At 36.8% G+C, this 144,179-nt stretch overlaps 1 protein-coding gene across 2 annotated transcripts; it reads right to left on the bottom strand.

The window, feature by feature from the left end:
* Positions 1-22,495: 22,495 nt before the first annotated feature.
* On the bottom strand, positions 22,496-98,639 carry LOC131064820 (probable protein phosphatase 2C 71). Of its 2 annotated transcripts, XM_057999091.2 has the most exons (10): positions 98,510-98,639; positions 98,126-98,338; positions 96,781-97,583; positions 84,753-84,877; positions 65,554-65,635; positions 61,531-61,618; positions 60,482-60,645; positions 25,849-25,992; positions 25,503-25,631; positions 22,496-23,044 (listed from the first exon to the last, which is right to left on the bottom strand). In XM_057999091.2, exons 2-10 carry the CDS (start codon positions 98,313-98,315, stop codon positions 22,874-22,876), a joined length of 1,896 nt encoding a protein of 631 aa, XP_057855074.1. In that variant the 5' UTR covers positions 98,316-98,338; positions 98,510-98,639; the 3' UTR covers positions 22,496-22,873. The 2 variants fall into 2 exon arrangements, with proteins under 2 accessions (XP_057855074.1, XP_057855072.1); XM_057999089.1 differs by lacking the exon at positions 98,510-98,639 and having other exon boundaries at positions 98,126-98,503.
* Between the last annotated feature and the right edge of the window lie 45,540 nt (positions 98,640-144,179).

Genomic DNA, 144,179 nt, shown 5'->3' on the forward strand with positions numbered 1-144,179 from the left:
AGATAGTCTGGGTCGAGTATAGTTTCTACAGCATCTATAACTAAGGTATGAGGAAAGCCGATGATGCGTTTGAGACGATCCTTGGTAATAGCTCCATCAAAGGCCATATGCCTCTTTGAACTACTCAGTTTGATCAGGGTATCCATCTCTGGTTCTACTTCAGTCCAGGAGGTCTCATTATCACAGAGCAATACCAATCTAGCTTGGTTAGAGAGCTTCTGAATTTTAACATGATGGCTTGGTTTAATAGTCGTGTTAGGTAATTATGTTAATGACTGAGCTTTCACATCCTTTCTTAATTCATGCATACCATACATCCACCTCGGGCATTTCTAATTGGCTTAATATAAATGTCAAATCTTCAAATGATGATCCGCCTGTGGGAATATCATTTTGAGTTGCCAAACTTCATTTTGGTGAATGATCATTCAGGTTGCTGATTCAGACAGCCAGCTAATGCCCTTCTCATCAAGACACTAACTAGCCATAATGGCCTAGATCTCTTTGAGATCCGATTTATAATGATGATCGGGCGCTTTTAATTAAGAGTTTGATTTTTTACAGTTGTTTATATTTAGAAATGAGTGTCCCCATCCTAAGAGCTAATGATTAACATATTCTAAAGGTGAAATGTTTTATCATTTAAGCAGAGTGTATATAAATGATGACTTATCTATAATTATAAATATATAAATATATTTGTGTGTTTATAAATCTAAATTGTATATTTATATGTATGAACAACTATGTAAATATATATATATATATATATATATATATATATATATATATATATATCCATTTTATATGTGTAATTATATAAATTATAATATAAATATATATGAATTTTTTATATAAATATTCATATATATCCATTATATAGTATTTTAGATATATCTATCTATATATCTACATAAATCCCTAAAATTTTATATATATATATATATAAACTCATTATTATATTATGATATTGTAATTAATAAATGCTTCTAGTTTTTACTAACAGAAATTTCTATATTCATATATGAATATAATTAATAAATTGTATTATAGTCAAAATTTATCTTTAATTATTAAAATACACAATATTTGAAAACTAACCGTAAAATAAAATAACAATAAAATCTGCTAGAACTGAAACAAAACAGACAAATATAATATACATAAAGCCTTTCAAAAGCAACTTAAACATCAAAGGTCTGTCAGCTTTTACCTTCAAAATCAGCCCATCCATGAAAAGCTTACCAGCCTTTACCATTAATTATTAACATACACAATGTTTTTTTCTCACAAAATTCCATTATTCAATACCTACTCTTTTGTTTGGGGATTAGAGAATGCCCATTGCCCATAATTGAGTGGAACAAAATAGTAACTAATTATTATATTATTGATATTTTACTTATATTTATTTTATGATGATTTTTTTTTTAAATTTTCTTTATTTTGAATAGATCTTAAAAAGAAATATTGTTAAAATTTCTATATATTTGATAAAATGTAATTCCAGAATAAAGTCCTTTTTGATTCAACTGATTATCTAAGGTTCGTGGATTTGAATCCATGGCTAACTCCAAATGAGTGTTGTCAAATTATAGAGTTTTTGGAAGTTGTTGAGAAAAAATGTGAAACTACAATAAAATCCTTTACAAGTGTATATAAATATGAATTTTTATTTTTTTTAATCCAAAAATTATCATATGATAATTATGGAGGATACTATTGCATCCATTCAGTTCAATTGTTGAATTAATTTAGCCAATAAATACATAGTATTAAAAATTTGAACAAATAATTTTATAGTTTGTAATGAAATTTTTTATTTTATAATTTAAAAAAAAACATTTTTCTCTTATTCTATTGATTCATATAATGTAAAAAATAAATTAACTTGACAACATTAATTAAATAAAATAAATAAAAAATAATCAAATCAAATTAAAAAGTGAGAAGCGCGCTCCTTTTTCTACGGTCATCGTCAATAGTAGTGAGAAATCTATTATATTAATGCTAATGAAACTTTATAAAATAAACAATTTAAAATTAATGTACATAGTACATCAGATGGAGCCCCACTCAAATTAGAAGTTCGGAATCTTCCCATGATGTGACTTTAGGATAGGTCTTTATATTATTTCTCATTATAAAGTAAATTACGATATTGTGGCAGTAAAACTAGTTAGTATTTAAATTTAGTTAGTGCTTAAAAGTTTATTTATTTTTCTATTTATATTAATTGAATGTTTAATGTAGTGTATTAATATTATTATAATTAATTAATAATAAAAGAATATTTATAAATTAATATAGTGATAATATAAAATGAATAATAATAAAAATAATATAATAAAAGTATTAATAAATTATTATTATATTATATTATAATAAAATTATGTTGGGTTTCTGGTAATAAATACACTTGCAAAGATGGCTCTGCGATTCCTTTCGCGAAAACTTTCAGATGTCGATTGATAGAAATGGTTTTTTGAGCGAACTAAGTATGCAGTATCGGCCTGCAACCTGAGGAACTAGGCTCCCCCGCCTCAGGCAAAATTTAAATGGCAGATGGTGAAACCAAGGAGGTATCGGAGGGCAGTAACGAAAGATCTTCCTTTTTTTAGAAATGGTGATCAGGGCAAACAGAATACCTGTCGCCAGGAAGAATAGGTTCATCCATTTGTGGAATCTTGAGGAAGGTTTTGTAAAACCAGCTCCTCGGGTCAAGCCAAATACAAATAATGATAAAGGTAAAGGAAAAAAGGATAACTGGAGGTCAGGTGGTATTTATGCCAGACCTAGGGTTTCCATGGAAGAAGACAAGAATCCCAAAATCGTGCCTCCTCCCAAACCCTCGACGGTTAAGCCGAATAAGAATATGAACCCTAATTCAGAAATGATGAATGTATTGGAAATCAATGATAGTTTGGTTGAAAGGATTCAACAATCTTGCAAAACATTTGGGGTTTTTGCTAGATGGTGCGGACTTGGAGTCCTGATAGAGGCAACTGCAGATTGGTTCAAGTCATCCTTCAATTGGATAATAAGTATTGCTATCTTGTCTGAGGGTTTTCTTTATATTGACTGCGGAAATGCTAGGCATAATAATGAATTCTTAACGAGTAACTCTCTAATTTATAAAGGCTTTGATTTTAAATTTTAGAATGGCAACCTGCTTTCAATCCAAACAAATTAAAATCATTTAAAGTAGATAGACCGGTTATGATTCCTAACTTACCAGTTCAATTAATGGACATGGAAATTATTAAGAAAATAGGTAATCACTTAGGAAAATTTGTAGAGATTAGTGACAAAAATAGGAAGTATTCGAATTGTGTGCTGATAATTAACATGGATATTAGTGTGACTTCACTCAACCCCATTGAAATCAGAACTAGGGAGTCGTCTTTCTTAACCTACCCTAAATTTTATAAAGGGTTTCTAGATCTAGAATCAGCATCTAAACTGGTCTTAGAAGTTTTTCCCTCTCAAATAAACCCTAGAGCAATCCCTAAGTTGGATATTTGTTTCAATTTGGAACAAGGAGGGTTTGTGATCAAGGAGAACCCTCTGTCGACTAGGCAGTTTGATGGGGTGGAAGAGGGAGAAATTATAGGTGACCAGAGTATGGATGAGGAGAAGAACCCCTCTCTATTTCTAACCCATGAGGATATGTCGAAGGATAAGCAGGGGAGGGTTTATGACTCTAAGGTAGTAAAGAACTGTTGTGCCCTTGAAGTGACCGTAAGGGAATATTTTAAAAATTTATCTCAAGCTAGTAAGGGTGAACCCAATCTTGATATTGTTGATCGGGAGGGTGGGGAGAAGGGAGTATTGATTCTTATCCCTGATTTGGATACTGGTATGGATGTCATGAGCAATTTGGATGATAATGGCTCCTCCCAACTGATGGATGCCCCCAATAGTTTGGATAAGGTTGAACAAGACAAAGATTTGGTTCGCAAAGAAGAAGAGGTTAATTGCATTGTAAACTATTTATGTGACTCAGTCACCGAGGATATTATGGAGAAATTACTAGATGAAATAGTAGACAAGGATGAGCTTGAACTTCAGAAAAGATTGCTAAGGAAATGGATTATGAATTTTACTCATCCCCCTGAGGTCACTGATATGGAAGCCCTCATTATAGAGTTAGATAATACACAAAATGAAGCCTTAGGAATTGAACAATGGGTTGGGGGAAAAGCCACTCTGGATTGTGTAAATCTTAGCAAAAAGAGAGGCAGGAAATCCCTATCGAAGCTAAGAGCTATAGATGGTACAGCGGAAGGTCAAGTTAAACTCACAGACATATTTCATGCAGGGAAGGGGAAGGTCCTTCCCACAGTACCATGAAAGTATTATCATGAAATGTTAGGGGTTTAAATGACCCTAACAAACAACAGATAATCAAACGTTGTCTATCCAACTATAGTCCTGATTTAGTTATGTTATAGGAAACCAAATTAGAGAATGTTGACTTAGCCTCCTTTGGTAAACGACTAGGCTTTATACATATTATAGGGGTTTCAACCAATGGAGCCTCTAGAGGTCTAGACATTATTTGGGATCCATGCAATATAAGATTCTCATTATTAGAGTCTCAAGGCAATTGGATAAGTGGTAGGGTTACCAGCTTGAAAAACAAACTATATTTTATCATTATTAATGTATATGGACCAACTCTAAATGAGGATAAAAAAAGAGTTGGAAAGAAATCGAGGAATTCACAAACTCCCTGGATCAGTTTTGAATTTTAGGAGACGACTTTAATACAATTATGAACTAATATGAGAAATGAGGAGGCATAGGTAAAATCTCTAGAGCCGCTCTAGACTTTGTAGATTGGGTCCATCGATGTGGCCTGATAGAGATTAACATGGTTAAGGACGCCTTTACTTGGAACAATAGAAGGTTAGGTTTTAGTAATATAGCAGAAAAACTAGACAGGTTCTTTGTTACGAGTAGTCTCACTAACTTCCCGTATACCTTAGAAGCCTCAATTCTACCTTTCTTGGGCTCAGATCATTTCCTGATCCAACTTAGCATTCTTGGTGACTCAGGACCAAAAAATGCCCTTTTAAATTCGAGCAAATGTGGTTGAAAGATGATAACATCCTTAAGCTTCTTGCGGAATGGTGGAAAGAGGCAGAGGTCTCTGGGTCTGGGATCTATAAGGTAGTCAATAAGCTTAAGATAATTAAGAAGAAGCTCATTCTATGGAATAAGGAGCATTTTGGTAATATTTTTGACAAGAAGGCCCAGGTGGAAGCAAAGTTAGTAGAGGTAAATGAAGTGGTGATGAGACAAGGAATAGATGAAGATTTGTTTCTAAGAGAAAAGAAACTCCTTCTTGAACAAGAAAATGTTTTTGCAAAAGAGGAGGTCTTTTGGAAACAAAAATCTACGGAGACGTGGTTGGATGAGGGTGATAAGAACACTAAATTCTTTCACAATAGTGTGAGACTTAGGAGAGTCATTAACCAAATTTCTAAGATTAAGTTAAGTAATGGCTCTGAGGTGGACGATCCTAAAATCATCGCGAGGGAGGCTGTAGGCTTTTTCTCCAATATTCTCAACTCTGACTGGAGCCCTCTTTGCTCAGACCAAGACAAGTTTATAAAATGTATTCCAAGATTACTCAGTAAGGATCAAACCTATAATCTGACTGCAAAATTCTCTTAGCAGAAGTAGAAGAAGCTCTAATGTAGATGAGTCTAGACAAATCCCTCGGTCTGGATGGCTTCCCAACTAGTTTTTTTCAGAAATGTTGGTCCTTCATAGGAGAGGAGGTGATGGTAGCTCTCGAAGACATGAGGAACTTAGGTAATATTCTCAAAGAAATTAATAACACTTTTCTGGCCCTTATCCCGAAGAAGGAAAAGCCTGAGTTTTTTTATGAGTTTAGACCCATTGCCTTGTGTAACACCATCTATAAGCTTTTTACTAACACTTTAGCTAATAGGCTTCAGAAACTTCTTCCTCTTTTGATTTGCGAGGAACAAATAGGTTTTGTTTCTAGGAGTTCCATTTATGATGGGGTTATTATAGCTCAGGAGGCCATTCACTTTGTTCAGATGAATGGAACCCTTAGCATGCTCTTAAAACTAGACATTAGGAAAGCCTACGATAAGGTGGATTGGATATTCTTGTGTAGATTCTTAGAATCCTTTAGATTCCCCTCTTCATGGATTAACTTGATATTTGAATGTATCTCAACACCTAAATTCTCAGTGTTAGTCAACGATACTCCTAAAGGCTTTTTTAGCCCTTCTAGGGGTCTAAGACAGGGAGATCCCTTATCCCCTTTTCTCTTCATAATTATGGTGGAATCATTGGGAAGAGCGATCTCTAAAGCAAGGGAAAGTAGTCAAATTTTAGGAATTAGAATTACTAGCAACCTAGACCCTACCATGCATCAGCAATTTGTGGATGATACTATGTTATATGGGCTCAGTGATTTAGGAGAAGCGAAGGCTTTTAAGTAGATCCTAGACTCCTACTCTAAGGCTTCTGGATAGGAAATTAATCTATCTAAATTTGAAGTCTTCTTTTTTAATACTAAGGTATGCTTACAAAATGACATTTGTAGAATTTTGAATTTTAATATGGAAAGGCTCCCCTACAAGTATCTAGTTCTACCCCTAGATAAGGGTAATGGTTCGTCAAATTTGTGGGATTCGGTGTTAGATAGGATTAGGAGTAAGGTAGAAACCTGGAAAGGCAAGTGGCTATCCTCTGCGAGGAGAGCTACTATGGTCAAATCGGTTTTGGCTACAATGCCCATCTATTAGTTATCATGTATTAACCTCCCCCAGTCCAAAAAGGAAATATTGAATAGACATCTTAGGTCTTTCTTTTGGAAAGGGGTTGAGGAGAAGAAAACGATCTCCCTTATGGCCTGGGATAAGATTTGTGGGCCAAAGTCAAAAGGGGGTATCGGGATTAAGAATATTAAGGACCAGAGCAAAGTGTTAGGGGCAAAATTAGTCTGGAGAATGTTTAGATCTCCTCACCTCAAGTGGGCTCAAATCTTATACCACAAATATCTTCGAGGCAAAGACCATACTAGCCTCTTCAGAGACTCTTCTCCCCCGAGAGGCTCTCACATTTGGAATTTTATGCTGGAATGAAGGAAATTATTTTAGACAAATTATCTTGGAATTTGGGCAATGGCAAAGAAGCCCTTTTTTGGACCGATTCTTGGGGAGGTTTCAAAGCCCTTCATGAGAGTGCTAATTTGGAGTCATCCAGAGTAGTGTTCGAATCCATATGGGGAAGGTATGTTAAGGATTACATATCGCCAATTGACAGGGACCTAGCCAAGGGCTGGTAATGGAAATCTTTAGATCATGTAGATATCCCATAAAGGGAGAGGTAGTTGCTCCAAGACATCCTTAAAAAGAGGATGGTCACTTTCAACATGGGGTCAGATACTCTTGTCTAGGATGGATAAAAATCAGGAGAATACACCTCAAAAGATGGTTATAATCTCCTCCTTAGTCAGAGGCTTTCCACAACCACTCCTGCCCCCTCAGTTCTATGTTGGGATAAGATGTGTTTGCCAAAGGTGGGACTGTTTTTATGGTTTTCTCTCCATAACAAGATTCTAACGGCAGACAGATTGGGAAAATGGGCTTTGAGGGTCCCAGTAGATGTCCTTTACGTGAAAAGGCATAAGAGGACAAGGATCATATCCTCCTCAATTGCAATTGTGCCTCCAATTTTTGGCTCTAGTTATGTAACAAATTAGGATGCAGCTCAGCCTTTCCTAACTCCATTCTTGGAATGTTTCAAGCATGACCCATTCTACATCAGTGCTCCCTCTTTGGAGGACTATGGAAACTGACCCCCTCTTTGGTTATTTGGGAACTTTGGAAGGAACGTAACAGAAGACTCTTTAAGGATAAAAAAGTGGATTGGCTCCAACTTGTGAATAAAATTGAAGCCTCAGTAGTAGAAACCCTTAATAGCAGAACTTCTAAACTTCCTAGCAATCTCTCAGAGATGACATTCTGGGATGAGAAGATGAGAGGTAGATGGTTAGGTCTGAAGATCCCTCCCTTTGTAGGAGTTTGAAATTATAACAAACAAGAGTTAAGAGAAGCCTGCAAATGGAAGGTCCCTAAAAAGGGGTGGGTAAAGCTTAACTTCGATGGAGCTTCTCATGGGAATCCAGGTCCTACAAGGATTGGGTGTTGTTTGCATGATGATGCTGGCAAGGAATTAGCCAAGTTAGCCAAACCGATAGGGTTTATATCCAATAATAAAGCAGATATATTAGCCTTAGTTGAAGGCCTCCTCTTATGTCAAAATAGGGGTATTTGCAAGCTCGCCATTGAAGGAGATTCGGCTATTATTATCAATGGCCTCATAAAAGGTTTTCTACCTAACTGGAAGCTGAATGCGATCTTGTCAAGATCTCTTAGCCTACTCAAGGATTTCAAGAAAACAACCTTCAATCATATCTATAGAGAAGGAAACTCCAATGTGGATGAATTAGCTAATGCAGGAGCTGATGGACAGTTCATAAGTTAAGATAGAGCCCTCCCTCTTGTCCTCAGTATCAGTTGCAAGGTTTGGACTCATAGGCTTCTAGTCTCGATTAGATAGCCTTTGGGTTCTCCTTGGGGATTCGTCCCTTGCCCTAGCTTCCCCTTTAAGAGGATGATAGTTTCATCAGTAATGGAAGGTTAAGACTAGGTCATAGGTGGTTGAATGATTTAATCTTGCATCTCTTAAATCCTAAATATTCTCAGTAAAGATGGCTTTTAGAGCACACTTCTCTTCTTTATCTCTTTGATTATAAATATTAAAGGTCTTTGGAATAAATTCTTAATGCTTATATTCATTTTTATAGAATGATATATATATATATACTCATATAGTTTCTCATACATTCTCGGAGCCTTATAAGATTTTATGTCTATATATATATATATATATATATATATATATATATATATGGATGTATATGTATTAATACACATACACACATATATATATACTATATACTATATGCATAAAGGATTATGATGTTGTGAGTCTTGCATATATATTAATAGATGTATATGTTATCGTATCTTTAGATATATTTCATGTTTCAAGGGGCAGCCAGATGCCTTTTGATACATTTATTAGAACATCATCTTGTCAGTGAATTCCCTCGAGTAGTGCCATCTTTGGTGGCATACTTGGGATTGATGATGTGACTTCCCTTGCTGTGAGAGCCAGCTAATGCCAAGGAACTCGCTCATCTAGCGGCGGCGGTATTTATTACCTTGATCCTAGAGATTGCTTAAGATGCATCGTGACCCTTCATCCCCGCTCCTCTGACACTCTTTAGCATTCTTATCGGTCCTTCACCGAGAAAGATGAGTTGTATTTCTTGACGCCTTTTAATACTTGATTATTAAAAGCAAATGCTTGTTTTGAGTAGTTGGTTATCTGAGAGTCTTGAAGCTCCTATGGATACTCCGCTCAGGCTTATAGGGCTCAAGCGACAAATGGCTTTTTTAGGAGAAATTAAGGAAGAAAGATCGAAAGGCATTTTGGTCTTCTCGAATGTCCTGGTCATCAGGGCGGTCATGAAAATTCTTGGCGAAGAATATATCTCAAATGCAGACTGCACTAGGGCTAATTCGGATATTGCTGCTATGTTCTTAGCAGTGGCTATGTATTATGAGAAGGACAGGGATGTGGTGATTAAATTTTGTAAAAGTGTCTTCAAGAAAGAATTGTTGGGTGAACTTGAGCCGGTGGTTGTCAATATTGACGAGGAGTTAACTGTACCAAAGCCTCGCGATTATGATATTCTCATTTGGATGAATAATCGGGTGCCTAGATTTCCAATCCTGATAATTGAGGATATGGCCGCCTTTGAGGCCTATAATCCAACTATGTGAAGGAATTTTTTCTTTCTTATGTGGCTTTTGCATGTTAGAAAACCGGCATGTAACAGGTGGCTAGCCACCTATCTTGAAGTTGAAAACATTGAAGTGATCCCGGATGACATGGACATCCCTCTCGCCCCAGTCTCAAGCCCAGTTAATTCTCTGGCTAGCTCAGGAGAGAAGGTAATAGAGGAGCGAGCAAGGAGATGTCGGGCAAGATAGCTGGGTGTTTGTCTCGGATTTATCCTATCATCACTTTTTGACTCTTAAGGGTTTACAGTAAAACTTTCACCTTATTTCAGACTTATCTTTTAAAGACTTATGGATGCTTAGATTAATATATGTTCTAGCTTTAGATATGCTCTACTATGTTTAGTTCGTTGGTTTCCCTTTCTCAATCTACCCTAAAAGGTTACTTCAGAATCTCTCAATCTACCCTAAAAGGTTACTTCAGAATCTCTCAATCTACCCTAAAAGGTTACTTCAGAATCTTTGTGTGATTTATGGATCCTACTTATGGGTTTAACTGATTATGTCTGAAATCTTAGCTTCCTAAAGTATTTTTAGTTCTTGCCTATGTGTGATGAATCACTCCTCTCATCTTTTCAGTAAAACTTTCACCTTATTTCAGACTTATCTTTTAAAGACTTATGGATGCTTAGATTAATATATGTTCTAGCTTTAGATATGGTCTACTATGTTTAGTTCGTTGGTTTCCCTTTCTCAATCTACCCTAAAAGGTTACTTCAGAATCTCTCAATCTACCCTAAAAGGTTACTTCAGAATCTCTCAATCTACCCTAAAAGGTTACTCTAGAATCTTTGTGTGATTTATGGATCCTGCTTATGGGTTTAACTGATTATGTCTGAAATCTTAGCTTCCTAAAGTATTTTTAGTTCTTGCCTATGTGTGATGAATCACTCCTCTCATCTTTTATATTCTTAAATTTATGCTTATATTTATGTGTGTGTGTGTGTGTGTGTGTGTGTGTGTGTGTGTGTTTACTGTATGTCCTTTTATTCAACAGCATAAATGTTATTTTCTTATGAAGATTTAGGTTTTGACTGAATTGGAGAGGTTGACCGCTTCAGGTTTCATTTTCTGAAAGAGATCTGTGAAGTATGGATAGGATACTCTTTGTTAATTCTCTTATGGAATTTTGGATATCTCCCCTCTTTCTTTTCTTCCTGCTTTCGGCTTTGCTTGTCTCTGATTTTCAGGGGATCGTCATTTTTGTTTTTAAAACTCTCTTTAGTGTCTCTAATAAGCGGACTTTCTGGTAAGAAAAGTTTGATTAAGACTTTCTGAAAGGATTTTGTCTTTGATTATCAAATACATCGGATTTTTTGTAAGGAGTGAAGTGACTTTTAGATCCTTTTGGCGAAAGATTCCCTATCTCCTAGAGAAGTGCTATGTTATTTCAATATTATAATATAGATGCAGGCAGTGTTTTGGATTTGAAGTTTTAACTTCAGTACTTTTCAATACTAAATCTTTGTGGTTGTAGCAGTTGTAATGGAATAGGCTTGGCAACCTGGATTTGGGTTTATTTATTGGCTAACAATTCATGAAGTGGTTTGTTGTAGGGAAGGTTTGAAGGTTTCTTGCAGGTATATGTGATTTCACCTTGTTCGATTGTCTTGACATGATTAAGGGTTCAATAACCTATGAGGGAAGTTGACAATAATAGTTAAATAAAGAGTTAAGATTCAAGTTGTTAACAATTTTATTTTGGATATGTAATTCTTTTTGACATACTAACACCGGTCTAGGCTGTAAGGTGTGAAAAGGTTCTTTTGCAGAATTGTGGAATGGGGATGTGTCAAAGCTTGCAAGATAAGAGTAAAAGAATTCAGGATAAAGGATAGCATTTTGGACCCACTCTTTAACCTAGCCAACTGGGACTACCAAATCTCGCCTCCCCAGAATCCTAAGATGGGATTTTATAGGGTCGGTGTTGGTAATTCAGTTATTTTTGGTCATCACTAACAAGGATATCATTAACAGGGAAGGATCGAATTACAACGCATAGGAAATCTAGGATGGTTATTAAGAAATATTTCAAATAGATTAACCTGGAAGTGAATTATCCAGGGATTCATGTATCTTGTACTCTATTATTTGCCAATTGTAGCATTAGATTTGATTTCTGATCCGTCAATGGATCTGGGCTAGACCAGAGGTTTTCTTCCCTTCATTCTTTCCTACCGGTGCCCACACTAAATGGAGTTGTAATTATCATTTTTTAAATTAATAAAATTTCTCTGGCTTCGACCTTTTACTGATAAAAAAATTATGTTGGGTTTTCAAAAAAATATTTTTTCAATAAAAAAATTATAATATTATCTTTTATTGTTTGATTGTGCATAAAAAAATCAAATATATTATTTTTTATTTTATCTTTTGGATATGAAAGTGTTATGAAGTGGAAAGTATGAAGAAAATAATGGAAATTAATCTAACTAATATAATAATCACTTCCATCACTGGCACGCCTATGTTTCAGATTGCCCAGAAGCTTGATTTGGTCAAAAGAAACGTCTGGGGTTGGAATAAATATACCTTCAGGGATATCTTTAGGCAAAAAAAGGAGCTCAATAGTAAACTAACTGATATCCAAGAGCATATTGATCAAGGTGACTCCCTTGAAGCTATCCATATGGAGGAGGTTGCTCTCCATAGAAAATGAAAGGAACACTCCCACAAAGAAGAACTCTACTGGAAACGGAAATTCAAGGTTCAATGGCTCAAAGAGGGTGACAAGAATATGGCTTTCTTTCACAGATCTTCTATTATCCACAAGTGTAGAAACCACATCTCCTCCCTCTTGGATGATAACAATCAAGAGGTCAATGATGAGGATAGTTTGAGCAAACTCACTACCAACTATCTTGCCACTTTGTTTAGGGAAGATGGTGACTCTCAGGCCCCTACTGGGGAGGATCTTCTCAACTGCCTCCCACAACCCCTCTCAGTGGAAGATAACAACCTCATTTTGGCCCCTGTTTTTGAGGAGGAAGTCAAGTCCACTATTTTTTCTATGGGTTCCTTCAAAGGCCCGGGTCCTGATGGTTTCCCCCGGCTTTTTTCCAAGATTTCTGGGATGTGGTGAGCCCTAATGTTGTTCTGGCCACTAGGGATTTTTTCAGATCTGGAAGGCTTCTCAACAAGCTCAATTACACCTTCATTGTCCTTGTCCCTAAAATTTAGGAGGCGTCCAATCTCAAGGACTTTCGTCCTATCAATCTTTGCAACACTATTTATAAAATCTTCAGCAAAGTTTTTGTTAATAGGCTCAAACCTTTCTTGGATCCTTTGATTAGCCCTTCCTAGAAGGGTTTTATCCCGGGTAAACAGATTCTTGATGCAGTCATCTCTACTCATGAGATTATTCACTCCATGGACAAGTGTCATCAGTCGGGAATGGTGCTCAAGCTTGACATCTCCAAGGCTTATGATAGAGTCAACTGGAACTTCCTTTCCAAAGTTCTCAAAGCTATGGGTTTTGGAGATAAATTCATCAAACTTATTCGGGAATCCTCTCTCCCCTTACCTTTTCATCATCTTTGCTAAAGTGTTGGCTTCTAACTTGAACTCCATGGTTCGCATGGGAGCTCTCCTAGTCATCAAACCTATCTCTACAGTGCCTCCTAATGTTCTATAGCAATTCGTCGACAACACTATTCTTTTTGGTATCTCCTTTGTGTGGGAAGCTAAGGCTTTGAAATCCTTTCTCAACTCCTATGCTCTGGCCTCTAGCCAACACATTAACCATGAGAAGAGAAGCATTTACTTCTTTCACACTCATGTCCAACTCCAAGATAAAGTCTGCAGAATCCTTGGTTCTCAAAGGGCCTCCCTCCCTGGCACCTACCTGGGCCTCCCCTTGACTGTCAAAGATGTCTCTAATTCCTTCTGGATCTCTATCCTTGAAAGAATGCAGAAGAAGTTGGCTGGTTGGAAAGGTAGATTCCTCAGTAGTGCTGGGAAATTGCAGCTACTCTCCTCCTCCCTCCAAGGGATCCCTATGTACTTCCTCTCCCTTTTTAAGATCTATGCGGCTATGGTTGCTAAACTGAATAATATCCAAAAAACTTTCCTTTGGATGGGGATGGAAGAAAAGAAGAGACTCACCTTGGTGGGCTGGTATAGAGTTTGTCTTCCGAAGGCCATGGGCAAGTTGGGAACCCGCAAGATCTCAAGGTTCAATAAGGCACTTATGACCAAAATTGCTCGGAAGCTTTTGAATAAGGATATAGATTGGAGCAGGATCATCAGGGCCAAATACCTGGGTAATGGGGACTTTGTCCTTTGTTCTGAAAGAGGAGGGCCTTCCCAAGGGTTAAAAAATTTGGAACAACATCTTGAGCTACAAGGACCCTTTATCTCATGGTTTGAGGTGGGTTATTGGAAATGGAAGGAATATTCTCTTCTGGGAGGACTGTTGGTTGGGAGAGAAACCCCTTTCTTCTTCCCCCTCCCTTAGAAGGCTCCAAGATGCTACCAAAAGCTTATTTGGAGAAAGGGTCGGTGATTATTTCAGCAACTACATTTGGAGGGCCTTGGAGGACTGTTGCATTGATCATCCCTTCCTCCTCCCTGCTGCTGGAGAGCTCCAGAAGATTTTGGCCGGTACATTCCTCCCTCTTTTTTCTAGGGAAGATAGATTCATTTGGAAGTGGGACCCTTCTGGAGACTTCTCTGTCAGAATTACCTACACCAGCTTGCTAAGAGAACCTATTTACACCTCTATCTAAAAAGAGGTCTGGAATCCCCAACTCATCCCCAAGGTTAACTTCTTTTGGTGGACTGCTCTCCTCAACAAAATTTTGACCTAGGACAATTTGGTCAAGCAAGGATTCCAATTCCCTAATAGATGCATCCTCTGCAAAAATGATGAGGAAAGTCCTGCTCATCTCTTCCTCCACTATGCCTTTACTCAGGGGCTCTGGGGGATGGTCTACAACAAGCTCAATATCTATTGGATTATGAATGACAATTTGTTAAATTTGTCCCAGGAGTTTTGGGGCCCCTCTTCCAACCCCCTTATCCAACAACTATGGAAGCAAATCTTGTTGGGAATATGAAGGAATTGATTATGTGTTGCATTGATGTTTGTCATTGATGTCAACACTAGCTGTTATGATTGGTTACCGGTAGATAGTTTTTGGTTACCGATATAAGAACTAGTGTTACCAGCAGAAGGGACTATCAGTTGGATTCTATCGACATGTTTGGATCAATGGAATATGTTTGGTTTGATGTTTCTAGACTATGTTTTGGTCAGTTGGTATTGACTTGATGATCGGATGCTATCATACACTCTAGTAAGCCTATACCGGTAAGGATTTAAGGTTTTACCGGCAGAGCTTTTACTGAGAATTTTTGACAGGATGCATAAGTGGTGTTGGTGTAGCTTCTAAATGGAATTCAAAATGCAGAAGGTGATCCTTGATCGTGCCTCAACTGATTGGAGACATCGCTTTGGCGTGGTAGACCCAAATTAGGTCCGGTACCTATCTAGGTTATGGACCGGTATCATGTTACGTGTTCTCTACACATTACCAGGATGATTTATGGATTGGTTAATGTTGTTTTGGTCTAAAGCCGACATGGCATATCATTGTAATATGGATGTATGTAATGATCTTATTGTAATATCTTTTAGGTGGCCGACCTAATTGGTTTAGGCCTTAGGGTTTGTATAAATTGATGTAAGATCTCATTGTAGATCATGGTCATGGTCATGAAATGAAAAATCATATGCGAAGGAGATTTGGTCGATCATAGGTGATCAAATTTGGTTTATGTAAGAGGTCAAAGGCCTCTAGTATTGAGCATAATCGGGACTATAATCAGGCATGGTAGATGTTATCACTGGCAGTTCATTCTTCTAGATTGTTGTCCAATTATATTGAGATGGTTATAACCTCTCTATAGTCAGTGAGACTCCTTTGTAATGAGCGATATGCTCTAGGCAGTGTGCCTTCCTGCATGTGCAGGCCCCTTATTGTATCACTTACTTTCTGCAGAAGTATTATCTGACTGTGGGTAGGCTTCCCGCCATGGTTTTTCCCTTTACTGGGTTTTCCACATACAAATCATGGTGTTATGTGGTATGGTTGCATTGTGTTAATTCTTTGTTTCATTCTTAAGTTTTATTGCTTACGATATCTATTTTTGCTATTCCGGTATTCAATATTTATGTGCTCCGGTTAAAGGTTATAAAGTGGTTTGATTAATATAATCTGTTCACAATTGATTCAGCCCCCCCTCTCAGTTGTCCACCGGTTATTATAACAGATCCCCCCTCATGTGAGCTAGAGTATCTGGAAGGAAAGGAATGACAAGATATTCAGAGACAAAGAGGCCTCTGTGGAAACTGTGTTTGCTCAATTCCTTAAGTTGATTCTTGAGAATATCTCTGTTTTTAAAACCCGGATGGCGTCCAAGCCCCCCTTTACCTGGGACTGGGAAATTGCTAGATGTTGGAACATCCCCCCCTCGTTCTCTCTTGTTGACTGCTCTAAGAGACTCCTAAGGAAAAGCACAGTATGCTCCCCTTCGGCTATACATTTCAAACTCAATTTTGATGGGGCTGCCAGGGGGGTTTGGCTGCTGGTGGAGGGGTTAGCAGATCCCATTTGGGGGTCCTTGTTGTTGCTTATGTGGGTAACCCAAATGGGCATTCCTCCAATCAGGTTGAATTTATGGCCTTAGCCTGGGGAATTCGTCTCACCCTCACCATGGGAATCGGGATTATGGACATTGAGGGTGACTCCAAGTTCATCATTGATGTTGTCAAAGGGAAGAATAAGATTAATTGGACCATTGAGGGAACCATCAGGGACACTTTGAGGCTCATCTCCAAGCTTGACTCGTTTAAAATCATGCATGTCTTCAGGGAAGGCAACAAAGTGGCGGATGCCCTAGCAGCCATTGGCCTGAATCTCTCAGGCTTGAGATGTTGGAAGAGCCATAATTCCCTCCCGGACCATGTTAACTTCCTTCTTCAGGAAGAGAAATCCAAAATTCTTACTAATGATTGAGTTGCTGCCAAGTGTTTTCCTTACTCTCCTCTCTTCCCTTGGGGTAGTCTGGAGGTGTTGGTTTCATAATTCAAAATATGAGAATATCCCTTCGACCTTTTCTGATGTGGTGGTGACTTGTTCAGCCAGGCTGGCACTGATGGACGTGCTTCTTTGCTGCCAATTCCTTTGGTCTTACAACATCATGATGAGGTACGATTGGATTGGTAACGTGTTGGTTGCCACTGGTATTTGTTGGCTCTTCATGTCTCGTAACCAGGAAATCATTTCTAAAAGTGATTTCAATTTTTCCCATGCACCCAACTTCATGTCTCATTTATTGACGTCAAGCTTGCACACTTCCCATTATCTTTTCTTGGCTTGCTTCTCGAAGGGTCTCTGCAAATTTCTCTGCGAAAATTTTTTCATGACTAAAGAAGCTCTATTGGCAAAGGATATGGGGGGTGACAGAGTTAGATACAAACCGGATAATCCAGATGATTTAAAAAATGACCCCCTAGTCTGGAATTTTTGCGTTGAAGGGGCGGTTGCCAATTTTTTGGAATGTCTGCAAGGCCATGATGAGCAGCTCTCAGCTGCTTTTACCTCCTCTTGGTCTGGAAGTCGTGTCTCGGTGGGCGGCATTTCCTTTGATGTCTTTGAGGAGACTATTGCCCAGGCTACGAAGCTGGCCCTTGATAGTTGACGCTGGAAGTGTACCAGCCATGTTGCCAATAGTGAAGGTTTGAAATGATTCTTCTGCAACCACGAAGAACCTGTCAAACTCCAGGGTGGGTTTTCTTGGGAGGAGCTCAAACACCCATGGAACATGATATGCCTTATGATCATGAATTACTTCACTCTCGAGGGTAGGCACAAGGTATTCTACTACTATCATTTCCCCTACTGAATCATTTCCGCAATAATTATTTGCTATGTCTACCCTTTTATTTACTGCATTCTATTGAAAGCTCTGTTAAAGACACCATGGATCCCAAGCATGGCGATAAGTCACCCTACCTCCTTCACTAGGGCCTCATTTATAGGCTGTATAAATTCCATGAGGCCGTTTGCCCCCCCCCCCCCCGGAACCTCTCGCTCTCTCAACCCCCCATGCCTTCTCCTCAGCTTCTTGTCGCCCTATCTACAGCCTTCCCCAGACTTTTCCAGTATCCTCATGAAGGCTTTGTTATGGCCACCATGTCTCTGCCTACTTTTGCCTCTGTTGTTTCCTTATCTGCGGTCTCCCCCAGTTTGACTTTGTCTACCTCTCCCAACGCTTCCCGTTCCCTATCCAAGGGCAAAGGTAAAACCCCTATTAAACGCAAACATATTGTCTTTGGTGATAATTCATCCTCTGAGGATGCTGAGAATGACAATCCTTCCCCTGATTCTGAGGTTAAAAGGAGATCCTCCAGATTGGCTTCCAAAAGCTGTAAAAAGAAGACCCCCATGATCGAAAATATTGACTCGGAGGAGGACCCCATTGGGGACAAGGAGGGAGAAGACCCTAATACCAATATGGGGGGCCCTGATGGGGATGTTGTGGATCTAGATATGACTAGGGACCCCATGGTTCTGACCACTGTTGATGCCGCTGACACGGGCAATTCTGAGATGCAAACCCAAGACCCTATTGATGTCAAGGATATAGCCCCTTTGAACATGGGCACTGAGGGTGTCATGGGTGAGGAAATTTCTGATAACAAAGCCCTGGACTCTAGTAATTTGGACCCAGATTTAAAGATGGCGAAACAGGTGATGCAATCTCTCCCCACGATGGGCCTAGGTAATGATATTGATAGTCCCCCTGCTGAAGATGTGCCAAGGAGATGGAAAAGACTACGGATGGCATGGCTGTTGTGAACCCCCAGGGTGTCCCTACTCTACAACAAATGGAAAAGTTGCACACGGACGTGTTGGACATCACACAGAGGATTGAGAACCTGGGCCCTGTGCTTGAATTGCAGGCTATCATAGACGATGTCAATCGGCTCAAAAGTAAGATGGAGGCCTGGGATGCCCAAATTGTGGGCCTTAACAAATTTCATTTGCAGGTTTTACACAGCTCGGCGCTCACCCTCTCTCTGCTGAGGGAGCGTACTACGGACATGGAGGAGGACAAGCAGGAGGCTAGGGACTTGTACAAGTTCCTGTCCAATGAATGGAACAATGCCATTGATGCCATTGGGGTGCAAAAGGCACCCCTGTAGTTTGTTTTTGTGTTTTTTGCTGTTGTTTTTTTATTTCTAAGACTTGGTCTCTTTTTGTTGTTAGTTGTTGTCAATGTTGTTATAGTGTTGTTTTTGCACTGTGGTCTCGTTAATAGTTATGCTATGTAAAGGGTCAGTGCCCTTGTTCTCACTGCTTTATTAATAAAAAACAATCACTTCCAATATTAAAAATATATATACAAAAGATTTCAAGAGTTTCCATTTAAGATCAAATGATCATCATAATCATATGCAATGGAATAGTTACCTTAAAGAACTCCTAAATTGATCATATCCATTTCATGGATATCACTCATTTTATTATTCAATATTGCTTTTCTAATTTTATATATAGATATATAGATATATATTGCTTGTTTATATATATATATATATATATATATATATATATATATATATATCTTTTCTTCATGAACTAAATAAAACTTTATAATGGAAACTTAGGTTGTTTGCTTTGGATGGCTTTATGTTTTTTTCACATGCTAGATTTTAATGATGTATTATATAAAATAAAATCGATAAATATCAACTAAAAATTTAGAAAAAAAAATTCAATAAAATATTACAAAAATTGATATACTAAAAAAGCACAAGAAGATTTTCTTATTTACTCATGGATTGCATGTGACCACCTTTTCCATTGAAAAAAAACAATGTATTTTGTATCTACAAATAATGTTTTTAATACATTTTCAATCCTCTCTATATATCTGTCTCCTTACTCTATCTCTCCATTATAAACTCTCCCTCTTTATCTCCATCTATTTTTCTCCCTCTTCCTTCCCTCAACCTATCTATCTATTTATCTCCTCCCTATTCCTCTCCCCCTCTATCTTCATCTCTTGTATTGTCTACTCTAAAACTAATTACACTATTGGCATGCATTGCGTCCCTTGTTTGATTGTATAAATTTGAAAAAAGAATAAAATCAACATGCCATATGAACATAGGATTCATGAAAAAAACCCCTTGAGAAAAAAACTTCATGCAAGAAAGAGAACTTGTATTATTGTTCGGCAAAGAGATTCATCCAACACACCAACACTCTCTTCACTCAAATAACACTTGCTTACTTGTGAAATAAACTTATGAAACTATTATTTCATGTTTCTAATTTATAAAGAAATGGAAAAGAAATACCACAAATTGTTTCCCAAAATAATGTACCATCAAATTGTGGTAACATATTAAAAAAAAATGAGTGTTGGCATATGTTTCATTAAGGAGCATTCTAACTTTTCCCTGAAATCACATATTCTTAAAAAAAATTAATGATTCAGAAATTGAAGGATTCCCTCTAAAGGGGTTTAATTGATCGTACCCCCTTGCATGCAATCTCTAGTCTTAAATCAAACCCTCAATGGAGATTCTTCCACATTTATAAAAAAAATTGTTTTGTTTCACCATTTGAAGGATCAAATGAAGTTATTTATAAATTACATTGTTTTGAAGTATGTAGCCATTTGTGTAAGCTTTCAAAAGTATGATTTTGAATACTATTGGATTGATTACTATATTTATTTTCATTAAGGTCTCTATTCCACATACAAAAAATTAAAAAATACAGAGTAATATATTTATAAATATTTGTATACTAGATATTGTTGTCCTTGTTTGAATTAAAAAAAAAACAGAAAAATATTTTTTTAAATATTTGTGCACTAAACATTGATGTCCTTGTTTGAAGAAAAAGGGGGAAAAAAAGATTTTGAATATATATATATACATTCATTATAAAATAAACCCATCTAAAATTAATAGAAAATAAAATATGTAATAAGAAATTGTTAAAAAATATTTGTACACTAGTTACTAATGTTACCAATTTATATTTAATAATTTATAATTTTATTTTATTTTTCTAAAAAAATAATCCAATAGAAAATAAATGTCATTTTGACAAAATGTTAACTGTTAAGAATAGATGAAAATTTTAAGTAAAAAAATCACAAATTATTATTCAATTTTTTAAAAATGTATTTAAAATTTACACATAAATGAATGCATGTAATAGTAATATTAAAATATCTAAGGAATATTAATTATAAATTATTTTTCAATTACACTTCATATATCCAAGGAAACTTTCCAAAATTGCTGATATATAATCTTTTAATTTAATAGTAAAATTGAATAGCTCACAAGAAACATATAAATATTTGTAAACTAGATATAGGATCTCAATCTATATACTATAAACTAAATGATTTTTTTAATATGCACGGAGACGTTTATTAAACATTAATCGTCTTAGCACGTGCCTTGATTATATAAGATAGTGCATCATTGACCATCAAGTAGTTTTTTTAACAATGCACTTGGTAGTGTACACACAGGTAACCCAGCAATACGCTTTTATATTAACCGAGGCGGCTACTATTATTTTTACAGTTTTTTATGTGTTTTCCATGTATTAGGAATAAATTATATATGGCCATATTTTATATTAACAGAGTCGGCTACTATTATTTTTACAGTTTTTTATGTGTTTTCCATGTATTAGGAATAAATTATATATAGACCTATATGGCCAAAGGCCTATGGAGGGGCTTTCTGTACTTAAGTTGTCTTAAGATTATTTTAAAGTAGATTCATGAATTTTGTATTTGTACTACAGAATCATGAATTTTGTATTACAGTTCAGATTTAAAAGCTTAAGTTCTAAAATTTATGGAAGTTTGAATAAATTATATATAGAGACTTATATAATCAAGGATCTATGAAGGGACTTAATAAAAAATTTCAGTGGATACTTTTGAGTTTTTGGGATTATTTTAAAGAAGTGGTCCCATGAATTTTGTAATATAGTTCAGGCTTAAAAGTTCAAGCTCCAAAATTTATGAAAGCTGGTTGTTTCATGAATCTTGTTATTTAGCATATTCAATTCACCTGAGAAAATAAATATAAAAAATATAAAAAATAATTAATAAATAATGAAAAACTTCAAGTGATTGACAAGTGACAGAAAAAGCCTAAACTGGTGGAGAAATTTCTAACCCCCCACCTTTTCCACTGGCTCAAAATTTGCAGCCTAAAAAATAAGGGCTGCTACTTTTGAGAAAAAGATTTCAATTAATTATGTAACAATTTTTTTTTTAATTTTGTGGGACCTCGAGCTCTTTAAAAATAGATCCCAAAGCTCCCCTCATGGCGAAATTGTAGGTTATGGGAGACATGGCAGTAAAAAGTCTGATAAATATTTTACTGATAAGAAAACAAATAATATGTAAATGGCTGTCAAGTTTAACGCCTGGTGGGGCAATATATTTAATTGTAATTCTTTAGTATTTGATATTATAGTTCATTTTGCTTCCTATATAGGGCTCATTAATACACAACTATCTTAACAAGAGAAAATTTCTGCTTTGAAAATAATTTCGAAGAATGTCTCAACTGATACATGTAGAAAGTTGTAAATTTCTTTACAGAACTAGTGCTTCAGGTTCAATCAGACAACTACTTCATACTTCTCTTCTTTCTGATAGATAATGGAATATAATCCAAAAACTTAATATAAAAAATATCTACACAGTTACTACCAGAAGCACTTTGAATCTAATCAATCACCTGATTGCCATTTTTATTTTATTTTTTTCAAAATAAATGTTACGCTATGAACATCTGTCCAAAACAATATTAAATGGCCAGCCAAATGCCCAAGATTTGTCGTGAACTTCTCTTGGCGCAGACACTCTAACCAGCAAGATACATATATTCCTTTTTACTCGTTGGGATCGGCTTGCACTATTGATACAATGACTGTAACATCGTCCAATTTCCCACCAATGTAAGTATAATAACCAGCAGCTTGAGCTGCTTCTGCAAATGGACTGTTCCCAGATGTTGATTTGCCTCTCTCCTGTGCTTCTTTTGCCAGCAAATTTGCAATTTCCTGAAATGGGAAACTTGTAATTAAAAAGAATACGTATAGGATTTATAATAGGTAAATTGCAAACAGAGATCCTGGACGATAATGACATCTATGTCTACACACGAAGACACTTTAATGTTCCATTTATGGAGGTAGGCCTGATTTAACTAGCTTAAAAAAGAAAAGTTATCCTGTCGAATAAGAATTTAAAACCACAATTGTCAAAGATATATTCTTGTTTCTAATTGAGCAGCACAGTAGAAAAATAAAACAGAGAAGCTTTTGTGCTTGTGAGTGAAACTGAGAATAAAATGCAGCTGAATTCTGTATCTCCAAGTCACTACAAATCTCTTTCTATATCCATTTGTAAACAGAGAAAACTCAAAACAATATTTGTCAATATGTCAAATAAGCTCCCACTTTTAAAATATTTGTGTACTCAAAGTATAACCCTATAGTAGCATAACACTCAAAAAAACTCCCAGTTAACTTCCTAGGTAATCACACCCCACGACATTTGTTGTGTCATTCATCAAGCCTCTCGAAGACTTGTTCTGATATACTTTCACAATACCTACTCTTCTTATTTTTTAACTCTTTTACAGAGGCTGAAAGATACAGAGCATGGGTATACTGAACATTTTTTTAAAAGCATTAGGCTTGGGTATTTTAAAATTTCTTTAAGTTTGTTTTGATATATTTTCTGTACACGTTAATCGTAAATCATAATAAGGATTTTCTTTTAAATTGTACCCTAATAAGGATTTACTTTTAAAAAGATAGGGGCTGCCCACTAAAAAGGCAAGCTATATGACAAGACACAAAGTTTTCACATTTTAGGAGCAACTGTTTATTTTTACTTAAACCCTCTAGGTGAATAAAATGGTTTATATAATCCTGCTTTTTGATGATTAGCAGTTTTTGCAGGTATTATGTGAATGTTTAGTTTTATCTCAACGCACTTTATTTGGCATTAAAGAGCTAGCAGTTAAGCTTCAAAAGGAATGGAGAGCATAAGCAAGAGCAAGCATTTCAAATCTTCAGTGGGCAGAAAGGCCTTCAATGAAGGCGAAGCTGAGGATGAACCAAACAACAAAGATGGGGATGGCTGGGCTCACTACTGGGACACAGAGGAGGATGAGTTACTACTAGATTTGCTACTCAAGGCTCAACTAAAGGATTAGCGGCCTGCCTCCCCAATGGCCATCAAGAATATCTCTGAGGATATCATTGAAGCTTAGAGTTCTGATCTCAATTTGGGGTTGCGCAAGGGTTTTCCTCTCTGTAAAATAAAATAACCAACCTATAAGTATTGATAGCCTGTCCTTTTAAGTGTCTGATTTGAATGAAACAAAAAGCTAAACCAATTTTCTTACATCTCAAGGCACAAAAAAGAGCTTAGATTTGCTACAACATTCTTCTAGAAAAAGTACCTGCTAAAGGTCACTTAAAACATCCAGGAAAAAAAAAAAAATTACTTAATGGAAAGGAAACTAGTGCAAACCTGCTCTAATACCACATAAGGTTTCAAATAATTGCAGGAAATGTCTACCCATATATAAATTATTTGCAGCTATTCACAAATAACCTATTTGCTCAAAGAACTAACATAGACTCAATATGAACGACCAAAACTCAACTATGCCATTTATAAAAGTTTTATGCAATAAATGCATTATTACACCAACAGGTTGCAGTATAAACCAATGTTGGATGTTTTAAAAATTTGCTCCTTATTATTGCTAGGACTTGATCCTTTTTAACTAAAAAAACCCTCTGCCCTACAATAGTGTTTTGTATTCAAAACCTTCAATGGATGAACTTTAACTTGTGCAAGAGATAATAAGTTGACACGTCCTCCTCCAAAGAAAGAAGCATAACTAAACCTAAGTAAATAAATTACCTAAGGTGTAACAAATGCATAATTATGTGCAATAAATTCATTATTACACCAAAAAGTTGCAAGTATAAACCAATATTGGGTGTTCTGAAAATTCACTCCTTGTTATTGCTAAAATTTCATCCTTACTAATAAAAACAAAATACTTTGCCCTACAATAGTGTTTTGTATTCAAAATGGACTTCAATGGATGAACTTGTGTAAGGGGTAAACATTCAACATACAAACTCCACAAAACGTTATTTTGCTTCCACAAAACGTTATTTAGCTTGCATTGAAGAGTCGATCACTTCCAAAAAAGATGGTACTTCTGACGGTCTCACCAAAAGAATGTACATCACTTGATCTAAAAAAAAGTCCATTAACTTCAAAGTTATGATGAAAAGTAAGACTAACCTTTGAACCTAAAACCAAAACATGCAAGACAAGATTAATTAACAAAATTTAAATGTGGCCCTAAATTTTATGTTGGGCAATTGTTGAAACAACATGTTGGTAGGAATTTTCTTCGAGTTGTTCTACATATTACTTGGTGAGAGAAATTCTTTGTAGACTTCAACAATCACAAATAATTCATACCTTTGCACTTAAACCTGATTGCAATGAGGTTTGAACAATTGATGCTATCTCGTGATCATATATATTATCAAAAAGGCCATCTGTAGCAGTAACAATCACATCTCCTTCATTCAGGTGAACTTCATAGCTCTGCAACCAACATAGTTTAAAAGATGCTTTTAGTTATGATCTCAATAAGGTGGATCTTTCTTGTAGGCAAAGGAGCAAAATCAAATGAGAAAAATTGTAACTCTCAAAATTATTGAACAACAAAAATAACTACACAGAAACTATCAGAAGGAAGAGCTTTTATCCAACTTTGAATATATAGATTCAAAAAAAAGCAATATCAACATTTCAGCTATACCTCCAAAACTGATGATGGATCATCTCCTCTCTCAATTTGATAAGGAAAATTAAATCCATGTGTCATTGGAGATGACTTCGCAACAACAGAACCTTCTCGGATGACAAGAAATCCAGAGTCTCCAAGATTCACAACATGAAGCATCTGTTCACAATTTGAATGTTATGATGTATATGAATAAACTGAGTTCACCAACTCGTAGTCATCAGAGAAAACCTTCTAGCCTTTTTTCTTTTTCTTTGAAAGCATTCATTTATTACCACAATACAGAACAAAACTAAATAAGGTCAACATATAGTTTAGTCAGGACCATGTCGGCTTTAGCACCAACAACATGAGATAAAATTTTGCCAATTAGCTAATCAGAAGCAATAGGTTTCCACAGTCCATAATAATGAAAACTTCTGGTGTAAACTGTGTACCAGATTTTTACATCTGCAATCTTCTTAGCAATTTTAATTCTCAGCTTCTCAAGAAGCTGTTCCTTACAATATAATTTCCTTCCACAAAAAGTGGAGATTAGAAATAGTAGGTTTTCACAGTCCATGGTAACAAATAGATAAAAAATTTGGTGTAAAGTGTAAACCAGACCCTTTTTTTATTAAATTTACCATAGCTTACAAGTTTTATTGATAATCTATAGTTTCTTTCTGAATAAGGGTATTATATTTAAAAGTTCTATTATATGAAGTTAAGAGATTTGCTGAATATACAATGCTTCTATCCACCTATTTGTGCGGATATTTTATATTTATGAATGCATTTTGCATGTGCATCTTTTCCTGTGTGCAAGCAGATAGCAAAGTATTGGAAGCAGATAGCAAAGGCTTGGGATTCAGATTCCAGAATGTTTCTGGGATGCTAAACTAAAATTTGCTGGAAAGATAAAATGGCATCATCGGATCTTCCAGCCTGCCTAAAGATCTCTGGCCTTCATTGATACTATATGGATTCTATGCTAGATACTTTATTAGTTCAAATTTGTCTTGAGTATGATGCATAGAACACAGGCAGTCTATGAGACAGGAATCAAACCTATCCGAAAAAACAGCATTATATATTTTCCAAGAGTGAGACTTTATTTTCATTGCCAAGTAGAAACTTTAGCTATGCAGGCATTATAAAATAAACCTGTAGAACAAGTAGACAACGCAAGTTTGAAACCTTAAGACCTACGAATACATGCCAGACCCAATTTTGGCTAGGTTTTAGTGACTCAGCAAAATCTCAGAATTAATAAAATACTTAAATTCATTAAAAAACATAAACTTCATGCAAATAGTAATTACAAAATATATGAAATGAGTCTGTAAAAGTTTGAGAAAGTACTTTTTATTAGGTTTGAATTAAAAAGATCCAATATTGCATCAAAATGGGAATACAATAGCCAATAATATGCTACAAATATCATGATGATTGAAAATGATCATCAAGAATTACAAATCAATGCAACTTAAAATAATTTTATGATTTTCTCTGCCTATGATGAGATCCGACTCCTTGATCTAGAAGATAATGACTCCTCAAGATCACCATCATCCTCTACCATGATGTCATTCAATCCAGCACCTTCTACTTTTTCTGTACCTTCCTCTTCTTGTGTTTCAAAATCAGTAATTTCATATTCTATAAACAAGTTTTCCTCATCCTAGACAATCCAATCACTAGATGGATCACTGTCATTAAAGTCAATCACTTCATGACTATCAAATGAGTCATGTGCCTTTTGAGAGAAGGTTAAGGTTGTATAGCATGAAAACGAGGTCATCAAGAAGGCATTTTTGTGTCAATTTGTTGCACTGTTTCAACTTCCAAGTGAACAGCATCAAATAATCTCCAATCGCATTCACATCCAAAAGCACTACAAGGTTGGGATAAGATTCAAAGGGCTCATTTTGAAGATTTTGGGTTTTTGCCACCCAATCAATTACAATGAATATATTCACAAGTTTGTATGTAAGAAATAATTGCACACAAAAGAATTGAAGTGAAGTGAAGATTGAGATTTTTTGTTAACTAGTGCTTGGGTGGTTCTCTCACAAATAGCTAATGGTGAAGAGGATAGCCTTCCCCTACATATTTGTATCTTTCCAACTCTATAATAATATGCATCCTGCCCTCTCCCCGAGGCTTTATACTCTCAATGCATGTTGTGAATCCCTCCATAACCTTCCCATTAGTAACCCTGAAGTCCTCTCTATAGAAAAATTCAACATTTAGGTAGTAAATCAATACATGAATAGATTGATGAAGTTGATTGTTCCACATTCGATCAACAATGCTCCAAACATGTTTGAATTTTCTTTGATCTCCCTTGTAGTACTTTTGGAAGGCCTCCTTAACCTTGTCCATGGTATCAAACAAGTATCCCACTGTATTTTGATGTGTATCCACCAAACAAAAAACCCTAACTAAAGGCTTTGATGCATACAAACAAGTAGTTACAATAAAAAAATAAAACTTTGAAAAAAATGAACAATATCTAGAAATGAAATTTGGAAAAAGTGATATTACAGCATACAATCTAAAATTTAAATAGAAGTCTGAAGTTACCTTGACCTCATTAGCACTCTTCATGAAGACACTATCAAAAAATTTCTTTGCAAACACTCGCTCCATCTACATCCTCCAAATAAGAAGAATCCATCCATTACTGGTTCACAAACATCTACTTCAAAGGTGTTAGCAAATCATAAATGCTTTGCAAGGTGATGAAGTTAGTCACAAACCCTACAATACTCCTTATCACATGTTCCTTCCCCTTGGTGTGATCTCTTATCAAGCTAGGCACCCAATTATGATTATGATGTATTTGGTGATGATCTTGGTATCTTCCACCCCAGATTTTACACAACCAAATTTGTTTGTGTCCTCCAGCATAAGATTAAGACAATGGGCAACGCAAGGGCTCCAAAAAGTGTCAAGTGCCTTTTCTCAAGTAGTCTCCTTGCCACCACATATGTTGTTGTATTTTGTTTCACAACTTGGACCACATTTTCTATACCACCTTTAAGACTACCTCCCCCAACATTTGCCTTGGATTCTCAACATTCTTCACTTTGTTAGAGGCATTGATTGACCTCAAGAACACCAGTCAACCATTTGAAGCCACTAGAAAATTAATGAGCATGCGGTTCCTTCCATTTGTCCACCCATTTGAAAATGTTGTGCATTTTCTCTTGAGCTGATTTTTTCTCTTCCACAATTGTATTTGTAATTGCCACTACTTTCTAGAGAAACAACCCATTCAATTCATAAGGACTACGTGCCTTGAACCCTTTCTTTGCAACAATCAAGGTTATCACCAAATTCCCTCACTATAAGTTTATCAACATATTGAATGGAAGGTTTTTGTAGTAAAAAATATGCACATCATGATTATGTCATCATACTTCTCCTTCACGCGGAAGCTATGAAGATAGCATGTCCCGTGGAATGAAAAATCTGTTGAATACATTCACTTGCAGCTTAATGAAATGGATTTTCTGCATATTCATAAACCACAAAAGGAACCCACAATCTCTATATTTGCTTCTACAGCTAATTCCCACCCCATGTTGGGATTCATCTCTACTGCAAACCCTGCAACTGTTCTCATCTCCATTTTTTTGCTTCGTAAAAGCAAGAGCCACATTCTTCTCCCATACAATCTCCAACTCAACATTCAAACAATTTTACATCACGACCAGCAATAAGTGCGAGGTGGTATTTGAGGCAATTGAATTCTCCATTCATTTTCAATCCACAATGGTTGCAAATGACCCACCCAAGGGTCAGCCACCTATGTCAAACTTCCAAGCAAAATCCTTGTTTCCAACACTTGGCTTCCATTTCTTGATGAAATTCAATGCAAACTCTAAAGCCTAGAATTGAAAAAACTAATGAACAAATTTAATTGCTGCAAACCCTGGATTGCAAAAAAAATACAAAATAAAAATGCAGACCCTATAATTGAAAACAAAATCCAAAATAAATTTAAAAAATGTAGAACCCTAGCTAGTGTATGTTGACTCAAATGCATGTAAAACACAAATGTACATGTAAACTTTTGTTTCTAAATGCTTGGAAACATTTAGAAATTTAAAACAAATTAGAAAAATAATAAATCAGGAAAAACATTAATCTTTTAAAACAACACTTGAAAGATCTTCAAAAATAGTCTCGTTTCCACAATCAACTAAAATCACCATAAGAAGATATCAAAGGTAACTGATCATTGTGTAAGTGAGGTGAGAATGTGGAGGGCTCAAAAAGAGAAAAAATCCACATTTTTGGTACATTTTGGTATGCAGATCGCATTGCAGACGCAGAGCTGATTTGCAAACTTAGACTCACCAAGTGCTCACTAGTAAGTGGCCAAGTTACTCAGCTGCAATTGCAGCCTACAAGTACAATTTCTTCAAGGCATCAATGGTTGTATGCAAATAATCACTAACACTTCGATGAAGGGGATATGTAGAGTGAAGGATATATTCAAGTAAGCATTTGGATAGGATCTACAATGAGTGGATCATAGAGTCTATGCTTTACAGCTCATTTAAAACTAGACAAATCAGATTGGTTGCGGGTGAGATATTGTGCACTTCTAATCGTAGAATAAAATGCAGTTGTGTGGTGGGGTCACAATTATGGCACACTTATGTGAACACCAAAAGGCCACTTAATTAGGGTTTCTTGCAAATAACATCTCAACCGACTTAGATGAAGGCCACCACTCCACTGTTGGATTGTTGGCATTGACAAAACCGGTCAATCCAGAGAACTGGTATATGTGCTAAGATTTGGCATTGATGTCCAACACTTACCGGTGAAGACCTAACCAGTGAAGTGGTATAGGTAGAGTGATGTTGTTTTTCAGTAAGCAAAAGTGATGACTTACAATCCATGGAAACAGCTTTGGTATTGAATGATCAAAGGTTCAATTAGTTCAAGGAAAGATAGACTAAGCCAACCGATCAGTTACTTTGATGATGGTGAAGTCACAAAAGGTGACTCGGGCAAGAGAACTTGTTTGTCTATACAAACCGGTAACTCATTGGTAAACAGGGGAAGAAACTTGGTGCTAGCACAACAAATTGGCAATCAAAGGACGAACCGGTAATATAGAAGTGCAGTGGCATACTGATACACTGGTATGACAGAAGGAAGACAGGTGATCACCATAGATATCGAAGCGGTGATCGGTTATTTAGTTGCGGTGGCAAAGGATGAGTTGGTGAGCTTGTGTCTACGCCAAAACATATGTTGGTAAGGTCAACTTTCAGTTATCATGCAGTCAAGCATGATTACATGCGGATTTTCTGGTTCGCACTTATTTGGCTAAACACGACTCAGAAGTTTCTATCTTTGGGAGATGCAGTGGCAGAATTGGTTGAACACTTGGCGGAATTGTTGTAAGGCATGCAGAGAAAGAGTGGGAGATTTTGAATTTGAAATCTTCCAAAATCCATGATTGGCTTTATTAAGGGAATGCCTGAAGGTGTCGGCAGAAAATGTATAAAGTGTTCGTGAAGTTCATTCAGGAAGTTTGATCGTGAAATTTACAACAAGAAGATTTTGTTGAAGGCAATCCAAAAGTGAAGAGCAGAGAGAGAGGAAGTGCTAAGAGATGTTAGCACAGTAGAGTGTGTTTGAGGTAGATCGACTAAGTGCAGAGTCGAGAGACAGTGAACCGGCAGAGTGCAGAGCCAAAGATCAGAGGACCGGCAGAGTGCAGAGCCGAAGGTCAGGGGACCGGCAGAGTGCAGAGCCGAAGGTATGAGGATCGGTAGAGTGCAGTGTCGAGGGATAGGTGACCGGCTGAGTGAAAAGCCGAAGGTGTAAGAAGGAAACCGATGTTGTGCAGAGAAGACACAACCAATGTGTATTGAGTGTGATGCATATTGAGATCTGATCAAGCTATCAGTAGCTAATTCAGCAGATCATCCATTTGTTGCTTTCTAACAACTGCAACATAAATCCCTTAACCAGGTGGACTTTAACAGGTCCCTATTGTAAAATCCCTTAACCGGGTGACATCTTAACTGTTGTTCTAAGTCCTCTAACCAGGCTACCTTTAACAAGGTAAAGGCACTAACCGGCCCTGATTAAAATCCCTTAAACGGGTGGCACCTAACAGTGTCTTTGTAATCTCCTAACAGGGATGGCTCCTCACAAGGCGTACTTCAGAAGAGTACAAATTTTGTGAGTTCCTACTCACACCGTGGTTTTCTCCCTTTTGGGTTTCCACGAGATAACTTCTTGGTGTCACTGTTAACTTTTCATGCTTGCATATTTTACTTCAGTGATTAAGTATATTGTTGGATTTTAGATGAATGCAGATTTAAGTTAAAAGTTAAATTGTGAAAATTTGATTAAGTGTTGATTCACCCCTCCCCTCTCAGCACTGGTTGGGACTAACATCCACAAGTGCTTTACACACATTAACACATTTTAATGGGTAAAATTATGCAAATGCCCACTAAATCAGCACATGATTGGCCCACATGTCGAATCTCGCTTATCTTCTTTTGATTCCTTACATGGTAAAAAAGTCAATTGCCTTCTACTTATTCCTCCAACTTTAGGCAAGCTAACTTTAACACATTTTTTGAGAGACGTGCTTTGAACCTCACTCAACAAGTCTTAATTGCCCCTTGCTTAAGCCACTTGTATGTCGAGGAATGAAACCATAATAAACAATGGCAAATGGTGAAGAATCAATCTCTAAATTATTTCTTTATGATGTGATATAGATGATAGTGGCCTTCCTTTCTATCTCAAATGTGCCCAAGGTAGCTCTTGTTTCCAAGCAATGGCATTCCTTAATCACCTCCAATCCCGTTTGAAGGGTGCTCTAGGGTTCCCTTCACAAATGCAAATCCTAGCTATTTCTTTTTGGGTGCCAACAAAAGATGAGGTTTGAGGTTCAATCACGTGGCTCATTGATTGATCCATCTACCACTGTTAAGCCTTTATCCCAATGAACAAGACACAATCATTATGGAAGTGTTATTTCCCTTCTTGGGATCTTCTCGATTTTTGCCCTAGAATAACGATGTCCACTTAAGTCTAAGAAGGTAATTTATTTATAAGCATAACTTCAATAAAAATATTGTCACATGTAATACATCATTTAAGATAATCCTGGTTTAGGTCCTACAACAATATTAATAATCATTAAGATATAAGAACATATGATAACATCTAAAGCATTAACATAAATATCAAGATTTCATGATAACATATGCATCCATATAAACATAATTCACATTTAATTCAAAATACAATAATAGCATTAATAATTTTTCCAAGGCATATTCCTATAGTAATCATATTAGGAATTGTTAGAAACGTTTGCAAACTGCAATCTCAAGGATGCTTTTCCTTGTATTCCGAGCTCATGAGTGGATCTTTGTCCATTCATCTCAGGGTGGCATGCGTGGTAAGACCCTCAAGCCCAAGAGCACTCATTTGCCTCCAAGCCCATGGATATGACAGGATCTCAGTCCACTCCATCCCTTAGTCTACCTTGAAGGCGCACCATCCTCCTTGATCAAGCCCAAGAGCACTCATTTGCCTCCCAACCCACAAGCATGGCAGGATCTTCAATCCAGCCATCTCGAGGTGACATGCTTGATAAGAACCACGAAGATTGCCTTCCTCACCAAGCCCATGAGCACAACATCTCGAGGTGGCATACTTGGTGAATGAATGGTCAATTCTTCACCTCTTGTGAGCTTGAAAGGTCGGTTATCCTTTCTATTTGCAAGCCATTTCTCATTAATTAAAACTCGATTAGCTATATGCATTTGCTATTAATTATTCTTAAAAGTAAATGCAATTAAGTTACTTACTATGAGCAATTATTTAATTTTTGCAAAGTATATCTATGCATCTATATATTTATAATTTATTTCTATACTTATCTCCAATAATATTTATTTCTACCTTTGTATCTTAATTTTCTTCTTTGGATTTTTAGATTTCACTTGAAGCCTTCCACAAATGGATTGGTCTCCCCTTTTTATATTTTCCATGGTGGGATGAATAGTCACCACCTTTATCACCATCACAACCCTTAACAAAGGGTCCATCAGTTCTAAACATAAGCGCTGCCTTAAAACATTTCATTGAGTCGGCCCTTTTGGTAAAGAGCTTCATTTCCCCTTTATTCTATCCTAGTCGGCCTCTAAACACTATTTATGCTGTTGCCTAGGAGAATAATTCTGAGTCGGCCTCTAAAAGATTTTTATGTTGTCATCTGGGATTATTATAAATTGAGGCTGTGATTTGTTTGGTGTGCAATGTCTTATGGTGTGGGCATAACAGGAAGGCAATGACTTTCTATTTTCTATAGTTGGGAGCTGCTAAGATTTCATAGATAGTGTCTTGAATCCACAAAAATGGGAAAAGAGTTATATAGGTATGCCAGTTTGGCAACAATAGGAAAATTGATTGTGATAGGGACAGTTCAAGTGTTGGAATCACCCATCACGTGCCTGGACATGTCACCAAGGTTATTGACACGGTGCCCTGCTCTCCAATGCCACAAGCTTACACACCTATGTTTTACCACTAACCACCACCGCTCACCTCCTCCATAGCGTAGAGTCTAGACAAGTTTTTCAGCCAGCATGGCAAATAGTTGTTTGCAGAGGATTTACCCAGAATTTTTTCACACTATTAAGCCCTCAAAGTATTTGTATGCTTTGTTATATTCAAACAGCCTATTTGGCAAGGCCATATGGACAATGGGGGAGATGCTGAAAGCAATAGTGATCATGAAGGTACATGAAATGACCAAGATGATTTCGACCGTCTTATATCCTTAAGGACCAATTTCAGTCATTGATTCGCCAAGTAACTCAGTCCCTCTATTAGAGAGGACACCTTCAGTGTAAAAATATTATTCATAGAACCCATAAGTCATTTCAAACAATCTTGCTTCAGACAGCAAAATTTAGAGAATTAAACCACAGGTGTCCATCAGTTGTTTCTTTTCATATATTGATAACAAGGCAAAAAGGTTTAAGTTATATAATGTTACATAATATGCAATGTCCTGATCTGTACAATTCTCAACAGCATTCAAGGTTTGTTATGTAACCAGACATATTTTCTTTGTTGCTGACTATTTCTTGTTTTGACATGATTGAAAGATAGGAATGTACCTTTCAAAACTTGAAAGACTAGATCTTAATTAGTAAACGTAAGGCATGAATCAACCCTCCTATCTAGTGACATCAAGTTACCTTAGCTACATATTAGCCACCTTGAGGTCAAATTTTCCCATCAGCTTGAGGGCATGAACATTCCTAAAGACTGAGGCCTGATATGATTCTATGCTTCTAGTAAGCAAGAACTCATCATGCATTTGTTTCCTTGTTTAGTAGATGTGCATGGCAAGGACACCCATGACACATTAAAAAGGAAAACAACCATTTATAATACTAGCAATAAAAGCATATATCTTTCTCGGTAATATCTCAGCAAATCAAAAGATAAGGGAAACACAAAAAAAAAGAGATAACTGATACTTTTTATATTTAAAAGTCATCCTAAGTGCATAAAGAGCAAAAGAGAAAAAATAAAGGGCGTACACCACAAAATTTGAAATATGGATTTTTCACATTATTTTTGAGGTCACTGATTACAGTGCATACAAAAAAATTAATAGTGGCAGTTTCTAGTGCCAGTGCTTTTGTGGTATGTTGCTTGGTTTTGGCCCTTGGATTATTGTGGAATGTGCTTTGCCAACATATGATCTCCCATGGGATTTTCTGCAGAAGTTGAAGCACCTGAAAACTTCTCTTGGAGGTCCTTTTAGTGCAACTGATGGATTTACCAAGAGCAAGTTGGTTGGAATGGGTAGCTTTGGATCAGTCTACAGAGGAGACCTGAGAGATAGTAGAGTGATTGCTGGAAGATTTTTAATTTGCACAGTGAAGAAGCTCATAAGAGTTTCAACACATGCAAGGTGTTAAGAAAAATTCAACACAGAAATTTCATCAGGATCATAACTTCATGTTCAATTCCTGGATTCAAAGCTTTCGTTTTTAAATCATATCAAATGGAAGCTTAGAAATGTATTTGTATCCAAAAAAAGATTAATGTGAGTTGGAATTGAAAAGACAACTGTACATTGACATTAACATTGTAAATGCCTTGGAATATCTGAATTACAACTCTTCTGTCCAAGTAGACTGTGATTTTAAAACTTAAGAATGTCCTTTAGGGCAAAGATCTGTCAGACAATGTAACAGATTTTGGAATTACCAGGTTAACTTCAGGTACACAATCTATGGGCTATCTTACCTTAACACTTTCCATCAAAGGGTCAGGGGGTTGCATTGCCCCAGGTATGCCTCTGAATTTCTCATAATTAATTAGATATTGTCATAAGGATTTCTAAAACCACATATGATCACACTACTGACTGTCATGAATGCAGAGTATTGACGGTCATAAATGAAGAGCAATTACAGAGGGAGATGTCTAAGTTACGACAATTTGTTGTTAGATATGCTGACAAGAAAAATACCATCAGATCGCATGTTTGTAGAAGGTGGTAACTTATGCAGGTGGGTAAACACAGCGTTTCCTAATAGCCTAGTAGATACACTTGACAGAAGCTTACTGCAGGATAAGGTTAGCATGGAGAGCATGTACTAAGTAGAAGACTTGTACAAGCAGAGTTATACATCCTTCTTTGGTATCAATTTGGCTTGCTCAAGAGTTTTGTCAGAAGTAAGGCCGATCATAGAAAATGTTGAGTATATTGGAGAGTATGAGATAAGAGTTTGACAGGAAGTAGTGAAGCTTCAGTCAGATTATGGCCAAGTATATCTAATCTGGTGAGCACTCCTCTCCAAGGATCAGCAAGAACTGACAAAAAAAATATTTTTCTATCCTAAACCATGCCCAAAATACCCTAAAAGACAGAGATCTTTGGTAGAAAAAACAAGAAGAGCGATGAAAAAATGTGGGTCAGAGGGTTTTATAGCAAAAAACGAATATAGTGAAATACTATCAACAAAATATCCTGCTATATTACAGATATTATCACAATATATTGGCAATTCAGTCAAAATCTCAGTCAACAAGAAATTCAAAAATCTGTAACATTTTCATGAAAATATCATGAACACTGCTGAAATCCAATATATGGCAATATTCAGAAGATATATGCTTCTATAATCGCAGAAATGACTGGAAATGACTCTTCACTTGCCTACTAAACATGTGTTCAAACAAAAACAATCTTCCATACACAAGAGTGTTCAAAAAGGTAAGCTTAGTCCAAGGAGTTGGGCTTAATTGGTTAAACTTCAAAGCATTGAGTTCTCATTGTGGAGACCTGTTGTGACATTTTCACACATCGCACCATTGCAAATGGGGACCCCCCACTTTTTCGCTCTTTATGTAGATGTTTTGCCTGGATTGCCTTAGCTTAGCAATATCTCCTAGTTTTAGCCTTTGCTTATGAGAGGGTGGCCTATCAAGATCAAAGTTGTCATGAAGCAAGAAATGTTGTCAAAGGGTGTGAAAAGTTGGTCAAATTGAAAGGGAGTCAGTCGGAAAACTAGGTTGTCTAAATCGGTTTGATTTTGTCCTCATGAAATCAAATTTCCACTCATCCTTTGAATATGAGCGAAAATCATGAAAATTGTTGCGAGTTAATGTGGATTTTTGTGATGACAGATGAAAAGTCCCTATGGAGATTGATTTTCTACTTCTAAGGGTTTGAATTGAAGAAATGGATGTTGAAAATCCATTAAGTCCCTATAGAAACCAATTTTCCACCTTGGAGATGAACAAGCAATGAGATTTTGAACAAATTTGGACATGGAAATTCATAAGGATCAATTAGTCCCTATGGAAATTGAATTTCCACTAAGCAATTGAATCAAAGATCAATCAAGTCCCTATGGAAATCGAATTTCCACTCCAAGTTGAAGAAGAAAGGAATTTGAAACAAGTTTAAGAGCAAAAATAGGGATCATTTCCTATGATCGGCCAAGCATGAAGAACAAATTTCCTTAAGGGAATTGCAATAAAAATAAGGACAAAAAATAGGGATTAAATTTTGTCCCTATGCATATGGATTTTCCACTCCAAGTCTCAAAATCAACTTACCTATGGGGTGTTACATCAAAAGTAAGGACAAATGTTAGGACAAATTAGGGACTAATTTGTTCCTATGAAGGTCAAATCTCCACTTGACAGAATACCTAGCTGCCATTCAGCAAAAAGTAGGGATTGATTTTGTCCCTATGGAGGTCAATCTCCACCAAGGAAGATAGCTTGCAAAGATTGAATGAGAATTTCACAAGGACTAGTCCCTATACCTATTGAATTCCCCATGACGAAACAAACTTGCAAAGGTAAGGTGAAATTTTATAGGGATTGAAGTGTTCTTATCAAGGTCGATTCTCCACTTGAAGGTAAAAGATGAAAAGGTACTGCGAAATTTCATGAGGATTGATTTCATCCCAATCATGATCAATTTTTCACATGAAGGAACAAATATGTTGAGGAAAAGTGAAATTTCATAGGGACTGAATTGTCCCCATCATAATCGAATTTCCACTTGATGATTACATGTGCGAAGGTAATGAGAATTTTAATAAGGACTAACTTGTCCCTTTGAGGATCAGGTTTCCACTCTAATATGCTGATGAAAATCAAAGTGCAAGTGAATTTCATGAAGATAATTCAGTCCCTATCAAGGTCAAATTCCCACCAAGGAAATACAAATTAAAACGAATTGTTCCAATGAAATCCAAATTACCTAAGGGTGGGGTGTGGACCTAAGCATGAAAAGTTGGGACAGATTAGTCCTTGTAGGGTGCAATTCTCCACTTGTGATGTTTCAAGATTCAAAACAAAATTAAACAAAATAAATCCGTACCTTTTGATGTTTCACATTCAAGTCTGCTGGAGAGGAATGATGATGAAGAGTGGTTATTTAAAAAGGCATGAAGTGATTCACATGCATATAAAGGAAACCCAAGCGAACTATTTCAATCATAGTTTGCAAATTCATCGGACTCACCACGGACTCATCTAGACTCACGAGTCTGTTGGCAGGCCGAGTCGACTCGCCAAGGACTCACGAACCAAGTCCTAGTGAGTCCTGGCACAAGACTCGTGAGTCTGTGCCAAGGACTCGCACGAGTCAATAGTGAAGACTCGCGAGTCCGACGAGAAGACTCGCATCACAGTGAAACACGCCCAAACAAGGTTTAAAAGTGTTTTTTTTTTTTAATCTTTCACTCATTTGGCATTTTTATTTGCTCCAAAAAGGTCTGTAGGGTTTGAAGGAGGAGGTCTTTTTGTTTTTTTTGTAAAACTATGATTTTTTTTTTGCCGAGTCCTTTCCCGAGTTTTTGCCAAGTCTGAGTCCAATTTTTGGGCTGCCGAGTTCATGGCAAGTCCAAGTCCTCAAATTTTGATTTCAATCACTCAAATTTCAAAGAACCAAGGCAAAGCGAACTAAATCAGTCAGCAGGCCAGCGATTTCAAAAGGATTTTTCCATTTCTACATCAAAGAAAAAAGAGAGGGAGAAGGGCTGATCACAGATCAAAGTCCTCATCGCTTGTAAATAAGGATTTTCAGGACATCCTTTCGGGTTTTGGCAATCGGATTTGAGGTCAAATTCACAGAATTTAATCGATTTTCATTGAAATTTTAATGTGAAGGACAATTTCCAGATATTTTAACGGTTTCATGAAGTGAGTTTTGTGAATTATTTTGCACTTTTCTTACTTAAGGTTTCATTCATAATCAAGATTTAAATGTTTTCTTTGTCTTTTTCAGGTTGGATGCAAGCAATGTGGTGCATGGAGCGTGGAGTGAAGGACTTCACTATATGGAGAAACTCAAACAATGCTATGAGGAGAAATCAAGGTTCAAATTCAAGACAAGATGGACTGATAGCAAGTAGATATGGGGTGAAGCACAATAATGAAGAAATACGCAAGATGAGGAACCAAGTGCAAAAGAGGACTTCACTCAAGAAAATCAGCATCACAAGGAACTTTACAACATCTTGGCAGCATGAACAAGGAAAAAACTTCACAACACAAATGTGGCAATCAAGTTTCAACAATGCAAAATGAGATCAAGAACCAAGGATGCATATGGAAGAAATTGTCACAATCCTGAATTTCCTCTGGAGATCCAAGAAATATTGCTAGTACAACAGAGAAGTGATCTTAGTGAAGATTGTCAAGGATAAGTGCGTCTCACGGAAGATTCCTAAGCAAGAGGATAAACTTGCACATGATAATCAAGCATAGGCAAAAGGAAGATCAAGATCAAGCAAGGGCATCACAAAGTCTACATCAAACATCATAAAGGAAAAATTCCCAAGTATGGAGATGAAAACGGACATGATCAAGGCATGGAAATAGTTTCAGAAGAGAGTTAGACAATTTGCTTGATCATTTAAGATGATATAATTTGGGAATATGTCCCATTACCTTCATCATGTTGACCAAGTTGGATATTGTTGAGTATCAAGAGATATTGCTCGATCTCAGTCACTTTGTGATGATGTAGCTGATGTGGCGTCCTATTCATCACCAACCAATCCAGTTCCTCCAAATCAGTATGTCTAAGCTCAGCGAACTTGATTCATTCAAGAGTGGAGAAGGTGACACATGGCACTTCATCAAATACTATTTTATGTACCTAACCTCAATTCTCATTGGTCGACATTCAAAGGACGTGTCCAAAATCTTGTAATTTTCTCATTGGCCGAGGAGTTTGTTGTAACAAACCCTAATTAGGAATTTGTCTTGTAATCTCAGCCATTGATTGGAGAATCAATCTGTCATAGAATTGTATTAAGAGCAATACAAAACGCTCAAATCTCTCATTGTAAAGGTTAATAGTTCATAAATAGTAATTAGGTAGTGTTGTGACCATTTCACACATCACCCCATCAAAGAAGAGGACCCCCCCTTTTTTTGCTTCCAGTGGCAGCAATCAGTTGATCAAATGGTTAGCATTCTAAGATTGCACTCCAAGATGAAGATTCCCCTTGTCCTAGAGCATTTCCGATTGCAATGACTAAAGATGACACTCATGAGTTAAGAGGTATGTAGGAGAGATTGAGATCATCGAAATCTCTTACTTAGGTCAATGAGGGTTTGAAGAGAACATGAGGAACGAGAATGAAGGTTTGTCCCAACTACGTTAAAATGTCAAGAATTAGTGCAAATGAACCTCTGATGGCCGATTCAGTGAAGAAGGTTTTGACAAAGAAAGATGAATTTTTGAATGATTGTAATGACCAATTTGCCTTAGAGAACAAAATTTGGTGAACTTAGTTTCAAGATCTTGACAAAACTTTGGAATACAAATAAATTGCAAAGCTAGCCAATTTGGCCGATTAAGTAACGAGATGCAAAGGTCTTCAATTTGGCCGATTAAGTAATAAATTGCAAAGGTCTTCAATTTGACCGATTAAGTAATAAATTGCAAAGGTCTTCAATTTGGCCGCCCAAGTCAAAACAAGGCTCAAAATCCCACCAAATCGTCTAAGTGCAAACGAAGTTTGCAAAGCCATGATGATGGATTGCAAACTTAGTCAAATTGACCGATCATGCCATTAAGTGCAAAGGGACCCTAAAAGGCCGCCTCCAATCAAATGTTGCAAAGGTACCTCAAAAGGCCGCTTAGACCAAATGTTGCAAAGGGATCTCAAAAATTCGACCAGCAAAGCCCAAATGACAAGTCGGCCAGCATGATGAATGGGGCCCAAAGGAAAAAAATTGAAACATTTTATTAAATCCAAACAGGTCGGCCTATGGGAAGGTGAAATGAAAAGACACATCCTTAACCCTCAAACGCCTATATAAGAAGGCATTCCATTTCATTTTCAAAGCATCATTCAAGACAATTTCGATCTGCAGGTTCAGGTGACCAGCGAACTACATCTTCTAAGAGCAATTTTATTCTGATTTGCATCTCTAAATCAACGATTTTGAAGGGCGAATTCTATCTATATCAGCGATTTTAACAACAGATTTTGATCATTGAAATGATCAAAATACATTTCCAAGAAAGGAGTGATTGATTTGAGGAGTTTTATCTTGACTTAGAAGCATTTTCAGTTCAATTTGAAAGCAGCCTGGGCAAAGATTGGTGAAAATCTGTATACCATCATATCTACATCAGCATATAAAAGGTGAAATAAGATCAAATCAGACCTTGACATTTGGCAAATCAACATTTGTAAGATTGCATCTTATTGCCAAAACCACTTTTACAAACCCTAAGGTTTTGATAATTCACTATAAAGGTTTGAAAATTTAAGTTTATTTTCTCATTTCCAGGTCTGATTTTTATTAAATCAAAGAGCTGTTGCCTTCAATTTTCTTAAGGAAAGATTTTATTTGCCTTAGCTAAGGTATGATAAGCTGTTGATCAGATTGAATATCACTAGCATTCTTATCTATCACATCTCATTCCTTAAAACTCCAAAAACCACATCTATTTGGTGACAAAATTATCTTGTTTGTAGGCCAATGACTGAAATGAAGACACGAGGAAATAAGAGGCAAGCCCTAATGAAGAACGAATTCAAAGACACACTCTTTGAAACTAAACTCACCTCCAAATGGCGAAAGATTGGCGACACCAACTTCGGGCACACTGATATGGAGGATTTTCGAGATCGAGTGTTTGGTAGAGGCAAATACACCGCTTCGAAGATGGTAAAGAAACTCACAAGGAATGGCATTGCTCACATTGCAAGCTTCCCACCAGCAGTACAATGTAGCGAATTGGTTCTAGAATGTGCAAAGCATTATGACCCGGAGAGGAGGATTATAGTAGCACCAGATGGAAGCAAGATAGCATACCTCATGGAGATATCTATAGCTGAAGTATTCAAAGTGCCTACATAAGACAAAGTCATTTACAAGAGTAAGGGTGATGCATTAGCACTATACCAAAGCAAACCAGAGATATGCGATGACGTCCTCAACAAGAATTGGATCATAGAACCATAGAGTAGTCATAAGAGAGTACCCAAGAAGACGCTCCTCAAATCAGATTTCAAGGAAGAATTGACTGAGCTTGTAATGATGCTGAACAGAGTTATGGGATCCCCACAAACTGCATCATACGAACCTTGGATGTGGTACTACATAGAGGAAGTGACTAAAGGTGTTAACATAATCAATTGGACCAAGATAGTGAGTGATAATCTACATGAGCAATTGAAGAATGTAGAACAAACTAAAACATTATATATGAGTTCATACTTAATCTACATTTTGCCAAGATTTGGGAAGTACAAAGGTTTGAATTGTAGAGCACCCATTGGACTGGCAGAAGGACAAATGCTCTCATATGATGCATATCCACAGTTGCACTTGAACAATAGTATTGCTTATTTCAGGAGGGTGAATGATGCATTCACCATGCATATTGTGAGAACATTGCAAGGGGGCACTCATATTAGATTATCTAAGGAGTCAATGAAACTGATAAAGAAGTATGGGTATTGGTATACTCAATTTCCAAAATTCACATATTTAAGGATACAAGGATGCTCTTCATATGCCTACCGTCTACCAAGATATCCTACTGACAGGATGGTGTTGTTAGAAGTATCCAGGCAACTGTTAAAATATGATGCAATCGAGAAGAGAAGGAAGAAAGCTAAAACCACCTTCCTAGTCATGGTGGGAAAATGACTTGAAACATGCTCCACCATTTCAGCAGCACAAGGATCAGAAGAAGAGCTACAACACTACAATCTCAGGATTCATACCTCAAGGAGCAACTTTGATCCCTATCATAACATCAGAACAGTGAATAAAGAGAAGTTTCACCACTTCATGCATATTGAAGACCATTGGGCAAATGCAACTAATGATTTTGAAGTAAGAGAAAGAGCATACTCAAGATTGTCTCTTAAATTGATCAGGCACACAAGAGTATTGCGAGTACCAGATCAGATCGAAGGAGATGAAGATGTGATATTACCACACAATAGAAAAGAAAAGGACAAGCCTCTTTCTTCAATAGATTGGTATGTTCCCGATTTCACCCAACCAGAAGTCATAAATCAAATAGTGTTAGACAACACTAAGTAGTGGATATTGTATCAAGCTGATAAATTGAGAGCAAAAGGCATCCCTCCAACATATGATTGGATGGATAATGAGGATTCATTATCTAACCAATATGAAAATTCAGAAGAATCCGTGGATGAAAGCACGGGAAATGAAGTAAACACACAGGAAAGGAGTAGTCAACAAGACATTCCTGAAAACTCAAAAGCCCAAGCAAAGAAGATAAAAAGGGTGAATGATAATTCGGCTCAGCAAAAGAAGCAAAGGTCAGCAAGAACTCCATCTACCACTAGTACTCCTTCTAGGGGAGAAGTGAATATCTTTGTAGAGATGAATGCAGCTTTGAAAAGAAAGAACATCTCACAAGAAGATGAAGGAGTTATTCAGAACACACAAGATAGTAGAAGTGTCAATGAATCTAGTGATGCCAATCAGCGAGAGGATCAAGAAATTTAATTCCCCACCTCATAATGGGGAACCTATTTATGATCAGCAAATCAATACAAATGAATAAGTACAAGGTATGGATGTTGAAAATCAGAATCAAGAACATTATGAAGACACACTCATAGCCCCCGAGAGTAATCAGCAGCAATCTGGTTTAGAAGAGGTGGATGATCAAGCACCCGAATGGTTGAGACTTGAGAGAAAGAATGAAGAAGAAATCAGTGACAATAGTAGATTAGGTTAGAGATTTGGATACTTTGCTTGCAAGAGTAGAACAAAATAGAGAAAAGAAGCATAAGAAATATTCTAGAATTGTGAATAATGCTTTTGGTTCTCGAGTAGTGCAAATGGTTATTCCTAAATTTGATAAACCAAGGGATCAAACTACGGCAGAAGATTGTGACATAAGGGAGATAGACATTGGTCCTATCACTCGCACTCAGGTTGTTGAAGAATTTAGAGGATCGGCCTCTAACATGGCAGAACAATTAGAGATTGAGGTAAGAAAAAAGAAGCAATTGAAGGAGGAAAACAAGCAATTGATAGACTTGTTGTGACCACCTTCACACATCGCCCCATTGCAGATGGGGACCCCTTGTTTTTGCTTTTTAGGGTTTTGCTTTGGCATCACAACTACTAATCACCAGTCTTTTTACAATGAGGAGTTAAAGTTATTGAAGTCATCCCGAGCCAAGTTGAGGAGTCATTCTCAGAACAATGCTTGAACGTTGTCAAAGTGCTTAGAAGGTTTGAAGGACGAGGATCGAAATTGCTTTGGGTCGTGTCTGACAACTTTCTATTTTTAGGAATTTCTGCTTTTTTGTTTTTTTCTAAAAATGGAAAGTTTTGTTTTTGGCACTTTGGGCACAATCCAAAAAGCATCTTTTTTGGCTTGCTTTTTGCTTTTTTTGCTTTTTGCTACTTTTTTTAAAGTAGAACCTGGGTTTTGTTCCTCAAGTCATTTGGTCAGTGCCCCATGTCTTTAGATTCGAAAAATTTTGCCTCTAAGTACAAAAAGCAGGGTTATGTTTTTTTGCTTTTTTGTGGAATTAGGGTTTTGATCCTGAGGCCATATCATTACTGCCCATGTCTTTAGAATCGAAAAATTTGGTTTCTAAGTGTAAAAAGCAAGGTGGAAACCCTAATTAGGGTTTTTGTTCCAGATAGTCCAAGTATAAACATGGCAAGTCAGAGATGGACATGACAGTTTGAATAAGTGTGAAGACATGGCTATCTAGATAAAATTCACCCAAGGGAAAAATGGCAGACAAAGGTTGAAGTCCGCCTTGGAAGATGGCACATCAACTTGGATGTCCAAGTTCTCCTCAAGTCCGCCCATGGCAGGGGACCTCTCAAGTCCGCCCAAATGCATGGAAAAATGGCTAAGAATCTTTCATGTCCACCCATGCACAAGCAAGGTTGGCAAGCAAACATCAAACTCCTACCTTCGGTCAACTAACTCATGGCAAAGGTCAACCTAACTCCTACGTGCAGTTGAAGAGGAAAAGCTAACTAAGTTTTGAAGTTGGCTAGAGATTTTCAAAGTCCGCCCAAGCAAGCATCATGCCAACTCCACCCTGTTCAAACATCATCCAAGTCCGCCCTAGCTTGAAGGTGTGAAATGGCAAGAAGAAGCTCAAGTCCGCCCAGCCTAAGGAAAGATGAAAGTTAACATGGCCAAGAAGACGTGAAGTCCACCTAAACCAAGAAGCAATATGTCAAATACTAAGCCAAGTCCGCCCATGAAGGAGATGTTCAACAAAGCTTGAAGTCTGCCATCTAGAAAAGCAAACACAAGACATGGAATAAAGCATGCCAAGTCTGCCTTGGTCTATGAAGCTCCAAGTCCGCCCAAGATGAAAGGCATGAAGCAAAGATGAACATGGCAAGCACACCTCAAAGTCCACCATGTCCAAGGGCATTCAAAGTCCGCCTAAGCATGCAAGAGGTTTAGATGGCAAAAGATTTGTAAAGTCCGCCAAGGAACACATGGAGGAATATCCAAACATGAGAGAAGTCCGCCTTGGCTTGTCAACTCTCAAGTTCACCTTGGAAGGATAGAAAAGCATGGTTTAGATTGTCCAAGATAAAGCATAAAACATGATGGCAAGACTTCATCCAAGTGCGCCTAGACATAATCGAAGAAGAAAAGCAATGTTAAAGAAACCTTCGAGTCCGCCCATGATGGGAGGAAGTTGGCAAAAATAAATTTGAAAAGAAGATTGTCCAGACAAAGACAAAGTCCGCCTAGGCAAGGAAAGGTGGAGATTTTTGACATGACAAAAGAAAATAAAATTTGCTAAGGTAAATTGCATAAAACACAAGTTGACTAGGCATAAATGGAATATGTGAAGATGCCTAAGCAAGACATTAAAATTTGCCTATGGCTCAGGGATAAGACATGAAGACAATCGACTTGCCATGCCGAAGAGAGAAAATGGCTAAAGGGAAAAACAAATTTGACAAAGCAGCACATGAAATCAAGGGTCAAACAAACGAACAGGTTGGAAAATAAAAGTTTGACACATCAAAAATGGTTGTGTGGAATTTTCCACAACCAAAAGAATCAAATTTTGACTGTGTGTTGGAAGAGAAAAAGGAAGAAAGAAGAAGAATAAAGAGGAAAAGTAAAGAGAAGATGAATAAAATTCTTGTCCAAAGGCAGAGTTTGTTCTACTCAGCACAAGCCAAATCCAGAATTGAAGGCAAATCCACAGGCAAAGTGTGTCTAAGCATAGAAATGGTCAAAATCTTGGCTAGGTGCTAGAGGATCCACATGAAGGTGTCACAAAATAAAATTGACTAACCAAAATTTGGCTAAGTATGGGAAATACTTCACAGAAAAAGTTCCAATTTCCTTCATTGTGGCGAAGGCATAGGGGAATTCTTCTCCAAAATTCAAAGCACTCGAAAGAGTTTCCAGGCATCAAGAAAAGTCTTCAAGCTTGGCAAAAATATGAAAAGAAATTCCGGATTTCTTGAAGGATTTCATCTCCTGAAGACAAGCTCCCAGTCAAGATCAGATGGCGACAAGAAGACTATTCCAAACAAATTTCCATACTTAGGCAATTTTTCAGCACCAATTGGAGAATTCATGGACATTCAACAATCAAGATCAACATGTCCAAGTTCAATGAACCTGACTTATCCATAAGCTTCTAGAAGGCACACTTCACAATGTAACAACCTTCTGTTTTATTATTGGTTTATATTTAGCAAGAAGGACAAGTGTCCTCAAATGTAATTTTCTCATTGGTTGAAAGGTAGTTAGTGGTAACAAACCCTAATTAGGGTTTTATTTTGTAATCTCGACCATTGATCGAAAATCAATCCTGGCCATTGAATTGTAATTGGGGAGCCTATAAATTGAGCTCAACCCCTCATTTGTAAATCATGGGAGCATGTTGCAAAACATGTTGAGAAGAGTAATTGTTGCTTACAACTGCCAAAGTAATAAGTAATGCATTGTTCGAATTGATGGTTATTACCTCTCTTATTTTAGAGTTGGCATGGTTCTTATCCCTCATCATGGTTTAGATTTTATTTCATGTATGTTAGAAGAATGCAAGATTTGATAAGTATTGATTTATGGTAAATGTCTGCTCATACTTTTGATGAATAGATGATTTTTGTTCATTGTGTAAAGTTAGTCTGAGCTCATTTTGTGGAGGTTTAACTTCTACTCTGAGTAATATTGTTCAACTGTTGGTATTATTCATAAGTATGAAAATCATAAGCAAAATCGCACTCACTTTGTGTAGTTGTCCTAAGCGTGGCAAAGCAAAGTGTTGTTATTGAAGTCACCTATTCAATACTATCTCTTGAATTCTTAGGAATAGATTAGAATTTCTAAACCTTATCTCCTTTTCAATTTTCTTGAAGTCCATGATCCAAACCCAAACAAAAGATCTTCATTGTGAATTGAACAGGCCAAGCGTAAGTCCCCCTTGTATTTCAGCATACATAACCAAGGTAGCTATCCAACACAAAGTCACCCATTCGCACATATAGACTACATCCAACGCATACCAACAAGACTACACCCACCATATGTCATCCCGACGGGAGGAAGATACACCTCTCCCACCTCAGATACTCTCCAAAGAAGCAATTGAAGGAGTAGAAGAAACAAGAATAATAGCCCAAACCACTAAGGCATGGATTGAAAATGCTTTCCAACAAGCTAGTACATTCACCCATGAGTATATACAAACCTAAGATAGAGTCACCACATTCTTGTGCAGAATTCAAAAGATCATGGAAATATGGGAAGAGTTTCAGCTTATCCGAGACAAAACCATACCACCAAGTCTGCAAACACTAAAAGAAGTTCCTAAACAAATACTAATAATGGTGGAGTGATGGATGCAAAAGCAGTTTATGACTTCAACAGGTGGTATTGCTTTTGGTGACTAAGAAAGAAACTATTGATAAGACAAAGGATGATTGCATCAAGATGGAAGAAACACTTAAAGGAATTCAAGAACAATTCATCATCTCAACCAGAGAAATGCTCCTTCAAGATATGCTTGATGAAGATAGTTTTAGCGTTGATGAAATACATAATAAGATAAAGTCTATCTTCTTTCCAGTTGTTTTGACCGGAGTATGTTCATTCATGGCCTTCATGGGAATATATTGGAAACAAGAAATGGAATGGCAAAGGGTCTTTGCTACTTGTGCTAATACATTGAAAGTGATCGAGTTCAAACTTGATAATTTGCCTAACTTGTCCATGGAAGAGCTCAACGCAATAATGACCAGATTCGTTGCATTCGCCATCAAAGAGAAGGACCAAGGAAACAAGCTTCTAGAAGAAAGTTTGTTATGAGCTACATGTGGTGTTCATTTTCTCATTGAAGGAAATTTCCTCAAAGTTCATGCCAAAAACATGCCTGATTTCTATTGGTTGATTATGGAATTAGTTATTTGGCTGCAACTAACCCTAATTAGGGTTTTAATCTCAGCCATTCATTTCAGGGCAATCTTGGCACTCTTTTATTTTGGAGCTTTATATAAACTACTTTTTTTTTCATTTTGTAATATATGAGAAAGACTTGAACAATTGTTGCTACTTTGCGACTGGATTAATAAAGACATTGAAGTGTGGTGTTTTCTATTTAATCTTTGGAGCATTTGCATGGTTATTCATCTTCTCAATCTAAGCTTTAGATTTTATTTAAGTATTTAAGTTGAATGATAGAATGTTGTGTATGAATCTTAGTGAAACTCATAATCCATACCACTAGCAATTTGTTGATTGCAAATTCGCCTTGTGTGGTAAACAAGGAATTCCTAAATGCGCTTAAGTTCAATTGTTATTCAAACATTGATATGCGTTCAATTAATGGTGTCTTTGCTTGGTAATAATTGGAAATTTGTTTGATCTCCTAAGAAGATTGCATTAGCCTTAGTAGAGTTGTTCTTGTATGGCAATACTAAGGGTAGTAGAGTTTCACTAGAAATCATCTTCATTCTTGCATTCTTAGGAATAATAATTTAGTATCTCTCAACCCTCATCTTTTGCAATTTTTTGATAAGCATCTAGTAGTAGTAGTAACTAAGCCTCACTGTATATCATTAGAAAACCATCCTTGAAAGTTAAGCATTCATCTCCTAAGAGGTATGTAAGGCCCCTTGCAGTAACAGCAATCACAACGACCAACTGTGTGTATCCACATGTCGTGACCCGACATATTAAAAACCTTGGAGTTGTCTCAAGTGATCCTTGTGCGAATCTTCAACATTTGAGAGACTTTGCTCAAGAGAGGATAAGATAATTTTGGGTATTTTATTCTATGTTTGCATGTGCCTAAAAAACACATCAACAGGTAGCAAGTAGAGTAGAATAGGAGGAAAGGAGATTGTTGTCGAGACTTGTTGTAGTAAAATACTTTCTTCATTGAGATTATGGTGAATTTGGTGTGCTATTTCAACTTGTTGCATGGTCTTGTTGCGACATTTTCACACATCACCCTTTTGCAAATGGGGACCCCCACTTTTTCGCTTTTTAGAGTAGATGTCTTAGTTTAGCATAGGTTGTCATAGTTTAACAGTAGTTTCCTAGTTTTAGCCTTTGCTTATGAGAGGGTGTTGGTCGGGATGCAAAAGTTGTCAAATTGCAAGAAGGTCATCCTAAGTGTCAAGTCGCTTTAACGTGTCAATTTGTCCTTCTAAGGTAAATTTTCCACTTTGCCTTAGAAATTTTGAGCAAAAATGATAAAATCAATGTAATTTTTGTGAAAGTCTAGATGGACTATGATTTTCCACTCTTGGGGACTCAAAACAATGCAAAACAAAGTTTAAAATCCTTGAAGTCCCAATGGAGATCAAAGTTAATTTTCTGATTTTAGAAAGCTAAAAATCAATTGAAATCAGAACCTAAGTTAATTCTGAAAAATTAATTGTTCAAATTACCTATCACAAGTTGGGACAAAGGTTGGGAACAAAGTCCCTTAGGTTCTATTTTCCACTCAGGGAACAATGAGGAGTTGCAACAAGGATAAGAACTATATAGTCCCTATGGAGGCCGATTCTCCACTTGGGGACTAAATTTGCAAAGAGATTGAAAGGGAATGTGCAAAATGCTTTGTCCCTATACCCATCAATTCTCCACCAAGGGACAAATCAATTCAAATAAGGATCAATGACAAAGTAGTCCCTATGACCAGCAAATTCCCACTAATGAAGACTCGATTTAACATGAAACAGGTCCCCATAGGATTCAATTTTCTATTAAGGGTTAAAAGCTATTAAAGATCAAAAGGAATTAAGGATTCATGAGTCCCCAAGGGAATCGAGTTCCCATTCTCATGTGGTGAAAAGATTGATAGTACTTTCATTCATTTCATAGGTGTTTGATTCAATATTTGTTTGTTTTGCAAGTCTGCTACAAGGAAGGTAAGCACGATGATCATGGCTTGAGGTGAAAGAGGATGCAGCTTGTAGGGATACCAAAGGCTCAACACTTCAAAACAACAAATGATGAAGGATCAAATCCAAGATGACACGCAAGCGAAATGCAAGAATGAAGAAACTCAAACAATGCTATGAGGAGGAATCAAGGTTCAAATTCAAAAGACTCTACAAGCATATTGCAAGGGCAACATCGCAAGCGCAAATGAGGAAGATCAACATTTCAAGGATTGGAAGAGGATTTCAAAACAAGGATTTCCAAAAGAAAAGATGAGGACTAGTTCAAACATGAAGAAAACTTCACCATGATGGTGAAGAAGTGAAGGAAAGACAAATCCAAAACATGAGCATAGGGGATTCCACGTTATGAAGTAAGAACTACATCAAAGAATCTCAAAGTCAAAGAACAAATAGTTCAAGGGGCATTCCCTGACATAAGGATGAAATGCAAAGTATCACAAGGAATTCCAAACATCATGAAGAATGTTCAAGGCAAATTGATTAAGTCTACAATGCAAGTTGAGGTGGTTTGTCATGTCCCCTCCTTGATCGCTATATGTATCCTAAAAGAAGCAATTATTATTAATAATTAATATAATAATTAAACAACAAATGATTATTTGAGATTTATTTATTTATTAAATAATATTATTTAATTAATATTTTTCTAATAATATTCTTAAAGTTTTATATTATTATTTGATTAAAATTTAATGGTTCTAGAGAATTTCCTCTGTTATCTTTTGGTATTACCGACTATGGGAATTCTACAATAAATGATTCCTCTTTGCCGACAAAGTATCGAGCTATGCTAAATACCAAAACTCCTTCCGTATACCACCACCAAAGATTCATCCGATGAAGACCCGTCACCAACATGGCTGGAGAAAACCGACTAAGCATCGATCGTCATACATATGTGAAGGTCCCGGTACCGAATTAGTATCGATAGGGAACAATGATTATGGATAAATACATTGTAATCGCCAGAAGATCAATTAACGTGGCACAGAGGAAGGTTAATAATAATCCTAGCAACTTGTATAAGCTATCTAATCGATAAATAAAATCATCAATATAATGCAACATTAGTATTACCAAACATAATATTGTTATGAAGAAACGCAATGTTAATGGAGGAAGTGCGATTACGGAAGGAACATGCCCATTCCAACCAATGGTTGCAATTGTCCGCTAACCACAAGTTATATAATAAGAATCGATTGGGGGAGAAATGATTATATTTATTTTTTATTCTAGCAGATCGCTCAAAAGGAGAATATGGTAGTAACAGGCAGTAACATCCTAATTCTCGGCGATATGCATAGGAGAGGTGTTTAGTATGTATGCTTAATATAAAGCTTGATAATATTCTTATGCAGAATTCAGTAGTAATATTAATAATATTAGTATAGACTGCAATATGTGCAATATGTACAACAGTCATTCTTAATTCTGTATACAGTGGCAGACCAGATCCGACACATGTCAGATTTGTCTGCTCTTACAACCACTAAATATAGTTAGTGCTTTTAGGCAGTGGTAGAATTAATAATTTATATAATAGGTTATTAGATAACATATAAATTATTGGAAATATTGTTTAACTCATATATCTACTCAAATCTAAATAAGGAACAATATAAGGATTGTAAATATAGATATTGATAGTAATAAATATTAATATAATAATAATTAATACAGTACTTCTAGAAATTATTGATAATCCATATAACTAGTAATTAATAAATACGAAAATGATTTATAAATGAATCAGAATAGGATTAATTATTTAGTATGGTAAGTTAGCAAGTACTTGATTCACTAAAGAAAGATAGAACATCACAGATTGGATTCATGTTAAGATAGACTTGACCATTAATTAAGTTAGTATAAGTCATAAGCACTTTGAAAATAGATTAATTATGGTTAAAATCGACCAAACCCTAGTAGGGGACATTACATGGTTTCTCAGTCATCATCCAATCAAAGGGTTCCAAGTCAGCATTCATTCAAGGAGGGAATAAGTGACACGTGGCGCTACATCAAATATTATTTATCTTACCTACCCTCATTTCTCATTGGCCAATGTAATGGTGGTTGTAACAAACCCTAATTAGAGTTTTTATCTTTCGATCTTGGCCATTGATCTTGAATCAATCTAAGCCATTCATTGTAATGAGACCTCTATATAAGGCTCGGTGCTCTCATTTGTAAAGGCTAATGTTAGAAGAGTAGAAGAATAGTTGCTAAGGCAATTAGAAATTAGAAGTTAGAGTAGAAGTAGATTAGGAGAGAAGGTAAAGATTGTTACCAAGATCTTGTTGCAAGAGACACTGTTTTTTCATTGAAGTTATGGTGAATTTAGTATGTTGATTCAACATGTTGCATGGTCTCTACTTCTCATTTGTTTTAATGTTGGTTAATTGAATGAAAGATTTTGTGGATGATTAATGGTGAAATTCGCATATCCATGCTACTAGCAGTTTGCTGATTGTAAACTTGCCTTGCGTGGTCAACTAGAATCCTTATTCAAGCTTAACTTCAATTGCTATTCGCACATTGATATGCATTGCCTTAATGGTGTCTATGTTGTTGATATGCATTACCTTAGAAGATTGCACTAGCTTTGTGTCATGTCCCCATTCAAGACCTAAAGACGATAAGAGTCAATATACGATTCAATAAGTTTTAATTAAAGATTTAAACTTATTAACGGCTAGTCATATATAATAGTCATGCTGACAGCAATCAATGAGTATCTTATGGCAGTCCTTGGAGATAATTAAAGAAGTTTATTAGATAGGGATTTATCAATAGCAGTACCCATCTATTATTATCGTTATTGGAAAGATTAATTCATTAGCTTGATCAGCGACATATCATTGTCATCACAATGCCAAAAAATAGCAACAGGAAAAGTGGGCTATATAGCACCCGTTATATATGTCAAAGAAGATGATACAGATCGCATGGATCACTATGGAGTCTCCAACATACTCGCATGATAGGAAATACTCTAGATATATTATCCTCTACCTTATCGCTGTTCATGAAGAAGAAGCATGATTTGCATTAGTTAATTAAATAATGACAAACTAGATGCTAATGAAGAGACACAAATTAGTTATTGCATGGATGTAGAAGGAGACACAACTTCTCACATCATGCCCCATCGTGGGTTATTTAATGGTAATCATAAGTCCTTCAAAAGGCACAGAAAAATTAGTTTAATACACTCCTATATATCTGCAGTGCTCATTCGAGCCTATTGTCAACCTAGTACATGAAGGGTAATAGTCCATTCCATTGAAAGGTTAAAGGTGCAAGCATAAAGAAGGTTATAACAGGAACAGCCTCAAGGGTGCATGATTACAAGATTATATCAGGAAAGGCAACAGAAACTCCAAGTTAGATCAGACTCGGGACCAAGCAATTCGCATGATCATTAAGCTAAAGCAGGGACAGTGATCTTAATTGCTCAAGGTCCAAAACTATACCTTGTTAATAACAGAGAATTTAGATTCATTACAAGGTAAAAGACGTATGGAAAAGAGTGGATTAGATAGAGACAATATCAAAGAGATGGCATGATTTATCAAGGATAGCGTACAGAATTAGGCTTCAATTCTTTCATACCTGATCACTAAATAGTAAATTGCATGGTTGTAAATCATCATTCAGAGGCACCAATCAATAAGGAATTAGATATTACAATCTGATAGAACACTTCAGGCTCACTAATTAGGCACTTATTGGAGTATTCTTGATATAAGTCTTACATAGCAATATTTCCATCATATATTCCCAATCAAGACCATAAGAACCAGAAGTATAAAAGACTCAATTAAATGCAATTCAAAAGAGATCCTAGAAGGGACACTACACTTTGTGGAGTTGTTCATTGATGTCAAAGCAAAGTCTAGTAGAGTCTCGCTGAGTCATCTACTACATCCTACATTCTAGGAGTAGATTAGTCTTCCTAAGCCCTTCCTCTTTTGTCCTTTTTTCAATTCAAATTAATTTATGAGAGAAAACGTCATAAGATTGCAATATCAACTGATCAAGTTCCAGCAATATTCAAGCATTCATGTACAGCGTAAGTCCCTTTGTGATTCCAGCATTATCACATCAAACCATTGAGTTTATCCACACGTACCTTGGAGTCGTCTTGGTTGATCATATATTTTACATCCGAGGTGATTTTGATCAAGAGAGAGTAAAGTACCTTTGGTATTTTATTTCGTGTTAGAGGTGTCTAAAAAACACATCAACAGATCTCTACTTCTCATAGTTTAAGTAAAGTTCATTGATTATTGTTGATGCTTATGAGGATATTGTGATAAATTCCTTGGTTCATACTTTTTTTGGTTTGCTTATTGTAGGCCACAATGTAATGTTAGCCTAAACCTCATTATTATGCTAAGTTCGATTGTGGATACTTGTTCAAGTTGCGCCAACATTGAGTATTTTAGTGATGTATTGGCAATATGAAAATCTTGCATTTCCTTAGAAGATTGCATCAGTCTTGTGTAGCTGTAGTCATCTTGGAGAAGCAAGACTCGATTCGAAGGAGTTTGTCTATCTAAGTAACATTCATCGTCATCATTGATCTTAGGGGTAGCGTAGTCTTTCTAAACCCTTATTTTTTTATCCTTTTTCCAAGTCAAGTTAGCTTCCACGTTCCAGCAAGGTTCTGTTAAATTTTAGTGATCAGATTAGATGGAGATAATTCAAACACAAATGCACAGAATTTACCCTAGGAAAACCTTCCTTTGGAAGGTGAAAAAACCCAGCAACAAAATATGTCTCTATTGTTTCAAATATGACAAGTATCTTTACAAAGAATTGCTTCACACTTTGAAGCTATATGATGGTATAGATTCTCCTAGACTGCTGTATACAATTCGCACTGCTGTAGGAATGCTGTATGATGATCTATCTAGATCAATCTGATTTCTATATCAATTGATATGTCTTGAAGATGAGAGCATGCTGCTGAACAAGTAGTCGATCTGTTAGAAGAAGAACACGAACTGCTGAAAGAGAGATATCGACCTTCTGAAGGATGATAATACGATCTGCTTGTTGTGTGTATAATTCAATGCCTTGGAAGTGAGAAGGGAACCGAACTATATACCCATATCAAGTGTGCATCCAATCAACACAATTATCTCAATAGTCGTCTTCTTATAAACCATCACATCTCTTTACTAGAAATCGGTTATAATATTATTAATACATCTTCCAAGGTGGCGGAACATATATTAGTTATGTTTAGTTAACAAACCGATTCAATATAAATATGAAAGTCGGCAATGTATAAAAGTCGAACAAGTTAAATGTGTAAGGCCAATAGGCCAATTACACATTTGCATTTGCTATGTCGGCCCTGAAGGAGTCCGACCATAGCTATTAACATTAACAGGTTCAAGCAACATAAGTCCCCCTTGTGATTCCAGCAATATCACATCAAACCATTGAGTTATCCACATGTCAACCCCTGATAGTAGGAGTCACCTTGTATGATCACATAGTTTAGAATTCGAGAGGATTTTGTTCAAGAGAGGATTGTGTGTATGAAATGCATAAAAAACACATCAACAAGACCCGAGTTCAAATCTCAAAGGGACATCTGATATGGATTCTAAGTTGTGACTATTGGTCTTCCATTATTGGCTTCTCTAAATAAGTGGATTTCTAAATTGTAACTCTTGGTTTTCCATAGGTGGTTTCTAGTGTTGTTGCTCAAAAGGAACTGATATTAGTCTCATGATTGTGCTCACAAAAGCTTGTATTGGTCCCATGTTGATGCTTGTATGAGAAGAATATTTGTCAAATGATTAGGAATATAAAAGAAAACTTAAGTTTGTCAAAGGGGTTGAGCTCAATTAGCTAAAACATTATGTAAACCTGTAATGTCCCCTGATTGGGAATGCCCTAAATTTGCCCTAATTCTCAATTTCCAAATAAACAATTGGGGTTAGAGAATACCTTTTCACTTTGATTGAGACCCTGCAAACAAGTTAGGAATTATTCATAATCATAATTAATAAAATACATCTCTTTAATTAAAACGCAGCAAATATATCAGAAATATAGATCTAATCACAAGACTGCATAAACAAATTTAAGAAGGCTCAACCATAAAAGAGCTAAGATAGGATGACTACATAGGGTGTCTTAGAGATCCTCTACCCTAAGCCCAAGGGCAGACCTTATCCCTCCCTTGGCCTCATGTGGCCCATGCCATCCATATGAGGTGGAGTACCTAGTAAGGTGTCACATCTATCCACATCTATCCTAAAGAATCTTGCCACATCTATCCTACCTCCATGATTGAACATTCTTAATGCACTCATTGACCATGATAGAGAGCATGAGGACCATTCACAATAGGGTGTCCTAGAATTCCATCCTTTCTAAAGCCCAAAGGCAGTACCCTTTGTACCCCTTTGGCTCCATGGGACTCCCCGGTCATGTACTATGAGGTGGCGTACCTAGAAGATGACCCCAACACCGTTCCCCTACTTGTAATCCTCTCTTCCTTTATCCTGGCTGAAAACAATCAGAACATATGAAGATATACATTTTACATGAGATAAATTAACTGCACAGTATTGCTAATCAGATTTATATTATTATGACATATATGAGCAATCATATCAGCAGTATATGGTAAATCATGAATATGCAGAAATAGATATATAAATATTGTTACAGCACTTATTATGTTTGCACGGAAAATTCATACCAAACTGCAAACGGACTGCCTGAGTATTAATAACTTGAATGTTAGATCTCAATCCTTCGATGTCTTCTCTTGGACATTAGAATGGTTTCTTATACCTCTTCTTCCATGCTGGAGTAACATGCCCTTTCCCTTCGGTTATGTCATTTGTGAAGAGACACCTTTCTACAATTAACTGCTGCCCATTTCATAATCCACGTTTAATCTTATCGAACTGATTCACTTAATCCATGTGAATTAAATAATAACTTCAGAACAAGATCATTGCATCCTTTAACATCAAGCAAACCCGATATGAATTAGGTGATTGCAAGCCCGATATGTATTGGACGATTGAACCATAACGTTTGTTTCCATGAAATTGTGATGTCTTACTGCATAAGACAATTTCATTGCCTAGATTGGTTCGCTGATTAAGAATATCAATTCGGGGGCATGACAAAACCCCAGTTCAAATCCCCAAAGTGACATCTTATGTGGTGATCTAAGCAATGACTCTTGGACTTCCATAGTTGACTTCTAGTGTTGATATATATATGTTGTTATCTAATGTACTTGATCTATAGTAGCTAAATCTCCATCCCTTTTGTACTCAGTTGCTTGTAATGAGTCACATTTGTAAATATTTCACATTATTTCTTAAAATTTTATAAAAAAGTAAGTTTCATTCTTCCAATCTCTCCCAGCTAAAATTATAGTATGTCAAATATTTATGCATTGATCTATCAGACATAACTGTTTGTCTCCCACTATTGTAGCTTCTAACTACTAGCAATCCATTTCCAGAATAATCTCTAGACGACTCTGCTTGCTGATCAACTCATTACCACATACAGCTTACATTTTTCTGGGCATGCAACCCTGAAGAATTACAACAAATCTGCAATACCATATAATGATTTTTGCAGAGTTGTGATAACGACCTTCCATATTACCACAACTAATCACAATTTTATGTAGTTGGAAATTTCAGTGTAATATTGTTTAGATACTTCATTTTTGTAGAATTTTTCACCAAACAAGAATTTTTAATATTCAAGTCATGAACACAATGACTATTTTCCATGATTTGACATTTCTCTATGACCTTTGACTCAATGTAGTATTTACATTGGTGAACAATCATAAGGCACATTGGCTAATAATCATAACGTAAGGGGACCACAAAGCACACAAGCACTCCATGAATTTGACATCATGGATAAGGATGATTTTAGAAAATCTACTTCTTAGAGATTTTCACCCTTTAGCCTCATTCACAATTTGTTATCTAACTTGAACTTCAAACAAATATTTCTTCTAAACCTTCTAAATGCTACTGCAACCGTAAAAAATTAAAATAGAAGACTGCACTTAGAACAAAAAACATAAACACTAAAGTTATGCAATGCATCCTATCGTAACAAAATAGGCATTGATTTTAGAGCTTTCATTGAGGGGACATTCTCTTATATTGCTACTTGTCCCTTTTACTAGGGTCATATGGTTTGGATGTAGCAGCTTTAGATTGATTAAGATTTTCCTTACTTTCAGATTCTAGAGTTCTTTGTAATCTACTTCTTTCTGTAGTCTGGATGCTCTTTCATTCTATGAAGCAATGCTGTAAACCTTTCAAATGTATCTCTGCTCAATGCTTTGGAGATATTACCAGCTATTCCATCCTGAAATCCAGAATATATTAACAAATGAACTTCTGAAACCATTAGGTCCAAAGTGTAAATTAATTTTTGCATAACAAGCTCTAGAAGCATTCTTGAGAATCTGAGACTCTACAATATTTTTCTCAATTCAATGATTAAGATTTTAATCATATTGAGATGGCATCCTATGACCTATTTGTCACAATTACAAATTTTGTTCAAATTCCTCCACAAGTTCTCACCCATCTTTTATATTCCATTTTACACTATACTCTTGTAATTAAGATGGCTTTGATACCGGAGGGAAAGCTACTTTAGCCTTGACCAGGATTATCTTGATTAAGAATATAGCTACATATACATATTTATGTAGTAATCGCAGAAGAACATCCTACATGTAAAAGTTAAAACAATGAAAATACATCAAAACCAAACTACTTGATGTGGTATTAGAAATCCCATAAATTAGGAAAACAAAATAGTATTTCATAATGACCATATCTTGGTATCATGGTTAATCAAACAACCGTCCTAGCCAACACAAATCAGTGCCTTCTTACCTTCTCTACATACATAATATCTACGTACAGCAAATCTCTTCTTATAGATTTATCATATTTTAGATATAAAATTTCATTGTGTCTCTTCATGAATAATTACATCTAATAATATAATATTAGCCTTGTTTAGCCTAGACATTTGCTTATTTTACCTTTTTCTTTTTGCTTCCTGATGCAAACAAAACAGCTTTCAAGAATGGGAAATATTGATGTAAAAGGAAATCAGGATTGCCCAAAACAAATACCTGACCAATGAGAACGGCTACCAATACTGTTGATGAGCCTGGAGACTTGGATTCCATAGCACTTTTCACAAGGATGTGTCTTGGATTGGTGCTCGAATTTTCTTCAGATACAAGCTTCTTACAATTCTCCATAAGCTCTTGAGCATATAGTCCTGCATTGATTCCTGTCATCACCAATTTTGAGTTTCATTGATTCTATCATCATAAACGACAGAACTCTTAGGTAAAGCATCTTAAAATACTGGAAATATACAAAGTAATAGAACAATGCATAAAACTAGTTTACAGAAGGGCATAAAAACTAAAAAGCATCGAAACATAGCGCTAATACCTTGTGTAAGGTCAAATCTATTTAAAAAAATAAAATTGGTGGTTTTTGTATGACTATTATAAGATCAAAACCTTATTTCTCTTAAAGCAAGATGTTGATCCCTAAAAAAGTAACTGCTTTCATATCTTTCATGTTTTATGCATTATAGTAGAAGGTTCAGATATTGGTATTCATGAATAGGATTCCAAAGTTGATAATTAAAATAAGAACGTAAGTTTAAATTAATCCAATTTTCAAAACTATGTATGCTGGTTTCCTTCAGAAATTTCTTTCTTGCAATAATTATGGACTGCAGAAGCATTAAATCTTTAAAGTTAATTCCAAACATGGATCTCATACACTGGGCCTGAACAGAAGCCAAGAAAAGTAATCCTAGAAACATTCCCATATGTCAGTATTTTGACTTATCCTACCATGTTCTGTAAATTCTTTCCCAATTTAGACCATGTATAATTCACAAGCATACATCGACAAGGCAAAAGGATAATTTGTTGATAGCATGTGAATAAAGAAGCACCATTGCAGCATTCACTTTCAAAATGCAGAGTGACATAAACAAGCAATAACTTGCAATCTTCTAAATCTATTAAACCAGATGTCTCTATGTCAGTTTAGTGCTGACAGATTGTATTTCTATGTCAGTTTAGTGCTGACAGATTGCATTCAAACAACATTCGTCATGGCCTTCTGCAGTAGATTTGTCAAGGTAAAAGATTACCTTCAAGTGCCCATTGGCCAACACCATCAGCAACCCCAAACCAATGGTTGGACACAATAAAGTAAGCATCCTCGCCACCAGTAGAAACCTGAAAAAAATCCATATGCAAATATAATAACTTTACACATATGATTCATTCACACATGCCATTTTAAATTTACATATTTTTGTTCACAAAACTTGAGAAATGTATCCCAATTATAAACAAGCATTTTTACTTTATAGCTTATGCATTGTTACAAGAAACTCTGAATATAAAGAGATCAAAAATATCTTTCAACAAAGACCACAAAAGTAATAAAATTGGAGGAAGGTTAAAATGCAATAATATCTATCTGTTTAGTGAGCATTAATCATAAAGGATATGTAAGACAGTCAAACAATAAAGTCAGTGTTGCAATGGTGGCAATTTTGGGTAACATCAGAACTATAAGGTTAAAATGGCTAGAACAAGTGCATAATTCCCTTGCAACATATATATGTTTGAATGTAATACCTGGGGCTTTTCACTGCATCTTAAATGTTAATCACGTGCATGAAGCATCAGTATATTTTTCTCACAAGATTTCATGAGCATCTGTATTAACCACTCAATTCACGAGCCTTGCTTTGATGAGTACATTCAAATATATGTGGTTGGCTACTGCTCGTTCCCCCCACTTCCATCGCACAATTGGAAATCGCTGTTAATAGGGTTTCAAAAGATTTGAAGTTTTGAATAATGTTGAATTTGACCATGTTGGGCTCGGCATTTTGAAAATCCACATTTCTAATTTTAGTTGGTGCATATAATCTAGTTGGACTACTCACCGAGTTTTTGGCGAGTTTTAAAAAACTTGCAAGTATTTTTCCCTCGCGAGTTTTTACGACTTTAACTCACCAGAAAAACTCGTAGAGTTTTTGGCAAAAACTCGCCGAAAACTCGCCAGTCAGTGAAAAAAACTCGCCCACAAAAATGAATTTCATTTCATCATTTTTTGTCTTGTATTTTGCTGAGAAGGGGAAAAACACACTCCCAAACACTTGCAAACTGATTTCCATCGATTTTTTTTTTCAAGTCAGTCTCATTCTCTTCATCCGAATATATACATGAAATATAACATTTAAGTATAAAAAAGGAAAAAAACATATTGATTTCTTATTCTTTTAGGTTATATTTCATGTATACATTGGCAGGATGTTTGAGAGTGGTTTCAGATCTCTAGGAGTTATAATGCAAATTCTAGGTTTTAGAAGATCTTTTAAATTTTCAGACTTAGTCAAATTTCAGTAATTAGTATGCTCCTATTAGCATTCTCCCACTTTCTCTATCTCACTCACTTTATCTACCCTGAATTTTAGACCTATCTATCTCCCTATCACTCTTCCTCTATCCCCCTCTCTACCACTCTAAATCTCACTCTCTCCTCTCTCCCCCTCTCTACCACTCTAAATCTCACTCTCTCCTCTCTCCCCCAAGATCTAGACCTGTCTCTCTACCCCTCTCTTTTTCACCAATAGACCCCTGTGAGGGGTGCTACCCTCAACCTAATTTTATTTTGCAGATGCTTGGTGGCAAAGTTGGGGTGGAAATACCCAAAATCTAAATATTGCCCTCAAAATCTTATGTCAGCCTTGTAGTTCATCCAGTTGTGAGCACAATTGGAGCTTGTTTGAGGCCATCCACACGAAGAAGAGGAGCAAGTTAGCTCAAAAACGCCTCCATGACCTTGTCTTTGTGCAATATAATCTTCATAGATCCTTACAATAATTGGACATCGTAGGAGCAGCCTCCATTGTTTACAGAGGATGACATCAATACTTTGGAGAGATAGGCTACGGAGGAGGGGGGAGGATTTGGTTTCACACTAGATGACATTGAGGAGGATGAGGAGTCATTGCCAGTGCTAGGTGCAGCTAGAGGCAGAGCTACATCCAAGATGGAGAACAAGCCACAGCCTGAGCTAGTCATACCAAGCGAGGAGGCACAATCACACTCATAGCAGACTTCTAGGGCTAGACCCTCTAGTTCTACCTCTCCCCTAGTTTTTACTAGAGCTGGGGAGAGGAAGATGTAATTGTATATATTTATTTACTTTTAGTTCTACAAAAACTATTTACTATTTTGCTTCCAGCCATCAACATTCGTCATGAGGATGCGATTTTGCACCCACTTTGTGTTTAAATATATCTAGACTCAGCTTGTTTCTTTAGTGTTCTCATTTATTGACTCATGGGATGCATCTTCTCATTGAATTTTGCAAAACAAATGCATTTCTAATTAAATTTAAGCAATTTTTTAAGTTCCCAAGTTTTTTGTTGAGTATCGGCCGAGTTTTTCCTGATTTTTTTTTCAGGCCTTGGTGAGTTTTTGGTTTTGGCGAGTAGTTCAGCTATGCATATAATTGTACTTATAGATGTGAAAAAATATAAATTAATAACACATGTAAGATAAATGAGTGATAAAGATGTTACTACCCCCCCATGTTTCTATTATCAACTTATCCTTTTTAGTTGGTTGGGAAAGCTTCTCTTTTCAATGGTTCTCCGTGAGGGAATTTTATAAATTTTACAGCACTCTAAGGACCTTACGAATCTAGAGCCATACACCCGAACTAGTTCAGTTCTCAACTATAAATTTGATTGAATCCACATGACCAAATACATAGAAGCAAGATCCAAAGATGGATCTTGAGCTAGGGACATCACTAGCAATGATCTATGATGAAGCGGTAATAAATTTAAGAGCAGCTCTGTCTATGACCTTGCTTCTTGAGTGCCCTCGCAACTGTGATTTTCAACTACAAAAAACTAAAAAAAATATAAAAATGGTGACTCCTACCCACGACTACAAATTGAAATTCAAGCTCTTTGCTATTTTCCACCCACAACCTTAGCAATTCACGACTATAGTTTCTCCATGCCCTTTCTACCCACAACCTTCAATCTACGACCTCACAATTTTTCAGCCACAAGAACTCTGTAATTCACAATTTTCAGCAACTTCCCACACCCTCAACCTTCTCTTCCTGACTTCTATCTCAAGACTAAACATAGTGTTGATACCAATGTTATTATAAACAGAAAAATGAGCTGAGAAGAAAGTAGGGCCTTGCATTATTGAAAATAGTCCAAATATAGTTTACTATTACAATAGCCGTAATGATGGCAATTACAAAAGAGCGATTACAAAAGAAGATAACTGACAAGTGTAACAAGAGTTACAATTTACATATTTAATATTATCTATATAATCTAATATCCTAATAGGCACAAGCATAGCAAAGACATAAACATTTGAAAAAAAATCAGATTTTATTAAAATGCCCCTTATTTATTGATTTACTGTTTGAAAGACTATAATTTAATAAGCAATATACAGTTAATAGTTTGTTACCATTACCAGTTTACAACCATGCCATTCATAAAAACAGATTTTGGAGCTCTCAAACATTACGATAAAAAATTAAAAAATATCCCTTTGCTTGATATCAACAAAGGTTTACCATTTACAAATTTTTGATGTGGCCCAAAGGGCAATTTGGGAAGATCTGGGACAATGCCTCACTTTCTTCCTCCATCTCTCCCTCCTTTGAGCATAGAAAGTTCAATTTTTCAGAATACAACTCCAATTTAAGCTCCATTCTTATTTTCTTGTTTCTTTAGATGATTTTCAAGTTCATAAAGACATACCTTCAATTAGACTACATTATCATTCAATATCAGAGAAAATAGAAAATACAACCACACCTCTATTACATGATCAAATTAATTTTGAACCAAGGCTTTCTGGCATAATGTTTGTATTCCAATCTTGAAACTTGTATGATAATCAATGTGTGTTAGCAGCAATGAAGAACTATGCATCAGCAGTGAAAAAAAAATTTCAACAACATGATGTCTGGCCTCCAGACAACATAGGGTTCGACAAAAATTATTTGTCAGCTATAAACAATTTAAAATTAATAATATGGAAGAGTGCATGACTAAGTTAAAAATATATCGTCCTTTAGCAAAAGAAGCATGGAACACACTTGTTAGTACCTTAGTGGGATGTGGAACCATAACAGCACCAGATAGAAGACTAAAATCTCCCTGTCCTTCAAGGTCCAGTCTTTTTTCATCCCTGTGGTTCAAGTAAACTTTAATAAGATATTTTTTAATACCAGACCTCTCAAATGCTCTCAGAATTATCTATATTATTATTTACATATGGTTTAAGAAATGTTTTCATCATGCTCCAAAAACCAATGTTGGGTCTCCAAATTTTATGCAAGTACAAGCACATCTAGAAGCTTGGTTCACAAGGAAAGTCCAACCACCACGGAGAGATAAGGAGGGTAACCACCTAGAACAAACTAACAAATGTCTTGACTCTCAATTTTCAAGAACAAAGAGTAAAAATAAATAGCTTAACTCATGCATTAATCTTATTCCACTTCTACAGACAATCAATTGTTTTAATAATGACAAGTTTATATTGATAGTAAAAAGAGTTATAAAGACCCCTTCATAGTGCATGCTTGTGGGGAAAGATCACAAGGGCCCATGCATGGGCCTTCAAGGAAATTAAAGTTATTCAAGCGTACCTAATCAAGTTCTTCAGAATGAAAGACACAAACAGATTATCAAAAAGATAGATTATTTGACTTGCAGTATAAACTTGATCAAGAAAAAAATGAACAATAGATTAATTGAAAAGGTATAAGCTGGTGTTTTGGGGATTGGTGCAGTGCCCCTTCCCAGTGGCTTGACCAGCATTATTACAGCCCTCTGGATTCCAAACCTAACTAGTTTGCACATCTCATTGGCTGCCCAGATGTGTAGTCCAGTGCTCGGAAGGCAGCAAGTTCATTCAGTAAAATTCATCACTGATTAGGAGCTCCCTTTGCTGTGTTGGTATGCTACTACTGCTTGTGTAGAAAATTGTTTTCTCTTATCATGTAATTGGCATTCAAGACTTGTTCGATTGCATCAGCCCTATTCTGAACAGTTTAATAGCAATCCCTGACAATTGTTAACCTTACTTCTTGTTTGTTTCACAATTGATGATGCCTCACTGATTGTCTTTTCTCTTGCACCCTGTGGTTTTCCTAATTAACAGAATAACATTTGTGCTGAATTTTATGCATTATCAGTCGCTTTCCATCACTACAGTAAGGATATTCTATGAAATGAAGGCCTGTGGCTTATTTTGTAAGCTTGCAAGCTAATTGTAATGTCCCCTTTTGTAAATGCCCTAGTTTTTGCCCTAAAATCACAATTCCAAGTAAAGCAAGAATTGAATAGAGTTCGAGATATCGTTTACCAATTTAAATTGTTGAACAAGATAGATCCTGGTTGAGACCCTGCAATCATGTTAGATAATCATGGAAAGTATAATCCATAAAAAATAGATCTTCCCTACTAGGAACATTATCTTAATCAAAGCATAGATCTTTCTTACTAGGTTTAGGAACATTATCATACTCATATGATATACCTAATTCATTAATGGAGTTCAACCATAAAAGGGCTCGGATAAGGAGGCATGATAGGGTGCCCGAATCGATCCTCATCCCTAGGCCCAAGAGCAGATATACCATCCCTCTTGGCCTCATATGGCCTTTCCCCATCCATATGAGGGGGTGTACCTAGTGAGAAATTCTATAGCAGTTCTCCCTCTTCTTCCAACCCTTATTTTCGACCCTATGAGTGGGACTCCTTAACCCAATAGTTAACCATGGTAGACTTTTGAGGGGAAACTACAAAAGGATGCCTAGAGTATCCTTCCTTCTAAGCCAAAGGGCAGGTCACACCTTGCACCCCCTTGGCCTCATGGGACTATCAATCATCCACCATGAGGTGGTGTGCTTAGAAGAGGACCTCATAACGGTTCCCCTCCTTGTATTCCCTCACTATCCCTATCATGGTTGTTTGCAACATTTAAACAAATATATGAGTCCACATTATTGTCTATATTCTATACATACGAGATTATATAATAATATAATATCATTAGGTTGCATACATATCATTATATGTGAGTAATTATATATAGAATTACATCATGCCGCATACCACAAGAGTTACTATTTCTGTTATATGAACTGAACCTTAGATTTGATCGATGTATGTGCTAGAGATGCTTGATACCGATCTGTCTTTCTCAGATTGATTCACCTGATCATTGATTCTCTTTCTTATCTGCTCTTTATCTCTGCTTTAAGTCTGCTCTTTTCTGCTGCAAATCTGCTCTTGGAATAGGAATAATATGCCATGAATCGATGCTGAATGATCCACAAATACCTCTTATTTATACCTTTCAAATAACATCTCTTCATCAAAGGTTGCAGCCCTTCTAAACAGGTCAGCCCTAGCAAAATACATTTAATTTAACCCAAACACCAAACAGGTCGGCTAGCAAAGATAATAAACTCAATTGGCCCTTTTGAATTTCCATTTAATTATGTTGCCTAGGATTATTTGTAAGGTCAGCCTTCTTTGAGTTTCCATTAATTTATTGGCATAATTATCATCTATTTAACCTGCGATCTGTCTTACAAGGCAGGGGCATGACACTAATACTACCTATTGAGGTAGTATGTTTTATGGGTCACAGAGCTTTTCCTTGTTCTTATGTGAGGTAATTGGTTGACTACACAGTTGGGAAATAGATCTTAGAATGGTTAGGAGACATCTAGGAACATTGTACAGTATACTTGTAAAATGTAACGTATAAAAGTCAATGTCTTGTCTCTTATGCACCTTGAACTATATTCTTTGTATTCTCAATGTTTCTTGATGTTTGTACTTCTGTGTTGTAATGTGTTGTTAAGTATTGGTTGAGTTGTGTTCTGACCAAATCACACATTGCCCCATCTTAAATGGGGACCCCTCTTTGCTTTGTCATAGTGTGGGGTAATAAGTGTCAAAGTCTTCTTTTGATGGCCCAGCATGAACTGAATTAGAGCGATTCACCTTTAAAATTTGAAAAATCAAAAAATTTGTCTAAGGCATGAGGATGATCACTCCTATCATTTCTTTCAATGATCCTGCCATTGCTCGCAATCACCCTATCATTGCTTTGAACACCTTGTGTCATTGCTTGCAATCACCTTGTCATTGCTTGCAATCACCTTGTCATTGCTTGCAATCACCTTGTCATTGCTTGCAATCACCATGTCATTGCTTGCAATCACCCTGTCATTGCTCACAACACTCTGTCTTTGACTACAATGAGGTATGAAGGAAACCAATTTTTTATTATGTCTAGTTCGAATAAGATGAAAAAGGTGACAAACAATGGGGCTTCCAGAATACAATTTCCATATTACATTTAGAATCGATACCCTTAATGTTGTGAGGAGTGAAAAGTTTCAAAGTTCCAAGCTACGCCATTAATGAAGATTGTGAATTGGGATGCAAAGTTCTATGTTATCTCGCCAAGATTGGTCAGACCACATGTGCTGAATGGGGTGCGCTCTATGAGATGCATTTAAAATTTGCAATGCCAAGATAATCCAATCAATTGCGAGAGCATTACATTTAATGTGAAATTGCTATATAGGTGAAATGCAATTAAGGCAATAACAATGAAAACCAGGTGAATGCATTTAATGATTTTCGAAGCAAAGTTCGAAGTTCCTTATTAAATGACTTTGCATTTAATGTCACCAAGCAAGGGAGGTGCTTAATATATAATGGCAATAAAGGGCTTGATCAATACATCTTGATGGATTCAATAAAGCCAGGCGATTTTTATTTACAAATATTTAAGGACTGGCACCTTATATTCACCCCAATGAATTTGATGTGGGTGGCGACTCACAAAGATGGCGATTTTGCAAATATGGTGTTTTCATTTTACTAAGAGAACATTAAATGATTATGATCGAAACACTTTATTGTTTAATTTGCAATGCAGATCATTAAATGAAATTGTCAAATGCTGTGATGATGTATCCCACCCCCCCCCTCCCTCCAAAACAGCTATAAGCTCAAAATTGACCATTGCATTTGATCAATTTCAAATAGATATTGCCTTCATACGTGTGACTAAGCTCTCTGTCAGATTGCCATCAACTCATTTTGATCAGCAAATTGCTTATTAAGGACAGCGAATGCATCTTCACCTACAGCGACTTTACAGGCAACATCGTATCTATTGGTGAAGAGTGACTATTAAAAGATACAGCAGTGAGTTGCGATTCTGATTTTACACACAGCGATTTCATTTGAAGACTCTGAATTCATCTTCACACACAATGAATTTGCCCAGTGAGCTCCCTTTGATCAGCAGATTAGTCTATTTTGGGTGGCGAATTTGATTTTGTCATTGTATCACAGCAAATTCATAGCAGATTGTCTCTAGGTTAGCGATACTGTTTATACCCAGCTACAGCGATCCACATTCTGATTTGAAAGAAGAGCGACTTCAAGAGCTTACACGACTTTGACAGGCAGTGAATACCCCTAATTTGATCAGCGAACTTGCAGCCATTTTGATCACTGCAAAGAGGACGGTTTCATCCACCCAAAAGGACAATCAAATTAATATATCAGTGTGTTTTGGAAGGATCCCAGGTCTGAGATGGGTCTATTCAATCATTTGGAGAGGAAGTTAAATTATGTGTTATGCTGATCTAAGATTTTTTATTAACCTTGTATAATCTTCATTATAAGAGCTTTCTTATGCATTTTGGTCAACTTAGAGCTTTTGAAGGAATTATTATTAGCCTAAGATGATCATGTTAAATTAGGGGTTAGTTGTATAGCCTAGGGTTTTAAGCAATATTGCGAGTTCTTGATGAATTATCATTTTTTAGGTAGTTCTTGGCCTAAGAGGTTGATTCTTATTTGCCAGTAGATGCCATTTCATGAAACTAACTTAGCCAATTCTCACAAGTGCAAGATGGCTGGAGTAAGACAAACCCTCATCAAGGAAGATTCAAAGAACATCATCATGGAGTCCAAGATCATATCATATTGGGGCAATATAGGCGATCCCAATTCATGCCAAGTTTGATATGACGAAGTTCCAAAGTCCACTATATACGACCAAACCAACAGGATGCTCCAAAATGATGATGGATAGCAGCATCGTGAAGGCAGATGGCTTCCCTTTGACAGTACAATGCAATGAACTCATCATTGAATGTGCTAGACATTATGATCCCAATAGGAGAGTGATTATGGCACCAGATGGAAGAGAGATCGCTTACCTTTCCGAGGAAGCAATCAATGAGGCCTTTCATATACCTCAATTCAAGAACATAATATATAAGAGCAGTGATGGTGCAAAGATAGTCTATGATGATGATCCAGACAGGTGTCAAGGGATAATCAACAAGTATTGGTTATTGAAGAGGAGGCAAAGTATAACCAAACTCCCAAACAAGCTCCATAGGATCGATTTCAAGGAAGAATTCACTGACTTAGTCACACTTCTTAGCCGAGTCTTCGAGATCCCAAACACCTTTCACTTCGAGGTTTGGATGTTCTACTTCATGGAGATCGTGTCACTAGGAAAAGAGAGGATTAATTGGGCAAGAATCATCATTAACAACATTGATTTGCAACTCAGAAGGCTTGAGTGAACGAAGACTTTCTACATGGGCTCATACATCATATACTTACTTGTCTAGGCTTATCAGTATGTAGGACTAACATACAGAGGACCGATTGGTACCAAATCAGGACAGTTGAGAGCATAGTTGCACCACTCACAGAGTACTCGGCGAGTTTTGAAAACTCGCTGAGTTTTTTTGCCTGGCGATTAATTTTGACTTTTACTCGCAAGCAAAACTTGCCGAGATTTTGCAAAAAACTCAGCGAGTCCGAGTTAAAAACTCGGCCGCCTGTGTATATTAGGAAAAAACAGCATAGTTAAAGTTTATTTATCATTTTTGGTGTTCTAATTTGCTGGGGGGGGAAAAAAACTCTTCCAAACACTTGACTACTGATTTCCATCGATTTGAAGCGGATTTGAGGTGGATTTCAAGTGGATTTGAGGTGGTTTTTCAAGAAAAATAAGATTCCCATGTAGGTTTTCTGATTTTTTTTCTATGCTTTTTTAAAACATATTATTTATTTTTTGTTGCATCTAGATGAATAGAAAACCATTCCTAAGTAGTCAAATATCTTTTTGAGTCATTGGAACAAGATTTAACACTATTTTTGACAAGTTTTGTTGAATTTTTCACTATTTTTTTTAAGAATCTTTAGTTTTTCAAAAAAAATCAAACCCTACTAGTTTGTTTTTTTTTGTTTAACTTTGAATGATGTCTAAAATTGTAGAGAGACTATGTAGCTTCAGTAAGATAAATGATTGAATGAGAGACTTCATTCATCTCTCATTCAATCATCTATTCTATCGATAAGACTACAAGCTAATGGTAGACATCATGATTGATTGAACTTGTTATAATCATCTTTATATGCATTTCATGTTTCAAGTATTTCTAATCTATTATCGATCGAGATATGATCGTATTTCTTATGCAGAGATTTCAGTTATATTTCTTATGCTGTGAACGTGATCGGATCTGTATATCTATTATAGTTGTCATATGACAACACTAATTGTTATAATCATCTTTATATGCATTTCATGTTTCAAGTATTTCTAATCTATTATCGATCGAGATATGATCGTATTTCTTATGCAGAGATTTCAGTTATATTTCTTATGCTGTGAACGTGATCGGATCTATATATCTATTATAGTTGTCATATGACAACACTAATTAGTGTTGTCATATGATAACTATAATAGTTATCTTATAAACTTGCTTTTGCTCTTATACCAATCCTCTATGTGATTTACATAATCGAATTACACTTACCATGTTTGGTATCGATTATCATTAATAGCATTAAGAATAAACCAATTGGTTATCGGTTAAAATGATAATTAAATTGCATTGGAAATAAACCGATTGGTTATCGGTTATGATTATGATTGAAACAGCATTAGACATAAACCGATTGGGATCGTTTATTATTCTTTATGTATCGGCATTTATATAAACCGATAGTTATCGGTTTTTCTTAATGAAAAGGCACCTCTCTTGGATTGATCAAGACATGTCTTGATCGGACATGTCAAGAGACATATCCGGTCATGCCTATATATTTGCCATGAAGGATGCTGTAGTAAATATCGAAATCAATAAATGTTATCTACAGCATCTGCAATATAAGAAGGAACAGTCAATACAAACAATAAAAGATTAAATATATTCCTTAAGCATTGAAGTAATTCAATAAGAAAGTAAAAGAATATCTAAATTCTTACAACTTCAGATTTTGAACATAAATTTGAATTACATTTACAAAAATTATTTCAACTAATTTAGATAGTTTACTAAATTGTTTAACTAAAATATTAGCTTTCTCTTTTCACTTTGTACGTGTAGGTTAACAGTTAACCATTAATTAAGGCAAATTCTAATTGGCCACTAGAACTATGCCCATCTGGATATGTAGGCACCCATCCTAAAGGTGCTAGAGATAGGGCTTGGAGGTATGCCTATGAAGGACTGGATCCTGGGACAGTGATTTGCATAGAATGTGAAAAAATAATTCATGGAGCCATAAACCGCCTCAAATACCACCTTGTAGGCATAGACAAGCATGATGCTAGGGTATGCAAGGGGACCAACGATGAAATAAAAAGAGAAATGAATGTCGTACTTTGAATTGGGGAAGAGAAGAAATTGCAAAGGGAGAGGGAAAAATTAGCCATGAGATCAGCCAAAGCTGATTCTCAAGGTGTTTCAATTGACATTGAAGAAGAAGAAGCACTTCAGGGCATAGTGGGCTCTCGTCGTGGCCTATGTATCTGCAAACCCAACACCACCTCGGCCATCGCTTCTACTTCCTCTAGTAGAGTACCTAGTACTGCTGCATCACCATCAGGGACACAGTCCATAGGTAGTTATTTTGTGCCCAGGAACACACCTAGAGCACAACCATCATTAGAGGCCACTGGATGGAATAGGGAGGCACATGAGAAAACAGACATTGCATGTGTTGATTTTTGGTACTTCAACAACATCCCATTCAACGTGGCAAACAATCCTTATTGGCTGAATTTGGTGCCTCAAGTTTCAAGAATGGGTACAAGGCCCCTTCTTGCAAGGATTTGAGTGGGAGGTTAGTAAATAGTCCACTTGATTTCATTTTTAATTGTTTTTTAGATTTCTTGTTTATTAAATCAAAATTGTGTACTAAGACCTAATTTCACTTTGTTCTTGTAGGTTGCTCACAAATGTAGTCGATAGGGCAAAAGAAGTGGTGGAGGACCAAAGAAATGAATGGACAATGTGGTGTTCTTGAAATCGGTTGATGCCTCCAACAAGGTGAAAAATGCAAAAACATTGGCTGGAATGTTGGAGCACATTGTCATGGAGGTGGGAGTAGAGAATGTGGTGCAGATCATCACAAATAATGCAACAGCATATGTGGCAGCAGGTAGAATCCTTTTGAATTATCACCTTTAGCAATATTTTCATTTGTTGTGGCTTTGTTTTTCTTGGCTGTATCTTTCTTAAAAATAACTTCTTCTCTTGCAAGTAGAATCCTCCAAGAGAGGCACCCCACTCTTTTTTGGACACCTTGTGCAGCACATATCCTTGACCTTCTTTTGGAGGACATAGGAAAACTTGATTGGGTGACTGCAGTTGTGGAAGATGCAAGGACGGTCACGAAATATATTTACAATCACCCTTGGGTTCTACATTTGATGAGAAAGCACACCCAAGGTAGAGATTTGGTGAGAGCCGGTGTCACAAGGTTTGCAACGATTTTCTTGACGTTGCAAAGCATTCTTGCTGCATTGACTTCTTTGAAACAAATGTTTGTGAGTCAAGCATGGCTAGACTCACCTTATTCAAAGAAAGCTAAAGGAGAGAGTGTCGCATGCATAGTCTTCAACAACCATTTTGCACAAAGGGCTACGCTGCAGAGATTGCGAAGGTAACTTCAAAACTTGAATTTTTAATTATTCTTGATTCAAGTCTTTCATTACTAATTTGTAACTTCATTAATTAATCTTTTTGTAATTCGTATTTTTCAATTGTAGGTGTCAAAGCCCTTGGTTAGAGTTCTCCGCTTGGTAGATGTGGATAAAACCCCAATGGGGTATATTTATGAGGCCATGGATAGGGCCAAGGAGTCTATCAAAAATTACTACAAGGGGGAAAGACTCAAATTTGATCCCATTTGGGAAATTACTGATAAGAGGTGGAACAATCAGCTCCACCAACCCATTCATGCAGCAAGGTACTTCCTCAACCCTCGTTTTAAGTTCGGGGGTTCTTACTCATATCCTAATGGAGAGGTCATGGAGGGCCTCACTACAAGCATTCAGAGGATGATACCCGAGGTTGAGGTGAGAGACCTCATTGTGGGCGAACTCCAAAATTATGAGGAAGCAAGGGGTAAGCTATTCTTTTTAGACCTGACTAGGAGAGGAAGAACCACTCAATCCCCAGGTATAACATTTGCCATTTGGATTTTGGGGTAAAGTGATTGATAAATTGATAAATTATGTTTTCGCTTTTCTCTTTGCTTTAAATTGCAGATGCTTGGTGGCAAAGTTGGGGTGGAAATACCCCAAATCTCAAAAAAATTGCCCTCAAAATCTTATGTCAGCCTTGTAGTTCATCCAATTGTGAGCGCAATTGGAGCTTGTTTGAAGCCATCACATGAAGAGGAGCAAGTTAGCGCAAAAACGCATCAATGACCTTGTCTTTGTGCAATATAATCTTCGGTTGCGCATAAGGAAGGTAGAGGAAGCAATAGGTGGTCCAATTGACTTGGATGATATTGATCCTTACAGTGATTGGACATCACAGGAGCAGCCTCCATTGTTTTCCGAGGATGACATCACTAATTTGGAGAGGCAGGCTATGGAGGAGGGGGTTGGATTTGGTTTCATGCTGGATGACATTGAGGATGAGGATGAGGAGTCATTGCCAGTGCCAAAAGCAGGTAGAGACATAGCTTCATCCAGGATGAAGGACGAGCCACAGCTTGAGCCAGACATATTGAGCGAGGAGGCACAGTCACGCCCACAACAAACTTCTAGGACTAGACCCTCTAGTTCTACCTCTCCCCTAGTTTTTGCTAAAGTTGGGAAGAGGAAGATATAATTGTAATGATGTATTTACTTTTAGTTTTACAAAAACTATTTACTATTTTGCTTCCAGCCATCAGCATTCCTCATGAGAATGCGATTATGTACCCACTTTGCATTTAAATATATCTAGGCTCAGCTTGTTTCTTTTGTGTTCTCATTTATTGACTCATTGGATGCATCTTCTCATTGAATTTTGCAAAAAAAAATCCATTTTTAATTAAATTTAAGCAGGTTTTTAAGTTACCGAGTTTTTCCCGAGTTCTTTTTTCAGGCCTTGGCGAGTTTTTGCTAATGGCGAGTAGTTCAACTATGGTTGAGAGCATGTGATTGATATACTCAGTTGCATTACCTCAATCAAACACAGTACAGGAGGGCGAATGATGCATTCACTATTCATATCACAAGGACATTGCAGGGCGGCATTCATCACAGGCTATCTCCAGAAACACAAGCATTGATAGAAAAGTTTGGTGCATGGTTCATTCAGTTTCCCAAATTCGTCTAGATTCTTTGAATTTGCAAAAAGAGAAAAGGACAACGGCAACCAGATTCTAGAAGAAAGTTTGTTATGATCCTATGTGGCATCATTTTTCCTATTGGAGGATTTTTCCTTGTATTTTGTGCCAAATGGATGTCATATTCCCATTGGCTGTCATTTAATGCTTTGCAATAAGTTAGGTATTTTGTAATAACAAACCCTAATTAGGGTTTAGGTGGCAAAATTTGGGCCCTTGATTTCAGTTCAATCTTGGCCATCCATTGTAATTGGAGCTCTATATAAGCTCAGCTCATTTCGTTTGTATCTAACTAGATGAGAAATTAGATACTAGAAGCAGAAATTAGAGAGAAGATCAATCAAAAGACTTTGAAGAATTGTTGCTTGATGTTTCAGAAATTAATAAAATCATTAAAGTGTTGGTGACTTATTGAATTTTTGGAGCATTTGCTTGTTTTTTCATTCCCTTTTGTGAGAGCTTATAATTAAAAACAAAAAAAATTAGAATAGAATTTTCTTTTAAGTTTTAGATGAGTGGAAGATGCATGTGCATGATTGAAAGTGAAGCTCCATTATCCATACTACTAGCAGTTTGTTGATTGCAAACTTGCCTTGCGTGGTCAACTGGAATCATTCGGCTTAAGCTTAGCTTCAATTACTATTCATCATTGATATGCTTCGTTTTGAAGGTGTCTATGTCTGAGTTAGTGATTTGAAAACCATCAAGCAACCGCTTAGAAGATTGCACTAGCGTTGTGGAGATGTTCATAAGATGTCAAAACAAAGCTTAGTTGAGCTCAACTTGAGATTGTCCATTGTCTTGCATTCTTAGTTTAAAATAGCATTCCTACACCCTATTCCCTTTTTCACTTTTTTCATTCCAACAATCAGTAGAAGTAGAAAAGAGCGGTATTGCAACATCATTTGAAGAACGTCATAACCATTGAGATTGAACCAAGATAGTATGTAAGTCCCCTCGCAGGTACAGCAAATCACATCATACCATTGAAGCTATCCAACACGTTAAGACCTAAAATCGAGAACCTTGAAGTCATCTCAAGTGATCCTTTGCAAATCTTCAGCATTTGAGAGTCTTTATTCAAGAGAGGATAGAGTGTCTTTGGTATTTTATTCTGCGTTGCATAGTGCGTGAAAGCACCATCAACAAAATTGGCACTAGAAGGAGGGCCTGAAGTGAAAGCTTATGGTTTCAAATCATATGGTTTTTGATAGAAGAAGAGTTACATTTGGGCGAACAACAAGATATCATTTCACAATTCAATATCCTTGCATGGAGAAATCAGAAAAGTTCAGCCGAGTTTAGACAAGTAAGGACTGTCATTGACAAGGAAGAAAAATTGGGAAACCAACCTCCGATCATTGTTTTCCTAGAACAATAAAATCAAGGAAATCAATCTATCATGAACAGCAATGGGGCTACCTCATAGAGGTTTATCAGAAGTGCTACAACCAAATCTCGGATACGACAATCATCAAGAAGACATCATCACCGACTTGACCATCTTGCTTGGAATGAGATCCTTGCTGATCCAACTAAGTTACCAATTCGGATTCAGGAGCAGGTTCGAGGATGTGAACCCGGTTCGTGGGTTCGGGCAAAAAAAAATTTGCCTTTTGGGTTCGTGGGTTGGGTTCGTCCTTGCTGGTTCAACTAAGTTACCAATTCGGATTCAGGAGCGGGTTCGAGGATGCGAACCTGGTTCATGGGTTCAGGCAAAACATTTTTTCCTTTTGGGTTTGTCCATATATATATATAAGGAAATATACAAAATTACAAATTAATAGTAAGCTACTTCATCATTGTTCAATGCCAAATGCCAATTCAATTGATAATTCAAAATTTCAATAATATCATATTATGTCATATACTCATATGCCATATAATATATATCAATTATCAATGTATCATAGATTCATATATGTCCAGGTTCATGATTCAAATGAAAATCATTACAATTACAAAATCGACAATCAAATGAAGTTGTTTTGGGTTTCAAATGTATTTAGCAAGGGGCGGATTAGGGTTTTTTGCTTTAAAAAGGCAAAAAGAATTAATTTTTTAATGTTTAAAAGTTACTTTAAGTGACTTAACCCAGTCGGCGAACCTGGGTTCACCCAGGTTCGCGCCTGGGTTCGCCCATGTCCGGACAAGGTTCACCCCAGGGGCCTTGGGTTCCCTATGGGTTCATGTTCCTTGTGGGTTCATGAACTCAAATCCACAAGGAACCCAGTGCCCCTGGGGTGAACCCTGTCTGAACTAGTCACGAACCCAACGCAAACCAAGACCCACACAGACCCGGTCCGTGTTAGGGAACCCGGTAACTTAGTGGTTCAATGATGAAAGATAGTAAATTTGATTGATTCTAGTAGGCTTCATCTTACCATTCAAGGCTTGATCAATATATGTGGGTTTTGGAATACCTTCACTGCACAATTCAAGGTTATAGTGATATTCCAGGTGTTTTTAATCCACAATATGAAACTGGATATTTTTGTTATTATATTTATTTTCTCGTCAAATAATTCTGTTATATAAAATATAAATACTTTCTCAAGTTTCCTATCTATAGGAAATTTTCTCTAGACCTATGAAACAAAATCAAATCTTTCCTTTGCCAATTTTTTAATTATTCCCTCTCTTAAATTATATGCATATAAGTATAATGGATTATGGACTAGAAAAGGGGCTTAAATAAATTTGAATTGACAAAAGTTTATTTGAAAAGTTTATTAGAAGGTTATTAATATGTGAAAGGTTGTCGGATAACGTCTCAACCTACTTTTTTTGTGTTTTCTTTTTTCAATCCTCTTTGGAATAATATCCTAACTATCTAAGAACAATTTTCATAGAATAATATGATTGTGTAAATGCAATCGGCAAGCTTCTGGCAACAGCAAGAAACAAGTACATTATAGGTAATGGACTCAGTAAACATGTTAAAGAATTTAATAGTAACCCAGAGACTTGCACCCTAAGCCTTGGTGCTTGTCTCTCATATTGGAAACATGTCCCAATCTTAGAGACCCATATGGCGATGTTTTCAGACATTAGGAAACTTCAGACGAAGCTTCTTTGTGTCTCTATACATCTCCTAGCAGCACCCCTTGAAATTTGTGAAATTTCCTTTAGAGGTTTCTCATGTATATCATATAAACTACCCCAGGTTGTCATGTCCCTTCCTTTTTAGTTGGCCTCCAACGCATCCAAGACAAAGGTGTTTCTTAACACCACACACACATATGTGATTAAAAATAAGATATATTAATTTAAATTAATTTACAAAGTTTAAACTAGGCACCAAGAATGGGACTTATGGATCCAAAAACATGCAAGGTATAATAGCAAGTTCCATTTCTCATTTTTGGCATTGATCATCATTTTTTTCCTGTTTTGTAACTGGCATTTCCAACGACCAGGTGTTGACGACAAAACCCCTCAATTGCTGACTTGGGTACGATGCAAACCCACACCTCAACTTTGCAATCCAAACCTGGGGTTGCAACTGTCCTGATTTGAGATGTTTATCCCTTTTCAAGTGTAGCATACAAGTTTGGCAAGCGATTCTCAGAGGACTAGGCTGCTAGGGGATTGTTATCAATCTGCAGAGGTGGTGCCAATTTTGCACATCCACACAAGATGTGATTGCAGATCCATCTACTTCTAGACATCTGCAGGCCTAACCCTCATTACAAAGCAGACAGACATGGATAGGGGAAACCTCCTGAGCGGCAGCTTTGTGAACCACACCTACAGCACCAAATTCAAATCTAAAGCATACCTGCAGCGCCAAGACCCAGATCCAAAGCTTGAACACCCCTGCGCAAGGAAATTCAGGCATAGATTTCATCTTTGTGGCATCTGACATCATTAACAGCAAGATACTGATCATTTGAGGGTTAAAACACCTCAAATAGCAGATCAGGCATTAGCAGAGTGTGATCACAAGTGGCAGAAGGTTGGGTGCTGTTGATCATCTCATCCCCATTCATAGCACTTGTGAGCAAGGAAACCCCTTAAGTACAGCAATCAGACCAGGTCAACACAGGTCATATTCAAACATTTGTGATTTTCTTCATGATCAGCAAATTGTCATAAGTTTCATGCCCAGGTCCAGAATTTTGTTTTACCTAAGAATTGAATCAATTATTCTCTGCATTTGGTAACAGCTGAGCAATTTTATGTGTGAAATTCCAAATTGAATCAACTGTTAAATTCTTGAACAGACAGAAATTGTTGCTGAGTGATTGAATTGTGAAGATTCAGTTTGTAATCATCTGCTTGAGACTGGTTAGGGCAGAATACAAAACCGTAGGGATATCACACAGGTTTTCCCAAATTGCTTATTTGTGGTTGATAAAAGCTTAAAAAACTAAAGAAATATACAAAGACTTCTAGTTTTCTATTTTTGCATAAAAAATTACAAATATTTCTTTAGCAGAGAACTTTCTTATCAAATCCCAAAAAGGTAATGGTATTAAGTGTTAGTTTTAGGATCAGAAATGTAAGCAAGCAGAAATACAACAACACATAGAGCAATGAACACAGCATTTACCCTGGGAAAACCCTCCTACTCAAGGGAAAAAAAAACCCAGCAAATAATATTCTCTTAAATCAGAAGAATAATTGCAGAAGACTGCATACAAAATCAGGCCCTAGAATAGGCCGAGTCTTATACAATCAGATATGTCACTTCTCCTTGAAATGAATGATCACCCTTCCTCTACAAAAATCAGATTTGCCACTAGGAGGCAAACTGCTGCTGCTGCTAGAAGATGCGAATTGGAGTGAGTGAATTATCCAAATTGTGGAGACACCACCTCCTTTATATAGCAAGCTATGTGACCTCTCTTCTAGGGCTGACCTAGAATAAATAACATTTTGTTTTACAAAGAGAAAGGCCAACTTGCCATTGATTAATTTCTCTTCGGGAAATACCTAGCCGACTTGCCTTCTGATGAATATATTTAAGGAAAAATATCTCCCCAAGCTACAAAACACTAACACTCCCTCTTACCTATGGCGGTATTTTCAAATATCCTCGTCATGGAGTTTCTCAACATGACGCCCATAATGGTTACACCCATTAAAGAAAACCACATCTCAATCTCAGAGATGTACAAGAGTTCATCACGGAGTCTCTCAATGTGATGTCGTCATGGAGTCTCTCAACATGACGTCCACAATGGCTACTCCCATGTGTGGAAGGAAACACATGTACAAGTGTTCATCACGGAGTCTCAACATGATGTCGTCATGGAGTCTCTCAACATGACGTCCACCATGGCTACTCCCATGTGTGGAAAGAAACACAAGTACAAGTGTACATCATGGAGTCTCTCAACGTGATGTCGTTATGGAGTCTCTCAACATGACGTCTCATCTCAGTCTTAGAGATGAACAAGGGCTCGCACCTCATATTTCTCCCCCTCCGAGAAACATACACTACAAGGCCTTTCACCTCATATTTCTTCGTCTCAAAGAAATATACACTACAAGGGCTTTCACCTCATATTTCTCCATCTCAGAGAAATATACACTACAAAGAATCTTCATGAAGATGTGACTCCCTCTAAAGCTCCAAGTACTAGCATCAAACTAATGACCTCCTCTTCCAAGGTTGCCTCTATTGGTTTGTCAGACTCCCTCTGAATGTTAATTCCTCCTCTTCAAAGAAACTAATCGACTTTAGAATAAGAAACCTTCTGAATCGACTTTAGAGCTTGGCTCCTTTTGAGATGTCCCCATGGCAATTTCTGCAGTAGAAACAAGTTGTGTAGACCTTAATTTGCAATCTCAAGCAAAGTGACCATACTTGTCACACCTAAAACACTGAATGTGAGAGAGATCCTTCTTCTTCTTCGGTTCTGAGGCAGAATCTAATTCTCTGTCTCTATTCCTCTTTCTTTCTTTGCCTCTTTCTCTAGAAGTATATGTAGCAAGAACTTGATTTTCTACATCATGATAGTTTTGCCCAATTCCTCTTGCTGCCAATCTGGATTCTTCTTGAATACAATCAACTCGAAGACGATCAAACTTGGGCAGCTTAGATCTCCCACCGATGCTTTGGATAAAGGGCTCCCAAGATTGGGGAAGACCATTTAGTGCCAACATAACAAGATCTTTGTCTGCAATTATGTCCCCAATAGCGCTCAACTAATCTCTTAAATCAGTAATCTTCATAAAGAATGAGATGACTAAATCTTCCTTATCCATTTTTACATGGTGAAGTTGTTGTCTCAAAGCAAGGGCTCTGCTGGTATTGTTGATCTCATAAAATCCTTTTAGAGTATCAAACATTTATTTAGCTGACTTCAACTTGGAGATGATCGGTACTAGGTGATTCATGACAGAGTCTATCATGATCTTTCTAGCTGCCATTTTTCTTCCACTAGATTTTCTCAGTATCATCGGAAGGCTCGGGCATATCACTTTCCACGAAATCAAGAAGATCATTCTCCTCTAATGCAATGAGTACCCTGGGTTTCCAAGAGTTGAAGTTTGAGGCCCCATCAAGCCTATCTTCTACCTTGACACCGTTCACCATCTTCTTTTTCCACACAAATTCTCCTTCAAGGATCTGCCCTTAAGTCTGAAATAATTTGCAACCTTAGATCTGCAATACTTTGCCTTCGAGATCTGCCCTAGATGAAAAGTTTACTTGACTGCTTAAACAAATCTGATCAGATCTTTTCTTAGACCTGCTCTGATACCATGTTAGTTTTAGGAGAAAAAATGTAAGCAAGCATACAACAACACATAGAGCAATGAACACAGCAGATACCCTAGGAAAACCCTCCTACTCTAGGGAGAAAAAAAACCCAGCAAATAATATTCTCTTATAAATCAGAAGAATAATTGCAGAAGACTGCATACAAAATCAGGCCCTCGAATAGGCCGAGTCTTATACAATCAAATATGTCACTTCTCCTTGAAATGAATGATCATCACGCTTCTTCTACAAAAATTGGATTTGCCACTAGGAGGCAAACTGCTGCTGCTGCTAGAGGATGCGAATTGGACTGAGTGAATTATCCCAAATGTGGAGACACCACCTCCTTTATATAGCAAGCTATGTGACCTCTCGTCTAGGGCCGACCTAGAATAAATAATATTTTGTTTTACAAAGAGAAAGGCTGACTTGCCTTTGATTAATTTCTCTTAGGGAAATACCTAGCCGACTTGCCTTCTGATGAATACATTTAAGGAAAAATATCTCCCGAAGCTACAAAACACTAACATTAAGAAACAATAATAAGGCTTAAGATGTGTATATCATTGATTTTTAATCAATTGATTGAAAATGCGGTCCTCTCTGAGTACCCCCATACCATGTTTTTAAAATAGTGGCATTCACCTCCCAGTCTTTGTCTGCCATTTCTAGGTAATTGTGGTTTAGATTTTAATTACATATCATGATAATAATAATCATATATTAACAAAATTAATCTTTTCTTTCATTGACATCTATTTCGATGCTTTAAAATGTATTTTTTTATTTTTCTAAGCAGTTTAATATTTTAAGTTATTTAAACTGGCATATCCATTGCATGATTTTTTTTCTCAATTTAAACTATTATATAAAAATTCTTTGAATTTTTTCATCTCAAAGTATTTATGTGCAACTTTATGAAATTGGCATCCTAATACCCATCCTCATCTCTCAAGACTCAAACCAGTACCAGTTCTCATCTCCTAGTAACTATGAATTATTCAATATCACTAGGAAACAACTAGGCAAATTTAGAGTGGAAGGCTTACAGGGATGACCATAAACACAGATATACAAGAAAGTCCTGGCAGATTAATTTTAGACAAATACAGAAATTGAGAAATTGTAGGACGCAATGTAGCAAAAAAATTTCAGGACATCACTAGTGACTAGACTAGAAGGCAAGAAAAAATGCAAGCAAACAAATAACAAGTGCTGGTGAAAAACCTGGCAGCGATGGAACTGCATAAGCAGAAGAATCGCAAAATACATAGACTTGGGGGTAATTATTGTAGTTAACTGTTATATAAAATTTCATGTATTTGTTCATTCACATCAAATTTGCCATCAATATCCACAGTGTTATAGGTGCTAAAAAGGGCTCTCCACCATTAGAATGTAATTCGAAATCATCCACTGACAGATTTGACACTCTTTTAAAACAGAATCAACGAGACTTAACCAAATTCTATCACAGTGTCTACAATATACGAGCTGTGTGTCATTTACCATCACCTATTTTGTTTTGCTATTTCATCCAATACAATATGCAGAAGACAGGATAATTCAATGGAACTCTTTGAGTCATGAAAATACAGACTACAGCAGACACTTCAACCAAAATAATCAACTTCAAGTCCCTCATAGGCTTCCTATCCTGCATAATTAATCTACTTATTGGTTTGCATGGACCAAGCCACAAAGGAAAAGTCTAAAAATAGAAAGATAAGAATGAATATTAGTACTAATTATGAATGTTCAGGGCCAAAGATAAAAAGTATTAGTAAAATAACATTTCAAATCCTCTTTATTCTTATCTTTGTTAAAACACCCATATCTCACTTTTTAAAATTATTATTTATTAGATGAAAATATAAAAATGGATACTTACTTCTCTGTCAATTCTATAGCATCATGTGTGATTTCAATATCTTCAGCAGCCGATGTTTCACTTTCCACATTGTCGTTAGTTGGAATTTGAGAACATATCTCTGATAGAGAGCCATTTCCTGCTTTCTGTCAAATTAACAAGAAAAAAAAGGAACGGTAATTCAGGAATTGAAGTGCTTGAATAAGTTCCCTTTCTTAACTATTACCACATAGGTAACTAGATGATATTGATGATATAATAATATTAACAGAAGTTAACCAAAGCACTTTGCTTAAGCTATCATTTTCAACCTTCTTTTAGAAAAATACATAATATTTTCCTATGAACAGATAATAAAAGCATGTGATAATCTATTTAGTATTTACCATATGTTGAAAGAATAACATGAGACAGCCATCCCTGCATTCAATAAAAACTGCCTAAGAACAAGAAGACCAAAAAATAAACTAAAATCAAAAAGAAAATCAACAATGATGCTTAACATTCTGCACATTTTTCCTCTGTGATTAGATAAATGATTTCTCATATGTTACCATTGTCAATCTTATCAAGTACTTGTTGATGTGTGTTTTAGGCACATAACATTACAGAATAAATTACCAAGATAATTTACCCTCTCTTGAACAAAATCACCTCAGATGCTAAGAATGAGATCAACTAAAATGATTCCAAGGTTTCTACATGTCAAGTCTTGACGAGTGGGTAATGTTCAACCCAACAATAAGAATAATAACTCTAGTTGAAGTTTCAACCCGGAGTTTGGACATTCACTTTGTGGAGTTACTATTTCCATAGCTAGTGTTCATTTGATTGTCAACCCAGGGACGTAATACTTGAATTGGGTCTGCACTATATATGCACTAAGTTCCTGCGATAGTTACCCTGCATTACTGCAGCAACTAACATCTATGCGGAAAAGGTAAGCAAGAATTGAAACTATTGAAAGGTTGCAGGAAAACTTCTACATTAACATAAATTCATTCAAAAAATACTGGCTAAGTTCAATGCTGCCAAACAGGAATTACTGTGTTTTGGTTTGGCTGCAGGAACAGTCAATGGATCTATTTCCAATGGCTGCAAGAACGTCTACTGCAGCTAAAGAAGAAAACTAATTTTAACAAAGGCACAGGAGCACTCACCAAGTGGGCCCCCTTGGGTGAGTGCTTCCAAGTTTCCCAAAAACAACTCTAAGTGCTCAGAATAACATATCTTTATTCATTGTTCTTCAAAAGTCATTACCTGATTCAGAATCAAAAGAAACTCAAAACACTTGTAACTTTATTTCTAAAATCCTCTGCTCTGCTTCTTCTCTTTTCTTTTTCTAACCTACGAAAAGAGATAAAGACCTTTATTTAAAAGAACACAACTACTTCCTACAGCACAGATCACGCCGATAAGAAGAGGCGGATAATTAATCAAGGGAAACAGCCAGAGTTAAGTCACTGATAATGTGGATCTAAACCGAACCACAGTCATAACATATCATTGCGGTATCTACAACACTAATGCCCACTTGAGTAAGACATCAGAAAGCATTGCGCGATTACTTTTCCTCTGTCGTTCCTTACGTTCATCAACATTTCTCCTAATTCGATCTTTCAATCACCTCCTTGAATATCTCTTTCTGCAATTGGCCTGACAGGAGAGCTTCCACCACAGCATCATTTTATTCCCTGCAATTTAAAAGAAAGAACATACAAGAACATACACAGATATTTTAATTAATCAAAACATCTATTAATTTCACACATGATATTGCCTAAGACAATCCGCATCGCAACAAGAATGAATAACATGGAGGCACAAATAAACTGGCAAAGGCAAAACATGTTTTAATAGGTTCAGGCTAACATCTGAAATACATATAGTCAACTTTTGATACATCATTACTATCATGTAAATCAAAATATGAGAAAAATTTAAGAGTTCTGGGGATAAAAATATGCTAATATCTCGACTCATCAGGTAACTCAATGGTCGATGTGAATTGCTGTGTTCACTTGGGGACTTACGCAAATGTTTGGATTATCATGAAGATGCGGAGTAGGTGTGTTGACAACTTAAGATTTATCAATATGGCTCTAGATTTTAATTCTTACTAAAAAATGGGCAAAAGGAATAGGGTTCAGGAAATCTATTCTAAGCCTAGGAATGTAGAAAATGATAAACAAATCTAGTGGAATCAAACTAGGCGAGGTCTCACAAACAGATATTAACACAAGCTTAGTGCAATCGTCTAAGGTGTACTTAAAGATTTTCAGGCTATCACCATCAAATGTTGACACCATCCAAGTTGATGCTTGTCAAGGGACGCGTAATAGTTGAAGTTAAGCTTACTCAAATTTCCAGTTGACCACACAAGGCGCACTTACCAACGGCAAGAGGCTAGTGGTATGGATTAAGGATTCCACACAAATATACTCAACAAATCTTCCACTCAATCTAACATACATGAAAATAAATTCTAATCTAACTTGGAGAAATTGAAAACTATGAATGCAAAGACAACACTTGCTGAGCAAAATCACCAACAATTGAACAATGATTATGATTCAAATAGCTCCAGCATATACCAACAATTCTACAAAAACTCTCTTACAAATGAGAGACAAGGAGGCATATATAGAGTCTCTTACAAAATGGATGGCCAAGATTGATACAAGATCAATGGCCAAGAACATGCAAACAAAACCCTAAAATTGCCCTAATTAGGGTTTACATCAAAAATGGCGCCACCTACATATGGCCCAATGAAAAGATACCTAATCATCAAATAGGGAATCTTCTAGAAGATTCCTCCCTACATCTCTCTCTCTCCTAGCATACTCCAAGAATCTAGCCAATACTGAATCTAACTCCTCCATGGAAATGCTAGGTAAGGTATCCTGTTGTAAATCAATCACATCCAGTGAATCCGAGCAAGCATCTAAAGTGTTCTCCTAATCTGGCATGAGCTTCTATGAACTATGAACCTGAATCAACAAAGAGACCAAGTCATCTATCTGACTCTTCTTCAAAGAGTCAAACTGGCAAAAATACATAAATTTCATCTTGTCTCTTAATTCGACTAAGTGTAAACCACTTCCATCAACAACATCAACACCCAATAATTCCTCAATCGAGGCAAGGATCTTCATCTGAATGTCCTGAATCAATCCCTCCATCTCCATACAACTCGACTGGGCGTTCTCATAAGTTGATTTCTTCACGGCTAATGAACAATACCAACCATGGAAATCGTATCTGTCTCCACTGTGCACAATGTTCTCGCTAACCAAGGTGGAATTAGGAATTCTCTTCAAAGCCTAGAGGTGTGGAATAGTCTTCTCTTGAATAGGCCGGAATTCTTCCCAAACTCATTCCAAATACTGGATTTTGACTACGAGCCCTGTTGTCCTATCATATGCATGGACAAACTGAGTAAGGAAATCATCTGCCTGCTTTCTTGTACTCTCCATCCACTTTTCCACCTCCGAGAGTGCATCTCTCGCTGCCTCATAGTGTGAATGTATTCCATGGTCAACTGCAATAGGGGAAATAAGGGTGGGATTTTCACATCTTATCCCTGCAATATACTCTCTAAATCTGATATTCTCTTTTCTGTACCTTTCTTTCTCCGCAATCTCTCTATCTAGCCTTGCATCGATTGCCTTGAGGTTTTCACCAACCTCCTGAAATTTTTCCCTTCTAGGTGTACGACCAAGGGCAATTGAAGTGATCTACAAATCCATAGGAGTAGAAATGTCCGATGTCACGCCTGCAATAGGAATAGCAATCTACGCAATCCGCATTCATGTCTCATCTCTAGCTATGTGCGACAAAATTTCCACTCTCTTGGGCTCTTTCTCCTTAGCACTCCTAGCTAGGTAGTAATCAATGTCTTCAATAGGCTTTACCTCTATCATTTGTTTACTTTTCTCCATACTTCTCATCAGCCAATCAGGAATAGCGGCCATCTCCATACCATCATCGAAACACATTTCTCGATCAAGTCCTCTCAATGCTGAGATAACCTCATCATCATCATCAGGATTATTCCTGGTCAAATCGTATATCTCATTTCCCAAACTAACTTCCAAAAGGAAAGTAGGGGATCTCGGCTGATCATCATTCTCATTTGGAGGTGCAGATGTCGTTGTGGCATGTAACTCCTGAGTATTCTCTAGTAGTCTCACTGTGTTGGAACACTATTGGGTTTCCTTGTTCTGCTTTGTTATTTCAATCACTTTGATTGATAAAACACTAAGAGGTGGTGAAGGACTGATAGGTGGAGGAATGATAATCTTTTGTTTCTTCTTCACCTCCTCAATCTTCTTCCCTCTGGCCTTGACTTCTCCTGGCGCTTTCTTCCTTCTCTTGGGAGCTTGACTCTCTTCGTCTGCATGAATCCTGACATCACTGATAGTCCTTTGATCATCCTCAGAAGTAGACTCTTCCGGCTTCATCCTTTCATAAGTGAAGGGAACACCCATATCAACTAACTTATTCATCTGTATATCTACCCATGCACGGGAGAAACTCAAGACCTCTCTCATCAATACATTCAGGTCAATCTCTTCTGACTCTGACCAATTTGGCAATATGATTGCCTTCTTCATTTCACTCTCATACTGTGGATGTGTGTGATCTCTGTTATCTAACACTTGATCAGGAATGAGGAAAAGTCCACACTTCCTCATGAAATCCACTGACATTCTGGACCACATTCTTCTCTTCACTGCTTGCTCATCCATCAAGTTGGCCCAATAATCTTCTATGTCAACTTTGTGAATGAACTTCTCTCCGTTGATCCTTCCTACTTTCTTATCTAGATCAAATCTTTCTCTTTTCTTATATGTAGCAAATCGATAGAATGCAAGCTCCTCACTTGCAGTGCTAGCGGCTATGGCTGACTGGCAAACCTGTGATGTCTTCCCAACTGAAATAGGGAATGTCATGCCTGTCCTATGCTTCTCTCTTTGAATGACATCGAACTCTAGAAGTTGTCTCACCACTTCCAACAAGATCATTTTGCCAGTCGGATGCCTAGGAAGTCTGTAGGGTTCAGATTGAAACCCATGAATCCTAAGGTATGTGAAAGTGGGAAACTGAATATACCACGATCCATATTTCTCTATTAGCTCTGTTGCCTCCTTGGACAATCTTCTATGGATTTTGCCTTGCAGCATCCGCGTGATGTACATAGTGAATGCATCATTCACTCTCTTATAGTCTTCAATTCTATACATGCTCAGCTGGGGGTAGCATTCATAACTCCTGAATTGTCCTTGCCCATTCTCGACTTCACCTTTGTATATCAATCCTCTGTATGAAACGAACCGTGCAAGCAGGTATACCAGGTAAGAAGTCATGGCGAATGACTTGGACCGCTCTACATTCCTCAGCTGAAAGTCCAGATTGTCACTTATAATCTTAGACCAATTTACCAATGTCCCTCTAAGACAATTGTGGATGAAATAGAACATACATCCATCGAATATTGCTCCCTGCAGCATCCCCATCACTCTGTTGAGTAGGAATATTAAGTCGCTATACTCCTCTTTGAAGTCTATGCACATGAATGTCTTGGAAGCCCTGGAATGATGAGACCTAGGCTCAATCATCCACTCTTTGTTTATCATATTATTGCATGCACCCATCTTCTTCGTGTATCTTTCTGTATATTCATCCTTGGTCACATCCTTCATATCTGATCCTCGTGGAATCCCGAATACCTTAGCAATGGCGTCCTCAACAAGGTAGGCAATAACAACGCCCTTAGGAGTTTTAATCATTCGCATGAGCGGATCATAACATCGTGCACACTCCAGGATAAACTCACAGCACTGTATGGACTGTGGAAATCCAGCAGCATGAAAAATACCACTCTTCATAATGTTCGCATATGCTGGGGAAGGAACTTGATTTCCGACTCCGAACATCCGCTGTCGCATCAAGTTCAAGTCTAGGAAATGCATGTTTGTATCTGTGATCTCCTTCCATCTGGATGAAATCTTGAGCTCTGGATAGAATCCAGTCTTCGGCATCTTTAGTAGTTCTTTCCTTTCGTTAAATCTGGACTTCGACATCGCACCTGTACGAAGCTTGAAGTTAGACTTAGGAAAATAAATAATACTCTTGATAAAATTCCTGACTTTCTAACGATTTTAGCTAATTAGAGCATAAAGTCAGGAAAATAGTCCATACACTTTGTAGATTTTTGACAATTAGATTCAAAGTGCGACAATGCTAGGGCATGGAAACCCTCTATAAAATTCATTAATACCTCCTTATGCTTAGAAATTATGCAAACTAAAATGCAAAGGAGTATACCGGATCAGTGATGACTAAGGAAAGGTGTGAAAGGTTGTGTTTTCACACAAGGTAACAATGAATGTCAACAAAATCTGAAGACAACCTGAAAATTAAGCTTTTAAAACATGTTGTAATCATCTAGATATGCATAAATTGATGAGAATTAACCTTCCAAGGCAAACACAAGAAAATTTGAGCATGTATGGAGGGCTGGAAACGAAAACTTAGTCTGAGGACAAATCTGGAAATGAAGTTTTCAGACTTACCAGCACCCTTAGGAATGATAAAATACTCAAAAATAAACTCCGGAATGAAGCACAAATGCTTCCCAAGTGAAATTGCAAGGTAGGTAGGTGGCTGGAAAAAAATTGTTTTCTGAGGACAGCACCCCTACAATGGAGTTTCAGGTCTGCAACAATGGAAGACAACTCTGAAAATTGATTGAAAATGCCTCCAATCAGCTCCTTAGATAAAATCTCTTAAGGCACAAAATAGCTGGGAACAAGGTATAAGTCTGAAAATTGATTTTCCAACCAGCTATGGAGGTCAAACAAGCTGCAACAATGGAGGACAAACTCAGATCTGCAACATATCAGCAAGCTGGGAATGATGGCAACCACCAAGTGTGAAGGAAATCACCCCAACCAATGGCACAAAACACTTGCCAAATAAAAATCGAAATTTCCAGCTATAGCGCCATTTTAAAAAATCTGAAAATGTCTTCAATGTAGCTCAAATCTGCAACAATGGAGGTCTGGAACAACAAGCAGCAATGGAGGAGAAAATCACCAAAGTCACCAAACACCAAAAATCGCCACAAACTTGGAAAAATTGAAAAATCTGGAAATGGTCTTCAATGGCAGCAATAGGATGGATTGCCAAGCTGAAAAAAATGCAGGAAAGAAATCCTCGATCCAACACTTCACTTCAGCACTACGCCAAAATTCGCCAATAAGGGAGAAAAATCGCCTTTCATGGAGACACCTGGCAGACTTAAATAATAAAATATTGCTGGAAACTCCTCTGTTATACTTGCTTTTGCCTCTCACTTTCACCACAAAAGCAATGTGGGATAAAACACTTGCTTATATACGTGTTTGGCAAAACCAACTTGCTTCTAGAAGGGTAAAAACATTAAATGCTTATTGCAAGTTATTTAATTTTGCTTTACAATTAAAATGGGGCTCACTTATTAAATATTTCAATTTTAAGTCAAAATTGAGCCTCCAGGGGAAAATCGACTTTGGTTGGGATTAAAAAAATCCCATTAAAATCACTTAAAATGTCAAAATAACCCCCACAAGGGAAAATCGATCTTAGATTGGATAAAAATCCATGCAAAATTTCATCAAAATGCATACAAAACAGGCCAGGGGAATATCGATGGCAATCTGGACAAGGAATCCACACTCCAAATTCACTTTATTCGCAAAAAACACTCCCTGGTGGAAATTAGACCTCACAGTTTGGATAAAAATCCGGACTCAAAACTCATCAAAATGCTCTCAGTGGAAAATCGACTTGGGTATGGACTGAGAGTCTACACAAAAATGCGCATTAACTTGTCACAAAACAGCCTGGTGGAAAATCGACCCAGGCATGGAATCATCCTCAACGTTGTCCGCACTCCTGGTAGAAAATCGATGGCAGTCTGGAGAAATCCTGACACTTAGCCAAATTTAGCACTTCCAGGGGAAAATCGACTCAGGCATGGATAAACAGTGGTGGAAAATCATAGCCAATATGGATTTCAGGGGAAACCCATGTGTAGTGTGGATTTTGAGAGGGGAAAAGGGTGGGTAGTCTAGAATATGAGGGGGAAAAGCACCTCTAGCATGGAATTTGACCTTCTAACCCTTGGAATATGGATTTCCCTTAAGAATTTGGCATTTTAACCACTCAAAATCGCTTAGAAACTTCAAAATTAGACTGGACTTAGGCAAATTTTCCAAAAAATGAGCGAAACACTAGGAAATTTGTCGGGATAAAGTGCAAAATCAACTTAAATAATACCTTAGGAGCGAGAAAACGACTCCAAAAGGTCTAGGAATAGCTTGGCACTTAAAAATCACCGATGCACGTGTTTAAAAACACGTTAACGCTCAAGAAGGTCAACACTTAGACAAAATTTAGGATCATTAAAATATCAACGTTAGCAACTTGATCCTATAACTTCGAAAACCCTAAACAGCACTAGGCATGATCAAAACTCCGAGACTCGAGCATGGGAAACACAAAATTGCCCACTAAGCAGCCAAAACCCTAACCTAACAATGCAGAAAGCAGGAAAAGAGGGGGTCCCCATTAGCAATGGGGCGATGTGTGGAAAGGTCACAACAGTCCTTAAACTACTTACATCAATGCATACATAAAAGATTATTAACCTGCTATGCTATACAGATTAGACAGTTTTAGTTTCAGATACGTTTCATGTATCCTTGGCAAATGTATTGATGTTCTTGAAGCCTTTAAGTAAATGTAGCCCAAAATCGTTGGACTACCTTTTTGCTAAAGAACAAATCTTTACTCGCAATTTGGGGTGAGGAAGATTTCTACATGCAGCTCTACTGCACACACATTAACTTGGCCATTATTTAAAAAATTTAAGTAATCAGTGCCACATACCAGGCCAGAACACAAAAAATTAGGAAGAAATAGACCTCAAACCACTTATAAAGCAGTGAAAGATCATCACAATTGCTTCTGGCTCCCAAAGTGCTACATGCTGACCAGCTACACCTGGCTCCCTCAGTGCCACATACCAGGCCAGAACACAAATAATTAGGGAAGAAATAGACCTCAAACCACTTATAAAGCAGTGAAAGATCATCACAATTGCTTCTGGCTCCCAAAGTGCTACATGCTGGCCAGCTACACCAGTTCATATTCAAGAAAAGTCAGCCCAGTCAAGGCAACCCAATTAGATAGTGACAAACAGCTGAAAGGTCTAACCGTTGAATCAATATAGGCCATTGCGTTGACCCAACCCTTTCTAGTCTGAAGCATACAAGCAGGCTTCAACTCCTAATTTAAAAAAAGGTCAGATATCTGTTAAAATGCCTAGACACATCAACTTCAAAACAGTATACAATACACAAACCCAACATATATACAACTTAAAGTTGATATCTCTCAGCACTTAAGATATGTACCTTAATTTTAAACGAGTAGAGGAAAATTCTAACCCCCTCCCCTGGCCTCACAAAATTCCTAACTATAACAATGTTTCTTCTGAAATTTTCTTTCATTTTTTTAAGCTCCACCAGACAGTGTCTATGGGACCCTCCCTTAGTAGTTAAGTTGGAATATAAAATCCTATTTATGAGAAATGGCTCAGGACTGTATATCTTCTTATCATATAAAGAAGTCAAACTTTTATACCTTAATATTTGAAAGGAAGCCTTTTTGCTTTCACCAATGTGTACATAAAAAATTTCACCTCCAAGGAAAAATTGTTTGGTCACCTATATTGTAACTAATGTTGGATTGTATTTGTCCAAAGATGAATACTATTATTGTGTATAAAACAAATCTCAAATTAAAGCTTTCACTAATGTAATCAATGGTTGTATTTATTTTAGAATTTATTTCAAATTTTATTTGAAACACACAAACATTTAAAACATTTAAAACATTTCAGAAAAGTGCACTTCTCATCGATGTTAAATCTCTTTACTAGCAAACGGTGTCAAATTGCCAAAAAATATACACCATTGCAAACCTAATCCATACAAATTCACATATTTCATGTTGATATCAAATTCTTTAAATGTACATAATACTTCACAGATTTGCCTTACCATCAGAAAATAATCAGAGATCAATAAATTTCAAATGTAAAAAGAGATTAGCATCTTTGGATGATGCAGAATCAGTCAACTCTACATGACTAATCAAAGTCAAGTGCACTTAGATTGCAACAGAAGCAAATGAAGCAGGAGTGCATAGAGAGTGCAATATGGTAGGAAGAGTGAAAGTGGTCTAATATAACTCTGTAAATTTGGTTTGCACAAGAAGGGGGCAAGAAGATGATGGTTGGCATAAGGAGATGATTAGAAGCATGTAAAGGACAAGCCATAGAGGTGAGGGTGCAGCTTCTTTGAGTGGGGTGAGGAACTGCGCATTTGGAAAAATACTGCCATAGAGGTCATACAAGCACACTGGATTTGGTTGCATCGAGTGGATTGTTGTCTTTAGGAATTCCATGACTGCAGGTTTTGATTGGTTGGTGAAGAATAGAGCATAAGCGGTGTAGAATGGTTGCATAGAAAAGGATATAGTTGTGAGCAGCACTTCAAACAAATTATCTCATTTCTTATTTTTTTCTTTTTCTCACCATCTCTTACTACCTTTAATATAAAACAATTTTATTTTAAACATTTCATGCCAGGATCTGTACTTTTGGTCAGCTGTGCATTAAATTGTTTATAACATCATGGATATACAGACACAGTTCACAGCCCCAAGGCTGCCATTGAAAGAAGGCCTCTCAGTGTAATCACTAGCTTAAATGTAACTTTCAATTATGCATTTAAACCAATGTGCATGGAAATGAACTTGCTGCACATACACGCAACCTACTCAACAAAATAAGCTTACATGCATATAGTTGCACACCATTCTACCTAAAATAGAGGGTTTTCACTCTATAAGTTATTTCAAACTGCAACCTCAGTTTGTCACTGGCATTTTATTGCTCTACCTACCTACCTTGCTGCATGACCCAAGATGTCATTAATGGTCTCAAAATGAATATGATTTCACCAATGAGGATTCTAAAATGTCTCTTGGTATCTACGGGCCCCTTTAAGACATGAATGGTGTACAAATGCATACGGTTGCTAATGTAAGGGGCATGGTTTGAAGTGTCTAGCCATGTGAAGGTGATACAAGCAAAAATGGGAGGACTATACAATTACAGAAGATACCATACCATGCCCCTTGCTAATGTAAGGGGCATGGTTTGAAGTGTCCAGCCATGTGAAGGTGATACAAGCAAAAATGGGAGGACTATACCATGGTTCTTTCTCCAAGATTTCTTGATGGTGTTGTTTTCTAGATTGGGAACAGAAAAAAAAAAAGAGGAAACAGTTACAGAACTATAGTTTCACATTTGAAAGTGGCATAGTTTAGATTCTACAGCAGTGTTAGAACTCCTAGGCTTCAGGGTAAAATTTGTGTCAGGTTTACAGGAGTTAAAACATGATGGAAATGTCATTGTTCATCACAATTTCATAAACCAACTGGTTAAACCAAGAAGCTTATCATTAGCAACTATTTCATCTGACATGTCACAAAATTGATTTTTCTCCTTCAACTGTTCTCTTTTAGCCTGATGATAGTTTAGATTCTACAGCAGTGTTAGAACTCCTAGGCTTCAAGGTAAAATTTGTGTCAGGTTTACAGGAGTTAAAACATGATGGAAATGTCACTGTTCATCACAATTTCATAAACCAACTGGTTAAACCAAGAAGCTTATCATTAGCAACTATTTCATCTGACATGTCACAAAATTGATTTTTCTCCTTCAACTGTTCTCTTTTACCCTGATGATGGTTCACAGAGTGTAACCCGAAATGTTGATGCAAAAATTCTTACACAGTTGAATCCAGAAATCAATTACAATCAACAGTATGGACTGTAGAAATCTGATAATTCACAAGATTGAGGTAGAAACAACTGAAAACTACTAGACAAAAGAAGAAGAAGAAGTGAGTTAGAAACTTAGACCAACCTGTTCTAAAGCTCCTTCACTGCCCCTCTCGTTACCAATATCCTGTTGTCCATTTCTCTCAAAAGGCTCAGTCGCCGTATCATCCATGTTTCTTGCAGCATCTCCGCCAGACACAACCAGCTGTTCCCTATTTGTTTCAGCAGTTTCAGGCACCATATGAACTAATAATGCTGTTTCTGCTTTACTATAAAACATGTCATTTCCGTTAGGCTTCAATTGCACATCTGATGAAGAATCACAATCTTTACCGTGTAAATATTTGGTCACTGCTCCAGTTCCAATTTCATCACCAGTAAGCCTGTTCTTTTCTGTGCCTCTTTCGTCCATGCCCAAAGCATTACCACAGTCCTCCCTTAACTTTACATTGAATTCAGACAATTCCTCGCATTTACCAACTTCAATCCTAGAATCTTCTCCTAAATGACAGCCTGGATTATCTAACCCTACAGCTACATCCCTACCTAAGTCCTCGGACAGATTCATTCTGTCAGAACTGAATCCATCTAACTTTATGGATGTATCTCTAATTGAGTCGTCAGCCATCTTCATTCTCTTTGAACTAGATCCATCAAAGCACTTCTCTCTCTCTACCGACATATTAATTTCCTTAACAAAATCTTTATCCTGTATTTGTTTATTTCCTTCCAAATTATAACCCTCGGTCGACACAGATGACTCCACCCCTGAACTCTTCATAGGCTTCCCATCGATCTCACAAATTTCCGTCTGTTGAGGAATCTGAGAAACCTGTTCCGATTCAGGAAGTACTCCAAACTGGAACATAATGCTGCCATCCGAAAACTCTGCCAAAAGCTGCGCATATAAGATACAGTTGCCGTAACAGAAAATTAAAATTACGACGAAAATTCCAATTGCATGCAATTGACAGAAAATCTCCATCTCTGAACAGTGTTATATCAAATTCAACGCAAATCACGAGGACGGAAAAATTTTCAATGTTTTTAATTTCCTTCGTGTCTGAAAGCCATAAGAGAGATTGATTAAATCAAAGAACAACTAAATACATCGAATTGACTCCAAAGACCAAATAAACCAGATTAAATTGAACTTTAAAAGTCAACCGGTTTCACAATAACGAGAAGAAACAGCAGCAGTTTTCAAACCTTCTGATGGCCAATCAGTTACATGTCCTAACGGCATGAAAAAATGGCTACACAAAATAAATAATATCCTAATTTGGGAAAATTTTACCTATCTCTTCTAAAAATTAAACGCTTTCCAGTGCAGAACACTGATGCTAAGGTTACGATTGAAAAAAAATGCCTGTTGAACTGGCACATTACTACTCTGAAAGCAAAACCTAATCTTAGAGAAATTTGCTTACCTGTAGTTGAAATTATCCCAAAGTCAGATTGAGAAGAAGAAGCCGTGAATATCGAGCTTCTAATCCGAGGTGAAATAAAATGGCGGCATTGCTTCCTTTGGCAGCGAAATACGGGCTTTAATGGACACGAAATTTTGAAGCTTTTGGCGCAGATAAATGAAGATCTAAACCCATTTAAGCAGGACAACATTATACGGCAATCCGTCAATTTTCCTACAGCATGCGCCATTGCAAATAGATTTGATTAAAATATTCAAGGCTTTATCCAGTTCCATGGATTATACGCGTGAAAAAAAAAAAATTTAAAACAAATTATACAAAAAAAGTCGATTCTGAAATGTCCTGGTGTAAATTAATAAAATAAATGTGGCTTTGGTTCCATGCCTCGACTTTTGTTTAGTCTTGTGTCGTTAAAGCACCTGTTTTAACATGGAGCTTAACACTTTACTCCTTGACAATACTATGCTTCAGAAAAAATCTTAAATGACGTCTAATGTTTTTTCAGTGATGGTGATGATTACGTGGCAAAATAGCCTTATCGTTCTGCCTACGCAAAAGAAATGAAATGGAAGATTTGAATACTTTTGTTAGACCAAGAAGTTCATGGGAACAAGAGTTATTTGTAAAAGTGTTTTTTATTAACAATGTTTAATTATATATATGAAAGTGGAATGTTTAATTATATATATGAAAGTGGAATGTTTAATTAAAAAATGCTTCATTAAAAATATGAAATTTCTACAATCTATATTAATAAGTTTTGTTTAATATTTTTTGAATTTAATTGTGTAAATTTTTTTTATTATCAATGTTTGCGGATCAAATTTCGTGATCTATCATCCTTCTCTTTTCTTGCTTTCTTACTCTCATGATGGATCATGGAATTCGGTCGAAAATATTGGTAATAAAAAAATTCACACCATCAAATCTAGAAAATACTAAGCAACAAAAATGGTTCATGTTAGGGGATGACCCTGTAATGCAATGCAATGGTAAGTTGCAAAGTGGCACTTATGCCACTTCTCGAGTTCGAATCCCAGCACGTTGATACACTACGTTGAACATTGGTTCCTTGACCAGTGAGTAAACAAGGCGACAAACCCATAGAGGAGGTAGGTGGAGGGAGGTGGCACGAGGTGTTTTGGATTGATGGTGGCAGCAGCACTCGATAAAAAATATGTAATGCCCACCAAAATACCCTAGAGAAAATAACTAGTCTAACTAACGAATAGAGAATTTTTTTTTTAGAACATCTACTAATGCAACACACAAGATACATTTACACATGTGCATTAATTCAATATCTACCAAAATGCATAAAACATCATAAACATAACCATAACTTCATATTACACAAGCGAAAATAACCATACAACAGTTATCCAATCCTTAGGATATCTCAACGCCATTACTTAACAAACAATAACACATAAACACATCCAAAATCATGTTACCATTAACATCCTCTACATTTAGTTCCTAATCAATTACTTTCTGTCTAATATGTGAAGCATTAACTATCAATGCATTTCCTAGCGTATCCCAATTAACTTCTAGTTCATTTTAAAGTACCAAACAAAATATTCCTAATCCCCTTTTAAAACCATCTAACATGATAATATCATCTTTTCCATGCAGTCATCTCATAACATAAACTTGTTTCATTGCCTTTAAAATCATTCATACCTATAAGCTACTCACACATATTTATTTTAAAGAGTACCAACATGATCATCTAACTCTCTCGCCACAACCATAAGTACACATAGGATAATCTAATAACATTACTCATTCATTGATTCCTTTCAATCTAACATTTAAATCATAATGAATATCCAATTACAACATGATCATTACAATGATTACAATACTCATAACCTACTATATTACATCATGGTCTCAAGGTACAAGACACATAATCTTCCTTTACAATTACAACTTTCTCATGATATAAGGTACATAATTGCAATCACCATTACATAGAATATGCTCCAAGGAACCATCCACATGAACAAGAGATATGAATCCACATCCACGCACACTAGCAACCAACGAAGAACGTCCCAATGGAAGAAGGCATCAAACCACCCAACCATGTGGAACCAATAAGGAACCACCCCCTGTGCTAGGAGATGACACAAGGTTCCAACCAACACTCTAGACCTAAGCTGACACCTAACAACCAAAGGACAAGAACTCACAATCAAGAAAAGCAACCACACAAGAATACACCAAATCACATCACAAGGGTAATCGAAATGCAATAAACTCCTAGAGGCATACCCGCAATCAAGCACAAGGATCATGGACACATGTAGGGAAAGAGTGTCATCACATGCTACCCTTACATAGAAGGGGCCAAGCCACACCCTGATAGACACGTGGAATCGTTTCAACCTTGGCAATCAAGGGAGTTCAGTTTATCGTCTCTATGGTCTTCCCAAGCTCATCCTGAGTCTCTACTCAAGGGCCATGAGGTGGGGCCACAAACCAATTATTATCTTATTAGGTGAGTCCTAATTACCCAACCCACTAATTAATTATTATGGTTATCACTTGCAAATTAAAGGAAAACTCTCCATGTGGTTCCGTGACAGGTATAAACCCTAAGCATCCTTACAAGGAACCTTTTAGAAGCCTATTGCTCATGACCCCGGTCGTACACATGCAAGAGCCCACTTCCCCTAACCATGGACCAAGACCTTAGGGTGAAACATAGATAACCACAATATAAGGAAGCTCATACAAGAGAATCCATAAATAACATCCACATATTGATACAAATTTGAAGCATAATCAGGGCCATAAAGCCAACATGAAAACTAAGAGCCTCAATCAACAAAAGCACAACAAAAACAAGAGTAAGGCATGCAATCATCTTACTCAACAACAAATCATATCACATCCTCAACAGCGGAGCATATCCATCATGCTAGAGCTTACATAAACCATCCTCAATAGCAAGGGATTATCCTACTTGTTGGAGCTAAATAAACACATATGCACAATCCTCAACGACAAGGCATTATCCCTCTTACTAGAGCCATAATAAAAATGAATCAAATCTAAGCAATACATAGAACCAAGAACCTCAAAGACACCTTCACAAGCCTCCAGTACAAAGCCAAATTCAAGAAAACTGATCGCAAGCTGACGAAATCATCAAAAACCCAATAAAAATGCAAATGGCACATTTGACCAATCTTCTTGCGCATTTGACCAATATTCTTGCGCATTTGACCAATCTTCTTGTGCATTTGACCAATATTCTTGCGCATTTGACCAATCTTCTTGAACATATGACAAATCTTCTTCTGCATATGACAAATTTTCTTGTCCATATAAAACAAAGACCAAAACTCATAAAATGGAAGTATGAACTCACGACTGACTCAGGAAAATTACTAAGGCATAAAATAGGACTCGAGTTCAATCCAGAAAGATGCAATGACGATCATTGCACAAGGAACAAGGACATACCCAATCAATTAACCAAAGCATAGACATAAAATTTATTCTCCAGTGCTACAGAAACTCACGACAAACTCTGGGAGAGAAAGGTTTAAACAATCAAATAAAGCTATGATCGAGAAAAATAATCATCCCAAATACACATAAAATAATAACAAATCCACTTCATTCCTCCTAGACCCAAGATATGAATCCACAATAAGACAAGACATTATCAGAAATGCACAGAAAGTATACAATGTTGTTCACAGGAAAAATCCCAACCAGTAATAGAAATACATAATGCATTGTGTGTGCTAGAAATGTGGGATCATCCTGCAAATGGAAGAAAACACCTCAAACACACACATGAAACATTGCATGAGAGTTAGTAATCACAAAAACATGTTAGTGAACCCAAAAACTCTCAAAATCGTTCCATGCTCCTCTATCCCTAAAGATCCTTTAGATTCAAGGTGGCCCTCACCTGGAAGAGCACTTGATCTCTTGGATGTCAACCTAGAGAACAAGATTTAAATGATGATTCTAGGATCAAAATGAATGCAACTAAGATCCTAGTGAATGCTGAGATGATGATAGGAATGAAAGCTAAGGATGCAAGATGAAAAGCTAATTATGATCAAGATGGTGGAGATGATATGAGGCTAAGTTAATTCCAAATTGAAGATTATGATGAGCTAATTTAGCTAGATGAAGATGAAAAAGTTATGTAATTGATATGCAATTTAGGCTAAATGATCTAAAACATAATGCAATTAATCTAAATTCTATGATGCTAATGCTAGAAGACTTAGATGCTTGAAGATGACAAATGAGCTCCTTGATAACCTGCAAAATGAGTATAATTTGGATGCACAAGATTGGGATTTTTGAATTGAAGAAATGAACTCTATTTATAGGCAAAATAGAGAAATGGATGGTTGAGATTGAGTAATCTCAACAAGGGCTAGGATTTAAAGTTATCAATCCATGGGAGAGATTCAATTCAATCCCAAGTTGACAAATGCCACCTTGAGAGGGCTTAAGAGAATGCTAAACAAGCATTAGATGCTAAGAAAGCAAGGGATAACCTCAAGGAGTGACATCATTGGATAATGTCATTAAACAGGGAGGCATGATATTATCCAAGAGGTAAACTCTTGTACAACATGGGAAAATGGTTAAAGGGACAACCATCATGGCTAAGGGGTGTGGACTTGTAAGAGGCATTAAATGCCTTTTGAAGACTTTGGAGGCTAACTTGCTCAAAGAGGAAAACCACTAGTGGTTTATGTAAGAGCCTTACATGTTTGGAAGACTCGACAAGTTAACTTGTTGAAATAGATAAAGTCTTAAATGCATTTTGAAGACTTTCTTCCAAATTTGGAGAAGTGACTCCCCCAAATTTAGGGAAAGGACATGATTAAGAGATTAGATATTATTAGGATGGGATTAGGAGGTTTCCAGAAGGATGATTATGGAGGCAAGTGGGAGATATTGTAGGATTTTGCAAGTGGGTGAGGAAAATAGGTATTTTAGCAAATTAAAATGATTTAATTTAGCCAAAAGGGATGCAACTTGCATTTGTAGGATTTTGCAAGTGGGAGGACTATTCACAAATAAATAATGATTTATTTATTTGCAAAGGGGATTTTCAATTAAATGTGAATTTAATCAGAAGGGGAAAAAGGGATTTTAATCAAATAAATAAGATTTATTCAATCAAATGGCTAAGGGTACTTAATCAAACCTTAGTTTAATTAATAGGTTAGGCTAGAAGAAGGATATTTAATTGAATCTTTAATTTGATTAAAAGGTCAATTAGAATAATACGAATATTAATTAAATCTTAATTTAATCAATTGGAAGAATTAGGGATAATTAAATGAATAAAATTCACTTAATTCATTGTGCAACTTTTAGGTGTCTACATTTTTCCCCTCTTTGAGTCAACGTGTGACCACATGTTGATTCAAAGAAAAACGCTTAATTTATCGTCAATTTTTTTTTGATATGATGTTGTCGCCAAAATTGTCGATATGATTCCCTAGATATGAAAAATTGATTTTGATATGATACGGTGTAAAATTCCTTACTAAGTTGGCTTCATATAAAAGTTTTTATCCAGATTATGCAGAAGAATATTTATAATTTGACCAATTGAACATTACATAGCCTATGAATTCCATTAATGTAACTCGTGCAGTTCCAAGTTAATTTTCATAACATTGATTATGCAGTCTACATACACATTCTTTATGATTGGATTAAATATTTCATAGTGCACCTAAAACTTGTAGTGTTGTCGGTGCCACTGTTGTTGTTGCAACCCTCCGGAATTATCCTTGCATGTACTCGGGTTGATGGCGTGAAAATCCCCAGCCATGTCTCAATCCTACGGTTTCCTCTTGATCCTAAACTCTGCGGGTTGACTATTCAATAACGGCTTGCATCCCGACGCTGTTATTACGCACTGTTTGTGAGACTTTTCGCGATATACACTGCCTGCGAGGATTTCCGTTGATCATCCGCAGACCTTTCGTGAGTGTTTATCGTCCCGGTATTAGATACCATGAATATTTCAATCCCTGTGTCACGACATAAGTGTGTAAAGTGTGTTTGGAGACTTCTTCGTTTCTGCTACGTTTGTTGCTTACGTCAATGCAGCACCTTTCCGTCTGCACCAACCTGACTCCTCTTTATACTTTGGGCAGCCTCTATCATGACTGGCAAGGAACGACAACATACAAATGATCGTGTGTACTGCAAACAAGTTCCTGTAAATCCCCAGTCTTCTTCTTTTATATTACTTCCTGATCCTTCATGTCAATTCCAGTAGGCTAGTAATCGCTGGCGAAAGGAATGCTTCATCACAAGTTGATATCACGTGGATATCCAAACTCTACTTACAGGTCTTATCTTTGTTCAAACTCGTCCTACCCTCTTTATGTGCTAGGGATTATTTAAAGAACCAAGGTGGTAGAATTCCCGTAGGAAAACCAACTCCCGCAATAGCTAAACAAAGCAACTAATATTTAACGCTTAATTAAGCTTTATTGAAATAAGCAAATAACTATTATTATAATATATTAGTCAATTTTAGAACTAATATAAGATAAGAAAAGTTAATTTTATTCATAATCAATACCAAATAGTATTAATTTGACGGGGACATCACAGTCTCCCCTGCCTCGTGTTGTTTGCCCTCAAGCAACTCCAAAACTCTTTCATTCTCCCAGGTGGCATCATCCTGAGGCGGATTTTTCCATTTGATGAGATATTCCCGGATAGTTTTGTTTCGTAGTTGCCTGTCCCGTGTGTCCAGAATAACTTCTGGAATCATTTCAAGCTTTCCTTCATCATTTAAAGGAGGTAAATCTTCGAAGACGGATGCCTACTGCCCCAAAGCTTTCTTGAGACAAGATAGATGAAAGACATTGTGTATCTTTCTATCCACTGGTAATTCAAGTTCATAAGCTACTGCACCAACCTTCCGAACTACCCGATAAGGACCATAAAATCTAGGTTTTAACTTTTTCGATCCACTACGTTTGAGAGAAGATTGCCGATAAGGTTGTATTCCGAGAAATACCAAATCTCCCACTTTGAAATGGCGTTCAACTCGCTTTTTATCTGCATAGATTTTCTGTTGATTCTGAGCACATTGCAAATTCTCCTTAAGAGCTGACAAAATGTCTTGACTTTCTTGAAGCCAATCACGAGTTCTAGGTACATTGCTCTGTTCAAAAGCAAGGTCAAGAAAGGAGAGTACATCATAGCCATCTAATGCTTTGAAAGGAGACATACCAATTGACATATGAAAGGTAGTATTATAACAATATTCACCCAAATATAACCAACGAACCCAAGCCTTCTGATGACCGGCTACATAGTTACGAAGATAACCTTCAATCCACTTGTTCACTATTTCCGTCTACTCATCAGTTTGCAGATGATAACTGGTGCTATGATTCAACTCTGTACCTGTCAATCTGAAAAGCTCCCCCCAAAATATGCTCAAAAATCTGCTATCTCTATCACTGATTATAGTCTTTGGTAAACCATGTAATCAGAAAACCTCTCTGAAGAATAACTCTGCAATCTAAACTGTTGTAAATTCTGTAGTGATAGAAAAGAAGTGTGCAAATTTAGTTAATCTATCAACCACAACAAATATACAATCTTTACCTTGGGATTTCAATAAACCTGTGATGAAATCCATGGATATACTTTCCCATTTCTGATCTAGTATAGGTAGTGGTTGTAATAAACCGACAGGATATGTTTGTTCTGCTTTATTTTGCTGGCAGGTGGTGCATTCCTTGACATAGTGTAGGACATCATTTTTTAAGCCTTTCCAAGTAAACCTTTCTCTTACCTGACGATACGTTTTGAAGTATCTAGGATGCACTGCTAGAGGAATATCATGCATAGATTGGAGAATTTTTTCTTTTAACTTCGATCTTGGAGTTAAAAAAATCATGTCCTTGTAATAAATAACATCATTAACAACTTTATATTTATCATCTTGTATATTACCATCTAGCAAATCACATGCAAAAGAATCCCTTGAATACTTGACTAGCAATAAAGATTTCCAATCAGCTATTACAATAGATAACACATTGATTCCAGGCCTTCTAGATAAAGCATCAACAACAACATTATTTTTACCTTTTACATATTCAATCTCAAAGTCATAAGCTTGAATTTTACTGATCCACTTCAGTTGCTTGTCATTTAAATTTTTTATCCCAAGAAATATCTCAGACTGTTATGGTCAGTTTTCACCACAAATTTGCTACCAACCAAATACTGTCTAAATTTTGTCAATGCATGCATGATTGCCAATATTTCTTTATCATAGATAGAATATAATTTCTCAAGTTCATTAAGTTTCCTACTTTCATAAACTATAGGATGTTTGTTTTGCATTAAAATTGCCCCTACTCCATCACCAGAAGCATCACATTCCAACATAAAAGGCTGATTAAAATCTGGTAGAGCAAGTACTGGACAAGAACTCATTACCTCTTTAAGTTTCTCAAATACATGTTGAGTTTTCTCAGTCCATCTGAATGCCCCCTTTTTGGTAAGATCTGTCAAGGGTGCCCCAAGTTATGAAAAACCTTTGACAAACCTCCTGTAATAACTGCATAAACCAAAGAATCCCCTTAATTCTGTAAGGTTCCGTGGTGGTGGCCAATCCAAAATGACTCTTATCTTTTCTTGATGAACCTGTACCCCTGTTGCACTGATCATATGCCCTAAATACAAAATTTCATACATTATGAATTCACATTTAGACACCTTTGCATACAGTGATTGTGATTCCATAATACCAAGAACTCTATCAATATGTTTCAAATGCTCTTCCCAAATTTTGCTATAAATCAATATATCATCAAAGAATACTAGAAAAAATTTCCTTAACTGTTTGTTAAAAATATGATTCATACAGGGTTGAAATGTTGTCGGAGCATTTGCTAGACCAAACGGCATAACCCACCCTTTGAGGGAATCAGACAATCCATCTATAAATATGATTCTCTTGCATATCTTGCTGACTTCTGAGCAATGCAGCCAACAGGTCCCTATTGTTATCCGGGTCTCCCATGTTGGTTTCAAAAATAAATTCCTCGTCAGTTTTTGTGTGGCTATCCTCGATTTCAAATGGAATAGATGAACTACTTTGTGCTAAAGGAGAGTTTGGAAATCTGTTTTGACGGGCCCTAGTACTTCAGAAATTATAATTTCCCTGGTGCATACTCAGTTGTGCATTAAGTTTTCATAAGTTTTCAATACCCTACAGGCTGGCAAGATTCAGAGCTTTGATACCACTGTAAAATTCCTTACTAAGCTGGCTTCATATAAAAGTTTTTATCCAGATTATGCAAAAGAATATTTATAATTTGACCAATTGAACATTACATAGCCTATGAATTCCATTGATGTAACTCGTGCAGTTCCAAGTTAATTTTCATAACATTGATTATGCAATCTACATACACATTCTTTGTGATTGGATTAAATGTTTCATAGTGCACTTGAAACTTGCAGTGTTGTTAGCGTCACTGTTGCTATTGCAACCCTCCGGAATCATCCTCGCATGTACTCGGGTTGATGGAATGAAGAGCCCCATCCATGTCTCAATCCTACGGTTTCCTCTTGATCCTGAACTTTGCGGGTTGTCTATTCAATACCGGCCTGCATCTCGATGTTGTTATTATGTACTGTTTGTGAGACTTTCCGCGATATACACTGCCTGCGAGGATTTCCGTTGATCATCCGCAGACCTTCCGTGAGTGTTTATCGTCCCGATATGAGATACTGTGAATATGTCAATCCCTGTGTCACGACATAAGTGTGTAAAGTACGTTTGGAGACTTCTCCATTTCTGCTACGTTTGTTACTTACGTCAATGCAACACCTTTTCGTCTGCACCAACCTGACTCCTCTTTATACTTTGTGCAGCCTCTACCACGACTCGCAAGGAACAACAGCATACAAATGATCGTGTGTACTGCAAACAGGTTCCTGCAAATCCCTAGTCTTTTGCTTTTATATTACTTCCCGATCCTTCATGTCAATTCCAGTAGGCCAGTAATCGCTGGCGAAAGGAATGCTTCATCACAAGTTGATGTCACATGGATATCCAAACTCTACTTCCAGGTCTTCTCTTTATTCAAACTCATCCTTCCTTCTTTATGTGCCAGGCATTATTTAAAGAACCAAGGTGGTAGAGTTCCCGTAGGAAAACCAACTCCTGCAATAGCTAAACAAAGCAACTAATATTTAACGCTTAATTAAGCTTTATTGAAATAAGAAAATAACTATTATTATAATATATTAGTCAATTTTAGAACTAATATAAGACAAGAAAAGTTAATTTTATTCATAATTAATACCAAATAGTATTAATTTGACGGGGACATCACATACGGTGATGTGATTTTGTCTATATGAAGCTGATATGAGACTGATAAGGAGATTCGATATGATAATGCCTCTTGGGAGATCATTCATGCACTAAAGGCATGAATGATCTCTCGAAAGAAGAAGAATGTTATTTGAAAGATAAAAGAGTGTATAGTTGATGACATGCATGGGTTTGATAAGATTGATTAGATTGATTGGATTGATAAGATTGATCAGATTGATAAGAATGAGGTCAAGTCTAGTTTCAGGAATGATACCTCCTGTATAAAGACAAAGATGATCAAAACGTCTGGTTTTAGGAACGATATATCCTATATAAGACCTTATCAAAATGTTTGGTTTCAAGAAAGATACATCCTATATAAGACATGATAGAATGGATCAGATGAAATGGATTGATAGAATTGATAAGATTGAGATCAAGTCTGGTTTCAGGAATGACACCTCCAACATAAGACAAATATGATCAAAACGTCTGGTTTCAAGAACGATATATCCTGTATAAGACCTGATCAAAACATCTGGTTCCAAGAAAGATTCATCCTGTATAAGACATGATAGATGAGAGTTGGATGAATGATGAAGATATGAAAGTGAAGAAAGTTTCCATGATGATGCGATAGATATGCGTGTGATGGATGCAACGATGACGATGACAATGACGATGACGATGACGATGACGATGACGATGACGATGACGATGACGATGACGATGACGATGACGATGACGATGACGATGACGATGACGATGACGATGACGATGACGATGACGATGACGATGACGATGACGATGACGATGACGATGACGATGACGATGACGATGACGATGACGATGACGATGACGATGACGATGACGATGACGATGACGATGACGATGACGATGACGATGACGATGATATGCAACTAAATTCCATGATATGATAATGATAGTGATAATGATAATGATACTAATGCAAGATTAAGATGACAATGATAATGAAATGATACTAATGTATTCTCGTTCCCAAATGTTTCCATTTGTTTTGATCAAAGTGACAACGCTTCCTTTGTTTTCATCATCGGGCCTTGATTTGTTGAAAGTTGATACAAGAATCATGGTATAATTAAACCATAATGACCTTAGTATAACTTACATGGATTTTGATATTGCAAGATGGCACAAGCGTCGAGGTATAATTGAACCAAGATGACCTGAGTGTTGCGTAAAACAGACAAGAGTTAACCTTTATCCCATACAAATCCGAAATGTCTTTAGTGATATGTTGCCTAATCACGTCGTAAGACAAATTGGTATAGTAGAAGGCTTCACTCCCAAACAGTAAACAAATAAAACATTGCATTCCCTCCTTGCTTCTCTAGTTGTTGAGACATCCTTGAGTCACTTATGAGATATGATAAGCAAAAATTAACAACCATAATTAAGCATGTATGCTATCTGAAATGTATTCTTGTCAAGTAAAACATCTTGCAAATAGATCTCTTTTTCAGTTCAATTCCTTGATGTATAGCCTCCTTGCATTGTTGTGGCCATTGTTGGTTGTTCTGATACTTGTTGTCTTGCTACGTGTTTGGTCTGATGTCGAAAACCCTCAAGGCGAAATGCCCCTAGCGAGGTCAGGATTTTGCCCCTTGTCGTTGATACTACTTCGATATGGATACTTACACTAATCACCAAGCCATGGTGGGAAACGATTCAGATAAATCAAGGACAGTGACTACGCTAAGTATGTCCAGGATAATGATGTGTGTACAAGTGTTTTGCGGGGGCTATTGGCTTAGATCAGATGGAGCCAAAGATATGATGCGAGTACTGATAGATAGAGGAGTTGCTCTCTCACAAATGGCGCCTGTTGCCAGGTTTTCACCACTTGTTTTTATTGCACCTTTTGAATTTTTTATTTTTATTTTATTTTTACTTTTTTGTGTGTCACAAGGTGCCTGTTTGCCAGGTTTTCACCCTAGTGACGATTTTTGATACTTTTCTTATTATTTTTCTTTTTTTTTCTTTTTTGCTTGATCTATGCATTGGACGACTCAAGTGTAGAATTTCTTTAGATGGATGTTGTTGGTTGGCTCGTCAAGCACGTCAAGCTATAATCACAAAGTCATCCCACGTCAAGCATGCTCGTGGGATGACTTTGTCATTGTAGCTTTTGCACATTCTTTGTTGATATGCCTTGAGATGATCAAAGGTACCTTGGTGACATTCATCTAGCAGCTCTAGCTCTTGCAGCCTATTGATTTGATATTCCTCATCTGGAATGAGGCCTTTTAAAGACACCTAGAGTGATGCAATCTCTACCTCAATAGGTAGGATAGCTTATGATCCATACACCAATGATTATCATGTAGCTCTTGTAGGTGCGAGGATACTCGTTCTGTAAGCCCAAAGTGTAGGATTAAGCTGGACATTCTAGTCTTTACTAGCATCATTTACTATCTTTTTGAGGATTTTCAAGATTGTCTTATTTGAGGCCTCTTCTTGGCCATTGCCTTGTGGATAATAAGGTGTCGAAAAGCGATGTTGGATATGGAATTGCTCACAAAGCTCTTGTACATCTTGATTCTTGAAAGGTCTTCCATTATCTGTGATAATGGAACTAGGGATGTTGTGCCGACATATGAGGTAATTCATAATGAAGGAAGCTATTTGTTTGTTGGTCACTGTAGTCAATGGAACTACCTCAATCCACTTGGTGAAGTACTCGAAGGCTATGATGATGAACTTGTGTCCATTCGATGAGGAAGGATGAATCTTTCCCATTAGGTCGAGTCCCCATTGACAAAAAGGCCAAGATGTAGTGAATGGTTGCAACTCTTGCGTTGGTGCATGTGTGAGGTTACCATGAATTTGACACTTAGGGCATTTCCTAGCAAACTGATAGGACTCTTTTTCCATTGTCGCCCAATAATATCCCATCCTTAGTATTTTCTTGGCAAGAGTAGGACCAATTGAATGCGTACCACAAATACCTTTGTGAAGCTCATTTTAAGGCAGAGTCAATTTCGTTACAATCGAGGCATAAAAGAAGTGTACCATCAAGACCTCAATGATAAAGCGTATCAGCAGTTAAGGTATAGCGGGCTACTCATCGGATAAAGCTTCATTTTTTGTTACGAGATAGGTCTAGTGGGAGGGTATTGTCTTTGAGGTAGGCATAGATATTCCTGTATAAGGGGGAATCAAAACCGTTTAGGGCATAGATGAATTGGGATTCTGAATTTTCATAGGTCGAGGAAAATAATTGCTCCATCAGAAATTCATAACGATTTTGTGTATCTGGAATTTGTAGGAGTGAGGCAACGGTGCCCATTGCATCAACAACTCTGTTGTCTAGCCTTGGAATTTGCTCAAATGTGATGTGCACAAAGTACTTTTTAAAATCATCCACCATGCACTTGTAGGGCATTAGCTTATCATCTTTTCTTTGATAATCATCATTGTTCTGATTGATAAATAATTAAGAGTCCCCATAGACTTTCAATTTTGTGATTTTTCACTCCTTGACTACTTTGATACCTGTCACTAGAGCTTCATATTCAATGATATTATTAGTGCATGGGAACATCAATCTGTAGGATCTTAGAATTGTATGTCCTTCTAGAGTGACGAACAAGATTCCAACACCTGACCATATTTTGTATAGGATCCATCAAAGTATAATATCCATTGCTTTGGTGTAACAGTGAGCACATCGGTATCTGGGAACTCCACCTGTAGTGGGTGTTTGTCTGGTAGAGGTGCTTCTGCCAGTTGATCTGCTATTGCTTGTCCTTTGATAGCCCTTTGTTCTATGTACTAAATGTCAAACTCACTTAGGATCATGACCCATTTTGCTAACCTCCTTGTGAGAGTGGCTTTGCTAAGTAGATACTTTAGAGGGTCGGTCTTTGCCACTACCTTGATCGTATGAGCTAACATATAGTGTCACAACTTTTGGGAAGCGAACACTACAACTAAGCAATCTTTTTTGATGAAAGTGTAATTGAGTTCATAGCCATTCAACATCCTACTAATGTAATAGATGGATCTTTCCTTTCCTACCGAGTCTTCCTGTGCTAGTAATGCCCCCAATGACACTTTCATTGCTGATATGTAGAGGATGAGTGGCTTTCTCGCTATTGGTGGTACTAAACTAGGTGGATTCATGAGATATTGCTTCAGTTGATGAAACGATTCTGCACATTTGTCCTCCCATCTGAAAGGTACATTTTTATGAAGTAGATGGTTGAATGGGAGACATTTGTCTGCCAATTGAGCAATGAATCATCTGATGGGTTGTAGCCTACCTTGAAGAGATCATAGCTGACTAATGTTCCTTGGAGGCGGCATTTCCATGATAGCCTGAACCTTTGTTGGATCCACCTAGATGTCTTTTTCTGATACAATGTAGCCCAAGAGTTTTCCGGATGTGACCCCAAAAACACACTTTTTAGGGTTTAGTCTGACATTGAATTTCTCTAGTCGTTGAAACATTTTATCAAGAATGTCCTGGTGTTATGCTCTTGTGAATGATTTGGATAGCAATTCATCCACATAATCCTCCATAAAAGTATGCATCATGTCATGGAAGATTGTTGTCATTGCTCTCTGATAGGTTGCACTAGCATTTTCAAGCCAAAAGGCATGACATTCCAATAGTATGTACCCCATGGACATGTGAATGTCATTTTATCTTGATCCTTTGGAGATATCTTGATTTGGTTGTAGCCTGAAAAACCATCCATGAGTGATAGTGCCCTGCTGTGAGATCCACAATTGTATCGATGCTTGGTAAAGGAAAGTCATCCTTTAGACAAGCCTTATTGAGGTCCCTGAAGTTTGTACAAATTCTGGTGCTTGTATCTGGTTTAGATACTAGCACAATGTTAGAGATCCATTCGGCATAGTCTATAGGTCGGATGAATCCTACATCTAGTAACTTCTTCAGCTCTGCTTTAACCAATATGGCGACATGTGGGTTCATCTTCCTTAATTTATGTTTGACAGGTTTAGCTCCAGGAGAAATGGACAAGTGACGCATGATGAGATTTGGATCTACCCCTGACATGTTTTCATAAGACCAAGCAAATTTGATTTGCTTCTTCTTGAAGAATTTGACAAAGTCAAGTTTTTCTTTTTCTGTTAGTGATTCCACCAGATGTATGGTTCTTGTTGCTGCTTCAATGCCGATATTTATTGATTGAGTTGGCTCAATAAATATGGGTGATCTCTACTGGTAATGTTCATGAAGAGTGTCAAGTCTCTCATCTTTAGGTGCCTCGAAGAGGTTTTCACCATCAGATACGTCCTTTGTTTTTATTTTTTTGTGATCTAATACTGCTATTAGATGGTTTTCACCATTAGATTGATTTTTTATTTTGTTCATTTTGTGACTGAGAGACTTGGCACTCCCTTGATTGCAGATATCGTTATGCGATTCATTGGTGGAGCATGTTTCCAGGTTGACAGAGCAGAGGTATTGAGCAATGGCCTCATAGTTTTGGAATATTGGTATATCATTGTGCTCAGGTTCTTCCCAGTCTATAAGATCAAGATATATGAGAGGTAGGGAGTAATTTGGCAGGTTAAGATCTGTCATTGTAAGATTCATGATAGAGATATTGTCATAGGTGTTTGTAGCATGGGTGAGGTCTATAATAGTCTCAAGGTTTTTGATGGTACTCTCGTCGATATTACCTCTTTCGTATTGAAGCTGTCTCGCTAGCCTCATAAATATGTTGTAGTCTGAATTCAAACGATCTAGATCTTGAGCCTTGTCCCTCATAAGGAATGGGTGTATAGGTGTGGATTGTATCCACCTCAATATCCTTAGTGATATCTGAACAATTGTCCCATTCATACTCATTGGAATCTATTTCAGAATCGCTATCCAAGGTTACCCCACTGAACCAGACAAGAATGTTGTATGGCGAAAAGAGCTTACTGATAATCGATACAAATTGGGTGGCTTGTGCTGATTCAGGATATGTGCTTGTTTGTATTCTTTGGATTTGCTCATACACAGTTTCCCTTCTTTAAGTAGCAATCTCCTCAGGTTGTGGCTCAAATTCAGTTTGATCAGGTGCTTGTACATGATGTACTTTTTTATAAGAAGCCTCCTCTCTTTGGATACCGAGTTCTTCTTGTCACTTCTCATTTTCTTCATGCTCTTGTTCTTTTCTTGTCTTTTCAGCTACTTGGTGTAGTACCTCTTACTAGGATTCTTCATTTGGTGTTACCTTTTCTCTCCATTGGGGTTTCTAATGGTGATCTCTCTTTTGCACAGGTTGAACATGTTGACCATACCCAAGTCTTGATTTGTCTTTTGCAAGTTGTGAATGGGGTTGTATGGGTTCAATGATGCCCCCTTGATGCTTGCCAATAGGTCCTTATCCTTTTTATCCCATTCTTTACATGATTTTGAACCCATTTCCATATTGTTATGTGGGAACGACCACTTCTAGGGCAACAACTCTTATTTCTTCATCATCCTTGTATAGCCAGCTGAGGATGTCCTTGTCTTCTGATTCTTTAGCCAGTGTGTCGATTTGGATAAATTTACCATCAAACTTCTTGATGGGTTATGCTGCTTGGTGTCTTGATGTGGAAGGTTGTCTGTGAGATTTTGGCGAAGTTGGAAATTTTGATAGACATATGGGTTCAAAAGAGTGTTCCCCCAAACCTTGGTCCTTTATCTTTGTCTTTTTCTCAAAGTCCATGGACAACGACTTGAGTTTTTCTTGATTGTTGGATGATGAAGAAGCTTGGACCTCCCTGTTGTGTGGAACCAGAACATTTTGAGTTTCCCCCATAGCGTTGCAGTATTGAAAGGGGTTAGTGTCTGTTGATATTGAAATCTCTTGTCTTTTGTATGGGAATTTGAGACATTGATGGTACGTTGAAGGTACTGCTTGCATTTCATGGATCCAAGGACGACCCAAGAGTACGTTGTATCCCAAGTCTATGTCCAATAATTGGCACATTATGTCTTTTTGCACAGGTCCTACCTGAATGGGTAGTACCACTGTTCCTTCGGATGACCTTTCTTCATCATCATAGGCTTTGATAGTGATCTTTTTTGTAGGGTCAATAGCTTGCTCGAAGAAGCCTAATGCAGAGATAAGCTTCAAGGTACATATATTGAGACCAGATCCTCCATCTATTAGCGCTCTTTTCACTTGGTGTTTGTAGACTAGGACTTCGATATGGAGCGGGGTTATGTGCAGATGACTCAAAGAGACGTCATCATGTTCAAAGAAAGATATGTTATGTGACACTGTCATATGCGCCACCATGGCTTGGAACTGATTGATATCCAGATTGTTTGGAAATATTGTTTCTACAAGAGCTTTCTCCAGAATATCCTTATGCTTTGGTGAAAGTTTGAGCAATTCCAGTATTGATATCTGAGCGGGTGTCCTTTGCAGTTGGTCGACCAAGTTATATTGAGTCTTGGGGATAGTTGTTGCTTTAGATGTGCTCCCTTTTAAGACATATTTATGAGCCCTCATTGTCACATTTACCGACGCATGTTCTTGTTTATCCTTGATCTTTATGACATTTACTTGCTTGTCGCATGCCAATATGTGATTTATGACATTTTCGTATATGTGATTGATGCGAGATCCTTTGTTGTTGTTTGACGTTGATACTCCTCCCTTGTTGTAATTAGGAAGAGTATTTTTGAAAGCCTCATGATCACCATTGGTTTTATGACCATCGACCGTTATGTCTGCCTTATCTATCATATCTTGAACTAGTTTTTTCAACCTCATGCAATCATTTGTTCTATGCCCCTTTTTTTGATGATAATCACAATAATGCGAGTCATTCCACCATGGTGGTTTGACATAGGGTTCAAAGTTGCTTATGATTGGCAATGTGATAATCTTGTTTGCCAATAGTTCTTGAAATGCAGATTCCAGGGTTTGTCTCAATGGTGTATACATTCTTCGATGTGGGGGAGGTGGAGTGTTAGCGTTACCCCCTTGGTTATTATTGTTCCCCTAATTGTTGTTGTTATTCCCTCGGTAGTTATTGTTTCCTTGGTTGGTAGTGCGTTGATAATTGTTGGTGCCTTGATTGGCACTTCTTTGATCATTGTTGGATGGAGTGTTACCTAATAAAGTCAGCACTGGCTACTTAGACTTTACATTGTTGGCATCGACTACACCATCATTAACAACATTTTTGTTTCTAGTCCAAAATCTGGACTTGTTTGAGTTGTTGTTGTTATTATATTTATTTCTATAGGTTTTATTGCTTGACAAACTAACACCTTCCTTGGAGAAATTCAAGGTCCCTTTCTTGATTGAGGCTTCCTCTACTTGGATGCCATTCTCGATCAGCTTTGCAAAAGTAGGTAGACATTGTAGTTTGAGTTGATAACTTATTTCACTATTTAAATTATCTATGAATATTTCCATTTTTTCCTTTTCAAGTACATCTCATGGGTACCTTGAAACCATATGTCTCCATCATTGTAAGAACACCATGAATATTTCATTGTTATTTTGCTTCGTATTGCATATGTCAAGCATGTTGATCTCATGTTGGATATTGTAAGAGTATTGTGTAATGAATTTATTCACCAACTCATCGAATGATCTGATGGGAGGTGTGAGTTTTGACAACCACTCCATTGTTTTCCCTCCCAAACTTCTTGGGAATAGCCTCATCATGTATGTATCGTTATGAGAAAACTCCAAGCTCATAGTACGAAATTCCCTAACATGATCATGAGGATCACTCTTACCATTGTATTTATCATACTTTGGTATAACTGAATTGGGCAGGAAAGGTATCATGTTTAGCCTCCCATCAAAAGGGTGAGGACTAATGTCCTCCAAAGAATACCTCGTCGTAGACCCTTGTTGCATATCTTGCATTTGTCGTTGGAGTGCTTGAAGTTGTTGCGTAATGTTAGCTAAGGGAACATTTTCTTCATTGGACCATCGATGGCAGGCATCCCCTTGTTCACTAATGTTGTCATGATCACGCTTATTGTCTTGCTCGCGGGTGTTATCTTGGGTGTCATCTCCTCTTAAGTGTTCTTGATTTTGAGCATTGAATGTGTAGGCCCTTGACCTTGTTCTTGGGATTCTTTCATTCCTTGAATTTTTTATGTCAAAATCCTTAGGCATCCTGACTCCTTTGTTATTTAGCATGAGGAGGTACTTTTTTTTGTTCGCTTCTATAAGCCTTTCCATGAGCTTTTGGAAGGCGACACTTTGTTGGCATTGTTGGACGAGTTCCTCGGTGTTCTCCTCTTCCTCCATATTTGCATTTTTGTCAAAAGGGTTAGATTCCCTATGACTCATGCTAGATTTCATTTGTGGATCCAATTCTTTTCCTTTTCAAGATCGAGTGCCAGCGGGCATCAATATATTTCTATAGTAGTGAATTCCTCCTCTTCTAATGGGGTTCTTGGTGGAGTTGGTGGCTCAGGCCGAGCCTCATTGTAAGTGATGCAAATTCTTGGAAATAAGGCGGGATTGATCTTTCCCCTTTGGTTAAGGCATTGATTGAATGTTGCTTTCTGAATGTAAGCCCTACTTCTCAAAGGTTCTTTGTCAGACTTGTTGGTTTTTCCTTGGAGATACAATCGCATACGACGCAAGAAAATGCAGTGTGATGCAAAGAGTTTACGGTTGATGTAGAGAAACTTTCTCCTATTGATAAGTGCCCTAGGACTAGGTTGTCTCTTCTTCAACGTAGTCTTTTGATGAAGACTTCTTCTTCTCAAAATATGGGGAGTGGTCATACAAATGATCTAAGAGTGTTAATGTTTATGGTTTATATGGATACTTCATTTTGAATACTCAAGTTTACTAAGTCGAATAGAGGGTTTGTTCGACAGGCCCCTATGACAAAGTGTGTCAAATGATATGGATAAAGTCTCCCAATATGGAAACTTGATTTGACTAACTTGAATACCTATCTAGGTATTGTTGTTGAGATAGTTGGATGATAAACTCTCGATCACTTGGTTTTAATACTCCTCTATTTTGGTTGGATTAAAATCTTGCCTAAAGATAGTTGAAATGTTGATAACCACCTCCAAAGGTGCTTGGTTGGACTAGAAAATCTATTCCACTTATGATCTCTGCTTGTTTTTGAACTAATTTTTGAGTTGATTTTTGGATATTTTTGCAAGATATTTTAGCATTTATGACAAGAATACATAGCACACATGAAGACAATGGTCATCCTAATGCTAAACATTGCGTGTATGTTCTTTTAGGATGTGTTCAAATCCCCGATGTTTTTCACTGGTTTGGATACACATTAGACACACCAAGTAGACTCTTTATTCATGGGTCATTGCCAATATCATAGCCCACTAGTCTCGATACTTCGTTAGCTCAAACAACTTTGTCACCCCCTAGAGGATGCTCATTTTTTTGCCTTTTTCCATAAATTAACCCAAAGTGAATTGCTTCACAATTGGGTAGTTATCTTGGGAGATATATGGTGAGTAATCTTGGGGGTAGATTCTTCCCCACCCTTGCACTATGATATTGCCAATGTATGGCAACTGACTCGACTCAAAGTTTCTACTTCTATGGTTCGTAGTAAAGATTTCGTTCGGCGCAACAAATGATAAACTAAATTAAGAGGCTTTCCAACCTTTAGAACTAAGGCTTTCCACATCACAAGGATACTAGGGGGAAGGCTCTCAAATACACACTTCCATTGGAGGGGATTTTCATCAGCCTCTACATTTGATTATAGTGGGCTGGTAAACTTGGCGATAAATTCGTTGCCCACTTGGGTCGTACCTTTCTCACTAGCCCCCTCAAGGCTTCGGGAAGCCAGACCCTCTAAAGGATTTAATTTGCTTGAACATAAAGAAAGCATGAAAAAGAGTGGCTTTGGCTTTTTGGTCACCCAATTAAGGGGAGAGCATATACCTACCACTCAAGACAAGGCAAACAAAATTCTTTTTAACCTTCAAAGCAATGATTTTCTAGATCCTAATTGGAGATGTTGCTCCAATCAAACATGATGTTTATTTTAATCCCACATAGCAATTTGTTTTCTAACTAGGAAATGGAAATCTTGATCAATGAAATGAAAGCACGTTGCTTGAAAGTAAATCGCTTTGTAAGAATGGACAAATTGATTGTTCTTTTTAACTTGCAAAAATAAGATAGATTGTGCTTTTTATCCTCTTTGCAAGAAATTGAAATTTGTTTTGTCCTTTTTAAGAGCACCAAATTTGAAGTGTTTTTCCCTAATCTTGCAAGAAAAAAAAGTGTTGGATTTGTGGTTCTTTTTAACCTTGCAAATGAAGTTATTTTGAAGGCCCAAAGGAAAATTTGATTTATTTTAAGCCCAAATTGAAAGATAGGATTCTTTTTAACCCAAAGGAAAGATGAATTCTTTTTAAATCCATCTTGAAAAGCTAGAAAGAAATCCAAAAATCCTAATCTAACCCCTCCAAATCTACAAGAAACTGTTAGGAAAACATTCAAAAACAAGAGTTAGTGAAAAATAAAATCTTTTGGTGGGCTTACACAAGCCTAAATTTAAACCGGGATTACAAAATTTTGGCTCTATCTCATATGTGTGAAAACAAAGATCATATGCACGAAAAGAATTGTCATATGCGCAAAAAGAACTATCATATACGCGAAAAGAACTGTCATATGCACAAAATTGTGGTGAAATTTTCTGGGCGGGAACCTACGGAAAAATGTTCAAAATTTTGAGATTTTTAGGGGTCTAGCCGCATGGTGGGCGCCAAAGATGTGTGCTAGAAATGTGGAATCATCCTACAAATGGAAGAAAACACCTCAAACACACACATGAAACATTGCATTAGAGTTAGCAATCACAAAAACATGTTAGTAAACCCAAAAACTCTCAAAATCGTTCCATGCTCCTCTATCCCTAAAGATCATTAAGATTCAAGGTGGGCCTCACTTGGAAGAGCACTTGATCTCTTGGATGTCAACCTAGAGAACGAGATTTAAATGATAATTCTAGGATCAAAATGAATGCAACTAAGATCCTAGTGAATATTAAGATGATGATAGGTGTTGGGTCTCAAATCAACAGGTTGGATAGGTTCTAAGGAAATGCCAGTCCCTATGGTTAAACCCTCCAATTGATTTGGCCAACATGTAGAGTGAACCTGTTTGGTTGCTTACTCTCTCACTTTAGGCTCTGCAGGACCTAGGCGGGTATACCTATTCACTGAATGTCTCCAATAAACGGTGCTTTTTATAGCAGATATGTTATCCTAATCTGATAGCTCCTGATCTTGAAATGGCATGAGTTCCTTGAATGGAGATATAGCAGACGAGTTCAAGATTGTTGTTATGATAATTGTTTGCTTTATGTTTCTTAATTACTTCTATAGCTGTCAAAATGAAGAAATGATGAGGGTAATTTGTAATTTAGCCAGTGCCTTCTTCGTTAATTGGGTTGCAGAGTCATTACAATTTTCTTCAGGACTTATGGTGCGAATCTGTGAGACAGTTTTTAATTCATCCCTTATGAACCTGTCAGTTACTATTTCCGTTAAAACCAAATGAATGCTTATACTATATGCTGATTGAGTGAATTTAACCCTACCCTTAAGGGACCAGTCAATTAAGCTTTGCAAGGAACAATTACAATCCGCGAGCAAAACTTTTGTTGCAACATTATAACATAAAGCATAGATTTGATCTTAAGAACATGAATAACCTTATCTTTATCAGACAATATCACAGACGATTGCCAAAAGAAAATGAAATAATCCACAACACATATGCAGGGAAACAATTGATCAAGATTTGTATTCCATTATAGTTCGTACACAAAAGACTTACAGGCTGTCGTTCTTTCGCTCTTAATCCTATCTAATATCTCTCACCTTACATTACAAAAAATCATTCTCATATATATATGAGGATGAAAGCTCTTCACGAAGAGACACGACCCTTTACAATATTAATCATTAACTTTGGATATTTCTAAACTTAAGTAAAAAGAGATTTAAGAGCCCCAAATGATGAATGTAATCATCGTCTTTGAATGTTTTGATTCGAGGAGTTTGCTTCTTCAATTCTTCCCCCAGCGACAGATACTTGAATATTATCTGGTTGACAGTAGGGGCCATATCCTTACCCCGATCAATCTCTGACAAGGCCCAATCCTTGACGCTGATGAGTTCTTTTCGCAGATCCTCCAAGGATATCACCTCTCCTTCCTTGTAGACGGAAGGCATTCCAACGGGTTTATCATCATCTAATTCTTTTAAGTCTCTCCTCAGCGTATCCTCGAGTTTGACATGATTGTCCATATACGCGTTTCCTTCAGCCTTTTCCTCTGGTGACATGGTATCGACATTGCTTAGTACTTCCTGCAATCGTGCTCTTAACCGTTCATGCTCTGTTAGCGCTTTTATCGTTCCAGTGTAAACTGTCCAATATGGTTCGACTTGTAAGAGCATGGTGTTAAACCGATGTCCTATAATGTCATTGACCAATTTGTCCATCTTTTGTTGGACATTGTCTGCACGTTTATTGGCCTTTTCTACCTGATACTTCCAGTACAGAGCATCAGAGACGTCATCCAAGCTATGTCCTGCGGGGTATGAGGTGTATTCGTTGATAGGAGTCCCCGTCTCTAATTGCAATACCTTTGCCTGCAGCTTCTGATTTTCCTCCTTGGATTTTTCATATAGTCCCTTATATGTAACGTTCTCTCTGACCAAAAACTCTGTCTGGTCCAAGTTCAATCTTGCAACATCCAGGTTGAGCTTTGCAGTGACCCTAGGATCAGTCTTTCCAACCTGATGAACCATGAGATGCCCAAAGGTTTCTTCTATATCCACAATGATAGGCCTCTTCCCCTTTGGATATAGTGCCCACTGTAGGAGAGCTTTCTTGTCTGGATCATATCCAGAGCCTAGGAACAGTTTGTCTATCTCCTGGGGCAACACTTGTTGATTCAAATCTTGTTTTTTTAAGAAGCCATCAAATAAAAGTGCCGAATTGATATCCCAACCAGAGAAGATGATTACACCGGCCTCTTTTAATAATCTCCTCCCCTTTTCAGGAGTCATGTCTTTCATGAGGACATCAATTTCATCCTGTAATCTCTTCATCTGTTCCTCCTCTGGTCCTCCAGCCATGCTTCGTTTGACATGAGCCCCTTTGTATTGGTATAAAAATGAAAGGAATTCCCTAGAGGAGGCGAATCCATCATCAGCAACAAAGTCCTCATGCTCAGTCATTCTTATGTCAACAACATCCTTGATGTTGATTTCTCCTGTGTCCATGTTCATTTCTGTTTCGAAACCAGGAGGATAATCCTCTCTAGGAGAATCAGGTGGGATACTACTGGCAGTCGACTTTGGTGACATGTGAGCTAGGGGCTGACTGTCCTTCTCAGTATTAATAAAATGAAGGAATCGCGAAGGCACTCTGTGCATAATTTCTGCTTCATGTTGAAGCAGCCTTTTAGCTACTTCCAGAGGATCTTGGAGATTTCCAATTAGGTCTCCATCTATCATTCCCCTTGCCCTTTTCCATTTGTAGGCCTCCCAGACTAACTCACTCTTTCCTTTTAAAGCTTTGGCCTCCTCTCGTTCAAGGTTCTTAATTAGGTCGTCTGGCATTTTGGCCATATGTATCCCAGCTTTGAGTTTCTGTGAGGCTCTGGCAGCTCTTATATATCCTTCAGGATCAAAATTCTCCCTAGGCTCACTCAGAGTCATGCCATAGTAATCTAATTTATTCTGTAATAAATGATAACTCTTTGAACTTTTGACAATGAAATCAGAGAAAACTAATAAACCTGGAACAATAGATTGTTTACCAAAATCAGTTAAATGTTTAGCACTGGCAATAGACAATTGCCTTATAATCTCCAAGCTAGCCACTCTGTTTGGTACCGTAATTGGAAGCATGTGGGGTCGTCCTTCAAATCCAAATACCCTTATTTCTGTGTGATTATCCTGGCAATACCAATCACCCCAATTATGTTCAATCTGTGATTTTGGAGAGAAATCCTTTGGCCTGAGGAACCTCCTGATTTCAGGGGACAAAGTATAATCCCTGTGCTGTCCAAAAGCCGCACTGAGAGGTTTCACAAAGTATTCTTGAAAATGCTAATATTGGTTATTCATAAACCTTTGGTCCCATGCTGATACCCACAACTGAACCGGCTTCTTCAGACCATTCTTATCATAAGACCTAATGCTGAACTCTTCTGGCCAGAAGTTAATTTCTTGTCCACAATAGAGAAGAATATGCATTAACATGGAGTATAATGAAAAATGAACATTCACAAGGTCTCCTTTCAATTTTTCCAGCCCATGATTCAAGGCATCTGCAACATAAGTGGCAAAATCAAATGACCTAGGGTCTTTTGATTGTATGTCAGCACATAGAACCATAACCCCAATATCCATGAGTGGATGAGCCTCTAGGCCTAGTACTTGGGCTGCAGCATAATACGTATACTTGAAATATGGATGGAAGTGGTTGACATCAAACGACACCTTGTCATCTTTGCCAAACTGAACAAATGACCCACCCACTTTTGGCCTGTGAACAGGTAGCCTCCAAGTCCTGTAGATATTTTCCAAACTAAAGAATTCCTGTGAAAGTTTCTTCATGTCGATAGTCTCCTCTACTTCCCAGTCCAAATCAAAAACCATATCAATAGTCTGCTTATTAATCACTACTAATGTATTCCCTCTGTAATCACATATGGTTTTGGTTCTTGGGTTGTAGCAATCTACCAGAGCTTTCATTAATTCTACATCTACAAACACATTTGGGACTACTAACTTGCCTAAATTCTTCTTCCATAGATTGCTTATGGGTTCAGGTGCATCCCTTCTTTTGTAACAAAACAAAAATAATTCATGCCCTCTTATCTCAGTCCAAATGTCTCCTAAGTTCTCAAATCTGTCTTCTAATCCTTCTTCTTCACTTTTGATCTTTTTTGACCTTACACTAGACGATGGACACTGGTCTAATAAGTCCTGAGTCAGAGCTCTCCCTTCTTTCTTTTGTCTTTTGGGCTTCTCTTCAGGGTTCAACTCTTTTCCTTTTCTACTCTTTTTAGAAGAAGAAGATGAAGGTTCCATAGTCACAGTAAAATAAGAGAGACAATACTTACTTGGTGAATGCTCAACTTCTCTGGTTATCGCTTGCAAGTCTCTGCAGGTTCTTCGCAGCCTTCAATCATTGATCTGATTCTTACGAAAATTCACTCAGTTCAACTGTAATCGTATGGGCAACTTGTGCACAGTTAATGTTCTGCATCTACAATGGCTACTCAAGTGTTTTAAACTTAATTGCAGATGTGACACTCTTCAATTGGGCCTTTAACTCTTTCGCGGGAAGTACAGTGCGCTCAAAATGCTCATATCTCAAGTTATCGATGAAACCCTTATCTTCGGCCGAGTGTTTGAATCTTCTATCGAAAGCTCATTTTCTTCGATATTATTGTTTCGGTGAAAAGCTCATGTCGAGAGGCCGCTTTAAAGATTCATCGAAATCACTCTTTCATCGATAGACCCCTTTTTCGATAAGTCGCTCGCAAGTTTCATCGATGTCATACTTTCGATGAGTTTCTTTCTTCGGTGAAGGCCTATGCGCGTTCATCGATATCCCTTTTTCATCGATATCCTTCTTTATCGATGAAACAACCTTACTTTTGTTCGACACTACGTTCATCGATGAAAACTTGCATTTCGATGAATGCCTTTTGAGTTTCTTCGGTAATGACATTCCTTCGAAATCACCCCTTTGCCTTTTTGTTTTTACTTTTTCGATGAAACTTAGAGTATCGATGAGTGGTTTTCTACGTTCATCGAAGGTAACCTTTTGCCGAAATACCTTTGCTTAGTGCTTGTGTCGATGAAAACACCTCTTTCGATGAAACTTCCTCTGCAATGCTCGATACAGTTTGCTGGTCGAAATATCCATTAGTTTTCATGCTTATGGAAACATACATTTTTTATATATTTTTATTTTCAAAAATAGTGCTCAACAGCGGCTCTGACTGAGGATGGAGGCATATTGAATATGTCTTCAAGAATCCAGAATCTCTAGTTAACGCAAACATGATGATATTTACAATGGAAATGGATCCTAATCTACTGTACAGGTGATATAGAATGCTTCTAAAGAAGAAGTTCTTTAAGAACTGCCCATGTACTGGCAATTCTTGGACCTCCCCTGTCGCGTTTTGAAGCAAATAAGAATCCTCCCCCTTTTTGTCTATGATCACATATGGGCCGATCCACAAGGCTTCAAATTTACCATGCTTGCCTTTGTCTTGATTCCTGGCATTCCACATTAAAACCCAGTCTCCTACACAAAATTTTCTGTTTGATGTCCTCTTGTCATACAACCTCTTCATTTGATTTTGAATCCTGATATTCTGCCTTTGAGCTTCTGCCCTGACTTCATCAAGTTCCACTAACTGCATTATCCTTTCCTGTGATGGATCTTCAACATCTATCTCTTCTTGAATCATAAATCTATGTACAGGCAAGAGATTATCCAAAGGTAATCTGGCCCTTTTTCCATAAACCAATTCAAATGGAGACTTTCCTGTGGATTTTTTCACAGTTATCCTGTCTGCCCATAGTGCAAGATTCAACTTCGAATCCCATGCTTTTTTGTTCTGTCCCAACATCCTTTTAATGATCTTTAGGATATTCTTGTTGCTTGATTCAGCTTGCCCATTCCCCTGGGGGTGGTAAGGAGAAGAATGTGATATCTTAATGCCATATTCTTCACAAAAAGTGTTGAATTCCTCTGATCTGAAGGACATGCCATTATCTGAGATGATCCTTGCAGGAACACCAAATCTAGTAATAATGTTCTCCATTAAGAATTTTATCACCACCTTGCTAGTGGCTTGTCTGGTAGGTATTGCCTCCACCCATTTGGTAAAATAGTCTGTAGCAACCAATATCCACCTGTGTCCTCCACTGGACTTTTCTGATATTTCCCCTATAAAGTCTATTCCCCACTGTTGAAATGGTTCCTCAGCCAACATTGGTCTCAATGGGAGCGATCCTTGATACTTCGTTTTGTTTGAAAACTTTTGACAAGCTTCACACTTTCTGACATATCTATAAGAATCATTGAAGACACACAGCCAATAATATCCAGCTCTCAATATTTTATGTGCTGTAGTCTTAGCTGAGAAATGGCCACCACAAACCCCATCATGCATTTCATGAAGAACTTTGTCTGCCTGGTAGCTGTCTAGACATAATAACAATATCCCATCTCTATTTTTCCAATATAAGTCCCCATTGATAATCACATATCTTGCTGATTTTAGCTTCAAAGCTCTCTTCTGACTATCGGTCATAGCATCTGGACATTTTAAGTGCTTAAGGTAATACATGATATCAGTGTACCATGCTGTTTTCTCAATACTGAAGTTAGCTTCTTCCCATCCAACCTGATTCACACCAGACTCTTCAATTTCAGTTCCTGTCATGAGTTTGGCCAGCCCTTGTCCTTTGATAACCTGTGAAATTTTAAGCTCAATGTTAAATTCTTGTATCTGATTGATCCATTTGCATCTTTTGCCCGTGACCTCAGTTTGTCTGAAGATATCTTTTACTGCTGCATTGGGGACATAAGCAATGACTTCAACCCCTACTAAGTATGGTCTAAATTGTTTCACTGCTTTGACCAAAGCATAGGCCTGCTTTTCATTCAATTCATATTTTACTTCTGAAGGGCTCAGAGACTTGCTAAAATATGCAATGGGCTGCTCATACTCTTCTGAATTTTTCTGTAACAACACTGCTGCTAGAGTGTGACAAGAAGCGAATGAGAATATCATAAAAGGTTTACCAAAATCTGGGGAAATTAGTACTGGTGCCTCGGTAATTGCCCTTTTGATTGCCACAAAGGAATCAATTGCTTCTTCAGTCCAATCTATCTGGGCCTCTTTTTTTAACATCCTTACTATAGGTTTCACTATGTCTGCAAAATTCAAAATAAACCTTCTCACAAAATTAATTTGTCCCAAGAATGACTGAATGGCTTTGATAGTTCGGGGGATGGGAACCTCATTAATAGCTGCTACTCTTTCAGGGTCAATTCTTACTCCCTCCTTGGATACTATGTGTCCAAGTAACTTTCCCTCTTCAACACCAAAGTGGCATTTTTTAGGATTCAAGGAAATCCCATATTCTAAGGCCCTTTTAAATATCTTTTCAAGGTGTTCACAGTGATCATCAGCTTTCTTTGAGTACGCAGTCAGATCATCTTGGTATACTACCATGATTACATCAATCAATTCTGCAAAAGCCACATCCATTGCCCTCTGAAAAGTAGCTCCAGCATTGGTCAATCCAAATGGCATTCGTGCATAGACATAGGTGCCCCATGGAGTTGTGAAGGCTGTCTTATATTTTTCAGTTTCTCTAACTTTCACCTGATTGTAACCTGAAAATCCATCCATCATAGACAGCAACTCACACCCTGTTACCTTCTGCAGCATGTTATCCATATTTGGCAATGGAAAGTTATCCTTTAGAGATGATATGTTTAGATTCCTAAAGTCTACACATAATCTAATATCCCCATTTTTCTTCCTGACTGGTACCAAGTTAGAAACCCATGTGGATTATCTGCATGGCTCAATTATTCCTGCATCTTTCATCTTTATAATTTCTTCCCTCATTTTTGGTAACAATGTAGGATTAATAGGTCTCTGCTTTTGCCTAAATGGCTTAGCCCCTGGCTTAAGTGGTATCTCATGTTGAAAGAGATCTTCCCTATAAGCTTTGAGATCTTCATAAGACCATGCAAACACATGTTTGTATCTTTTTAGCAACATTATCAGTTGTTGCCTCATAGCAGGAGTTAATTTTTTTCCAATAAAAACATTTCTAGGGGCTCCTTCATTTCCTAGGTTGATTTGTTCAACATCACTCTCTTTAACAGCTGACCCTTTGGTTTCAATCACATCTTGAGCATTAAAAGTTCTTTCTAATGCCACTAGGCCTCTTGGTAATTTATTTGACTTTAGTTGTATAATTTCATGTCCAAATAAAGTTTCCTTACCTTCAGTTTTTTCCACAAAGTCATTAAAATTTATAGCTTGAGCCTGATAATGATCAACACACTGTAAAAAGTTCAGCAGATCTGCATCATCTTGAAACACTTGCCAATTATACAAGTTATCAAGAACAGATGGTCTTACTTTCATCTCTACTTCAGATATCCCAGTTAGCGTTACATCACTGCCTTTTAATGCAATATTTGCTAAAAAATCTGCCATGATGTTCTTTGATCTATCTATCCAGGTTATCTGAAAAGCATCAAAAAGCTCCATGGTATCCCATACAGCATTCCTGTATTGTTTCAGTCTTAAGTGTTTTGAGGCATATCTTTCCTTTACTTGTGAGACTATTAGTTCTGAATCACCAAAGACACTTAACAATTTGATTCCATGTTTGACTGCTATGTTAAGACCAGTGAGTAGAGCTTCATATTCGGCGATGTTATTTGTACATTCAAATAATAACTTGAAAGAGTATTTGTAAGTTTCCCTTGTGGGTGAAATAAAAAGGATTCCAGCCCCACTACCTTCTTTGCTGCAAGACCCATCAAAGAACATTTTCCATATCTGACCATCCTTTTTAGTTAGACATGACTCAATGGGGATCCACTCTTTAAATTTAGGTTTTGTCAATTGTACCTGGAAGTTGTCCATATCAGTTTGCAAAAAACATACTTGGTTCACTGTTTCTTCCATGTCTTCTATGATATATGTGGACCGAGGTTCCCGGTCAATTTTTATTTCCTGTCCATTTATTGGAATTGTAGCATAGGATAAATCCAGCTGCACATATCCACCAATCATATTCGACCATTGTCTAGACAACAGCATTCCATAGTTTGGTGGAACATCCACCACTGTGATATCTGTTTTATATGATGCTTCTGGACAGGCTGTTAATCTGAACTCTACATCCTTCATGATACCAACCACTGGGACTGATCTATTGTCCATGGCATAGCACTTCCCAAAGGTAGTATCAACTTCCAATCCTAATTCTTTCATCACCCCAACAAGCATGACATTTATGGCTGCTCCTGAATCGATCATACAGTTTTTTACCCTTTTGTTGTTTATCACCAGAGTGAGATAAAATGGGTCTACTTGTGTTGGGTTTTTAGTTATAGTGGACCCTAAGTATATAACTGGAGCCATTTGTTCATTGTTGTCACTTGTTGGGACCTCTTGTTTCTGTTCATTAATCTTTTCTTCTTGGACACCTGAAATCATCTCCAAAGTTTTTTTTCTATACTCAGGAAACCTCATTATTTCCATCAATGGAACAGAAACTTTTAATTGTGTTAATGCAGTTGAGATATCAAATGAGGTAGAGTGTTGTGATGAAGGGAGTTTTACTGTTTCTTCCTTTTGAACATTAGGACCCTTCTTGTTATTCTTCGGTACAACCTCCTTAATCATGGCTCCTTTGTTCATTCGCTTGAGTGTCTCATTAGTTTCTTTCATAAAAAGACTAGTAGGTTTACCTTGCTCTGGATTCACCACCCTATTCCTTAAATCATAAGTCCTTTTTGCTTGTGCAACAGCATAAGCTGTAATTTTTCTTTTTTCTTCCTTCGCAGGGATTCTGAGCTTAACACTTTCATTTTTGCTGGTGGTCACAGGCAAGACAGAGCATTGATCAATATTGATAGAATCTGACCTTCCTTCCTGACTAAATGATATCATATTAATAGTTGAATCATCCACATGTTCTTCATAGCTATCCTCTTCCTCTTGCAATCCTTTTGCTACTGCACACAAAGAAGAAGCATGTGGCATATTGCAAGCATAACACCACATGTCATCGTCTTGAGTATAATTTACTGTTCTTTTTAAAGGATTTGGAATATGTTGATTGTCTCTGTGGTTCCTGTCTACTGGTTTTCCATCCTTCCATGTGGTGTTATAAGGCATGTCATGTAGTCTAGGTCTCTCAGGACGGTAGTATTGCTGCTTCTCTGTTTTGTTTACTCTTACATATAAATCCTTCAGGGAATTTAAAACTTTGTCAAGCTTATCTTCATCTCTATTAGCCTTGGGTGCTCTAGGATTGTATAACCTTGCATCCTCTCTCTTTCCAACTTTACCAGCAGCCTTTCTGTTGTTTTCTATAATAATAGCATCCTTCATAACATCCCGGAGGTCTCTAGGATTTCTGGTTCTTAGCTCATAGTTTGTTTTACTGTCATAAGCATTGATATAATACAGAATGCTCACCTCAGGTACTGGTTTCATCCTATTGGGGATTTTGTTTAAAACCCTGTTAAATCTTTTGTTAAAATCTATCACTGATTCATTTTGCTCCTTTTTTATACTAATGATTTCGTGCAAAGCAAACTCAGGGCTGTTATGGTCTCCATATTGCTCAAGGAACAAATCTTTGAATCCTGCAAGATCTCTAATGGATGCGTCAGGCAACGTCCTAAACCAATCTCTTGCATCCTCTATTAATGATTGCATAAACAACCTGATCTTGACATCTTCATATGGTAACCCAAAATCCTCAATTACTGCGTCAAAGGCTTTACAGTGAGCCTCACCTGAAACTGCATTACTTCCTGTGAACCTTGGTATCGCTGTCCTGATTTCATTTGGGATAGGATATGGGTATACTATCATTCCTGAAAAATCAAACTGCCTCATTTGCTCCATATTTATCAGTCCATGCCCTCCATGAGGATTCCCAAAGTTTTGGTTCACATTACCATACAAGGGTATTTGGTTTTGATAAGGAAGAGGGTATTGATTCTGGTGTTGATATTGAAACTGATTAGGGGGTGGATGTTGGTTATAAAATTGACCAAGGGGTGGGTACTGATTATGAGTATGTGAATTTTGCTGGACTGGTGGTGCACTTGATTGCACATGATCATTCCTTTTGCAACCAAACAAGGGATTCTCATAAGCTTTGAAATCATTACCTTTTGTTTTACCCACTCCCTGAGCATATGTTTTCTTGTAGTCATTTACATCTTTATTAAAGTCATCCTCACCAACATTTATGCCCAACTTGGCACACAGCTCCAGACATTCCTGAGTCCTTCCTGAATCTCTCATCTTAGCAGCTGCCTCCATCATTTGTCTAGTTAAATCTATGAATCTATCTGCAGGGTCTGCCATACTTGATCCTGATGGAGGTGGTGTGTATTGTCTGGACTGTGCTTCATGATTTTCAAAACCAGGGGGAATTTGACATCACCCCGTTTGAGCTTTATATGTTGCAACCAAATCTTCATTCACCGGGCTTGAAGTTGTTGTTCTATCTTGTTCTTTTAAGGGCGAATGTTGGCTACTTTCATGTTTATACTGGTTGTATCTTTCTCTCATGGAATCATTCATGGGTTCTTTATTTTTGTTCTTTCGTTGAGGGAAATCTAATTGGGATAAAGATTGTCCTTTTGCAACCGATCTTGTTCCTTGCATTGATATTCTTATTTCAGAGTCGCCACCTCTTTCCTAGAGGATATGTGTTATTTTTTCTTCTGAGTTCTCTCCCACAGCAGAGTCTTAATAATTCTTCCCCAGCAGAGTCGCCAAATTGAAAGATAGGATTCTTTTTAACCCAAAGGAAAGATGAATTCTTTTTAAATCCATCTTGAAAAGCTAGAAAGAAATCCAAAAATCCTAATCTAACCCCTCCAAATCTACAAGAAACTGTTAGGAAAACATTCAAAAACAAGAGTTAGTGAAAAATAAAATCTTTTGGTGGGCTTACACAAGCCTAAATTTAAACCGGGATTACAAAATTTTGGCTCTATCTCATATGTGTGAAAACAAAGATCATATGCACGAAAAGAATTGTCATATGCGCAAAAAGAACTATCATATACGCGAAAAGAACTGTCATATGCACAAAATTGTGGTGAAATTTTCTGGGCGGGAACCTACAGAAAAATGTTCAAAATTTTGAGATTTTTAGGGGTCTAGCCGCATGGTGGGCGCCAAAGATGTGTGCTAGAAATGTGGAATCATCCTACAAATGGAAGAAAACACCTCAAACACACACATGAAACATTGCATTAGAGTTAGCAATCACAGAAACATGTTAGTAAACCCAAAAACTCTCAAAATCGTTCCATGCTCCTCTATCCCTAAAGATCATTAAGATTCAAGGTGGGCCTCACTTGGAAGAGCACTTGATCTCTTGAATGTCAACCTAGAGAACGAGATTTAAATGATGATTCTAGGATCAAAATGAATGCAACTAAGATCCTAGTGAATATTAAGATGATGATAGGAATGAAAGCTAAGGATGCAAGATGAAAAGCTAGTTATGATCAAGATGGTGGAGATGATATGAGGCTAAGTTAATTCCAAATTGAAGATTATGATGAGCTAATTAAGCTAGATGAAGATGAAAAAGTGTGTAATTGATATGCAATTTAGGATAAATGATCTAAAACATAATGTAATTAATCTAAATGCTACGATGCTAATGCTAGAAGACTTAGATGCTTGAAGATGACAATGAGCTCCTTGATAACCTGCAAATGACTATAATTTGGATGCACAAGATTGAGATTTTTGAATTGAATAAATGAGCTCTATTTATAGGAAAAATAGAGAAATGGATGGTTGAGATTGAGTAATCTCAACAAGGGCTAGGATTGAAAGTTATCAATCCATGAGAGAGATTCAATCCAATCCCAAGTTGACAAATGTCACCTTGAGAGGGCTTGAGAGAATGATAAACAAGCATTAGATGCTAAGAAAGCAACTAGGGATAACCTCAAGGAGTGAAATCATTGGATAATGTCATTAACAAGGGAGGCATGCTATTACCCAAGAGGTAAACTCTTGTGCAACATGGAAAAATGGTTAAAGGGACAACCATCATGGCTAAGGGGTGTAGGCTTGTAAGAGGCATTAAATTCCTTTTGAAGACTTTGGAGGCTAACTTTCTCAAAGAGGAAAACCACTAGTAGTTTATGTAAGAGCCTTACATGTTTGGAAGACTCAACAAGTTAACTTGTTGAAATAGATAAAGTGTTAAATGAATTTTGAAGACTTTCTTCCAAATTTGGAGAAGTGACTCTCCCAAATTTAGGGAAAGGACATGATTAGGATAGGATTAGGAGGTTTCCAGAAGGATGATTATGGAGGCAAGTGGGAGATGTAGGATTTTGCAAGTGGGTGAGGAAAATAGGTAGTTTAGCAAATTAAAATGATTTAATTTAGCCAAAAGGGATGCAACTTGCATTTGTAGGATTTTGCAAGTGGGAGGACTATTCACAAATAAATAAAGATTTATTTATTTGCAAAGGGGGTTTTCAATTAAATGTGAATTTAATCAAAAGGGGAAAAAGAGATTTTAATCAAATAAATAAGATTTATTCAATCAAATGGCTAAGGGTACTTAATCAAACCTTAATTTAATTATTAGGTTAGGCTAAAAGAAGGAGATTTAATCGAATCTTTAATTTGATTAAAAGGTCAATTAGAAGAATAGGAATATTAATTAAATCTTAATTTAATTAATTAGAAGAATTAGGGATTAAATGTATAAAATTCACTTTTCATTGTGCAACTTTTAGGTGTCTACACATTGATTTCCCAAATCACAACAATATAACTTGATAAATATATTTATATATATACACCATTCTCAAATATTTTCCCCAAATCTCTCGCATCAATCAACACAAACACAAAGCAAACAATTCTTTTCCGGGAATAAAATACACAGAGGGTAAAATAGAACCAACCTAGAAATAATAGAAGTTATGGTCAAGAAATTTTGATGAAGAGCCAAAAGTCCACAACCAACACAACCAAAATCCAAGCTTGAGCAAAAGCCAAAATCTTCAGTTGCATAGAAATCTCTCTCGGAAGCCAACCCGAGTAAATGCACGGAAAGGCCAATAAATACAAAATTGAATTCAAAACCATAGAAAAATTCAACCAATCAAAATATTCCCCAAAACTATATCTTATACCTACCATGCATAATTTTGAGGTAGATAATATAAAATAATATTATCTACTTACCCACAAAATCAATCAATAAAATAAAAGGGTAAGTGACAAATATATTATATTGATTAACCAAGTAACAACAAAGGAAATAATGATTTTTTATTTTTTAAATATTTTTAATAAAATTGTTTTTGGGAGATGGTGTGAACTGTCAAAAATTTGAATTGGCAACAACTTCTGGGGGCGCAACAGGGTGAAGGCGAAGCGGAGCATGGCGTTGGACTCGAAGCGAAGCTGGGTGGTGCTGGCATCTGGGCGATGGAAGCAAAGGTTACCATTCCTATGGAGACCATTTGGGATCTGGCAGCCAAGGAAGTTGTGAATTCCGAAAGACCCTTGAACCCATTGGTGCCACAGGAAGGTTTTCATACAAGGTAGTACTTTCCCCAATGGGTTTTTGAAAGGGGCAGATGGGTTGAAAAATGTCACCCTTTCTTCCAAAATCTGCATCAGGCGGGGTCATCCCGGAGAAGGGATCAAAGTGGAAGGCAATAGAGTCAATTGGAATAATTAGGGCCTTCTTGGCCAAGACAGAGGCCATTCCTGTAGTGGAACCGAAGGAATCAAGATACCTTTTTGACCGTTAGTGTGGCTGAGCATCTTTGAAAGCAGGGGTTTAAGAAAGGCAAGAGTGGGTGGTTCAGGCAAACGAATATCTCGAAAGCGGATCAGGTGGACAATTGAAGATCTAAGAATGTAGGTATCGCCACCCATACCAATGAAATATGGTAAAAAAAGAGAGATCCCAAAGACATTGGTGAAAGCTCTCAGAAACAAATGAAGGTTCAAAACTAGGTGAGTGATCCCTTGATCTTGACAGTCCTTTTGAATGATAACATAATTAATGAGATTAGGGAAGATCTTCAAAATAGATGTTTGTTCATCAAATGGGGTGGGGGACATTGGGGTAGGGGCAACTTTGCCACCTAGTGTAGAGATCAATAGGGGGAAGGGATTAAGGCCATGTCGTTTCCCAACGATTATTTTTTGGTTGAATTCTCAGAAAACCCTTAACAGTGGTCCCTATATTTTGGATGGCATTGTACTTCATTTAATAGACTGGCAACTTAACTTCAACCCTAGGACCCACAAATTGCCTGAAAGCACCATTTGGGTGAGGCTATACAATATACCATTAGAATACTGGAATACCGAGGCCTTGAAAGAAATAAGATGAAATTCTGGAAGATAGGATTTGAGGAAGTTATGCAAGGATTTGCATTATTGTCAATCAAACATCAAGCATGCCAGATAAAATCAGGATCATGGGCAATGGCGAGGGGTGGATACAAAGAATCGATAGAGAAGACCAAATGTTCATCTGTCCCAAATGTTTTTTAAGGGAGCATATTGGAGTGGAGTGTGTTATGTCAACAAGAATTTCCAGAGCATACTCATGCACACAAATGCCAGAGCTGCCACAGGTTAATAACAGGGTCAAAGAACAAAGTAAGGTTCCCTCCCTCATTTCTAAATCATCTAAGCACATGAATGATGTGATGGACATCACTGTGCCCCAATGAAAAAGTGTTGGTTGAGGAAAATTTCGGAGTCTCTGAGACCCTTGTCATCCCTTCACATGGATCTTGTCAAGGGATTATGCAACATAGCGACTTAGCCCAGATTCATGCAGACACACCAGTGGAAGGCAATGTGGTAGAATTGCAATCACTACTTTAGGAGGCAAAATTTATTCAATAAAAAATAGAATCATAGATGAAGACCCTAGCAACTCCACATGGGGAGGAACTACCCATATTCCCCATTGGGGATAAGGAAGAGGTGACCACCATGGCTAGATCCGAATCTGGTATTTAGAGGCTGCAGAAGGTAAGATACATGCACACTGAGCACATCATAGGTGATCGGGTGGAAGGCACAGACACTCAGGCTGAAGATTTTCAGGAGAATGAGATTGGGGATGAGGATTCTGAATCAGAGTGGGAGGAGGAAGATGGTGGAGAAGCTGAAGAACTGGGTGATTGCAACAAGAAAGATTTTGAGGCCTCTATATCCAAAATTAGCAAGCCCAACATCAAGACCATGGGCAGGAGAGGTCGCAAATCAAACAAAACAATGTTGAAGCTAACAACAATGGTTGTTAGACAAACCAAACTTTTAATAGGTAAGGGTGCTCCCCTTTCCTAGGAGCAATGAGGATCATGACTTGGAATGTTAGGGGCTTAAATGCCCCTAACAAATGGCGCTTGATCAAGCATCAAATCAATGAGGAAAAAGGAGACATTTGGATGCTTCAAGAAACAAAGTGGAATAGATCAGACATTGATATGCAAATGCGGTTGTGGAGGAAATGGAATGGAATATTTTTGGAAGATGAAGGGGCCTCAAGAGGTATTGGCATCATTTGGAACCCGTTGTTGGTCAAAGGAGAAGTAGTGGATGAGGGGAAGCATTGGTATTAATACAAAATAACTCTGCTAAGTAGCAATGAATCCTTCTTTATCTTCAATATCTATGGGCCCACTGCCACTCCAGAAAAAAGGGAGTTGTGGAATCTCATATCGAGCAAACTAGATGGATGTAATAGGGCAAAAGCATTATTATTGGGGATTTTAATGAGACCCTAAATGATCAAGAGAAGGTGGGTGGTATTCAGAGACCTAGCGTTGTCCAAAGAGATTTCCATAATTTTACTGACTGCAATTTACTTATGGATATTTCCCCCAAGAATAGTGTTTTTACTTGGACAAGTAGAAGGGTTGGCTTCTCCAATATTGCAGAAAGATTGGATAGATTTTTACTGTGCGGGGATTAGACATCACAAAATCATCTGAATGAAGCCCTTATCTGTCCTCTCTTAGGCTCTGACCATTACCCTGTTCAATTGGATATCTCCACATGCCACCCTGGAGGAGGCATCCCTTTCAAATTCGAGAAGATGTGGTGTAGGGATCCCAATCTTCATAGTCTGATCTCAGTCTAGTTGAATGAGATTGAGGTAGGGCACAACTCACATTTTTTACAAATCCTGTAAGAAGTTGAAGTACATTAAAATGAAGATCAAAGAATAGAACCAAGAACACTTTAAGAATATATTTGCAGAAAAAAGGAGAGTGATGGATGAACTCGAAAGAATCAATGAAGTTGTCATTAGCAACGACATGAGCAATGATGACTTTCTCAAGGAAAAATTTCTCAAAGACGAGCTCAGTGAGATCTTGAAAAGGGAAGAAATTCATTGGAGACAAAAATCAAGAGAGATTTGGCTCAGAGAAGGTGACAGAAATACAAAATATTTCCACAGAACAACAATAGCTAATAGAAACAGGAGCAGGATTTCGCAAATCAAGAAAGTAGATGGTAGCATGGCTCAGAACCTGGAGGAAGTCAACTTTGAAGTAGTAAGTTTTTTTGAATCCATTCTAAATAGGGGTAATCAAGTGGATAGAGCGGCTAGGGACAATATCTTAGCCTCCATCCCAACGATAGTATCCAAAGACCAAAATAAAGAGTTATATAGATGCATTAATGATGAGGAAGTTAAGAAAGCAACCTTTCAGCATAACCCAGATAAGGCCCCTGGCCCTGATGGTTTTTTTGCAACCTTTTTCCAATCATACTGGAACATCTTAGGGAAATATTTTCATTGGGCAGTGGAAGAGTTTAGAAAGAGGATGACTATGTTGGGAGTCATCAATCACACCTTCCTTGCTCTCATCCCTAAAAAGAGCAACCCTTGGGAGATGGGGGACTTCAAACCTATTGCACTATGCAATATAGTGTACAAGGTTGTAACAAAGATCATTGCAAACAGGTTGAAACGGATTCTCAATCTCATTATATCTGATGAGCAGAGTGGCTTCACCCCCGGCAGATCGATTGTGGAAGGCATCATCACGGCTCATGAAACATTACACTCCGCTAGGAAATTCAGGGATGCCTGCATGATTATGAAATTGGACATTCTGAAAGCATATGACTTAGTGGATAGGGAATTCCTCTTCGAGGTTTTGGACAAGTTTGGTTTTAGGGACAGTTGGATCAATTGGGTAAAAATTTGCTTAACTACCCCAAAGTTCTTTGTGTTAGTCAATGGGTCTGCTCATGGTTTTTTCTCCTCCACCCGAGGGATTAGATAGGGAGACCCTCTCTCCCCTTTCCTTTTCATTATTATGGCAGAGGCCTTGGGAAGATCTATCCACGACTTGTATTAAGTAGGGCATTGGGCAGGGGTGAATGTTGCAAATGGAGTTGAGCATACTACTCATCTCCAATTTGTAGATGACACAATCCTCTTTAGTGCCTTGAGCAGGTGTGAGGCTAGAGTCATTAAATCTTGCCTGGATGAGTATTGCAAAGCATTTGGTCAGAGCATCAATTGGAACTCTTGGTGTAAATAATTATTCATCTTGGATATTATTACACTTTACTTAAGTTTACTTAGGTACATGCATTTAATATTATTTTGGGTATGAGACACTTGGGTGTTTGTGCCACATTGGGATAGTGTGTGTAGGAGAATTTCCACCTTTTATGGTGTTGATCTTATCTTGTTGTTACATTCCACCTCATGTAGAATATTATATTGTTTCTCCTACCTACCCAAACCTATTTCCTACCTACCCTTGTTTCTTATTGAGAAAAATGTCATGTTTGTGTGCTCACATATCCATTAGCCTTGCCTATATAAGCAGACTCATCTACATTGTTTGTACGGGCAACTATTGAACAATGATTGATGATCCAGTTGATCACATTTTGCATCTTGATAGAATACAATTTATTCTTATCATCTATTTTGTTCTCTCTTATTTGTGCTTTCCATTGCCTCTAGATCTTGGCAAAATCTCACAGGAACAAATCAAAAGTCTTTTTTATTAATACACAATCAAGACTACACAGAACCTTCTCTAGGATTCTTAATTTAAGGGTTGCAAACTTCCCTGGGAGATTTTTGGGTACCCCTCTATTCACAGGGATAAACAAGATTAGCTACTGGGAAGTGTTGATTGCAAAATGCAAGAGTAAGCTGGAAAATTGGAAGGGCAAGTGGCTTTCCTCGGCTGGAAGACTCACAATGATCAAATCAGTATTGGTTGTGATCCTTGTTTTTTCGATGGCATGCTTAAAAATCCCTTTAGCTGTGGAAGATGACCTTATTCATATCATGTAGAAGTTTATGTGGAGTGGGGTTGGTGATTAGGACAAGTTTCCCTTGGTAGCCTGGCAGAAAATCAGTCGACCCAAGGAATCAAGGAGTGCAAGCATTCACCAACTTTCTTTAATGAACCCGACCATGGGTGCCAAGCTTGTATGGACCATGTGTAGCGGGGGTGAGAAAAAATGGGTCAGAATCCTCAGAAGCAAATACCTGGACTCAGTTGAGCCAAAAAGAATTCTGACAACTCTTAACCCTCCCAAAGGCTCAACAATTTGGAACTACATACTAGAATGCAGGGTTATCATTGGTGATCATGTTACCTGGGAGATTGGTAATAGAGAGAAAGCATCCTTCTGGAATGACTCATGGGGAGGAGGAGATATTCTGAGCTCACTCCCAAACTTGAATGATATTAAGGAGGAATCATCATGACTATGGGGAAACAAGGTTTGTGATTTTGGGGAAGTAGTGTTGCAGGATGGAGTAATGAAGTAGCAATGGAAGGCTCTAGACAATTTGAATGTGGATCAATGGAAAAAAGATACCCTGGAAAATATTTTGAAGAATCGCATGATCATCCCATCAGGCACAGATGGCATCATTCACTGGTGTGGCTCTAAGGATGGAAACTACAAGGTCAACCTGGGCTACAAGATCAAAGAACCTGTAAGAGCTAATCAAGAATGACCATCAAAATTATTATGGAACAAACATTGCCTGACGAAAGTCGGGGTATTCGCATGGTTGGCTATACAAAAGAGAATACTTACTTGTGACAGGCTCATGAAATTCAGAGTGCAGGGTCCCAGTAGATGTGTTCTATGTGGAAGAAATTCAGAAACAATTGATCACCTATTATTTCTATGTGAATATTCATGTAAATGTTGGTGGTATTTCATGCATAAAGTAAACCTCTATTGTCCATTCCCGATAGGGATTGATGACTGGTTTAAAATGTGGCCACAGAGGACCTCAAAGGTAGTATTTGGGGATCTATGGACAATTCTCCCATCCCTTCTGATTTGGAAATTATGGAAGGAGCGCAACTGATGCATTTTTTAGGACAAGCTGATGGATTCGGGAGCACTTTGTTAGAAGATAAAAACCTCTTTGATTTCTCTAACCAATGAAGTTGCAAAAGGAAAGACTTTAAAGAAAAATGTATATACAAGATGGGAGTGTAGACTGAAACTCACCTTCCCAAGCCTCTCAAATCCCACTCTCATTGGGAACAATTCCTACAACCCCCCGCTTCGATCCAGGCCCCCTGTTTAGTGGGAGGCTCCAGACCCTGTGATGAGCTGAGATATTAGCTCCTTTTATTCTTAAAACTCATAAGTTTTTACCATGTTTTAATTTGTATAATGGGATAGTAATGATGTATTAGAGTTTGATTATATGCATTACAAATGTTAACTGAACTCATTAAATCATGTTTTGTCTTGACCAATTATTCCTATTGCCATGCCAATTATTCCTGTTGCCATGTGAATTATTCATGTTGCCATGTGGATTATCATAGGTGATATCATATGTAAAATGTATAAGTATTTTGATTAATTAAAATAGATATATGTGTATGCTTGTATGTTCTATCTTTTTAATTGCAGGAATAAATAAGATGTTGCAGTGGTAGTTTTTCTATCACGTCATGAAGGCAATTGGAGATATTTAAGGGGCGGTTAAAAGTTCAAAACAACAAAGAGAATAATGGGAATAAGGAGTGGCAAAGGAGTAGCAGAACGCGCAAGACTCATTTATGTTCGTCTTTAGTAAACATTAAATCTTTTAATATCGCCATGCTATATTCTTGGCTGCAGTTTATGTCATGCCCAAACTTTTGGGCAAAAACACAAACAACAATTTTTTTTTTAACACTTGATTACATGCAACCTATGCTAAATTAGTTGTGGCAACTTAACAAGTTGTTCCAAATGAAATCTTAAATGATATGAAAATGGGTTTCTAAAGTGAGCGATGAATAAAAATTTATCTAGAAGTCTTAGGCTCCATCTTCAACTCCTAATGTGATAGGAAAAGATTTTAACTTACGTAACAATTATGATAACTCCTATAATCAAAGCGGAACAAATGAATTTTATAAGGACAATAATAACTTCACTCAAACGTCCCCTCAATCTTAGTTGTGTTTGATAATACTTAAATAGCCCAACTTCTACTAAACTGACATTAACCCAATTACTTAAATCAATATCAAGTTTCCTCCATCATTGATATTATATTCTTCATTTATAACTTAATTAAATCTTAAATCTATTAATTCAATATTAATACAACTTCAATGGATTAATATTAATTATTTGATCAAATAAAATTAAAGTGACAAACGTCGTTATATTATTTACTAAATGGTTTCATTTGGGTGAAACAAGTTCACAAGATCAAGACCATTATCTTATTTTAGAAATATATATAATTCTACTACAATATCTTCTTACAGATATACATTTAATAACCTATATTAAATTCTTCCATTTAATGATAAACATCATTAAAATCTCTTAAAAGTATTTATACAACTTTAATCCAGTTGTAATATATTAATCCTCCAAACATTAGATATTAAATATTTAATACTCAACATTTAAATTACCTCTAAGTTTAAATTTAATCATTAAACTCTATAGAATTCCCATCAATAAACCTCTTTAATAAATTTACTCAAAAAGAGTATATTACTATTAAAATGAAATACCTAATATTTAATGTTGACTAACAAAATCCCTTATAGGCTAAATATTCACAAAAGTCTTTTATTAATTTTCATTAAAATAAATCTCTAAAAATAATTAAATTCAAATATATATATATATATATATATATATATATATATATATATATATATATATATATATATATATATATATATATATATATGTTTATTAACACACACACACACACACATAAAAGAACATGGGTAAGTTTAGTTTTATAATTTTTTGTTAGGGTTTCTTTGTAGATTTTATTATTAAAATAAATAAATATGGGGGAAAACCTTTTGTAAATTTTAAAAAGGGTAAACCCCATAATCATTTTGGTTAATGTAGATAAATGTTTCTTTTTAAATGGGTTTATTGTTTTATTATATCATTTATTTTTAAATCAATTAAGACCTAGAATTAATTGATTTAAAAATAAATGATATAATAAAACTATAAACCCATTTAAAAAGAAACATTTATCTACATTAACCAAAATGATTATGGGGTTTACCCTTTTTAAAATTTACAAAAGGTTTTCCCCCAAATTTATTTATTTTAATAATAAAACCTACAAAGAAACCCTAACAAAAAATTATAAAACTAAACTTACCCATGTTCTTTTAAACTTGAAAAACCTAACCCTAACCCGAAATTGGGTTAGGGTAGCTTGTCTTTTTGAACTAACTGTATTTTGTGTTATGCAGGTTTTTTTTGACCTTTTTTTTACAGAGGCTATGGCGAAGGAGCGTATTTACCTTTACATTTAATCTATTTCCCTTTTTCTTTATATGCAGTAATATAGTAAAATAATAATCTATTTCCCTTTTTCTTTATATGCAGTAATATAGTAAAATAATAAAATATTGACTGTCATTATGGCAAAATAAAACAACAATAACAATAGTTAACCTATTTCATTTTTTTTTAATAGATTTAAAGTATATTTAAATCTATGTAGGCATATATTTGTTGTTCTTTTTTTTTGTTTCTAATATACAAGACATTTTAAAACTAACTAGTTTGCCCCTTTTTAAAAAAAAAAACTTAGTAATAAAAAGTCATGATATTTCCTATTGTCTAAAATATATATTTTCTCTAAAGCATTTAATGTAGCCTATAACATATTGAAATAAATGCATTTCTTTTTATTTCCAATGTTTGGAATAAATTTATTTATCTACCTTTATTTTCTGCAATATTAAAAAAGAAAAATGACAGAATTAAATAAATTACAACAACAATTATAATAGTCTAAAAATCATTTAAAACATTACCATCATGTAAAATGCACTATCATTATTCATTCTAAAATCTATTTAACCATATTTTGCATTTTGAAATAAATAATAGAAGTAAGGGTTTTAATTTCTTCCACTAGCATTCATGCTTTAGTATTACATTTATTTCCATCATTTTACAATATGCATAAAAAGGTAGAAATAACTTTTATTTTCAAGAAATGCAAATAGATATTAACTCAAAACTATAAAAACATACTCCATATATATTTTCATTTCTTTCTTACAAGAACAAATTTAATAAGAGAATGCATTTCATTTTATGATAAAACGTGGAATAAAGAATACTCTTATTTCCAACATAGTAACTTTTACAACAAGGGTGAATACCCAACTTAGTCTCTCATTTCTACTAAATGAAGGCCTCAAAATAAATACTTTTTTTTTTTTTAATTTGCAACATAAACAATAATAATGGTAGCAACTTCTAGCTTTTCTTCCCTTCCTTTTTCCAAGCAAACCTGCAATACGAAGTCTTAAGGTTGTGACCATGGAGGCTCACCTCCCAACCTAG

This window comes from Cryptomeria japonica, chromosome 10, assembly GCF_030272615.1.
Source record: "Cryptomeria japonica chromosome 10, Sugi_1.0, whole genome shotgun sequence".
NCBI lineage: Eukaryota > Viridiplantae > Streptophyta > Pinopsida > Cupressales > Cupressaceae > Cryptomeria > Cryptomeria japonica.

Bases quoted from the DNA above. Each gene is read 5' to 3' on its own strand.
- LOC131064820 (XM_057999089.1), bottom strand. From the start codon at position 98,354: ATGGCGCATGCTGTAGGAAAATTGACGGATTGCCGTATAATGTTGTCC. The intron at 84,878-96,780 runs GTTGGTCTAAGT...TTAATTTGACAG, and splicing joins GTGAAGGAGCTTTAGAACAG to AAAGCAGGAAATGGCTCTCT. The intron at 60,646-61,530 runs GTAATCTTTTAC...TGGTGATGACAG, and splicing joins TGGCCAATGGGCACTTGAAG to GAATCAATGCAGGACTATAT.